The sequence below is a fragment of the Clytia hemisphaerica genome, unplaced genomic scaffold (assembly GCF_902728285.1).
Source record: "Clytia hemisphaerica strain Z4C2 unplaced genomic scaffold, Clytia hemisphaerica genome assembly, whole genome shotgun sequence".
In the NCBI taxonomy this organism is placed as follows: Eukaryota; Metazoa; Cnidaria; class Hydrozoa; order Leptothecata; family Clytiidae; genus Clytia; species Clytia hemisphaerica.
In genome coordinates, this window is record NW_027103564.1 from 727769 (window position 1) to 871947 (window position 144179).

General features: G+C 35.8%; 3 protein-coding genes across 3 annotated transcripts; 1 reads left to right on the top strand and 2 right to left on the bottom strand.

Annotated features, from left to right (window-relative positions):
- Window positions 1-10463: 10463 nt before the first annotated feature.
- LOC136800913 (protein unc-13 homolog B-like) lies at window positions 10464-90019 on the bottom strand. The gene is made up of 17 exons (XM_067057523.1): window positions 89833-90019; window positions 74291-74344; window positions 64687-64779; window positions 45047-45225; window positions 44423-44479; window positions 43642-43793; window positions 41897-42026; window positions 41534-41592; window positions 38750-38870; window positions 37067-37170; window positions 36072-36168; window positions 24642-24730; window positions 23551-23649; window positions 23058-23112; window positions 19927-19989; window positions 19456-19536; window positions 10464-12611 (listed from the first exon to the last, which is right to left on the bottom strand). Exons 9-17 carry the CDS (start codon window positions 38840-38842, stop codon window positions 12450-12452), a joined length of 843 nt encoding a protein of 280 aa, XP_066913624.1. The 5' UTR covers window positions 38843-38870; window positions 41534-41592; window positions 41897-42026; window positions 43642-43793; window positions 44423-44479; window positions 45047-45225; window positions 64687-64779; window positions 74291-74344; window positions 89833-90019; the 3' UTR covers window positions 10464-12449.
- On the top strand, window positions 50435-60279 carry LOC136800912 (uncharacterized). The gene is made up of 7 exons (XM_067057522.1): window positions 50435-50621; window positions 51741-51955; window positions 52481-52618; window positions 58148-58273; window positions 59355-59447; window positions 59768-59863; window positions 60135-60279. The coding sequence occupies exons 1-7, from the start codon at window positions 50604-50606 to the stop codon at window positions 60226-60228; spliced, it is 780 nt and encodes a 259-aa protein (XP_066913623.1). The 5' UTR covers window positions 50435-50603; the 3' UTR covers window positions 60229-60279.
- Window positions 90020-102962: 12943 nt separating the features above from the next.
- LOC136800871 (uncharacterized) lies at window positions 102963-104922 on the bottom strand. The gene is made up of 4 exons (XM_067057480.1): window positions 104672-104922; window positions 104136-104225; window positions 103819-103914; window positions 102963-103060 (listed from the first exon to the last, which is right to left on the bottom strand). The coding sequence occupies exons 1-4, from the start codon at window positions 104727-104729 to the stop codon at window positions 102963-102965; spliced, it is 342 nt and encodes a 113-aa protein (XP_066913581.1). The 5' UTR covers window positions 104730-104922.
- Window positions 104923-144179: the final 39257 nt, after the last annotated feature.

Genomic DNA, 144179 nt, shown 5'->3' on the forward strand with positions numbered 1-144179 from the left:
TTTTGTACATTTAAACAGTTCTTGACATTTTATTTTACCTAGACATTTGAAGTGTTAACCCTTGATAGTTTTGTTAATATTTTATTTAAAAAAAGATTTTTAGACATTTTGAACTTAGATATATAAAACTGAAAAACCCTGTACAGTACGAGTTTATATAAAGATTCATTTTACACATTTATAACAAACTCTTGACATTTTTTTAACTAGTTTACTTTAGTTATATATATTTTTAAAGCTTTTGACATCATTTTAACCTATATTTTTAAAACTTAAAAACCCTGTACAGTAAGAAGTTGCTTCATATATTTTAAATAAAAACTTTTAAAAATTTTTGAACCAAGATATTTAAAACTCAAAAGCCCTGTACAGATAATATGTCTACCAAGATTTTACTTTTTGCATTTATGAAAGCTGTTTTAGATTTTTAACCTAGCTACATTTATTTTATTTTTATGATACGATGGAAAACTTTTGATTTTGCTTTTACCATTTATAGTTAGAAAAAGTTATCAAAATTTAAATGCAACTTTTTGTCAGAGTATTTTTCTCACCAATAAAGCCCTAACTATTTTAAAGAAATCTCTAAAATCACAGACAGGTCTTGGGGATTTCACTCCATTTGTTTTTCCTTTGAAACTTCAAATCTTTCTTTGAGGCATTATAACAGGCTGTTATGGGAACCACGACACCATTCATTTTGCAAGTTATGGAAAAAGGTTAAAAATACTAATTTTTGAGTGGCAATAAAGCTCCTGGTGATTATTAGATCTGTTTCGACTTGCTTGTAACAAACTAGATTTTTAACCAACTGAACAAAAAATCTTTGAAATAGCGCGCCATTTTGAAACAACGACGTCATCGAAAAAGTTTTATACGGAAGCACCCGAGTTAACCCGGAACTAACTAGTGGCAAATTTTGCCACTAGTTCGGATTATTTTGTGTGCTACCGTATAAAAGATTACATCATGAATAGATGATGGAAATTTTAAGTCCTACCTTTTTTTCATTCAAGAGAAGCTTAACTTTTAATTTTCCTTTTAATAATTGTATAACCTTTTTGGAAAATACACCCAAAGTTGGCAAAAGTCACAAAGTTTCGATACCATATTAGTACGAGCTGGATAGCCATGTGAAAAAAGTTTGAAGGGAGGATGATTTGTACCCCCTCCCCATGCCAGTAGTGTTAAGACATTGTGTTTAAAGGGGTGTCCGTCTACTACGCACCGCGAAATCAGTTCCCTTAGTAGGGTATTTCCCGTCCAGGCAAAAAATCCCGCAATTCCGTACAAACATTTTTAAGGTTGAGAGATGAAAGATTCACTTTAGCCCTTTCGGGGCTTTAAATTCAAAGGGTAAAGAACCACAAATCCGACAAACGCTCCTGTATTCCAATATACATGTTTTCGACAATTTGTTGTCCGTTTACGGGTGTTCAAGGAATTACTAAAGATCGAAATTTTATGTTTGTGACACTTTAATTAGAGACAAATTTCATTTGGGCTAAAATAAAAATCTTTTTTATACATCAGTAACAATACCTACAAATATTACATGTAAAATACTACTGTTGACAATTACATCTCATATGTCTAATTGAATAAAAACAATCCCAGGAGCTCGAGTTGAATGCAATGCTGCTTTTTCTGGGGAATCCAAATTATAGACGTCCAATTGTTTGATCATTGATCCTGACAATGTAAATAAAAAAGTCAACAGCAGCAATAAAAAAACAAAGGATCTCTTAGGAAATTTCAATTTAATTTTGATTATTTTGCCTGGAAAAAATTTGGCAAACTGAACGTTTTTGAGGCAATCCCGTGTAGCACCGTTACCCCGGTATTCTCGTATATAGTACGTTCACTCTAACTTGGATAATAGCGAGGTTAAGTATCGGTAGATAACTCAGGACGACGGACGAATTTTTAAGCCTTCGTTCGCGCTACGGCACTTTTCTACAGGCTAACCCGGAAGCAAGGCAGACATACCCCGGGCAAATATATCGGGTTTGCTCTAGAACACGTTTCCGTTCAGTTTCTCGTTCTAGAGCAAATCCGATATTTTTACCCGGGGTATGTCTGCCTAGCTTCCGGGTTAGCCTGTAGAAAAGTGCCGTAACGCGAACGAAGGCTTCAAAAATTCGTCCGTCGTCCTGAGTTATCTACCGATACTTAACCTCGCTAATGTCTTTTTTACAAACACTCAATTTCCATTGTTTTCGGTGGTTGAAAGAAAAAACTTCCACCTGAAAGTCATTAAAAAAGTTAAAGTAGACGGATTATATTTTTGACCATTATTTGTAAAAGCTGGGCCTTCACGCCCTTGGGCGCCTTGTTTATGATTTGAAGAAAAGTAGCTCTAGCTTCTGTCCAATTTTTAGGAGGAAATGAAATATGTTCGGCTTCTACGACGTATTGAAAATATTCGTCCAATTCTTCGTCATGGTTTTCATTTACAGCTATTGCCGCTTCATGAAGAATATCCCTTTCGTTTGAGAGATTAGTTAGCAAAACATTAGTAATAATTTTCTTTCTGTCTTCGAATCCAACTGACTCCGGGGCATAGAATAAAACATTTGGAATACCAGAAACGGTATCATGGCGAGACTTTCGGATGTAGTGAGAATTCCATTCATGTTTTACTTCATCCAGCTGATTTTGTAGAAAATTTGAAAATACAAACCACACGCATTTCATATGTACGTGGTGACCTAGAATGAGCAATCCTTCGTTAACAAGCTCCTTAAAAAAGTTGATTATCCATCCGGTAAAAGATCTTTTTAAAAATGACCACCAGTTTTCTGTCCGTTGATTAGCCACTGAAGTTCCATAAAAATGCGCATTTTCGTTTTGGACGAAAAAACAATGAACATCAGCCATGATGCCATTTTCAGTTCCAAGATCTGTTCTCATTATAGTTGGGCAAGATTTGAACTCTTGTACAGTTTTTAAGTACTTGGCAGCAATAATAACAGGGTTGTTATTAGATTCAACTACATCGAGCCACATGATCTTCCGGGAAAATCCATCAATGCATCCATGAATTGCTAGAACGTAGGGCTTCAACTTATCATAGCCATCTACGTGTCAGCAATGGTTCGCTCCAGGAGATGAGTATGCACGCCTGTTTAAGCGTCTATTTCGTCTTATAAGAACACCTTGTGGGTCCAACTCTCTCATGAGTCTCATAACATGATCTGTTTTTACACGAATACCATACGAACGTTTTAAATGATCCCGCATACTACGATACCCCTTACTTTGACCTGGCCCGTCCATTTCACGTAAAATAATAGCAGATAGGGCAGGGGTTGAAATATTTGAAAATTGTCTTGACAAACCATAACTTTTCAAACGACGTTTCAGAGTTCTAACACTCATTTCAATGCCATGATAAATTCTTAACAATATGATAATTTGATCATATTTCAATAAATCTTGTTTGAAATAATACGTAATTATTTCACGCTCATCAATTGCATCTGGGAGCAGCCTGTTGAAACCGTCAAGGTAGGTTTTGGTCCCACATATTGAACAGAATATAGAATCATCATTTAATTCTATTCCACACTCAGTACAGTAAGCCATTTTTATCACAAATGTTATTTTTTATGGTAATTAACTAAATGACAAAAAAAAAAAAAAAAAAACGCGACAAAAAAAAAACAAGAGAAAAAAAAACAGAAACGCGACAAAAAAAAAGAAAACGCGACAAAAAAAAAAAGAAACCGCGACAAAAAAAAAGAAACCGCGACAAAAAAAAAAGAAAACGCGCTGTCCCCTCTCAGCCACCGTAATAAACAAACACTAAATTCAGTTTTTTTTATATTCCATAAAAACTTCACAGAAAGATCAATTTTCTCACAAAAGAAAGCATATTATTTTCATTCAAATATCTTGTGTAAACATATAAAGAATAAATAATAAGAAAAATTCAAAGGAATGAGAAAAGAAAAGGGAAAAGAAGACATATTTTGTAAACTGTTATGGGAATTTATAAGAGGCCCCCCCAGCGGTTGGCGTGATGGAGGGTTTTTCGTGGCGTGATGGCGTGAAATTTTGAAAAAAACGGCGTGATGGCGTGAAAATGAAGTGCCGGCGTGATCGTGAAATCGAGTTTTTTTAGGCGTGATGGCGTGAAATTTGCAGTTCAGCGTGATCGTGAAAATTATATCTATTAGTTGAATCGTATTTCTATGTCCATTTTAGCCAATTTAGAGGGTTTAAATTTCAAAATTTTCTTGGTCGGCCCCAACTATGGTGGGCCTCCTATAGGGTCTCCTATAGATCTCGTTTTAAAACATAAAAAAAAGGTGCAAACAGTTCTATTCATCTGCCATTTATTCTTGTAACTTCCGATTGTTTTTAGCAGTTGCTAGCTAGTCTTCAAAATAATAAAGTCGAATGCTATGAGAGGGTCGAAAACTGAAAATTTTCCCCGTCAGCGCAAACCATGGTTGCGCTTCCTCTGTAACTAACATTCTCCTCTCTTTCTTAGATGCTTATTGGGCTCTTCCAGAAAAAAATTGTACATTGGGGGTGGAGGATATAACAATTTTTAGTGATTTACCCCCCGAACAGGGTGACTTTTGGCCCCCCGGACAATAGGTTTTACTCCCCGGACAAGCATCTGCTGACCCCCCAGACACCCCAAATTACCCCCGGACAGAGCAAATTAACCCCCCGGACAAGGCAAATTTTGATGATTTTTTGCTACCCCCGGAAAAAATATCCTCCACCCCCATGTTAATTTTTTTTCTGGAAGAGCCCATTCTTATAGATGCATCAAAGATATCAGGTCTTTTATTTCAGGAAAACATACATTTGTAGCAAATCCTTAAACACAAAGAAGCAACAGGTTTATTATGAGGTGTAATTTTAAGCAGATTGATGAAAGGAATCCTGTGATGTTTTAACCATATTTTGGAAAAAGAGAGTAAATGAGGGCGATTTTAGCCATACTAAATTGAAAATTTCTCCCGTCGGCGCAAACCATGGTTGCGCCTCCTCGTTCCTCTTTTGAAAACTATTCACGCTAATTCACAATTAATGCCCATGGGACCCGTCAACGGGGGGACCAGGAGGCATGGCCCCTCATGTTGCTTGTACTTTTAAAAGATTTCCATTATTTTTACATGAATTATTTTTCAAATTGAATTGAAATGGGTCCTAAAATAGCACTTTGAACCGTTCAAAATTCAAAAAATTTCTCCGTTACCCAACCATGGTGGGCTTTGTCAATTTACTCAAATATACCTCAGCCCTCAAACCGGTGCCCTTCGATGTGACCAGTTGTCTAACAATTTTTGATATGCATAAGTCAAGATTACGTCATTTTTCCTATCGAAAACACCCGTAATGGCGTGAAATCGAAAAAATTTGGCGTGATCGTGAAAATCAAATCTTTCAGGCGTGATGGCGTGAAATCGAAGAAAAATTGGCGTGATGGCGTGAATTTTGGGTCCGCTGGGGGGGGGGCCTCTTATAAGATTTCCCGCTAGAAAAAAAGTTTGTTTTGATTTTTATCATTTCTGGCCTCGTTTTCATGCCGAGCGAAAACATCTCGAGAAGAGTATATTGGAGGCGGAAGGTGAAAATGGATGTTTGTTATTGCTTTAATTAAACTGAAGTTTTTTTGGTTTTTACACTTTATAAACCTCATAAAAGTATACAGTAATGGTTTGTATTCATTTTCTATAGCTTCAGTTTTCTTCTACTGATAATATAAAGATGTTTGTTTATGATTTTTCTCTCTTTCTAAGTGATATTTGTGTATGATGTTATTATACTTTGTTTTCTCTTGTGTGACCAGTTTAAAGCAAAAAAAGATTCTTTTTTGAGCATATTCACCCATAGAAAAACCTTGTTTGTGAAGTACAATAATGTTTTGCATGCTTCTTTTCCAAAAAAGTTCTGAATTTGCTTTGAGAGAACTTAACATATCTCCGGACCCAAAAATTGTCGGCCATGACACCCTTCCCTGTCGACATTGCACTCGGACCTGTTCCTCTTAAATAAAATTCTACGCGGTCCGCGAACAGGCGCGCGACCAAATTCTTCAGATTGTATATTTTCGCCCACGTCTTTAGAGCTTCAGCGTACTGGGCCAGAAAATACACAATCTGTTATCAGGTTAATTTTTGTTGACTAAAGAATTCATGTCAGCAGGCACGACGGAAGCTTTTTATATCTGGTACGGCGAATGAGGAAATTTTTTTAGCGATTTTACCGATGAAGAGGAAAATTTCGGGTTTTTTTCTGAAAATCTGGTACGGCGTTCGCCGTACCTGCCGTACCCGTTGCGTCGTGCCTGATGTCAGGCTAGGACTTGAATAGCGATAGTCGGACGGAAAAAATTTTTTCTCAAAAAATTGGACTCGGTCATGTTTTGAGCATTGCGAATACGCATCTTTCTGCAAAAAAATCTGAAAATACTAAGGATTAAAATTCGAGAAAATGTCAAAAAACTGTTTTTTCCGGCATATTTCTGGCATTTTCGGCCGGAAAAAAATGTTTTTCGAAAATCGGGCTCCGTCACAATATAGGTATTGTAATTTTGCATCAGTGTGCAAAATTTCATAAAAAAATATAAAGTACAGCTCGAGAAATTCAAGAAATACTGTCTTTCCGGCGAAAATAGGCTGCTCCGGCGATTTTTAAATAGTTCCGGCTTCAAAAATTAATTTTATTGAAAATTGAAACATGCTTAATGAATCAATTGAAACATGCTTGATGGTGGGCATTGCTATTAATGTTTTTGAATGAAAAAAAACAACCAATTAAAAGGAAAAAGTCCAATGCAAATCTAGAAAAACGGCGATTTTTCCGTTACATTTTGGGCATTGCCACTTTGCATCTTTGAGCCAAAAATCAGAAAAAAACTAATGAGCTAATCCTGAGAAAAGCTTTCCTTATAGGACCTCGGAGGTAGGTCCAACAAGGCAACAGAAAGAACAGATTAAAAAATGGACATTAATGTGCCCATGATAGTGTATAAAAATATTGTCTCAATACAATGTGATGGGAGGTGCAAAGTACAGATGGTTCACGGTGAAGAAACCTGAAGTACCGGGTTTGTTAAACAATCTAAACAAATTGAAAATTTTTTGAACCGGATCCATGGCTCTAATCAAGACAGCCAAGGCTCATGAGAAAGTTTGATTTCTGAATTTTACTGCCCTCCGGAGCTGAAGCCCAAAGTCTTGGTCTTTGACTCTACCACCTATGTCCCCCAAACCAGCAGCAGTTGCGACCAGCTTATAGAAGTAAAGAACATTCTGACTGTTCATGTACCGGGTGCAGCAGAAAAAACTTTGGACGTTTGGCGAGCCACTGAGGCCGAACAAAGTCTTGTTTAGACTCAAAACCATTTTTATTAGAAAGAGGACATGCTAACTTAAATTTTGCGGTATAACTTTTTAAGTTTGATCAAGTAGTTGTGAAGTTATAAGCTTTTGAAGTTAAAATTCACTTTTCGAAAAGTGTGAAAAACACGTAAAAAAAGGGTATTAAACTAAGCATCTTTAAGCGTTTTCGATAAGAATTTTTTTCAAATATTTCTAAAAACTGACTATTTACTAAAAACTGACTATGTTGTAAACGAAAACTGCTTTTAAAAGTATTTTAACAATTAATTATGTCGTAAAAGTCGTTAGATAAGTCAAATACTGAGCTATTTTTTCATTATTTGCATAAATTTAATACACCTTTTTTTACGTGTTTTTTACACTTTTCGAAAAGTGAATTTTGACTTCAAAAGCTTATAACTTGACAACTACTTGACCAAACTTAAAAAGTTATACCGCAAAATTTAAGTTAGCATGTCCTCTTTCTAATAAAAGTGGTTTTGAGTCTAAACAAGACTTTGTTCGGCCTCAGTGGCTCGCCAAACGTCCAAAGTTTTTTCTGCTGCACCCGGTATCGAAGGCCAAACGAGTCATAGTTACGCAACTGCTGCTGGTTTGGGGGACATAGGTGGTAGAGACTTGACTGAGGTACTGCAAAACATGGCACTAAACACAAGAAATATAGACTAACACGCATAAGGGAGAACAATTATTCATAAGCTATAGAAAATCACACAATTGTGTTACAAAATATACTGTGGCAAGCTAGTGCAAACATATGTTACAAAACTCTTGCATCGATACTTCTATCAGCTCACTCGACAAAATCCGTAACAACATTGAAAGCAAAGTTATGAAACGTCCCAATAATGTACATCATTAGTAATACTGGATGGGCAAACGCTCTAGTCTAGCAAGCTAGACGACTAATTCAGACTTATTAGAAATGAAGCAAAAAAGTAAATTTTAGTCGTCTAGAAACCTTTGTGCACTAACTCCAAACAAAAAAAAAGTGTCAATATTGCAATTAAATTTTTTTCCCGCTCAAAAAAAATTCTTGAAAATAAAATATGTGTGGATTTGTGTGTTAAAAATGTTTCATTTGAGTTCATTTTATTTTGAGAGTTTGTTGTTGCTTAATAAATTGTTTTCTCGCTACGCAAGTTTCTGCGTAGCTAGGCCCAGTATCTATAAGGCTGGAACACCGGATTCTTCCAGTCGTTTATACAAACTAAATCCCGTATCATTATTAGTATTGGTATTATTAGTATTACATGCATTATAAACGACTCCAGTCTACAAACGCTCGAACTTTTGCTAATCACAATGACAAAAGAAGACATTTATCTCTTAGGGATTTATGATGGGTGTGAGCCTGAGTTGATTGAGTATTTTGGGCAGTTTGGAATTCTGAGGTCCTTAACCCGGAATCGAATCCATTCAATAAATCACTCGTATGAGTTTGGAGGCCCAAACCTGGTGGCGAGATTCTCCCATCAGCTTTGGTAAATAAGGAACACATTTGTTTTCCATCTTGATGGCATCCCAATCTCTCTGCGAGTTTCCGACCCATCTGAGTATATCTTTTGCGATAATTCTCGAACGAACTCTGATGCTATTTCTACAAAACCTTTGACTCTGACTGTTTCTCGTCTGAGCAACAGCATCTTTATGGGGGCAGGGGACTCAAAAAGATATCTAAATAGGACCAATAAAGACAGAACCAATGGACATAGTGCCCAAAAATCACGTACAGGAAAAGGAAGAACAGAGGAGGCAAGAACAAAAACAGAAACAGAAAGCCGAGATTCATCTATGAATGTAGAGAAAATGGAATACAGACTTGAGGCAGTTGCTACAAGAGAAAAGATTAACTTTCAAAAACGCCGAAATGGACGGCTTAGTCCAAGGGCAAGTAAAGAACATTGAAAAAGAGAACAACAGAATTGTTAAATCAGTTAAAACAAGACAGGAAAGAACGTTTTGAGGCAAGTTCGCCAATCATAAGAAAAAGCGAAAAGAAATGCCCTTCTAAAAACCTGCAATAAAGAACACTAGTCAAATAGTGGATTGAAAGAGAAAGTTAGTTGGTGGCTTGACCCAACAACCTGACCAAGAATCGCCGAGTAACGGATTAGAAAAACCATTCACCACTGAAAGTCCGAACGACGGATGCGATAGTACGAAATCTCCGAATAACGGATGCGATAAAACAAAATCCGCTAATGACGGATGCGACGAAAGTAACGTCATTTTTGAGGTTGAAAAGGTGCAAATGGAAAACACTGACATGGACTAGCAAAAATTTGGGCAAGCAGTTAAGACAACAAATCAACGAAGAAGATGGTCCAAACCACAAACGTACACAAGGAATGACCCCTCCACTCGAGAACGATAGCCGAGTAGAGGTAAATACTGGGGAGAAGGGAGCCAGTCCTGACCTGTTTACCCTCGTTAGAGGGCCACCACCACACATTCAAGGTGCCGAACTCCAACACGAGTAAACAAGTCAACAACAGATCCGCGTCAACTTGAACGAAAACGAGGCCATTATCTCATAGTACCGGATTGGCAATATGTTCCCAAACGGATTTCATATGGAACCTTTTATCAAGGATTTCGAAACTGTAAACAATGTTTTTCGCGGTCATACTTTATTCGATTGTTTTTGACCATCTTTTTTTCAGCAGAGACAGTTATCAGGAATGTTTTGAAAACATTGAAGCAACCAAACAATTTTTAGAATTTTTTATTCTTTATGGCAAGTCTGCTCTTAAACCAACTCAAAAGATAGCCTTTCTGGGTTTTGAAATTGATACAGTTGACATGACTGTAACTTTGACAGATGACAAAAAGCAGAAAATCAAGGAATACTGCATTAAATTACTTAATACTGAGGTATAGGTAAACCTATAGAGCGTGACAAGTCAGCTCAGTCCTATGCAAGATTCTCGTGATAGTAATTATACTGTAAGGGCAGAAAGTTCCGCGGGCAGAAAGTTTCGCGAAGTCAAAAAGTGGCGAAATTTAGTTAATATAATATTAGCGAACATAAGTTTCACGAAATATAGTTTTAGTCGAAATTTCACAGACATAACTTTCGCGAATTCATATAAAATGTACCTTTTTTGGTAACAAAAAGTCATGAAACACGCAAAAATTTAGCAAACAGTGCAAAACTGAGTAGGAAAGTTTATTTTTCGCGAATAAAAACTTTGGTGTTTTTCAGGTTTAATTTCTTTCGCGAAAAAGGATCAAAATCGCGAAAAACGCGAAAGTTTCTGCCCGCGAAAGTTTCTGCCCTAAAAGAAGAATCAAGTCGTGGTACGATAGAACGCTAATGGACCAGCAACAAGTATTTCGTTCTGGGAGAGGAACTTCTGATGGTATCTATATAACCAAACGAATCAAACAAATAACTGACTCTATTAGAAAGCCGGTATACGTCTTCTTTGTCGACCTTAGCTCAGCCTTCGACCACGTTATCAGAGAATGGTTGTTTAAATCAATATCCCAACGCTTCAAACCCAATCGAGCAACCAAACTTTTTGATATTCTTCAAGCTGTTTACTCCTACACTACAAAAGCCTTGTCTGAAACTCCCGATGACTCATTTGAAAATTTAACTGGTGTACGTCAAGGTGGTCCTGAATCCCCGCTTTTGTATAATTTATACATGGACTACGTTATGAGAGTTTTTGAAAATGAATGTCAAACTCAACAAATAAATTTTCTAAAACTGAAATATCGTATACGTTCAACTGCGACCACCCGAGAAGAGAGAGCAAAAGGATACGAAGGAGATCATGACTGGTCGGGTTATGCGGACGATTTAGAACTCTTTTTCGAAAGTGTAATCGATCTTCAAAAGGGCCTTGTTCTTTTACATGAGATATTCTCAAAATACGGACTGAGTATTAACATCAAGAAAACAAAAAGTATCATCTTCAACTTTGAATACATCAAAGAACATTACCAGTCGACGTACCCTGAATCTATTGCTGAACTACAGAATCTGGCGATCGAAAACGTTAAAACATTTTGATACATCGGAGACGAGATAAAATATGACGAACCATCGACGGGCAGCGCAGAAATAAGCCTTCGCATATCACTAGCTGAAGCTAAATTTTACGACCTGATTACTAAATTAACGAACTATAAAATTCATTTGAAAACAAGAGTACTGATTTTCAATTTAATGGTTCGCACTAAACTGACTTATTCTTGCCAGACTTGGAATGTGAGTACTGCAGAAATGAATAGAATAAATTCTGTATATGTTGGTATGCTTAGGAAACTTGTACGAAATGGCTCCAAGACTGAAGGACATCGGTTTTTTATGACAAACCAAGACATTCTAAGAATTTGTCGAACCGAGGATATCGCAACTTTCGTATCAAAACAACCATCAAGTTATCTCGCACACTTGGCACGACAACCAAACCAATGTTTAACAAAAAGACTCTTGTTCAACGTAAACAAACGTACGAAAATTGGTCGACCAACTGAGACACTAGAAGACAAAGTGATGAAATTTTCTGGGTTGACAAAAGACAATTTCTACAAAGAAGCACTAAAACGAAAGGGACATGGTTCATCCCAAACGAACCGCCAACAGTTGTCAAACGGACGATTTAGCTAAACCAGCAAGTACAAGTAAGTATCCATCAGAGAAGTTACAAAACTATTGGGTAAATTTATCAGATCTATTTTCATTTTTGACGTCAATTTTTCATCATTTTCCTGCAATAGAAAAATTGTACTATTTCTTAAAATACTTGCAGTTCTCTCAATTTTGATCCTTTAAGCCCAGTTTTTTGCACGAAGTTTTAAATATGCCCAAATTTTAACTGTGCAAATTTTGGTAGACCTACATAAAAAACTCTTTGTGTAATTTAAAAAATAATTTTCGACATGTTTTTTTCTGAACCACCCGGTATATCTGCATCATTTGAGGGAGCAGAACATGGTAGATTGCACTTTACTTAGAAACCTGGAGAATGAAAAAATAACTTTGCTCAAAGCTGCCAAAGGCAACTTTCAGAAAGACACACACGCATAATGCAGAAACATGAGCAAAAAGGAGACAAACTTTAGTCTTCATCTAGTATAAATGGATATCGTGAACGTCAGGTGGGTTTTGAAACAAACTTTTGTATTATATAGGAACACATTTACCAAGCCAGGGTCATTTCTTGTCCATCTCATCCAATATTCGTCCACGTTTAACTTTAAATCATCAATGGGAAATGTATGCAGTACCTGGTGAGAGACAAATAAAAAGTTGAGATAAAAAATAGCTGAAACAAAACATTGTACTAAGAGTTTTCAATCAGGAAACTATTGGAAAATAATGGAATTTCAACGGCTCTCAAAGTAATGTCATGTAAAGACGTATTATCTTAACCCTCGAGTTCCTAGACTTGTACGAGATCTGCGTTTCTAGAGGAAGCTACAGATTAGACCAATAACTAGGTGTCCCGGCGTCGTCCGAGACGTTTAGAGACGACTCTTTGCCATGATAATTAAGTTCGTTTTATTATTGAGAAATTAAATATATTTTTTAGTTATGAGAAATATGTAAATTATTTCTTGTTTTCCAAGGAAAATGAACTACAATATTTTCTTTTATATTGAATGGCAAATTATGATTAAAACATTTTCCTGTATTTTTCAAGGAAAATTATGTAGAGAAAATGGCTTGTATTTTTCAAGGAAAATCGAATAATACAATTTCTTGTATTTTCCAAGGAAAAAACTACATAAAGAGATCATTTTAGTAGGAAAATTATCTAAAGGAATTTTTGCTTCTCTCACCTAAGCTTATTTTTCAAGAAAGGTAGAGTTATTTTAAAAGCAAATCGATAACAAATAAATAGATAGTACTTTCTGATTTAGGCGTATTATAATATAGATATAGAGATATAAGAAATTGGTAATCGAAAGTAAAAGTTTTGAAGAGCTTCGGATCTGATATAAAGGTTGATCACGCAAATGAATTCATTGCCAGCTTAGCTCAGTTGGTAAAGGCACTGGACTAACACGCATGAGATTCTCGTTTCGAATCCCAGGTATGACCTTTAAACATTTGAAGATTTGAAAATTAGATACTTTAGGCATACAAACTTTCGCGAGCAGAAACTTTCGCAATTTTTGCGAATTTTGGGCCTTTTCGCGAAAGTCAATGTGTTTAAAAATTCTAGGAAGGGCCATTCGCGAAAGTGCTACGACCTTGAAATTTTGACTAGTGATAACTCTGCGGCCGCAGTCGGGGGCGACCCGAAAGCTCCTCTTTCGATAGCTATCTACCCGAAGGTAGGGGCGGGCGCCACTCTCTCTCCCTGGATTTTTCCACTTACCCTTGATCCCTCTCTTAACTACTGAGCATCAAGCAGAGAGGCATCAAGTTCCATTTTGGAAATCTTTGGTATGACCCGGCTGGGGGTTGAACCCACAACCTTGCTAACCGTAGCCGGATGCTCTAAGTGATTGATATGGATAATTGAACATGATTTACAAAGTTTTGGTTCGGCCACCTGTCTAGTTGGTATTTTACAGACCAGAATGTAAACTTGACCAAAATCATGCATTGATTGATTAACTTGGATTTGACTGAAATTTGTTCCTGAAGGCTGATTTGTCAAATAACGGGCTTCGTTCACATGAGCATTTTCTACTTTACAGACCGGTCTGTAAAATACACGTTGACCACCTGCCGCAACTCAGAAACTACTAGAGCTTTTGACTTGAAATTTTCACCAGTGGTGGGTAGGTATTGACCGTCAAAGTTTTTTTCTTGGAGCAGAAAAAATCTTTCAAAAACATATTCACCAAAATATCAAATTTGGAAGGAAAAACCTTAATAAGAAATTCAGTGGCGAATTGGTCATGTGTACACTGATGGACTGCATCGACTACAAAAATAAAGATTGTTTGGTTTGTCTGGTATGTGCGCGCTTGGTCCATTTTCGCTGTACACAGTTACCACCTTACCAAATTCAACTTTCCCTAGACAAGCACAAAAGCACTCACTACAAGTATGTTCGTCTCAACTGCGTGATTGTAACACCCAAAGTTCTGAGCTTGTTCCTGCAAAACCACGGACCCTACCCTCATCTGTTAAAAGAGAAAACGAGACACTTCACCGAGAACTCGATGCTTGCAAAGGATTGTTAAAACAGAATAAAATTGATCGAAAGAGAATAGATGAACAACAACATGAAGTTGAAAGTTTAAAGCGTAAGGTCAGTACCGATCATGGCCTTCACACTTTCGAATTTGTCGAACAACTGTCGGAAACCAAGATAGAAAGCAAAATGGACTCCTTCAAGGAAATGCTCGAGAAGACGTTTATGAAAGAATGTAACTTTCTGTCGGAGACCTATACCAATGTTACCGGCGTAAAGGAGTCCCCGGATTCAAAAGCACTGAAAGAAGTGATCAGGGACGCAATACGTGAAAAAGACACCGAAGAATACAGAAATGCGCTTCGAATGTTATTGTACATGGTGTTGTTGAGCAAAGTATTAATGATGACAAAACCTGGGCTTCAAACTTGATTAAGGATACCCACTCACGCAGTCTCATCAAACGTGTAGCAAAATTGGGTAAAGGAGGAAGAAGAAACGAAACGTCCATTGTTAGTCTCTCATAACAATGAGTCTGATAAATGGAATTTACTTGGCAATCTTACAGCACTGAAGAATAACGCAACCGTACAAAGGCATTAGCGTTACTGAGGATCTCACCCCTGATGAAAGAAAACAATTCAAGGCACTCTCAACAAAGGCCAAAACAAGAAATGAACAAGAGAAATAAAAAACCTATATCTATCGTGTGAGAGGCTAACAAAAATGAAAAACTACAACTAGAAAAACTTATAACAAAGGAAAATCCACATTTTATTGCAATCTGTGAAGTCAAACCAAAGAACGGTGACGGATGGGAAATTCACGAATATGAAATTGATGGATACACAGTCGTAAACCATACACCAACGCTGAAAACAATACAGAACATGATATCGTCATCCTAGGGCATACCAGTGTAGACCACCTTACAGTTGACCTTACCGAGTTTATGTATTTGCACTTTTGAGGCCGGTAGAGTGACTGAAGCGATTTGGAAAAACCCGCAATTCCGCCCCGCAAAATCAAGGACGAGTAAAAGTGCTGTTTTACCGTCGTCCTCAGCTGGTCAGGATCTACTCAAATTAGAACCTTACCGTCTCCGTCGCTGAAAAACACACATACATAAACTCGCTATTGAATGTTCTGTAACACCGGACGAAGGCGTATATCATTGAAGTACATCTGGCTGGAAAAGATTCGAATCACTTGTTTCCCAAGCCGCAATTGTTCATCATGGTCCAATAATAATTACAGGTGACTTTAACATCGATTTACTTGTACCGTCACCAGCAAACGAAGCTTACCAGAACATACTGGGAACGCTCAATTTCAAACAACTTATAGCCCAACCAACACGAAATTCCAAAACTCTAATCGACCATGTTATCACAAACATTGACACCAAACTTATAGCGAGCGATGTTGTTTTATGTGACGAAATCTCAGACCACGATTCACCTTTTTGTATCCTCAAAATCAACAAACCTCGATATGAACCGCGGCACAAATACATTAGAGACGAACGAACTTTAGTACTCGCAGACTATATCAATGATTTTCAACAGCTACCATTAAACATTGTGTATGCTTTCGATAACACCTCAGACAAAGTCAATGCACTTAATAAACTTATCACGGAGTGCATCGATCGTCACGCACCTGTACGTAAGATCAAACTGACCCGTCCTTCGTCCCCATGGATGAAAGATCTTGATGTCCGAGATTTACAACGGCAGAAAAATGAACTACGGCTAAATTTGAAAAATAACCGCAACAACTTGACCAACTAAGAAACGTGAGGAACAACCTCAAATCGACCATCCGAGGAGCGAAAAAGAAATTTCTTAAGAACCTCCTAGCTAACAAATCCTCAGCCGAAACATGGAAAGTCATCAACAAATTACTACATCCCAGACAAAAACGCATGGACGTTGATCCAGACGAAATTAACAAGTTTTTCAACTCAACTGCCATGAGGACAACAGGAAGAAATGCAGGAGACCTCTCAAAATCGTTCATTGAAGAACTACCCGAACATCCAGACAGCTTCCATCTCCGTCCTGCTACGTACGATGAAGTTTCGAGAGCTATCCAGAAACTTAGATCAGATTGTTCCACCGGACCCGACAACATCCCTTCAAAATTCATCAAGCCAGTATCCCAATATCTCACATCACCTCTAACCGATATCATCAATAACTGTATCCAATCATCGACCTTCCCAGAAGAATGGAAAACTAGTCGAATTTGCCCAGTTCCCAAAGTCACCGACCCCCAATCCTTGACAGACTACAGACCAATCAGCATCTTGCCAATCTTGTCAAAAGTCTTTGAAAGAATTATCCTCCAACAATTAACCGAGCACATCGAAGAAAAATCGATTTACCTCGAGAGTCAATCTGGTTTCAGAAAATCGCATTCAACTATAACCGTCCTACTCAAGCTGAAAAACGATATTAAAGTTGCAATGAGCAGAAGCGAAGTAACGCTATCTGTATTTGCCGATTTCTCAAAGGCTTTTGACACCGTTGACTATCGAACTTTAATAACACAACTTAGTAACCTTGGCTTCTCTCGAAAAGTACTTTATTTGATTAGAGATTATCTATCAGAACGCAAACAATACGCCCAAATCGACGATAAATCATCGAGCAAATTAGACGTACAGTTTGGCGTTCCACAGGGGAGTATACTTGGCCCGATCTTGTTCAACTTGTATGTGACCACTATAAATACCAACGGTCCGAGCACATACCTGCTATATGCCGATGATACTACGCTACTCCGACACACAAAGATCCAAGAACTGCAGAGCGCCATCGAATCGGTCCAAAATGAAATAGACAACATCAACCTTTGGTCTGAGCAAAACAATCTTTGTCTAAACACAAAAAAGACAAAAATGACAATCTTTTCGACCAGACAACTTGCACAACGCCATTCCCTCGCGGAACTGGTCACGGTTATCAAAAGCGCTGGACAGGATATTGAACAGGTCAAAAATTTCAAAATTCTCGGTGTTAGATTTAATGAGCATCTAGACTGGACTGAACATGTCAACCATACCATGAGATCTTGTTTTGCCACGTTACGCTGCTTAAAACGATTCAAGAACACCGCATCATGGCAGCAGCGCAAGATACTTATGGAGTCACTGGTTCTCAGTAAACTGACATATGGCATCGCTTTACTATCCGATGCTACAAAAGCCCAGATTGAGCGTCTTCAGAAAGTCCAGAACGCCGCCGCTGGCTTCGTGCTCAAACGTTATGCCAGAACCAGCGACGTAATCGATCTCGAATGGTTACCAGTTTCTGAGATGGTTGATCTAACAATCGCCAAGATTGCCCATAGCGCTCTCCACAACCCCAGCTGGCCGTCATACCTCAAACTCAATAGACAACCGGATCCAGACAGAGAGCTCCGAAATGGTAATTTGGTCGCACATGACATTGAGGACACATCTCGTCTAACTGGCACCTTTGCACATGAGGCCGCAAAATGCTTCAACAACTTGCCTGTTGATATCAAACGAATTGACAAAAAGGAAAGCTTTGCTGATAAATGCTGGAATTTTTATTTTGATAGGGCGCTAGCCAAATCTCTAAGCTAATTCAATTCGACCTCGAATCACAAACTTAATCAACACAGTCGATCTAGTATCTGATACTTACGTGTAGTCTTTAGCATTTGCAGCCTAGTCTATTTTCTAAGGTCATTTATTTTCAATCACTTGCTATATATTTGGACTCACTCTTCTAGTGTTTTCTAGCCCACCAGCGATTCTAGCGTTCCCCTTTTGATATATTTATTTCATGTTAATATTTATTTTATTTTATCTAAAACATTGTTCTAGCATTTTATATTCCTAAATGAGACCGAACCTATATTCTTTTTTACCGCAGCCATTCCACAATTTTGCCATCACAATATCTACAAATTTAACCGAATGGTTTTAGTTTTGATGTTAATTCGATGTTGCGCTATTACGTCTAGTCTATTCAAATTCGAATTTTCTTCTCAGTTTGATCTCCTATGAATATATTAAAATATTATCATATAAGTAGTTTTTCTCCCTAATATTTAATATTTACTATTTCATTGCATAACTAGGACTTTGACAACCTACACAATTCGACCTATGTGTTTTTTTTTATCTATATCATCTTATCCGACGAACCTATTTTTCAGCGTCTTCTATATTAGGTTGCCCATTGATTTACTATTTCTATACTATGTAGCCGACCAGCCCACTAAGCTTCCATTAAATGATTTAGCTGTCCACTTCGTATTAGTTTGAATCTTAGAATTTTATATACATTTATAATTATATACATAACATATACATAAAATATTTCAACTTCTTGTAAGAAGAACCAATATACTTTTGGAGATCAAGAAATTAATGATGAAAAAAAAAAAAAAAAAAAAAAAAAAAAAATGGGCTTGCTTTTGCATGCGTTTACCTCAGTCCAACGAATCAATCCAACTCTGGAGAAAATAATGCCAATCTTAACCAGCTCTTACGAATCATATCAAAAGAGAACCATCGTTGCATCGACTTCAAATTTTTTTTCCCAACTATAAATTAGAAGAGCTGGACAAGCCCGCATGTAGAGTAAAGAAGAGGAGCAAATCCTGGAAGTATGGAAGCAAAGAGCGAATACGATCTAGCTATCAGTTAAAACTCAAAGAGAAACGTCTTTGTACAAAAAATTAGAAAAAACTAATGAACAGATTTTTCACAAAGTCCAAAAAACCCTATTTTTGGGCATTTTTTGGGCCCAAATATGCCTAAATTATGAAATTTTTAAATATGCCTTTTTTTTCGAAAATCGGGCTCAGTCACATTTTGGTAATCACCATTTTGCACCTTTGTATCAAAAGTGACAAAACTCCTACGATTCAATACCGAGAAAAGTTGGTAACAGACGAACGGACGAAAACAGGTTAAATACCAGCCAACACCATTTTACCTTGACTGTATCGAGAACGATTTCTAGTACACCACACTGTCTTGGATTCAAGTTGTGGGTATCGCTTGGACTGCCGAAATCCTGAAAGTTAAGTACAATTGGAAATTAAAAGTTGATTAATAATTTTGAAGGTCGGCGAAAATTCTTAAAGTATTAAATTTGCAGCTGGAACTTTTTTTTAGCAAGGAACTTATTTTGGCGAAGCAAAATTTTAATGGGTTTGGCGAGAACTAATTTTGGCGAATAGCAAGGTAAATTGGTCCTTTTATACCAAAATTTTGCCAAAATGAGAGTTTTAGACAAAAACTAGGGTATGTTCAAAAATTCACGAACAAGCTTAATTTTGGAGAATAACTCACTTTATGGAGAAGTAGAATATATCTAGAATATCCTAACGTGGCAACACATACATTGTACAGTACTTGAGAACTACTAGAATAAATAAGATAACAATTTTACAGAGACACTCACAACGGGCAGAGGGGGAAGGACAACAACTTTTTCCAAACTGTTCAAAACCATCTTCCATAGTTCCTATAAACAGAGAAAATTACATGAAGTTATCTAGTTTACTTTACTTTCGATAAGAACATCATACCTTATTGGGTCTTTTGGACGATCAATTTTGTAGTTAACCCTTTCCGTGCCGCTGTCGGCAAGTGCCCACAAGAGCATTTTCGATTTCTTTGCCGGTGTCGTCATTTGCCGACAAAAGAGATCTCGACCTATTTGCCAGAAGTTTTTTTTTAAAGTTTATTGAAAATTCGATTTTGAACTAGATTTCATTAAGTAGCATTGTTAACTGGTTACTTTTTCGAAGCGGGCTACACGACTTTTTGCGCAATGCAATTGGTTCTTTTCGCATGACGACGGGCCTACACTGGCCAGAGTTGCCCGTCGCTAGGAAAATTCATTGTCACGTCACTTTTTCAAAGGAAAATGAACAATGCGTTGACATCATTTCTCTCGTTTTTTTTATTTCTGACGTCAGAAATTATAACAATTTGTTTTTTTCGCTTTATTTTGCTATTTTTCCTGGATAAAGCGCTAAAAATCAATCGAGGCTGAAGGAAACGGTTAACAAATATCATGACCGGTTTTTTCGGCATGTACTGAAAATATTGCCCTCACTAACCGGTCATTATTGTATTACAGTTGAATAATTAAAATATATTAAGATGTTTTTCATAATTATACTCGAAGGAAACACATATGGGGGACTTCACTGTCTTGTCTCAAATTGTCAGCATTGTATTGTCGTAAAGTTTAAGATAAAAGAGATAAAACTAGCCTAGTTTCTAATCATGATATAGGAGTTTTAGGCTTAGTCTAGGCTTAGGGAGGGGGTGACTTTTTTGTCTTCAGCCTATAGAGCTATGAAACTTTCCAGTAAAATTACACTTGATACAATACTAGTTAAATTTATACAGAGGACGCTGTTTCTCACAACGATTTCATGGAATTCTGTTAATAATCGAATAAAATAGGATTAATAATAAAATACTTTAAAATGAGGAACATACATGTAGCATTTTAAAATCTGATTTGCGGCAGAGATTAGCCGTTTTTCAAAGTTCAATGCAGATATTAATTTTTGTGATGGTATGTTTTTGTCCGAACATGATATAACACTAAAATTAGTGACGTTTTTTCCATGCCTGGTATTGCTGAAAAACTAAATCAAAAAATATTCAATTTTTAGGCGACCCCGTAAATTATACAACTCTGCATTGAAAAAAAATTGTTCCATTCGGGCTTAAAAATACTTTTTACTCCAATTTAGAAAACAGTTGATTTCTGAAGCTGAAACGTTGATTTATTTACCTTCAGAGTCAGTTATATTATGCAGGCTGATAACGAAAGTCACAATCTAAAAAACGCCTTAATTAAAAAGAAAGCAGTTTCCTTTTATGGGACGAGATTGGCTTGGGTTTTTACAAGCTCTTATTTGATTTTGTTGGTCGATAACCAGTAATAAAACAATTTTGTTACTTTTTCTAAAAAACGCGTCAATTTTATTACTTCAAATGACCAATTATTAAAGTATCTCCAACTCCAACTCATCTGAATTTTATACGTACGAAATACGAACTTTGTTTAAAATTTATCTCTCCAATTTTTACCTTCCTAATGTTTAGCAAGTGAATAAGAAAGTTTTATTGAAAGAAAAAATTTATCGAGTGAACCTTTCGCTCTTTGCAGCATTTACTTTAATAATCCGAAAACGACCGCCTGACCTATAAGCTCCTTCTGAATAACTTAGAAGCACCCTTTTTTACCACCTCAGCCCTAGCAGAATCGGAATTATACTACGATTCAACTTCTCTAAAAATTCATGACTACACGCTTTTTTTTTATAAGAATTCTGTAAATCCATTTCATCATGGATATTCTTAACTTTTTTGGGAGATTTATCCTAAAACATTCTTACAGCATATTCTTAGGTTAGAATCCTAATTCACACTAGATTTAACATTTAGTACATACATCTCAAAATTCCATGATGGTGATATTCTTAGCATATTCTTAATTTTTTGGCCATTTTCATCATGGACATTCTTATAAAGTGTATTCTTATGAAAAAAAAGCGTGTAACGTGCAAAAGCATCTAAACAAGCCTCTCTCCTTTCCGGCCGACCTTCATTCTTTGATAATGTAAAGGCGACAGACATGGCTAAAAATGGATGAAACGACTTATGTGTTCAGTCTATCAAAAAACAATACTAAATTCCCATTTTCTAGCTTATCTCTCTCAAAATCTTTATTGAGAGAAGATTAGCTTCCAGAGCTGAAATTAACTTTAGCGACCCAGTTAACTGGTCGACTTTGGTTTGGACAATAATCCTCCCTCCACAGCTCTCGATCAGGCATTGCAGTGCCCAGTTCCTCAATCTCTAGTCCTGTTTCCTGTTTCAAAATATCAAGAAATGTGCGCTTTCTCGAGCACCTAGGGCCTGCAGGACACCAAAGTAAGATCTCAGACACCATTTCGTTTTTCGCACGGAAACAGTGACCTGAGAAAGAGAGCATCCTGCTGGTCAAAACAGAGGAAATTCTGAGAGTCCATGATATATCTCTTAAAGGTTTGGGTGGTTGCGCCAATCAAGATTCTGGACTCTTTTCAAAAGATTTGTACAGCAGCCATCAAGGCGAAAATTCGGATATCGAAATTATTCAGTCCCGCTTCGCTTCGTCGAATATCATCAAGCTCGACTGAATAATTTTCAATAACCGATTTTTTATGTCGAATATCTGCTTAATATCTTATAATCATTCGTGAATTAGATTACACTTCGGTAGACACAGGTGTAAGCTAAAACTTAGGAAAGAACATCACTTTCTGGAGCGATGGCGATGTGTTCAGAGCGTCAGCGCCCTTAAACCAGGGGTTCCCAGTTAGAATCCTCGCCCCTTCCAATGTTCCGTTCAGCTTATAGATAGTCTAGCAGGTTGGCCGTGGATCCCGTGAAAAGAAATGAAAGACTGTCTTAAAGTCCTAGATTACTGAGCTATCCACGTAAAATATCAACTCTATCGACTCAACTTAAAACACTAGTAATTTCTTAAAAGCACTGGAAAATGATCAAGCATCAAAGCATTACCTTCAACAGTCTTTTCAAGACTGGCTTCTCACAGTATTTCGCATACGTTGGAAAACTGAAAAGCAAAAACAATAATATACATGTTCAGATAGGATAAATTACAACCACTCCTTCAGACAACTCGTACCTCTCAAATGATGTATCTTCAGAAGCGTCAGCAAAGAGTCTCCGATTGCTCGAAAAAGCTACTAGTATGACCAAAGATCTCTCCAAATGCGACAAATTAGGCAAGATTCTTCAAACTGGCAGAATTTTGTTGACTTTGCAGAGGGAAAGTTTTCTTTTTTCTACATCGCCGAGACGGGAAATCCATCTGAGACAGAAGAACTTCAAGATATGCACCTCTACAACGGCTTCAGGAAACTATGTAACTTATCTGTGCTATTCTACCATATGCACTTGTAGTTTATCGTTTGTATAAAAGTGACGCAGCGTCCATTTTGCAGAGGATCATATCTTGAACAGTGATAAGTAAAAGGGACTGAGTACTAACTTGTCTTCCATGAACATGAAAAGAGAATCCATGACGTCACTAGCCTGTTTTTCCATCTGCTGTCGTTCTTGCTTGGACACTACGTTGGCTCCTTTCACTCTGCGGAAGAGGAAAAAACTCATAATTGGAGAAGGTACTGTATTCGAAAACACGAAGAAAAATTCATAACATTGATTGCACTTTGCTTGTCTCATTTGTAATTGTTTCGATTGTACAGTCGAGTCTCTATAACTGGAATCTTCACGGGGAACACAAATTTATTTGAGTTAAGAAATATTCAGAATTATGGAGTAAGGGTTTTAAGGCATTGTTACCTGAAGGGGTGAGAAAATTTGATCGAGTTAAGTAGACATTCGATTTGTAGAGGTTCGAGTTAAAGAGACTCTTATGTAGCATCAAATCAGATCAAATAGGTTAAGAAGTGAGATCAATGGATTAACGTTGTCTAAAAGCACCACGGGTTTTTTTGGAAACTTATCCTCGAATGTGCTGAAGCAAAGAAACTGAACAAAGGAGCGGAGAATGGCTCATTCTATTTTTACCTCCATACAGACAGGTGGGCGAATATTTCAAGGGGGTGGGGCGGTAATCCGAGAAGTATTTCTAGGGGGTTTCTAAAGGAGTATTTTTTATTTTTACAGGGTTAAAAGTTATTCTAAAATTTCCAAGATAAAATACTGATGTTAATTCGTCCACCCTCACGAAAGAAGTGAATTTTTTAACAAATTGCAATCGAGACCTACAGACACTTCGAAAACGACCTTTTCCACTAAATGAAAATAACCTCAATAGCATGACCGTCGCGAATCAAAAATAGACATTGATTTTTATGTTTGACTGAAATTCAATCCCATCACCCTTTGCGTTTATTACGCTTGCATGCAAATTACATTCAATTACAAAGAAAAAGTAATAACTTTCACGACTTTTGAATTAAGACGAAAAGGATTGTGGGATTGAACTTTGGTCAAATGAGAGAAGTAATAATCACGACGTTTGCACGACGAAGCGCAATTGTGGTAAAAAAATTACCACCGCAATTAAGGGAATTAATTAAACTTTATATAGTTTAATTATTAGGAATAACTCACCTTGTGGCGTGGAAAACACTTGGGTCGTCTAAGCATTGTGATAAATTCTGTTGAAGGTTTTTAAACGTCTCCAGTGTACTTTCATCCATCTGCAAAAAAAGACATAATAGCGCATGTGCTAATTTTCAAGATAGAACGTATCGCACACTCTTTATTTATTAGAACAATTTTATAAGAACAATTAGGCCCAAAAAAGCCAAACAATTTTAAGAACAACCCTCAGCCTGGAACGGCTGAATTTGCGCAAATTAAAGGTCAACACGGTAAAATAGGGTATCAAGTCAGAAGTAACCCAAATTTCCCCTTATAGAATTAAAGTCTATGTCAAAAAGATATACAGTAATATCTTTTTCAATACAGTATAAGGTAGGACACGAATCGTTCGAGACAAGAAACAAGTAATAATGAATGATTCAAGAAAATTTCTTTCTTTTGAATCTAAAGATACTAAAATCTTTGTATAAAGTGTAGTCACTATGAAGAAGTGGTATTTTAGAAAAAATAAACCAGCCGAGGCTGGAAGGTCAGCCAATAGAGCTTAGCTAGATAGCTTTAATAAGTGGGTTAACAGATGTAAGAGATGCACTGAAACAGAGTAGACTAAATATGTTGAATAATGTTCAAACTGTGAAACATTTGATAACTTGATTTAAAATTATGTAAAACAAGCCTGAGAGCTCCTCCAACCCCCCTCCCCCCCACGAGAAGCTCAAAGTATACTTCTCTTTAGCATTGTCCAAATAGTACGTACGCAAAGATTTTCCAAATATTTGACACCCCTCCCCCTTGTACGCAGAGAACAATAGAAATGACTTTGTTTAAACAATAGATGTACGCTTTTGCTGAACCCCCTCTCCCCCTTCACTGTGTACGTACTATATGGATGGCCAGTCTGGGTAAATAAATTTTGTAGTTTAGTAACCGTCAAGTTACACAACATGCACACAACCATCTTGAAGACTTTGCTGGTCGCAAATGATAATCGAAAGAAAAACTTAAAATTCACAACTAATGCGGGAAGCTCATTTTCCCCCGTTTTGCTTTAAACTCGCTTTTGATTGGTCTATGAATTTGGGCGATTGATTTACCGCCTTGGCGGAATAAACACACAACCATAATAAATAAATTCAACAGGGCAGCGGTGTAGCAATTAATTTCAACTGGGAGTCCTCTCTTCTGTGCCAAGCACTGGCAGTGTTTTTTAAACTTTAAAACAATGTTAAATGAAGACCAGATTGATCTGTTTGTTATGGCTGTGCAAGTTGTGACGAGAATGTGCACAACATGTTGTGTCGCTTTCTGCAAGTCTGATAAGAGATATCTAGATAAACTGTTATCGCCATTCATTCCATTTCATCATTCAGTCAAAATGTGCGCCAAGGTTAGAAAAGGTTAGAAAAACACAATCTGCGTCCGGAACTGCGTGAAAAATAGTTTGATCAATTTCAACAAGAACTGTATATATTAATATTAATATAAATGATCAAATTCCAAAGACCATTTGTCCAATAATAGGAGATGTGATGTCATCATTTGGTTCCCGTCATCTGATTTACGGTTACGAGCTGGAGAGTCGGAAAGCTTTTCCGCTGCTTTGCTGGATTTCCACTGTTGACCTCTGCACGCTCTGTGTTTAAAAGTTTTCAAATCGAAGTAGAGAGCCGCATGATAATGGAGAGTAAACCGAAAACACCAATTTATCCACGGTTTGTCAATTTTAAAATTCAGATCAGTCCACACGAATTCCCTTTCAACAAGATGTATAGCTGCTTCTTAACAGAAAAATATTTTCGACTGACCGGCCGAACGACTCCCACTTTTTAAAGTAGAAATGACGGGAACCAAACAGTTTTTTGCGATTCGCCTTTATCACAAACACGTCCAAGTCCAAAAAAGCACGATTGCATCCAGTCTTTATATCAAATTTATACAGTAGCTGTACTTTTGTAAACTTTATCAAATCCCAATAACATTATAACACCATCAATTCCCCTAGAGGCAAACAAGAAAAATATATGTTTTTATTGCAAAAACTACAGTATTAAAAAGCACACAAAGTATATCAGAAAATTCAACATAAACAAAAACTTGAGCAAACGGCTTTAAACCTTCAAAGGATATAGAAAAAGAATCCCCTTGATGAAAATCATGTGTTTGATTTGCCGAGTTAAAAAAATAAATGACAGAAATTGAAGCTTGCAACAGATTTACACTGGAAATACTTTGGTACAACACTGACTTATCACATCTGACTATCGTTTGAGCCGCCGCCATCTTGAAACTACATTATGATCTGTAAAAACAACGCACGCTAAAAGTACCCAAAAAGTTAACCCGATCGGAAGAAAGTTTAGAAATCAAAGTGAGATCGGAAAATCGGATTTTTTTTTTGCCGTCTTATGATGATGGTGATGGAAGAACCGAATTTTACGGATTTGAATGCTCAGCTTAGGCTGACCAATTAAGAAAAATAAAATTGCTAGTTTTAAGTACTAAAATTTAGTAAGATTTCTCAGGTCTTCCCTTTTATACAACCGTTTCGATATTTTGGTACCAAATGACACCAAAAACAACCCTGTCTCACAGCCCCGAGGGAGCCTCTTCCCAGAGTGGGAATGAAGATTTCAATCAAAATCTCAATGGGGATAGAAGTTCTATTGTTCTCAGGATCTCAAATCTAGTGGGAATGGTTTTGAGGTGGATTTTTCTTTTTGAATGTTAAATGGGGATGGAATGAAAGTCAATTTTCCAGTGGTGCTGGGGTTCCAGTGGGTCTTTGACAAAGGGTGTCCAAAAGGAATTTCATGTTTTTCTTGTGTACAAACACGTCACTAAAAAAAGTCATGACTCGGATGGCACAGAACGTCATGATAACATCCATCCAACGTCCCTAACGTTCAAATAACGTTCATATAACGTTAAAACAACGTTGTATGCCAACTGGGTACTGACCCTATCTGATTAAATTTTGTTCTTAAAAATGAAATTACAAAATGATAAAACAATCATAGCCTAATCTTTCTGATTAAAATGTTTTGTGGGACTGAGCTTTCTTCGGTATACAATCTTTGGTATATTTGATTCACTTCAAAATTCCAAAAACAATTGCGGATTGTTTATCACCGAAATAAAAATCCTTTGAAACATTAACAACACGCCAATATTCATAAGTAGTGGCCTGACTCTCTCGTTCAAACTTTAAATGCTTCCCAAAAACCTTTGTATGAAGAAGATAGAAAGTTGCAGTTGCCCGTACAATTTTCAAACCTTCAACCAGAAAATCCGTCAACTCTTCTTCGCAACTGTTGTCTTTTCTGTTCACGAAATCCAGAAATGCATGGCCCTTATTGAATTCCTTTCTCATGAAAAAATATTTATCCTTCTTGAACATTTTTTTATTCCCCATCATCGCGGAAATCGCTTTGTACCAGTTACCATAAGAAGGGTACAAAAGTGAAGATTTATTTCCTTCGTGAAAATATTCTGCTCCCCAAACCAAACGATCGATCGTCGTCATATTTTCCACAACTTCATTCGCAGCTTGGTTTTGCGTTTGAATGACGCTTTTCAAGTTTTCAATTTCTCTGTTCAAATGTTGGACAGTTGCTTCTTTCTCTGTCATTTTTTTCTCCATCTCGTTCAATTTTGTCTCTTTTTGTAAGATTTTAATTTTGTGTTCATTTTCCAAATCTTTCATTTTCATTTTCCATTCATTTTCTTGTTCTTTCTTGTACAGAACCATTTCGTGCTCTTTGGCTAATAATTGTTTCTCCTTTTCAACTAAGTTATTTTGCAGCTCGTCTTTCTGTTTTTGGAGTTGTTGATCGCCTTGAACTTGGCTTGATTGAGAGTCATGAGAATTCTTTAATTTGAACATCTCAAATTGATGAGATAAAGTTTGTTTTTCTTTTTCTAGCTGCATGATTTTCAACGTTTTCTCGTTTTCAGATTCCAGTTGTTGAATCTTAAATTCCATTTTGAGTTTCTCAATCTCTTTTTTGTGTTCTTCTTTGAGCTTTCCAATTTGCTGATTGTCAGCAACTTTGTGCACATTCCTCCCACTAGCACTGTGAGCCAAATTTCTCTCGTCGGAATAATCAGAATCCATTCTTTAATTTATAATCTAACTATTCAATTAATCTAAGAAGAAATCACAAAAATATGAAGAAGATCTTGGCTTTCCGCTGTGATTTTTCACTTTGAAATGTAGTAGCACAGTTATTTATATAAATCGAGGTGAATTTTTCCAGAGAGTCTGGCGTCTATGGAGTTCCAAACGAAAATTCGTTTCATTCGAGGGATTATCCAGGCGCTTAAAAACAACTAATCTTAAATTAGTTATGAAGATTCGCAGAGCAGAGAGTGGAAAGGCCAAAAATATAGTGACAAAGAGGTGCGATCATGGTTTGGGGCGACCGAAAAATTTTTGATTTTGACCCCCTATTATGACTTAAAATGCCCTTACGAACAATCCTCAGCCTGTAAAATATCAAGAAAAAGTTCCATGAGAATCGGCAAAAACGGCGATTTCCGGCATTTTCGGCCGAAAACTATTTTTTGTTCAAAAATCGGACTCGGTCATGTCTGAGCATTGCTATTACGCATCTTTGTGCATAAAGTCGGAAAAAACTAATGAGGAAATCTCGAGAAAATGCCAAAAAACCGGTTCCGCCAGCATATTCCGGCAGTTTCGGCTGGAAAATTAATTTTATTGAAAATCGGGCCATGACATATTTTAGGAATTGCCATTTTGCATCAGTGTGCAAAAATAAAAGACAGCTCAAGAAATTCAAGAAAAACCGTTTTTCCGGCGATAATCAGCTGTTCCGGTGATTTTTAGAAAGTTCCGACTTCAAAAATCAGTTTTATTGACAATTGAACCATGCTAGATGGTAAATATTGTTATTGATAATGTTTTTGTGTGAAAAAACGAAGAAATTTAAAGAAAAAGTCCAATGATAATCTGCAAAAACGGCGATTATCGGCATATTTCTTGCTTTCTCGGCCGGAAAAGAATTTTTCTCATGTTTTGGGCATTGCTATTACGCGTCTTTGTGCAAAGAAATCAGAAAAAACTAATGATGAAATCTCGTCAGAAACCGGTTGTTCCGTCACATTTCGGGCATTAGCGAGTTTATGTATTTGCACTTTTGAGGACGGTAAAGTGACTGAAAAGATTTGGAATAACACGCACTTCTGACCCGCAAAATCGAGGACGGTAAAAGTACTGATTTACCGTCGTCCTCAGCTGGTCAGGATCTAGCCAAATTAGAACCTTACCGTCTCTGTCGCTGAAAAACACACATACATAAACTCGGTATTATCATTTTGCATCTTTGCGCCAAAAATCAGGAAAAAACTAATAAGCTAATCTAGAGAAATGAACGGACGGACGGACGAAGAAAAAGAACGGAAAATGCAAAATCTGCTTAAGCTGAAACGATTCAACGAAATTGGTGGCTTTAGCATTACAGACGACTTCACCATCAACGAAAGAAAAATTATTAAAGATATGTGCCAAAAGGCGAAAAAAAAATGAATTTAAAAAATGATGATTTCGTTTGGCATGTAAGAGGAAGCCCTAGAACAAACCCTTCGCCTAGTTTGAAAACCAAGGACAAAGACCAAAACAACGTCTTCTATGTCCATATCCTCTGACAACTGGACGACAGATGAAGAAGTAGACAATATTTTATAAATCTAAAATTATTTCGTAGAGGTCGATAGACCTGTGAAATATTACTCTATGAATAAGAATGATACGAAAACATATCATGGAACACCTTTTCAGCGAAGAACTTCTATAAAACAAGCAATGCGGTTTCATCAACAAAAGGTCAACAGTCACACAGCTTATCTCCTTTATAGATATGTGTTGCGAATCAACTGCAAAAAGTGAAGTGGTCGACTGCATATACTTCGACTTTGCTAAAGCATTTGACACGGTACCCCATCGAAGACTTGTGATGAAACTAGAACGCTACGGGATTAACGAATCAATTCTGAACTGGATCAAATCTTTTCTATCGAACCGCAAGCAATTACTGAGTGTTAATGGGGCAAAATCATCTCTAGATCCAGTGATAAGTGGCATTCCTCAAGGAAGCGTGCTCGGTCCTCTGCTCTTTGTCATTCATATTAATGACCAACCAGAACATGTTCCACCAAGCATTTTCCTGTTTGCAGACGACACAAAGATTATAAGGATATAAATTCTATTATTGACTGCTTAATCGTACAACATGACATTGAAGCACTTGAAAGATGGTACCGTGAGTGGCTGTTGAAATTCCACCCCGACAAATGCCACGTTTTAACGATAGGTAAATTCGAGAACATAAAGCATGCACATCAATATCAACTAAATGGAGAGCAACTTGGTGTTTTGACTCAGAGCTTTCATTTGAAAAAAACATCGCTAAACAATCAAAGCTAATCCTATGTTGGGATTGATCAAAAGAGGATTTCAAGACCCTTGTCCTCACGTATTCCAGACACTGTATACCAACCATTTTGAGAAAACTTTGGTATCCTACTATTATTGACCATTCTGCTTTGCCTTGTTCATCGAAAAAATACCTAATTAGACCTTTTTCTATCCAATTATATCAAAATATTAACCCATTAACTAGAACAGTGTCTCACCTCAGATATCTGTAAAGCCCGAAGGGCTAGATAGGCAACTTTAAGCTTTCTCCAGCAAAAAAAAGTGAAGCAAAAATTTGATTTTTAAAATTTTGTGCCGATGGATATTATCTAGGATTTTAATTGTTTTCGGAGCGCGAGATCAAAAAAGGTAGGCGGCAAACGCTATTTCGCACCTCTCAAACAAGTGAAATTTTTAGTTGTCACGTGATTTCTTTGGTAGGAAATCCTACCAAAACTTGCTTTATTTTTCGATAAAGGCCGCGGATCTAGCCTTTCGGGCTTTACAGATCTGTGTGTCTCACTGGCAGGCCCCATTAAAAAAAATGATAAAAAAACAATTTCGGCCGTCATGCATCAAGCCCTGGCTCCTTCCATCCACTTAATAAAGCTGATATTTCTAGTCTTGTCAGCTGTGTCTGTTCCATTCCAAACGAATCGTGCATTATAAGGAAAATCGAACCTTTCTGTCTCAAAACTTATTCAAAACAGGGAACAGTATTTAAAGAATGAGATACATAACTAAACCACCACATTGACAGAGCGCTGCTTAATAGATAGTCAGAAACATGTTGAATGAAAATGTTCAAACGGAAAAGAAAATATAACATCATAGCATAGAGATACGTAAGCTTGAAAAACATGATGAAACTTGTTTTACACTGGAGCCATGCTGAGTTTTGGGCACAAATAAAAACAATCTTTTTTCTTGGCCCAAAAATTTTTTTTTTCGAAAATCGGGCTCCGTCACTTTATGGGTACTGCCATTTTACATCACAATGCAAACAAGCAATATGCTGAATTGACCTACCTGATGATGAAACTTAGATAGCAATAAGGGGAAAAACAATCATTAAGAAAATATAGCAGTTAGCGAAAATGCATAAAATTTCATCATTGATATTTAATGGGGGGGAGGGGTTTAGGGAAAAAAGAAATAGAACGTTCCGGTTGCAAATTTGCAAAAGTTTTGTTGACAATTGAATCATGCTTGATGGTGTCATTTTTATCAATAATTTTCTTACGTGAAAAACAAAGATATATATGGAAAAAGCCCAATTCAAATCTGCAAAAACGGCGATTTCTGACACACTTCCGGCATTTTCAGCCGGAAAAACATGATTCTCAAAAATCCGAATCGGCCACACTTAAGGCATTGCTGATACACATCTTCATGCAAAAATCGGGAAAAACGATTAATGAAATCTCGAGAAAATGGCAACAATAACCAGTTTTGACGGCATATTATCGGCATTTTTGGCCGAAATTTTTTTCTTCAAAAATCAGGCTCCGTCACATTTTAGGTATTGCCATTTTTCATCAGTCTGCAAAATTTCATGAAAAAATATAAAGTACAGCTCGAGAAATTCATGAAAAATCGTTTTTCCGGCGATATTCGGCTGTTCCGGCGATTTATAGAAGGTCCGGCATCAAAAATCAGTTTTATTGACAATTGAACCATGTTTGATGGTTGGCATTGTTATCAATAATAATTTTGCGTGAAAAAACAAAGAAACAGTAGGAAAAAGTCCAATGAAAATCTGCAAAAACGGCGATTTCCGGTATATTTCTGGCATTTTCGGCAAGAATAGAATTTTTCTCAAAAATCGAACTCAGCCATGTTTTGGGCATTGCTACTACGCATCTATGTGCAAAAAATCAGAAAAAAACTAATGATGAAATCTCGAGAAATTGCCAAAAAAACGGTTTTTCCGGCATATTTCCGGCATTTTTGGCTGGAAAAAATGTTTTTCGAAAATCTGGCTCCGTCACATTTTAGGTATTGTCATTTTGCATCAATGTGCAAAATTTCATAAAAAAATATAAAGTACAGCTCGAGAAATTCAAGAAATACTGTATTTCCGGCGAAAATAGGTTGTTCCGGCGATTTTTAAATAGCTCCTGCTTCAAAAATCAATTTTACTGAAAATGAAAACATGCTTGATGGTGGGCATTGCTATTAATAATGTTTTTGAATGAAAAAACAATCAATTATAAGGAAAAAGGCCAATGAAAATCTGCAAAAACGGCGATTTCCGGCATATTTCCGGCATTTTAAGCCAGAAAATTTTTTTTCTCAAAAATCGGACTCGGCCATGTTTTGGGCATTGTTAATACGCATCTTTGAGCAAAAAATTAGAAAAAACTAATGATAAAATCTCGAGAAAATGCCAAATAACCAGTTTTTCCGGCACATTTCCGGCATTTTCGGCCGGAGAAAATTTTTTTGCCAAAATAGGGCTCCGTCACATTTTGGGCATTGCCATTTTGCATCATTGTGCCAAAAATCAGAAAAAACTAATGAGCCAATCCTGAGAAAAGCTGGTAACAGACGGACGAACGGACGAACGAACGAACGGACAGACGGACATCGGTTAATTTATAGGACCTCTACCCCACCGGGGTAGGTCCAAAAATCAGAAATAAATAATGGGCCAATCCCGAGAAAAGCTGGTAACAGACGAACGGACAACGGACGAACAAAGGTAAAATAAAAGGATCTCCGAGCAGTGGTGTTGTGGGAAAATTTTTCTGGAGGGGCCAAAGTCAATTTTTTTTAACATGGCGCCCCCCTCCCCAATTTTCCAGTTTCTAAACTTTTACTAATTCATTTGCCTAGACATAACGAGGAAGAAAATATTTAGTGGAGAAGAGTAGATATATCTTTGATGAATGGAAAAGGGGAAAACAGGCCCCATCATGGTTTTTAAAATTGACTGCCAAGATACCCTAAATCACTAAATAAAAATAGACAAATTTGACACTTGTTAAAGTGTAGACTATGCTATAGTCTAAGTCAAATCATTATCTAAGAAAAAAAGCCCAAAGCCGAAGAAAATTCGCAAACGTGTTTTGTTGCCGAAAAGAGTTTACAGTCGGTACAGTTACCAATCTTCTTTGAAACTCTCCCGCTGATTTTTTTTCCGTGTACCACCATAACGCCATACCACCATATTTTACCGCCTTTACTATCACTGTAACGGACGATAACATCGTCTAGCTAGAGTGAAAATAAACTTAAAGAAACAATGTGTAATGCGAGCGAAGCGAACGAAAAAATTGATGTTTTATAAATTCAATATTGTTGTCAGCAAATTGGTCTTGGGGCGCATAGTTAGATTTTAATAATGCTATAATTTACACAAAAAAGTTGTAAATTAGCTAGATCGCAAAGAAGTTACCAATCAACTATATTGCGAGCGAAGCGGGCGAAAAAAAATTGCAAGTATTTTAAAACTATCTCAGTAAAATTGGTCCTTGGGTGCAGTTTAAAGGCGTATAAAGTATGATTTTTAAGATTGAGGCGTTAAAAAAATCTCTTTTGTCGCCCCTTGCTCTTCGGCGCCCCTTCAAAAAAGCTCCGCTGGGGGGGGGGCCATGGCCCCCCTGCCACAACGCCACTGTCTCCGAGGTAGGTCCAAAAACTTTCTTTGCTGTAAAAGTTTTGGAAGCCACCAAGATCTGGACAAATTTGAGATAAATCGTTACGTAAATGTTCAAAACATCATCCTCTGACGTAATCGTGAAAATATTTGACGTCAATTGTTTTCTTTCAATTCAGAAAGTTCTTTTCAAATATTTCTTCTGTCGAATCAAGTCGCAGAAAGTCTTGCAAAAATGTGTATTTTGAGTAAAATGAAAGTCTTTGGTGAAAATTCGAATGCTTCGAGTAAATCTTTGTTCAAGATTGCTTCTGAGACAAAGGTCGATATCACTCGTGCAAAAGCTTTCACCGCGAAACGCAAATCTGTTGTCGATTTGCATTCAAAAATTGAATCCCGAGATGAATTTCATCAGATCGGAAAATCCAAAAATCCTCGTGCAATGGCATTTGCATTGGAGGATTCAAACATAAAGAAGTTAAACACTGGACGTTCTCAAATCAATTTGAAACTGTATCACCGTGTTCTGAAAGCTTCATACAAGAAGGCCGTTTTCAAATCAAAACCTTTTACTGAGGCTCGTGTTGTTATCAAAGCAAAACGCCGAAACGTGAATGATCTCATTCAACAACGTTCATTTCCTCGTGTCGAAATGGGTGAATCAACAGTCTACAAATCTACAGATGACAAAGTCTTCAAAGATTTAGCAGACCAGCTCACCAAAATGACAATCTCATCAGATGTCCGCTCAGGAGAAACAAAAGTCAACATGCTTTTCACACCAACCGACTATGTTGCTAAAACACTTAACGATGCTAAATCAAACGTCGCAAAAGGACGAAAGAGAAATTCTGCGTCGAATGTCGAAAATGTCGAGTATGACGAAAGTGACGATAAAGACTTTGAGCAACTCTTCAAGCGTCTACGCATCTAAACATCCAACAAACTTCTATTTTTTTGCAAATATAACATCTTTAAACGCAAAATACGTTGTTTATCTTCTTTGTCTTGAATTGAATTTTCGCTACTTTTAGGGAACTAAAGATGCAGGCAATAGGGTCAACTGTAGGATGTGTTCAAAATGCTGGTGTTAAAATTAAATAAAAAATAAGGTAAATGTTATTTTTTTTTACAAATTACGTATAGTAGAACAGTAAAAACACAGTTGTGTCGTATACGACTTTTTGACGTTTGTCTTTTACTAAGTTCAATAAGAAAAAACAGATTCTGATGAAAAAAATTTAAGTAACTGATTCGCATCCGAGCTAAAGAGGGGTTGGTAAAGTGGCCTTGGTTATGATAAGTTGCTCCATCCCGATGAAAAGGGGCATTCAACATGAAACACTGTGAATTTTGAAAGACAATGAAATCAAAAGATTGAAAGCTCAAATAGACTAGGTACCGTGAGCCAGAGATCAATATGAATGGTTTTCAATCCATCGACAAGTGCTTTGTACATGTCATCATAATGTCCGAAATCGAACCATAACGTCAACAATCTATCGGACAAAAACAAAGAAGTAGTCGAAGTTACAATGAGATTGATTTAAAAATTAACTCCTTAATTCTAAAATGCAAATGATACTTCCCATAGTGTCCTCCCCCCCCTTTATAAAGGGGGGGGAAACCAATTTTCCAATTTTGAATGGGTGAGGGGGAAAAATGAAAATTTGAATAATAAAGGGGGGGAAAACATCGATAGTTGGCAAATTTGGTGGGGGGAAGTGTGAAATCACTTCAACTTTATCTCAGCAATCAAGGTCAGTCCACATGATATCATGTGATTAGATCATGATTGAAAAATTAACCAATTTTCGTTCTAGTTTGTCTAGTATTCCTTTTGCAGCAAAATTTTACGTTTGTGTCAGGTTGAAATTTGAGAAATTTATATCGGTATATGGGGGGAACTGATATTTTCAGAATTTTCTGGGGGGAAAGCAAAAAAGAGGGGGGAAACTAAAAAACCGAAAAGTCATAGGGGGAAAAAAAAGAGGGGGGAGATTAAAAAAAATAAAGAATTTGGTGGGGGGAACAAACCCTGGAGGACACTATGTTCCAAAAATTCGTGGTACAAAAACTTTGATTGAATCATGAAAGCAAAGTAGGAAACTATTAACATTCCGCTACATAAAGTTTACAATTTCTGTCAAGTTTTGAATTGCCAACGAGTAGTATTAAGTCCTAGAAGATTCTTGTTAAGTGACAAGAGTATTCATGATATGCACCATTGCAATGTCTTCTGACATTACATCACGGACCCAACAACTGATTTGCGGTAAGTAACGTAAAATCAGTCAATACGTCACTTTCAACCTATCAGCTGTTTGGTCCGTGGAAGACATTGCAATGGTGCATATCAAGAATTACGATGAAAATTATTCTAAACAGTAAACTAACCTTAGAGTATCTTGGATGAGCAAATTACCACGGGACGCCGAGATGAAATGAAAGAAACCTTTGACAGCAGGAACTGTATAATTATGCACTGTCGCATCCAACGGCTACAATATAGCAAAAAAAATAATTTTTCCGACGTATTAATTCTACCTCAATTTAATCTGCAGCGAGGAAAATAAACTTTTGATAGAATTCGAATTAGATAGTGGCCTTGTTTATTGATAACCTCCAGGGGGAATATTATCAAAAAGAAAAACAAAATATATATATCTTTTTTGTCTCCGCTGCAGATTATATGGAGACAAACTTTAATGAAACAATATTTTATCCATGAGCAAACGACCCCAGAAATGCCATGACCGATCTAAGCCAAAATCTTTCGTGTTTTCTTTGTCTTGATGATTTAAAAATACAGTTTACAAGAAAAAACAAAATTTAAATTATAGTAATTAAAATTTTGTTTTTTCTTGTACACTGTATGAAGCTCTGGTCCTGATCATCGAGCACTCTTTGATGGAATCATCTATCACTTATTGATATTGATTTAAAAATAGCCAAAATGTCGGATTGAAATCCATACGGAATTGAGAGTAATCAAGCGTTCAAAATGGAAGTTTCATGTTAGATGGAAAATAGATTTCAGTCAACTAAGAGAATCTCTCAGCTACTTCAATGTTTACTGTGTCACCAAAGATTTATTACACACTGGATAAACGACTCATAAAACGATGGAGAGCGATCATTGTATTTTCATTGTTTCAGAAAACAATTGATGTTCTAGCTTTGGCGTCTCGAAGATGTCTGATTTTTGAAAATTTTTATCAGTCTTATTTTTAAAAAGTTCTCTAGCTCTTTCTTTTTGTACATTTGCAGAAAAAAAGTTTGAAAGTAAGGCTAGCATTCCGAGCTGGATACATTTGTGAAATGTAATGTAAGAAAAACATCATTAGACAAGAAATTCAGACAAAATGCTTATAGTGACACGGAATTTCCAATTGAAAATATCTTTCAAAGACTGTCCCCAGAAGAGCTAAAATTAACATACATAAGACTTGAGTGTTTTGGCTCCACTGTGGTATGGAAATCCTTTGGAGGCACGTGGTGGCAAAGTGGTTTTTTTGAGGTTGAAGTTTGAAAATTTCCGGTGTCAACATTAAATTTCTTATACACAACACGTCTTTTGCATCTTTCTCACAGCTTGAAACGTCATAACGACTTATAATTAGCAATTAAGTGGAAGAATCTGGCTCTCACAGGAAAGTCTTAAGTCTCTTTTGGGAATTGGATGAGTGATTTTCGATAAGAAATGCAATAAAAATGCTTCGAAAACTCATTTAATGAGGGAAGGAGAGTGAACAATAATATCATTACTGCGGACATAGCTAGTACACGAGAAATCGGCAAAAATCTGTTACTTGTATATCCAGTGTATAATAAATCCTTGGTGTCACATTTTAACCTCGATGGGATGGAAGAAGTTTGAGCAGTGGTTACTACAATCAGTTCCAAAATAATTGGCACAAAAGGGAAATTCCCCACGAAATTTTATAACCACAAATTAGGTTGGAAAGATAGAATTTTAACTCTGAGTTTTAATGCTAGACTTAAGATCTGAGGATCCAAAAGTTCAAAAGTTCAAAAATTGTCTGGTAGGGCTTGAAATCATAGAAACTAATAAATTACCTTAGGTTTTCTTGGTGATTCAGGAGGACTGGAAACGACTGGCGTAGGAGGTGCAATGGGTGTGTCAGTTCTTGTAATACAAAACACTCTCATAATTCATCAAAGCCCACGAATGCCATGCCTTAAATAAATAATGGATATAATCAAATATATTTGAATCAGTATTGGAATTTCCGTTATTACATTTTACTTTTACGGATATGACTATAACGAGGTATTAAAGCCTAAGATTCATAACATAATCAAATTTATCCTGACTGAAGTCAGAGGGGTGTAAAGAGATAGAAAAACAGCTTGTTAAAAATAATGGCAATACGGCTCATACACCAGGGCCTTTGTCCTTAAGGGAGTTTGTTACGGCTAGTGGGTTTCTTTTGTTGCTGATCAAAAAAATCTGTATAATTAGCACGATGTGACGAGATTATTTTGTTTTGAGTTTAATTAATATGTAAACTTTAGGCGCTTATATTTTGGGAACACCTCGCTCAGACAAAAAGATACCTATATTTTCTTGCTAAGAATATTCTAGCGATTCTAATAATATAACGGCATCACGACGGCATAATTAGATAAAAAGTTAAAGTGCCGGAAAATAAGAAATTAAATCTGTTTTTAATGAATTTTCTTTCGTGATGAGAATTTTTCAGACTACAAGTCAGTGTAAAATTTGTTACTGGATACCGAAAGTTTAAGAGTAATGGATCAAAAACATTGTATACCAATCCACATGCAAAGAATTGAGGTCGTTTGCCGTACGAGTGGCCACGCTTCAAATCATTTCAACATTCTGCCGGCGACGACATGCGACTGAAAGTTATTTTTGTAGGAAATCTTTCACGCTCAAAACGATCGGTCAGGTTCGGTCTAGTGTTTTCGAGAAATTTCCTTGAACCACCTCATTTTTGCCATTTCACTGGATGCATTTTCTGAACCAGGTTCAAAATTAAAGATTTTCCTAGCACAGAAGCGGCTAGATAAGTAATCCCGCAAAAAAATCATAACAAAGATTTTTTACAGTGCGGGAAAGCTAGCTACACCGTACACTCATAACCCAAAGATTTTTTAGCGCAGAAAAAGCTAAGTTTGTGGCGCGCACCACGGAAATATCGCATACAACCCCTGGTAAAATAATATGGAGATGAACGAGAAGAAAAATCAGTTCCGATCAGAAAACTAGATTTCGCTTGATTCCCTTTCTTTGTATTTTTTATTTACCAAAAGGGTTCAGCTGAACTGAGCCCCCTCAAATCTGCCGCTAAATAGAGTGAACTTAAACTCCTCCGGTAATCGATTACCATAGCAACAGTTTGAAAAAAGTGCAAGTGATGCAATTTATGAAAAGGGCTAAATTAAAACCGAATTCTAAAACATTCTCAATAAAGTTTTCGATTACTCCTCATGAAGTTTCAATTGAAAAATAGACAGTAACTCCAACTTTTAACTTTTTTTCTCGATAGTGCCTCGCAAGACCTGTGAGATCTCCATTCTGAGCGTAGACCACGCAAATGGTCCAGTCACATTGGCCAATATTTCAACTTCAACCAAAAACACGTCAACAACTTGGGTGCAGGTACAATCCACGGACCTCTTTAATCGGCGAAATCGTAATTTGGGGCCAGTCGAACAGAAGAAGCGCAGTAGACTCCCATGGGCGGTTTAATCATTAAAATGTGGCGCCACAACCGGGTCAATGAAAAACTGGAGATGTGTTTGTGCCAGTCGACGGATCGTTTTGCGCTAGAGGTATAACATTCAAAAATTTTACAAGCTTTCGTCTCTTAAGCTGAAGTGGACCAAAAATTTTAAGGCATTTTTTATGAATGAGCCCTGTATTCCTCAAGGAAAATGAATGATCCCTGTATTCCTCAAGGAAAATGAATGAACCCTGTATTCCTTAAGGAAAATGAATGAACCCTGTATTCCTCAAGGAAAATGAGTGAGCCCTGTATTCCTCAAGGAAAATGAGTGAGCCCTGTATTCCTCAAGGAAAACGGACGAGCCCTGTATTCCTCAAGGAAAATGAGTGAGCCCTGTATTCCTCAAGGAAAATTAATGGACCCTGTATTCCTCAAGGAAAATGAACGAACCCTGTATTCCTCAAGGAAAATGAATGAACCCTGTATTCCTCAAGGAAAATGAATGATCCCTGTATTCCTCAAGGAAAATGAATGAACCCTGTATTGCTCAAGGAAAACGGACGAGCCCTGTATTCCTCAAGGAAAATGAGTGAGCCCTGTATTCCTCAAGGAAATTAATGGACCATGTATTCCTCAAGGAAAATGAACGAACCCTGTATTCCTCAAGGAAAATGAATGATCCCTGTATTCCTCAAGGAAAATGAACGAACCCTGTATTCCTCAAGGAAAATGAATGAACCCTGTAGTCCTCAAGGAAAACGGATTGACCCTGTATTCATCAAGGAAAACGGACGAGCCCTGTATTCCTCAAGAAAAATGAATGGACCCTGTGTTCCTCAAGGAAAATAAATGGACCCTGTTTTCCTCAAGGAAAATGAATGGACCCTGTATTCCTCAAGGTAAAATTAGGTTAGGGGAATTACAGCAGCCAGGGACTTGATTGAATTGATGGAAAGGTGTCCAGTTGTAAAACTTCATATCAATTGGCCAAAGGATAAACTAAAGTGAAACAGGGCCAAAATTGAAGGTTCTTGAATCACTCGTTGATCAAAAATGGCCAAAAACGGTCTAATCTCAAAAAGTGGATTTTTGTCAAAATTTAGCATTTTTTGACATTTTGGCTTAAAATTTCGCTGGAAAGACTCACTTTTGATGTCCTTTGCTTTGGATCTTTTTCCAAAAGGCGACCGAGGAGATAAAGACATTCTAAAGTGAAAATGAAATAAAATGTATTTTTGTATTGACTCTCAATTCTTGATATTCATAACGCAATCTTTTACACGGAAAAACTCGAAATTCCGAAAGGTTTTGTTTAGAATCCCAAAGGTGTTGATAAACGCTTTATTTTCTTGTTGACTAGATATCACCTAAGAACGCCGTGGTCCACGTTTAGAGGCGTTTCAATCGGCGTATACTTGTATACGTATAATTGTGGTTGACGTTTTTATTGTGTTGCCTTACAGAGTCAAGGTGAGCCTCGAAAGAAAGAAAAATAATTGTTTGCGTTTACCTTGGGACAACGAAATTTCTGATGGCAGTCTCTCGGCAAAACTTTTTTTCTCGATTAATTTGATCACTATTCTCCATTCAAATGCTGGATATGGTCGCTTACCAGTCAGCACCTCTTCAGGATGATGCCACTAAAAAAAAGTGAAAAATTTTAATAAGATAATAATGAATAAAATAATGAAATTGAACTGATTGATATACCAAATTATATTGATGTATTGTGCAACAAATTACCTGCAAGTTCATCAATTTTGACCCTCCAAAAAGAACGAAATTGTATCTACCCTCAAATCTTTAAAGAATGGTAAATCCTCAAACGATCTTCCTGTATAATTCTTCAAGTATGCAGCCAAACGCGCTATTATCAGAGCTCGAATTAATACTTCTTTAAAAATGGACGACGAAATCTATACCATCATCATGGGGTCATTCAAAGCTTATTGCCTTATGGAAAGGAGAAGCTAAAGGAAGTGCGAAAGACCCATCATCGTACAGAGGTTTATAAGTAGGATCAAGTCTTTGTAAAGTTATGATGATAATAACTTGAATAGACTTAAAGACTAGTATGACGAACAACTGCTCGACCAGCAGCAATGATTTAGACGTGGTAGAGGAACCGCAGACAGCATATATATGACAAAAAGACTTCAACAAATCTCGGACAAAACGTAAAAGCCATTATATCTCCTATTCGTCGATTTGAGCTCCGCGTTCGACCACGTTGTGCGAAATTGGCTTTTCGAATCTATCTACCAGAGATTTCCTGAGCAAGTCGAGTCTACCCTAATAAATCTACTCGAATCATTGTATCATAAAACAACAACATCATTAGCACAAACTCCAGATGATGTTTTCAAGCTTCTACTGCTAACTCTCAATGAAACATTTCTTCGTTTTCACCTCCAAATAAACGCCAAGAAAACCAAAACGATGTTAATAAATTTCAAGTCTCAAAACCAAGATGAGTATCCTCAATCTATCGTCACTCTTAATGATCAAGTCATCGAAAATGTTGAAGTGTTCAGATATCTTGGAGACGACATACACTTCAATCAACCTTCAACAGGAGATGCAGAGATTGACTCCTAAATACAATGGTGCACAGTCGGTTGACATATTCCTGTCAAACGTGGAATATTACTCAACAACAACAACAGCGAATCCGATCCACCTACATTAATATGCTTCGTAAGATGGTGAGAGGCGGCTTTGAAAGAAGAATCGATGAAAACAATGAACAAAATTTCCACTTTTTCATGTCAAGTGAAGATGTTTTACGCGTCTGTAAGACTGAAGACATCCTTCAATACGTCAAACGACAGCAGCAAAACTATCTTGGCCATATTGCAAGACAAAAGAACACCAGCATCGTCAAAAGACTGCTTTTGAACGACAACGCTGACAAGAAAAGTGGCCGACCAACCAAAACACTCGAAATTCACGTGCTCGATGGTCGTTCAGCAGACGAGTTCTGCAAAGAGGTCTTGAAGAAAAAGAAAAAGAAGGATATGGTTGGCCTTCGCCCTAACCACTAAATGTTGGCACCTGCGAGCACGAGCTAAAGAAGAAGTAAGAAGTAATAAAATTTCTATTTATAGAAACCAGTAAATTTTGGTTCAAACTCTTCTTATTCTCTGAGAAAGGCATTTTTTTAATTGTTCTTAGGTTTTTGTTAAAATCAAGCTTCATGTTCTAATAAAATGGCACAAAAAATACCTAGAACTGTCAAATTTGAAATAAACTTACAAGACTCCAATTGTCTGACTTAGTGCCATCATAACGGATACTGTCTCCAAGATGACCTCGAATCATTTCATGTGCCATGTAAGACGTTGTCCCACATCAGCTACTCAAAAGGCCATCAAGGCTATCTTCAAAGAATTCGGAGACTCCAAAGCCTAAAAGTAAAGGGAATAGATATTTTGCTCAATTAATGACTTTAAAATTGTTGGGCACGCATCAAATAAATTTCATTTGAGACTCAAAGAGTTATTATTAATTTCTAAAGACAGACCTGACATTATTAACGTACAGAAAATATGTACCTTTATATTTGTTTAAGTGATGTTTTTGTGGAAGAGGGCATAGTGAATTTCTAGTTTGTTATTTTAGATTTTCTTGATTTATTAGACTAATCTGTTATAACGCCCAAAAGGATATTGCATTCATCAAACAGTTACAGTTGAAAGAAATTTTCTCATACCGTGAGGTCGGGTAACTTGCATCAGTGGAGGCTAATATGCGTAGCCCTCAAATGAATGACCTGGCTGGTCATTAAAATACAAAAGTTAAATCAAAACAAAAATGGTAGAGTAGAGCTGCGAGCGGGGCTACTTAGTTCTTTTATTTTGAAATTTTACTGGTTTGATTGGTCAGTCATTTGGTGTCTATGCAAGTTTTCCTCCACTGATGCAAGTTACCCGACTTCACGGTAAACTGTTATAATTTGGGCAAGTTTGTGGGTTTAGCTTTCAAAAAGTTGTGTGATAAAGTGCGCGGATGTTTCATTTAGTATAAAAAATCTTACCAGCTATTTTCAATTCGCCATTTTTTGTCAACAAAGATGTTTTCCATCTTTAAGTCGCTGAAAAAAAATGAAAAAACGGAATATTAACATCAAAATCGACCGTAGCAGAATCTGATAGGCGGAATCCTAACGAGTGAGATAAATCGAATGGCTGTCTAAAGTCCTGAATTAAGAGTGATAAGGCCGGTCTCCACTTGCGCGCGCTGCCATCACACCTTTTGGCTTCAATCCTTTTTGCTTGGAAAAAAGATTACGTCATAAAAATGTAGCGCGCGCTCGAAAAAAAACTTGAACACATTTCAAATTTTTTCAACCGTCATGTCACAGATCGCGCCAATGGAGTTGCTTCATTATTCTTTCGACCAATGGGGTGTAAGGTTTGCTCGAAAAAGTGCGATCGAAGCGTGCGCAAGTGGAGACCGGCCTATACATGGCTCTCATACGCATTGATAAGTTAGATTAGAAAAAACTATCGATATTGATACTTCTTGCTAACTTGTATATTTATGAATGTCGGTGCAATCTTTTGTTGAACAGTGAAAAAGAAGGCGGCTATTATATTTTGATTTTTCCCCGGTATATCGGTGCAATCATTGAAACATTTTTAACTTTATTACAACCTACCGATGACAAATTCCGAGTTGGTGATATTCGTTGACACCTTTGACGATAATTCCTTTGCTTTTTGCTCCTTAACGAATGGAGCAGGTGATAAGTAATTGCTTAAGTCACCATTGTGACAATATTCCATACCATACTATGTGGGAATTCTTTTTTCCGTCAAATTTGGTGTAAACTTCAACCTGAAATCATGAATGAATAGTGTGATTTTCAAGATAGCCAATCTAACGGAACAAACTAACGGTTTCGGCGTATGTTCAGCGCCGTCAATAATGTCCCTCTAATATTTTTTTTGAATTACTAGTTATTGAATTACTAAATACTTTCTTTTTTTTTTTGGGGGGGGGGGGTGCCGAAATACAAAGGGCGAAAAAAGACGTTTCTTATTACTAATTTCATGCTCGCGTAATACTTACTTTTAATACCAGGCGCCAAAATCAAAATTTCCTGAAATTGCCTCCCCAGTTTGTCCAAAATTTAGCCGACCCACCACGCTACTGTTGATAGTCCCATGTTTCTTATGGCTGGGGATTTTAATTCCATTGTTTTTGAGCCATGAAATCCAGTGGGGATGGAAGAAATCACAAAATATTTTGCAATGAGGATTCGCTTATCTGATTATTTTCAGCGGGGACGAAAATTAGGATATAATTTTCCACTGTGGACGATATCTTGGCCAATTTTTCCAGTAGGAAGGGTTCTCAGCGGGTCTGTGAGAAAGGGGTGTAGTCTAGTTTTCAAAGGCAAGGTCAACCCCGGTGGCTTAAAGTCAAACTTGCTTGATGGTGAAAACACAACAAAACACATCCTAGCTGGCACACAACGTTGTTTCAACATTCATCTGACGTTATATGGACATTGTGAACGTAATATGGACGTTGTGAACGTTAGATGAACGTTGAAAGAGCGTTGTGTGTCAGCTGGGATACAGAAGAAGATCTAGAAAGATAAGTGATATCAACATTTATGAAACTTAGCTCAGAAATTTGATTTTTTTCAGACTCTCTTAACAGTGACATAAAACTCTCTTGACAGAAGTTAGAGCGTATAACTACATGTGCTATATACTCCTTCGATTGAGATAGAAGCTTTGACTCAAAAAATTTTTTCAGTAAATCTCATGTGCTTTGTAAGCTATATATTGCTTGACGGTGAAAATAAATAAAAAGTTCGGAAACAAATCTTTTGGGAGCTATAAGGCATTACGGAAAAGGTGAATTATTTTCATTTTTGTTCTGTTTTATGGCTTTGATCCTTTCATTCGCATACTTAATACTCTAAACCTTTGCACCCTGAGTGCATTATCATGTACATCAAAACTTGATTGTAGGCGATCAAAAGCATCTATGCAGAAAGATTTTGATGATTTGTTTTCATTGATACGACTGCTTGTTGCTTTTTTTCATCCCGAAGATTTAGTGTCTCAAAATCAACAATATAATTTGATTATACCGCAATAACTAGTTTAACAACTTACATGAATGACTTTTCAAAAGATGTTCAGTGAAATTTTTTATCAAGCAGTTACTTTTTCAAACAGGCTACACGGCTATTTGTGCAACGTGATTGGTTCATTTTGCACGACGACGGGCCTACACTGGCCAGAGTCGCATGTCGACCTCGGGCAATATTTCTCAGAACAGCCCTCACAGACCGGTCATTATCGTATCAATAATTGATATGGATCATTCAAAGTCCAGTTCAGGAAGACTAAAAAGATTCGTTCTAATTTACGAAATTAAAATTAGAAAAAAAAAGAGAATTGCTTTATGGGAAGGCTTTCAAGAGAGATGGCTGTTTTACGGACCGGCATTTCTTGGATTATTTTGCATTTTGAAATTTTCTTTCCAAGAAAAGTCATCTTGATAGAGCTCAGGGAATGACACCCCTGTCTCAGTGCCCCGGTGGAGCTTTTTCGCTCAGTGGGAATGAAAATTTCTATCGAAATTCCAATGGGGATAGATAATCCATTGTTTCCAGCTCAAAAATTTTAGTGGGGATGGTTTTGGAGTGCAATTCTTCTCGTCGAATTTCGAATGGGGATAAAATCATTGAGCGTGGGGTTGAAATTGTAGGGTATTTTTCCATTGGGGATGATTTTTATTTGTGGCCAATTTTTCTACTGGGGCGGGGGTCCACCGGGTCTGTGACACATGGGTGTACAGGAATGGTGGCTCGCACTATGACATCTTTTTATTCAAAAGCATCTACAGCAGTTCTACATTTTCAGAACGTTGACGGTACAGCTGTATTTGATCCTCAATGACAGGTGATGAATGGTATCCACAGAGTTTCATTTCAAAACTAATTATGATTATTCATCGTCATCCTATGATGTTTATATCACATTATTTCCAATTGAATTCTTCAAAAATAATTATATTTTCAAATTTAACTTGAAAACAAATAATATTTCAGGCCTGGCGGAAGCCTTCAGCCTACCCACTTTTGAGCAAATGAGATTTTTTTCTCAAATTCCTAGCGAATTTCATCTTATTTTGAGCCTCCAGCCTCCCCACTTTTACGGTTATTCCGCCGGGTCTGTAATATCTTTCAGATTCTTGATTCAGGTTAAAGATCCGTGTATTAATATTACTTTAAACTGACTTTAGATGCTCAAAATCATTAGTGCACAAATTCGATGATTTCATTCATAAGGGTTTGTCTACTTGTTTTTGACAATTAGGGTCTAATGTGAAGGGGTAGTATTATTAGTTGAATAACTTAAATAAGTGACTTTAGAAGTTCAAAAGCATTAATGTATTATGGGTTGGTCGAGGTCTTTACCAGCTCTACTTCTTGCTTTTGAGCCCCCAAAGAGGGGGAAAGTACTTGGGTAAAAAAGGGGCACGAGGGGTACTTTTTTTCACCTCCATGAGTCCCAGGTAGGGTCGCAAAAACACCAAAAAGAAAAATCAGTCACCCGTACCGTAGGGTACCTTTTTAGGGAAATTTTTAAAAATTATGGAAAATTTTGAGAAAACTTTGGAATTTCAGTCCCACTTAAAATTGAAAAAAACGAGTCCCACTTAGGGTTCATTTTTCGAACGACGGCCCGTCGGTCAGCAAGGGTAGTACCCCCCAGGTTGAGCCCTAAGATAATACTTTCAGATAATTTGCATTTATAGCACGCCGTCTCAGATGTAACCTAAATCGTTCAAATTCCTAGTTTGATACAAAAAGAAACAAGCAACATGCTGAATGGACCTACCTGATGATGAAAGTTAGATAGCAATGCGAAAAGAAATATGAAAAAAATCAGTCAGAAAATATAGCGTTTAGCGAAAATACACAACGCAATAAATTCGTCATTGATTGGAAGGGTTGTAGGGAAAAAATAAATAGGAAGTTCTGGTCGCAAAAATCAGTTTTATTGACAATTGAATCATGCTTGATGTCATGCATTGTTATCAATATTGTTTTTGTGTGAAAAACATAAAAATAGAAATCCAATGAAAATCTGCAAAAACGGCGATTTCCGGCATTTTCAACTGGAAAAAATTAAAAAAATTGAAAAAATTGAAAATTCGAGAAATGTCAAAAAACCGGTTTTTCCATCATATTTTTCGAAAATCGGGCTCCGTCACATTTTAGGTATTGTCATTATTGCATCAGTGTGCAAAATTTCATAAAAAATATAAAGTGCACTCGAGAAATTCAAGAAATACTGTCTTTCCGGCGAAAATAGGTTGTTCCGGCGACTTTTAAAATAGTTCCAGCTTCAAAAATCAAATTTTATTGAAAATTGAAACATGCTTGATGGTGGGGCATTGCTATTAATAATGTTTTTGAATGAAAAAACAACCAATTATAAGGAAAAAGTCTAGAAAAACGGCGATTTCCGTATTTCAGGCATTTTCCGCCGGAATTCTCATAAATCGGACTCGACCATGTTTTGGGCATTGTTACTACGCATCTTTGAGCAAACAATCAGCAAAAACTAATGATAAAATCTCGAGAAAATGCCGAAAACCAGTTTTTCCAGCATATTTCCGCCATTTTCGGTTGGAAAATTTTTTTTTTCGAAAATCGGGTTCCGTCACATTTTGGGCTTTGCCATTTTGCATCATTGTGCAAAAAAATTAGAAAAAACTAAGGAGCCGATCCCGAGAAAAGCTGGCAACAGACGAACAGACGAACGAACGGACGAACGGACAAGGGTTAATTTGAAGGACTACCTTAAGGTAGGTCCAAAAAGGGCTCAACACTTAGACTATGTATTGCTATTGAATGGGGGGGGACTTGAATGAAATTATGTTGAATCAAAAGCATATTATTAATTGCGTCAGGTAAATTTTTCATGAGCTGCTTTCAATTATGCTTTAAAACTTTAAGGTTTCATTCAGGCTGGGGGCTCATGGCATAATAACCATAGTTGCTTTAGAGTTTAAAGTCCGAAAGACTAGAGGAATGAAACCTCCAACATGTTTGAAGCAAGAAAAATGAAACCTAAAGAATCTGGCGCTTTTTTTTGTTTTTTCTCAACTCATTTTTCAAACTAAATAGATTTTACTTTCAATCCGACGTTTGTGTGAAAACCATGATGATCATGCGTTTTGGATTGGAAATAAGTGGCTTCTTAATTCCCATCAAAGAGTTTCCTTTCTAGCATCTTCGGGCTTTAAACTCCACATCTTGAATCCTCCACGTTAAACTCGCATAAAAATCTCCACACCAAAATGATTCATCATAGTAGGGGGCGGCAACCCTTAGGACTTAACCTAATTATTTCCCAACCGAACCCAACCGAACTGTACACCCGCTTATGAAAGCTCACGAAGAATACACAGATTGCAACATTAAAGTCTGAAGAAAAATCACGCTTTTACTCTAAAAATAAAACTAAAACTAAAAATTTTTATGTGCTTGTTATTCTCGATATGCGTAAGTAAAGATAAGGTCATATTTTTTAACGGAAGCACCCAAAAAAGCCGGTTTTTGACCTCCGTGTTTCTATTTTTAGTAACAGAGAGGGGTCAAATCCCGGCTTTTTTAGGGTTTTCCGCTAGAAAAATGACTTACGCATATCAAGAATATGACATTTATTTCTGATTGGTTCGAATTTATTGACACTAATAAATTTATCAGCTTTTTTTTGTAAAGCAAGTGACACGGGAATAAAATCACGTGGACTTTTTCGAGTAATCACATGTTTTGACTGCATTGATATAATTTTTGCAGCCCGTGTATTGGCTATTTTGAATTTCTATTGCCAATGGTAACGAATATAACATGCAAACGAGGTTATATAATTTTTTTTTCTTAAACTCACTTTTTGACGTCAAATTTCTTAAAAACATAATTTGACGTCATTGGCAATTTGTTAGCAGTACATATTTGACGTCATTAGTGAACTGGTGTAAGTTACAATACAACACCCTTAAACTAAAGTCCATTCACACTTTTGGTCTCCAACATTCCCACACAAACACACAACCAAACAAAGATTTACTACAAAGACAAAGACCTTACTCTACTACTAAGCATCAAACCAATACCACCTATATATCATCCAACGAGACCTAAACATTTATTTCACTTATTATCATTATCAAAAGCAATGAACTCCATTCAAGAGGTAAATATTAACCAGATATTCAATAGTTAAGTTGGTTATTAAGACTTCTTAACCCGAGGTGATGTAATATCCAACGAAGCGAAGCCTAGTTGCATATATACATCACCGAGGCTTTTCAATGGATGTTTTTGCCTGCAGGTATACAACAATACATCTTAAACACTAGTCTTACTTTAGTAACGAACCACTAAGAATGAACATTCCATCCAGCCAGATAGCGTGGAAGAGTTAATGAATGTCAATCCGGGGGGTTCTCATATGGTCTGACCCACGGCATGTGCCGCCTTTGATGGTAGGTTTTTTGAGACCCTCGAAATGCACCGTAACATTGGGTCCTATGTTAAAAATTGATTTTGCCTTTTAAAGTCTGGCAACCCTTTTAAAATATGTGTTGGGGGTCTAGGAAAGTAAATATAACTGAAAAATGAGGTAGGGATTATTTTTCAGGTCCCTACCCTAAGATTTAGGCCTTACCCAAATTGGGCCAGGACAGAAAATTGGCAATTTAAAAATTTCAATTAGTAATTTCAAACTTTGTCTATTTTGGACATTTTAGTATAAAATTCAATTTCTTGTAGATTACAGTATAGTCATGAAATTTCCAAATTCTTTTGAGGTATATGATTTTTAAGAGGACATTATTTAGATCCTTGAAAACACTTGCAGCATAATAAGGACTAATGAACTCATTAACCCCTGAAGTTTTAACAAGACATGCTTTGAAAATTAGCTTTGGTATGAGAAGAGTAAAGATACCGGGTGTCCCAGAAAAAAGTCCCCCTCTTTGAAGTGAACTCTTCTCGAGTTGTGTCAACTGAGAGTCGATCATTTCGCATTGAAAAGAGAAAGGGTTTACCAGGGGTAACGCATCTTGGGCACTTTCTTTGACATGTAAACTGTGGTCGCAAAGGCAACAGAGAGTTTATGTATTTGCACTTTTGAGGACGGTAGAGTGACTGAAGCGATTTGGAAAAACCCGCAATTCTGACCCGCAAAATCGAGGACGGTAAAAGTGCTGACGTACCGTCAGCAATAATAAACAGTGACGTTTTTATGAAAAATATCTACTAAAGAATCTGAGATGTATAGATTATATGATTAATTTCTACTCTCTTTCAGCTACACAAAACACGACGGGGTAGCCAGAAGCCCGCCCTCGATCTGGACCATACGCAAGCATTAAACAAAAATGTGGCGGCAAGTGTTGTCAACCTTACAAGTGCTGTCAATACCAGCATGCTAAACTTAAATGCTGGTGAAGTTTCTTCCCATTCATTGACCAATACCACAAACGTCACAGATAGAGAAAATATCAACCCAGTGAACACGGAAACGTAAAAAATTCTATATGTTTCATTTCTGTCTTACAGTTCTGTAGGGTGGTAATTGTCCATACTGCTTGCTTAGTGAAGACTCTTAACCATTATATTCTGTCCTCTAAGCTTAGCACTTCCTTGCAAGGAGAATGGTCAATCAATGAGATCATTGAGAAATTCAGCTTTCCATGTAACTTGGAAAAATCGCAAAAAGCGCTTGATTATTAAAGGTTTTATTTTTACATAAGTGTTCCCGTTTCATATCAGACAATATTTCATATAAGGACAGTGACTGCCTATTGCTGTATATTATGCTGATATAAGCAAAAAAATGTTTCTCTTTTCCTCTTCCTGATCAACCTTGTTCCACATCCGTGTCAATCCAATGTGAAAAAGCTTGTGAATTAATAAAATTGATGAGTAAGCAAACGATATCACTCTTATTTAAAAACAAAACTTTTAAACATTCAGACGGTATAAATTAATTTCTAAGAATAGATATTACCTAGAGTTTAAATTTGTTTTTTTTCTTTTCTTTTTCAGTGAAGCCATATCGATATCAGTGGCTCAGCCTAATTTCCAGACACATATTAAAGGTGCACTTCTAGCTATGCTAGTGTGTCTGGTTACTTTTGCGGTAGTGTACCTAATGGAGTATGACTCTATTAATAAAATTATGCGGTAAGAGATTTAATAGCTTACTCTAAGGTCCCGAATAAACGTCCCGACCGGTTTTTATCCGTTATTATTGTTCTTATCGTGTACCTCCTGTTTAATAAAGTTGTACAGTAAAACCTCTAATTAACGGGCACTCTAAAAGGCGGACACTTCTAATTAGCGGACACTAACCCACATTTCACTGTATTCCAAAAATCACCATGTTACATTTTTGGAATACAACTTTATTGAATTCGCTCTACGAATAGTATTGAGCACTCTTTTAATGGTTGTTCAACCCCCCTGTTTATTTACATTGTAAAATATATCAGCTCGCAAGCTGAATTTGCTCTAAATAACCTGCTTTTAAGCTTATAATTGCTCCGGCCTAGGAGCCTTTAATTCTCTCTTCCGACAAGAAGGGTCGTCAAGACATTTTTTGTCTGTTTATCTAATCCGATGATCTATTCCGATTTAACAAAAACGGATCACTGATTCCGATAATACTGTGATTTGATTGGCCGAAAATATTAGAAAAAGATGGCTATCGGAAGGTCGTGGACTGGTGAGCTGTGAATACTGACAAATCTCAGTGAAAAATTGATCATTTTCATCCTTATTCATGATGTTTTGAACATGATTTATGAGAAGTTTGATGTTGCGTTGTACGTTGTACTGCTATTGTATACTGAATTCAAATACGTGTGTTTCTCATGATTTTATGCTGTAAAAATGATCTATTGTGGACTTTTGGTCATCTAATTGGTGGTTGTCCCTTTTGGATTTTCAAACTTGACAATGAAACTTTCAAACACACAGCCATTGATACACAGTATTTTTTGTGGTGTTATGTATGGCTGAAAATGATCCTGTTTTGGACTTTGTTATTGTTGTATTCATCATCGGCTGGCGACCGTTCCTTTTGATTTTTCAAACCCGACACAGATTTTTTACAAACATATCACTATGAGAATTCAATAAAGGATAATGAAACACAGTTCCTGTGTAAATTTTAACAAGATTGGAGAAATTTTCACAGTCAGACAGTGTTATGGCTGAAAATTATCATTTTTGGACTTTGTTGTAATTTCATCGCGGCTGGCGACCGTTCCTTTTGATTTTCAAACCCGACACAGATTTTTTACAAACACATCACTATGAAAATTCAGTAAAGGATACTAAAACACAATTCCTGTGTAAATTTGAACAAGATCGGAGAAATTTTCACAGTATTATGGCTGAAAATGATCGTTTTGGACTTTGTTGTAATTTCGTCGCGGCTGGCGACCATTCCTTTTGATTTTTCAAACCCGACACAGATATTTTACAAACATATCACTATGAAAATTCGGTATAGGATACTAAAACACAATTCCTGTGTAAGTTTGAACAAGATTGGAGAAATTTTCACAGTATTATGGCTGAAAATGATCGTTTTTGGACTTTGTCGTAATTTCATCGAGGCTGGCGACCGTTCCTTTTGATTTTTCAAACCCGACAAAGATTTTTTACAAACATATCACTATGAGAATTCAGTAAAGGATACCGAGAAAAAGGGTAACTTGCATCAGTGGATGCTAACATGCATATCCCTCAAATGAAAGACCCGGCTGGTCATTAAAATACAAAAATAAATCAAACAAAATAGTAGAGTAGAGCTGCCAGCGGAGCTGCGTATGTGTATTTTAATGACCAGCCAGGTCATTCATTTGAGGGCTATGCATGTTAGCCTCCACTGATGCAAGTTACCCTTTCTCACGGTACTAAAACACAATTCCTGTGTAAGTTTGAACAAGATCGGAGAAATTTCACTGTATTATGGCGGCTGAAAATGATTGTTTTTTAACTCTGTATCGTACCGTCAACTGCTCCAACTTGGGATGAGTGTACGCAACATGGAACTTGTTGATATCTGGTCTGTATTTTCACTTACTGTAAAATTGAAAGAGAAATCAGGTATTTTTTAATACGCGGTTCATTAAACTCAAATCTAATGATTTTTGAGGTTTGGTGAAATGCTGGTGGAATGGCCGTCCCATGTTGCGTAAGATAGTCCCAAGTTGGAGCAGTTGAGGGTAATTTCATCGCGGCTGGCGACCGTTCCTTTGATTTTTCAAACCCAACACAGATATTTTACAAACATATCACTATGAGAATTCAATAAAGGATACTAAAACACAATTCCTGTAATTTCATCGCGGCTGGCGACCGTTCCTTTGATTTTTCAAACCCGACACAGATTTTTTACAAACATATCACTATGGGAATTCAGTAAAGGATAATAAAACACAATTCCTGTGTAATTTGATTTTCACAGTGTTATAACCGGAAATGATATTTTTTGGACTTTGTCGTAATTTCATTGGCTGGGGTGACGGTTCCTTTTGAAGATTTTTCAAACCCAAAACAGGTTTTTTTCCAAGTATACCACTATTTATTACATACACACTATTGTACCATTTTAATTGGTTTATCCTACTCTCCCCCAAGTATTATCCCAACAGAAAAAATAATGCTTAGCTAAAAGCCCGTGGCCTCTAATTTAGGCTATTTTTCTCCCCGAAATTTTATCTGGACAATCAAATCAAGAACTTGGAAATATTGACTTCTAAATGTTTATCTCCTTTAGCTCCAATTTTGAACTTTTTAGTCGAGGTTGAGTGGGCGGGGGGGTGGGGTGGTTCTTAGGCAAGAAAGTGCATATGTAATCACTAGAAGAGCTAAACTACCAGCTGGTTTATTTATTCGTTAAGATTATTTCTCATACTCGCTCTGCAATAGAATTATTACTTTGCTTTCTGATCTGTTCTGATTAGCAGTTTGTGGGCAACGTTCTAACACAACTAACTCAACAAGCTCATCTTTCACATCTTTTAATCTCTTAAGCCGGAGCTTCCAGCGCAGCTGGTTTATTAAATATTTCCTATCTATATAGGAAATATTTGTTAAAACGGTAAAATTTCTTCTCCTTCTTCTTCTTCTTCTCCAAGTCTAACGCTCGGTTTTGGTCAATTTCGTGTGTTTGTACATGAGTCTCTTTTTAAATCAAGCTCCGGCGGTAAAAACAGTAGGATGTTCTTTTTTCGAGGCGGAAGACGTCATTTCTTCGAGAAACGTCTGTGGTAAATATCCGTACGGCGCTCTATTCTCCTTGTCGACCGGGCAACGTCGGCCGTTTCAGAAGCGTATTGTTGATCGGACCATACTGCTTTATTTCTAACTGTCAAAACAAAGATGGCAGAAAATAGACAACAACTTTTGCTCTTTCGCTACTTTTCTTTGCTTTGGTTTATATGCTTTGATGAGTTGAATTGGATTATGATTTTTGTACGATTGTCACAAGGAATGATCGATAGTGATCTTTTCTTAATATTACTTTCTGGATTTGATGTTTCGTTTACATTCTGTTGGTTTGGAATGAGCTAGAATGAGAGATGATATACAATCTCTTCTTGGTCTTGGAAAAACAGGACATTTTATCAACTTTCACAACAAACTAACTTCAATTTTGTTTGTATATTTACATAAATCGTACGAAGGCAAGTGACTGAATAAATCTGACCATGTTATACCTGAAAAATTACATACTTGCAATATGAAAAAAGTTTGCACCCAACGAATGCAAGCCGACAATGCAACAATGGGAATGGTTGATGAACTGATTTTACAGTAGCTAAAAATGTAAACATGGAGCAAAATTGACTGGTTAATGATTAAAATTCCCTTGGTTTTTTTATCTACAACAATGAATTAACTGCTGGGGTTAGTGACAGATAGTGAAAACTCGTTGCGGTTATAAATTTAACTGATTTAGCTGATAACCGAATTCGGAACACCACGGCCCCAATATGAAGAATGTTATGTTATACTTCTTAAAAGGTTTATTGCATTGAATATGGATGTAAATAATTTGAAATCACCTCACATGTACAATTAAAATTTTTCTTGAACTTGGAGATTTTCTTCCCCGCGTGCATTTTAAAACGTGGAAAACTTTTGTCGTGAATTTGGTGATTTTCTTACCGTCAACTGCTCCAACTTGGGACTATCTGACAAAACATGGGACGGCAATTTGGCCACCATTTCACCGAACCTCCAAAGTCATTTGATTCGAGTTAATGAACGGCGTATTAAAAAAATGGGCGGCAAGTTACACACGCGCGTTATTTGTTAATCCCATCAGGCGATAGGTGGTTAGGCAGCGGCCGTTCTCTAATTCTCCAATCGTCGCTATCAGTGAAAGTTATCGTGACATGTTATGAAAGGAAGTATGATTGATAAACTTGGTGGAGTTATCAAAACAAATTTGTTGTTAAAGAGATTTAACAAGTTAGTGAAAATACAGACCGGATATCAAACAGTCCCATGTTTCGACCAATCGTCCCAAGTTAAAGCAGTTGACAGTATGTATATTTAAAACGTGGAAACTTTTGTGATAAATTTGGAGATTTTATTACACGTGCATTCAAAACGTGGAAAAGTTTTGTCGTGAACTGAAGAAAACTCAAGTGATTTCCTGGCATGACAATTTATTTTATTTTCTGACATTTTTTTGAAAATTTTGATTGTTTCCAAGTATGTGACATTTTTTGCTCTTGCAGCATGCTTTTGAAAATCATAAAATGGCTTCTGTTAGGGGAATTTTTTCCTATCGACATTCTTTCAGATTATGAAATGTTTCCCAGTGTGCACAGAGTTGTTAAAAGCAATCTAACTTTTTTAAATGATCAATTAGGTTTATAAGATCACAAAAACGAGTGGTGAGAAAATTGTTGACCATTTTGCTGGTCTCCATGTGACGTCATCACTTTCGCTGGGGCTTGAAAATGAAAGTGAAAATTAGAAGCTTATATATATTAGAGAGATTTATCCAAGGATTCCAAAAAATATCACAGCATATACCTGAAAATCAATATTTGAGAAGCTATAAAGGAAAATAGCTCAAAAAATGACGTCATCGATGACGTCATCGGCAATTAAAAAATCGTCGTAATCGAAAAATTTTAGTTTCATTTGAAAGAGGACCTTCTTGGGAACAAGAATATATATATAATATATATTCCGTGATCCGTAGCTTTGAACCTACAGTCATCTTATGAATAATCCTGTAAATACCGACAATAACATAAATGGAATTTTGAAATTCTTAGGGACTTGAGGACATTAATTATTATTCTAACATTTGTAAAGGAAATATTTATCCGCATCTTTGCGGCTCTTGTTACCTTATTTTGGGGTTTTTTTTCGTACCCCCGCCCCCCTTTTATTCACCCAACCGTTTATGAGATTTTGAAAACATTTCAGACCTCGCCCCTACTATTCTGGACCTTAGAAGTACTCATAAAGATAAATAAATTATCTTTCGTTGCATTCCTCCAAGAGGGTGATGAAATTTTCTTTCGGCTACCGGTAATTCTGATTGATAAAAAGTGGCACACTTAAAAGATAGATCTTGAAAAGAGCTTTCCAACGAACCCAAACATGACCCATTTTGCTTTAGCTCCAGCACACAGCACTGATGGAGTTAAGTTTCACAGTTTCTTTTTTTTATAGTTTTTATAGACGTATTGATCCTGACATTAATAGCTCTACTCAAGAGCCAGAAGCTTGGCAAACGTGGATGCAGCAGGTTTACAACTGGGTGATCAACCAAGTGCATGAACTCATTAAGGGATTTTGGTAATATTCTTTATCTGATTTTATCTACAAGCTTTTCTTTAAAATAAGCACTTTCATAAATTTTTACTGAAATTTTCTTATTTTTCAATTGCGCTTTGCTCTTTGAGTTGTTCTCGTGTTTCAGTTAAAAATTTTAACTGAAAATCATTTTGACTTTCTGGCGCACAACAACATTCTTGCTGGATTTTCCGCGGGAGGCCTATTTTCCTCAGATGGTTAATTTCCATGGGTATTCAGAGGTTTACCGTGCCCATAAGAAAATTGATGGCCAACTGTTATCATGTTATTTTAAAGTTAAAAAAAAAAGACTTTTCTGATCGGCAAATTCAAAAATTCAAACTTCGATAGTGAGTCTAGAAATGGGTCCTAAATAGAAACTTTGGCACCGTTGGCGTTGGAAAGAATCAAACGGAAATGAATATTTTGGCTGAAAACAAACATGGTAAACAAACATAGCTCTGATGAACTATTGCCTGTTAACAGAGACACCCCTGCCTCACAGCCCAGTTGAATTTTTTTCCTACAGCGAGATCCCAATGGGGATAGAAGAAGAAGTCCAGTGGGGGATTTTCAAATTGAATTTTAAAAGGGGATAAAAGAAATTAAATTTCCCAGTGGTGCTAAAATTGTAGGATATGTTTCCCACCGGGGACGAAATTCTGGCCAAATTCTCCAATGGGTAGGGAATTTCACCGTGTCAGTGACACAGGGGTGTACAAAGCGCCTGTCAATTGCCCTGTTCAGAATGAATGCACGTATTTACCCCTCCCCTAAGATTTAAAATTGGACTATTATTTGACATAACGAAGCAAAGCCCTTTTTCAGGAAAATGCATCCTTACAAAGTCTTCTGACACTACGTCACTCTTTCAAAAGCTTATTGGACGTGAGTGACGTATTGGGTAGAATAGCCCAGAAAAATCACGTAAATTTGTATTGGCATTAATTTGGCGGCTGCTGGAAAAACTAAATTTTTGACAGGAATTTCATTTAGCGGAATTTTGGTGAGTCTGCGAATTTTCTTTCCGTCAGAATTGTTTTCCTTTAATGTTTTTAAAGTTTTCTATTCGATTTCGTTATAGCTCCCAATCATCACACCAAGATGACCTTCGAGAGGGAGACAACTGGCTGGATTATTTCAGTCAGAAAACTTGCGACTTCGCGAAAGATGTTCGGTAAGAATCATTGATATAATAATAAAAAATCTCTATCCCTAAGATAATATTGAATTTTTTTATTAATAAAGACAACTTTTGAGAGCTACAAATGTTGAGTTTTAAATTCAAGTGAACCCTCGTCAATTCGAACTTTATATTATTCGTCAAGAAGAAAATCTCATAAAATAAAAACTTTAAAAAAATTTATATACATCGAATCCCTCTGTAGTTTGAAAAAAATATCAGATTTACCATAAAAGCTCGAATTAGTGAGAGTCGATTGTAATCTGAAAATAATCTAACATGTTCAGTACTTTTTTGTACTTTTTAATTTTTAGTTTTGATTGCTTTTGGGTCCCAGAACAGCCAGCTCCAGAACCTACTATGACTGAGAAAGCTTTTCGATACATGAATGACGCCTACCAAAGCTTATGGTAAACTGACAATTTCTGCATCATTTTAGTTATTTTCATTGTATTTGTGTTCCTTGTGCGTGGTCAAGTTATGGAGACAGACCATTATTTTAGAAAGGCAGGGCAACGGCTGTTGCTAGTCAAAAAGGGCACTTTTTCTACTGATTTTTCATAAGAAAGGCTGTTTTTACCAAAATTTCAAGAGGGGCAGCGTCAGATAACAGAACGCTAAAACGTCATGAAAAATGGTCTGGGAGACTCCAATGTATAAAGTTATTTGTTTGCTTTTCAGCTATGAGCACTTTGGCGTCCCAGAACCGCCAGCTTCGGAACCCTTATCTGATATTCCGATGGCGTATTGGCGGCCGCCCACGCTAAAGCTCTAAAGGAGCGGACCAATATACCATCGGAGACCTATAGTAGTCATCGTTTGATGTACCGCATCACAGTCGTGTCTAGCCGTCCTTACACTTTTTGCTTGACTATCGGTTGCACCCGACTGAATTTAGCATGAAAATCTCTGCTGCCTGAGAAGGCTTGAGAAATATTCAAACCTTCGATTGTTGGCTGTTTTTGGTTTATTTTGGTGGATTTATTGAAACTTGACAGTTTCATTACTTTTTCAGTATTATATTTAGTACCTAGTGTAATTTCTTAGTAAGTGCACCAAGTTAAAAATGCTTGACATTGCATGATTATTATCTTTTGTTATTTATTTGTTTTTGGTGGTTGACTGGTTATATTTTCAAAGGCCAAATCAAAGAAAGCATATCAGGTATGTTTTGTTTAGTTTTACCAATAATTTTTATGCTGGAATTTTAAACTGCTGCATTCCAATTTAGACCTTTAGAGCCTGTCGACCGCCCTCCATGCAGAGCAGCGGACTGCCCAACCCCAACCGACATCAACAAACTTGTTGATCATGACCTGTGTGTTGTTTATTTAGAAAAGCCAGAATCCTCCTTCACCAATAACAAAGTTGGAGGGAGGTTCCCATATATTGTATCAGTATCTTGGGGAAAAAGCTTTTATTTTTTGGTAATAGGACCATCTTTGCCTGTTTCGCCAAACTCTATTTTTAGAGGCTGACATGCATATTTCAGGTAGTGAAAGATCTAGTGCAGGTGTAATTTTCATTTGGTGTGTTGAGGCAAGCTTAGTGATTTTGGAAATAGCAAAAAGTTCACATATTGCTGTATAAATTGGACTAGATTGAGGGAAATTTGGCTCATGGCCACTCTCTTCTAATTGTTTGGTTCGTGACATTGCTTGTTTACTTTCTGTAGGCAGTAAAAGATCTTGAATAGGTGAAATTGTCATTCGATGTGAGGAGACAAACTTATTTATTCTAGTAGCAGCAAAGAATTCGCATTTTATTGCTATAAATTGAACTGTAATTGGGTTTGGGTTTAGAGCCGCTCTCAATAAATTTTTAGTTCCCGTCCTGCTTTGTTTACATTTTTCAGTTCGGAGCACTATTTAGAAATCGCACGGGAAATTTTTTTGCATGTGTACTCTTAGTTCGGGGCACTAGTAACTTTTTACCGTCCCCAGACTCTTTCTAAATTTTACGAACGCGGTCAGGAGAAATTCCGTAATCCAAAGGTTCCAGATGTTTATAATTTTCCCGACCTTCAGAGCTTTAGCGTGTCGGAAGAAAATTTCTACATCGAGTACCAGATAATCGGAACCCATAATGTCTGAGAAAGCGTTTCAATACATGAATGACATCTACCAAAGTTTATGGTAAATATCAGAATTGACACACTAGTATATCTGTTTATAATTTTGTTATATATCTATATTTTTTCAACCTTTGTAAGGCTATTTTTTTAAAGAGAAAAAAGGTTTTGGGATTGAAGTAAGTTTTTAAGGTGGGGTTTACGAATGTTGATCAGGCGATACTTGAGATAATTCTATGATTCTCTTTTTCATTATGACGAGACTAACAATAGATTTTACAATGCACATCTTTCGTTCACACTCGTTTTCAGTAAGATATAATTATAATAAACTTTCAAAATCAAGCCCAAATGCTGAGATTTTCAATTTGAATTCTGACGAACAACACTTAGAAGACAGTACAGAACCGCCCGTCAAAGATCGAAACACCGCCCTTTAACACCATCATCTCTGTACTAACGCCCTCGAAAAATCAGAATTCAAATTGGAACACCTCAGCATTTTGGTTTTCGAGTACTATAAATCTAACTGAAAAAAATTGTGAACGAAAAATTATTCTTGAAATTTCAATATTGCAAAGTTTTGAAATCTCATAATCTTATTTTTTGCTTTTTAATAAAGTCAACTTTTAATTTTTAGCGTTCTTTTACTTTTTATATCTTTTTTGAGCCTGAGCCTAAGAGACTATTTGGAGACCTCCACTGAGAAAATGAGCTTCAATCACAAACACAAAAAAAATAACCAAACACCTATCAAATTTATGGCCCCTAAACGTTCCAAATTTAAGAACAAAGTACATAAGCCGAGACCAATTTAATTTGTTGTTCTACGGGCAGACCGTTGACAAAATATGAGTCGGTCGGTCGGTAAAATAAAAATAAGATTTTCATTAATCAAGGAAGGAAATTAGGCTTTAATATTTTCAAATAATCTTGGTTAGAAATTCATCATTCATCTTTGATGGAATTTGTAATGAAATCTTTTGTGCACAGAATTCGTGATTCAAGATTCGTTTCAACTTTTTTCAATTGTAAATTTTTTAAATGACTAGATTAGAGATTTGTGGCATAGGAAATTCAATATTATTATTTTTTCGTTTGCAGCAAATGCTGGGTCGGTCGCGCCCGTAGAACAACAAATTAAATTGGTCTCGCCTAATATAAAGACATAATAAAGCTTTGAAGTTGATAAATTTAACACATTGAGTTTAAAGCCCGAAGGGCTAGAGTTGAACTCTAACCTTTCCCAGGCAAGAAAAAGTGAAGCCACTTATTTTACCATTTAAAACGCGCCTAGAACGCGCCATAATCATGACGACGGATTGTATCTAGAGGTTCCTTTGTTTTTGAGGACAGCATTTTTATAAACCTAGTGATAGATTTTAGCTTCAATCCATGCATATGTGTAAAAACCACGCGCAGAAGTTCTGGATGGGAAATAAGTGGTTTCATTTCCCATCTCGGTCTCGAGCCTAGCCCCTTTGGGCTTGAGTGTCAAAATTTAAACACTTCATGAAAATCTTTAGGCCTAGAACCCGAAAAGCTGTTGAACAATCTCATCCTCTTTCCCACCAGTCAACTAGACTCGCAAATTTCTATCAACCTTTTAAATCAAACGTTTGCTCGATTCAGCCTATCACTAAATGCGTTAAAAACTAAGTCTACGATTCCGTACCGAACAGGATTACCCAGAATGCATCATCAAATTAAGGAACATTGATATCAAAAACGTCTAATCCTTCAAATATCTCGGATCTTTTATAAACTTTGAGCAACCCAATAGTAGCCTTTACTATATTGGTTCTGCGTTTTTTCCTATGCACTCGCTGACCCAATACCGGCGACATCGAAATTAATTACCGGAATTAACAGGCAAACAAGAAATTCGCAGAAATGACCAATCTTCTTCAAAATTTCAATAGTTCTTTGAAAACTCGTATCATCTTCTTATGAGTCTAACAACAATTGCCGTTATGAAATAACCAACAAAAGACTCCATGGAGTATGTGGTACATCTGATTGGTCCAGTTTTATAGTGAAACAGCAACTGGTATATGCTAAACATGTATTTCGCATGACCCTCGAACTTTCGCCATTAAACTCTCAATGTTCAACGATGATAAGTACAAGAAACTTGCTAGACCATTTGAAACTCTACTACAATCATGGTTGAAATATATTGAGAATTCCGGTTATTTTAACGCTTTTCAAGATTTAAAGTTCCGGTGAGAAAGTCGACGGGGGACTAATCCAAATGGGGGATTTCAAGAAATTTTATGGGAAGTGGGGGTAGAAAGTGCAATGATTAGCTGTAATATTTCTAATGTCATGGTTGATTGAAATTCGATTGACGTTTTTGCTTACGTTAATTTGTAATTTCCCGCGAACTTGTAATTTCCCTCCTACTGTAGCTTTTGTAATTGCCCTCCTAGATTTTGTAATTTCCCGCAAAAGTGAGATTTTCATCGTTTGAATTAAATCGCGATTCTATGAATTTTTTGAGACCTCTTTTTAAATTTTCAGATTGAATTCCAGCGTTAAATTGACGTCTTTCAGAATTGTTAGAATTTCAATCCAAAGCATGAGATTAACCAGGAATCCCATGCTTGTTTTCGTGAAATTCTGGATAAATTACCCTCGGTCAAAAAACCAAATGGGGTTTTAGGCCCCAGATGGGGGGACCTGAAAACCTGGAGGACACCATTGACACCATTTTGAAAAAAAAAAAAAAATTAAAAATTCTAAACTGCAGAAAAAATATTATTGCGAATGGGAAACAAACATTAATAGCCGATTTGAAATCATTTAATTAAAAAAAAACACACATCTTCATCCTATTTTTACCTTCTAAAAACAGCAAAAATATATATAAAGAAGCAAAAGGATATTTACCATATACCACCGGGCCACTTAATTACGCCATCCAGTCTATAAAAAAGCTCTTAGTGGAAGCCGGGCTACTAAATCATGGGACTACGATTACTATGGAGTACCAAATGATCAATTCCCATCATGTTCATCAAAGTTGTTGAGGATTATTCAAACCTTTCGGTCAAGGTTAAGACTATATCTACATTGGAGTGACATTTTCGAATTTTCCTGGTTTTTCTAACAGAGAGAGCTTCCAAACTACGGTAATGCGTTAATGGATAAAATGAATACCTGAACATTCTTGCATCTTTATAAGAAGTTTTCTACATAACTTGTTGGTAATTGTTGACAAAATGTGTTGGCCTTTTCTTCATTTGAATCGGGCTAAAAGAATCAGAAAATGTTTCTTGATGGCATTCCGTTAGAAAGCCGTTCATTAATGCAAAATGTTCCAACAATATTTCATCCTTAGCTTTCTCTCTTCTTTAAATACTCAATAATCACCCTTAAAATTCGGTGCATAATCAGTTATAAAAACATCAAAATGAAATTTTTCACCTAAAAATGTTCACAAATTAATGAAAGAAATGCATAAACGAGGATATAAGTGGCAAAATCTAAACTTTAACTTCTAATTTGCATAATATATGGAGAAAGGTTTAGACGTATTGTGTAAGTTTTGGCATCAAATATCATGGTTAGCCTCTTTAGTATAAGTTTTTGGGTAAAATTGTCCCCACCTGTACAATCATATTTTCTATTTATAAGGGCTGCATGCAACCATAACTGTAGGGCGGAAAGGTGGTAAAAAAGATTCTCATCTAAACTTAAACTTCTAATTTGTATAATAGATTACAAATAGTGACGATCCATTAAAATCAGTCATTTGTTTATTATAAAAAAACATTTAGAAACCAAAATTTCATGCTCTTGAAATATTCTTTCATATTCAAGACTTTGTGAGCAAAATAAACATCTATCTCATCAAAAAATTGAGTAATTTGGCTAAGAACATTGATGTATGCTTATTAATAGTGATTCTTATAGATAAAGATGCGTTTTTTGAGCCGAAAATTTACAAAAATCTGCTTGAGCCATCTTTTACCTATGATGGTACCCTACTTTCATGCAAAAAATTAGAAAATAATTTATGATCCAATTTTTCACAAAGTCCAAAAAACCTGTTTTTTAACCGTTTTTTGGCCCAAATTTGCCCAAAGACATTTTTTCGAAAATCGGGCTCCGTCACATTCGAGGGTTTATAGTTACACATCTTTGTGCAAAACAGAAAAAACTAATGAGCCAATCTCGAGAAAAGTTGGTAACGAAAGGACGGATGAACGGACAGAGGTTAATTTATAGGAGCTCCACCGAGGTAGGTCCCACAGCTCGAGGAAAAAGACGTCGATCTCCAACTTTTGAAAAATGATCTTAAAGCTGATCCTGGCCTGCATACACTTGAGTTTGCGGAAAAGAAATTTTAAAGAAAGCTTGATGAGTTCAAGTACAGTATCCTGTCAACGATAAAAGATGAATGCCAGCAAGCTTTGAAGTCCTATTCAGAATAGTCACCAAATCTGGTCTCTCTCAGCAGACGAGTGATACAAACGGAATCGAGATTGCGATAAAACAAGCAAGAGACGAAGAGATAGCCCACGAGATGGAGAAGAGAAGAAGAAGTACAAACATCATTGTGCATGGAATAAAAGAACAAGAGCAGGTATGTGATAATAGTGACACATCCAATCATACTAGGGACTGTAAATGGGCTGAACAATTAGTAAATGATCTTCATGTCACCTCAAGAAAGTTTTTAGAATAGGGAAGAAGCCCTACCGTCCACTATTGATATGCCTCAATAGTGAAGAAGATAAAGATAAGCTAATGGGAAATCTCCCGTCACTAAAGGAAAATGAAAGGTATAAGGGCATAAACATCACGGAAGACCTCTGTAGATCCGACCGTGAATGCTATAAAAGAACTGTCCCAGCAGGCTAAAGACCTAAATCGTAATCTTACCTCGAATGAGTTCATTTGGAGAGTCCGAGGATCCTCAAAAAACGGATTCGTCCTAAAGAAGGTTTACAAAAAAACGACACTAAACAACAGATAAACCAACGTACAGACAACAACCCAACCAGCCAATAAGGCCAAACAAAAATGATAACGACGATAGCTCAAATGAAAACCCATCAAACCAAAACATGAACAAACCTACAGAAACAACCCCAACAATTAGAGAACTTACGATAATTTACACAAACGCTGACCAAATGACAAGTAAAAAGAAAAATGAACTATTAAAAAATGTAATCGCAGAACAACCACATATAATTGCCACATCACTGAGGTAAACACCAAACGAGTCTCCGAGAGAAAAGACCAAGACTACTCTTTCGAAAATTACTCCACACCATATAAAACAAATATTGGAATGGAAAAAAGAAGAGGAATTACAATACTAGTTCACAACTCCATTGAACACCTCATCCTACAAATAGAAAAAAAATTCGATTTGAAGAGGTCTGCCTGATAGAAATAGCAATGCAGAACAAAGACACCATGTTATTTGGCTGCTTTTATAGAAGCCCAACCAAAACGGAATCAAACGACTACGATGAAAATAACAAGAACATGAACAAGCTCATAAAAGATCTCTGCTTAAACCCAAAATACACTCACCTATGTCTTGTAGGAGACTTTAACTACGGAAAGATCGATTGGAAACATTGGTCTTCCCCATGCGAAGAAGATAGCAACGAGGAAAGATTTCTCGTTGCTCTAAGAGACTCCTTTTTGCTGACGACACCAAACTCGTCAATAAAGTGGAATAAGTTGAGGAAGAGCTAGTAATTCAAAACGATATCAACCAACTACAAAAGTGGTCCGAAACATGGTTATTAACTTTTTATCCTAATAAATGTCATGTGCTAACCCTAGGAAAGCCAAATCAAACATGTACACCAATACACACTAGGGGATAAAATCCTTGAACATGTATCATTCGAAAAAGATCTTGGTGTTATCGTCGATAAGAATCTCTCCTTCGACCGACACATCAAATCAGGTGAAAAAAGCTAATTCAATAGCTGGTCTTATTAGACGGACCTTCACATACCTCACTCCTGAATTGTTTCGAAAACTGTACGTAACATTTGTCAGACCACACTTAGAATACGCCCATGTTATCTGTTCACAAAAAAAAAAACACGCGAGATTGATAGAAGGTGTTCAGCGACGCGCATCTAAAACAGTTGGGACATGTGGACAGCTATAAGCTATGAAAATCGAATGCAAAAAATCGGAATAACTAGTCTAAAATACAGACGCGAGGTAAGTGACATGGTTGAAATCTTTAAACATCTAAACTACTATGACAAATCTTGTGTCCCTAAGAAATGTAACCAGCGAGGGAGACCTACGAGAACGCACGACTCTGAATTAGTAGTAATATCTATGAACGATGGTGTTCGCGGTCCGCAAAGTAACCTACCATCCAATAGCGAGGGTGTTCATCCTTAGACCCCTTCTCAGGATACGATTATGGCGGTTCTGGCTACCAACTCGCTACCAGCTCCGGCGCTTGGTAGGAAAGTATTTTGTCAACTCGGCAACATTCCTGGTAAAAAGCAACGGAAGTATCATTCAGTCATTTCAACTATATTGTGCCACTGGAAAATTGTCCAAAATATCGTCCCCGGTGGAAAATTGTCCGAAATATCGTCCCCGGTGGAAAATTATCCTCCAATTTTTGTCCCCGCTGAAAATAATCAAATAAATCAATCCTCACTGCAAAATATTATGCTTTATCTCGCATCCCCACTGGATTTTCTGACTTGAAAACAAAAAAATTGAAATACCTATTAATAAAAAATATAAGAATATCAATCCTCATCAAATTTCAGTCCCGTTATTTCCATCCCCACTGGCTGAAAAAATCCTACCGGGTCTGTGAGAAGAGAGTATCACTGGTCAATCATGATCTTCTGCTAAGGAATACTTCACCTTGACATTATGATGGTGCTGAATTTGAATCTAACTGATCAAGCTACCGCATCTGGCACAACCGATGCGCCCCTGATCGTGGTCGTGATGAACAAGAAGCGAAATCCGTTCAAAGCAAGCTTTCTAAAATTCGGACAGCGATTGTTCGATCTGACCTGAAAGTGCCACAACTATTATTTTTAAAGATTCAACAAAGCTTCTGTTGGAGAAATATTTTGGATTGGAGGTGAGAGAAAAGAAGCCGGTGCGGGGTTTGCAATTTGCAACGAGCTCATCAGCAAATTATTATATTAACCCTATCCCTGTAAATGATCGAATTTCGACAATACGAAGAATGTTGAAAGGAAACGATTTTTGTATCCTGTAACCGTGTATACGGACCAACAATGCAAAGAAGGAAAAGAAACAATTTTACGAAGAGTTACGAGCTTGTCTGGATGATGCTCCAATTGATAAGATCATTATTCTTGAATTACGTGACCGTAGCAGGCAAACCAATGGTTTCAAGAATGGGATATAAGGGCCGAACATTTTGCTAAGTCCAAGAACCAAAAATAATTCTATGCAACAGTCAATACAATATGGTTAACAGTCACAGGAGCAAGACGAACCATCCTATTCGATCGAGGAATGATACCCTTCTTATGTCTACTCCAGATATCAACGAAAGATGGGTTAAACATTTCAGTGAACTTCTCAATCAACAGGCCGATGTCGGCAAAAGTCTCATCCACAACATTGAACGAATCCCATTGAAGAATCGTTAAATCTTCCGATTATTAAAGAGGATTACCATAAACAACACTAAACTTGGTAGAGTCCCGGTCCATTCAAAAAAGTAGATTTGAGTTAATGTGAAATCTTGGTATTTCGATACTAAATTTTGTGGGAAATTTGCCAGCACAGGTTCAAACCAGGGTTGCCACTATTTTGTTTTGATCAAAATTTAGGAGAATTTAGTGGTGATTTTAGGTGATTTTCAACTATTTTTTTAGGAGAAACTGAAATTTACGGGGAAAAGATTTAGGAGTTTTGAGGAGATTCCACACTTTTTAAAAGAATTTTAGGATTTATTTTTTGAGGAGAAAATTCTACAAAATTTTCATAACTTCCAATGTTTTTAAAAACCTTTAAGCATACAGAGTGAAATGCTTTTGTCAACAATCATGTATGCCATGAATAGGATAATTTAGCAATGAAAATTTGATAATCAGAGTAAATTAAATTTTTGAAAACTTGGTAAAATATATTTTAGGAGATTTTAGAAGAAAATATTCAAAATTTCAATTTCCTAAGGAGATTTGAGGAGATATAAAAACCACTATCAGAAAAATGCAAAGCTTAATAAATAAGGTTTCCAGAAAACTCAAACCGTCGCACTCTACCGTGACATTTTCTTCTGTTAGAAACAATAATAATGAAAAAACAATTTGGCTAATAACATTGATAAATAAATAAACTCATAAATAGTGATTCTTATGGATAAAGATTCGTTTTTCAGCCAAAAAAATAATAAGTGTTCACAGAACTCAAATCATTACCCTCCACCGTGACATTTTCATCGTAAAAAAACTAATAAAAATAATAATAATAATATGGCTAAGAACATTGATGTAATCTTATTAAAAGTGGTTCTTATAGATAAAAATGCGATTTTTGAGCCAAAAAAATTTTTTTGCATAAATCTGCTTGAGCCATCCTTTAACTATGATTGTACCCTACTTTCATGCTAAAAATCAGAAAAAATTAATGATCCAATTTTTCACAAAGTCCAAAAAAACCCGTTTTTAAGCCGTTTTTTTGGCCCAAATTTGCCCAAAAATTTTTCTTTTCGAAAATCGGGCTCCGTCACATTCGAGGGTTTATGGTCATGCACCTTTGTGCCAAAAATCAGAAAAAACTAATGAGCCGATCTCGAGAAAAGCTGGTAACTAACACACTAACTAACTAACGAACGAACATGGGTTAATTTATAGGACCTCCACCCCACCGGGGTAGGTCCAAAAATGAAAGTCTTTATCGATTGTCTTTGAACCAAAACCGTGGTCTATGGGTGTCGAACGGGGTCTCAAAATTATGTGCATTTTGTAGAACATTCCAAAAGTAAATTTTTCACCCCTATGATTTTGAATGCCTAACTAGGTGCTTTTCACAATCATTCTTTATACAGCTTTCTCGACTCAAATAAGCGCCAATTTGTTCAAAAAAGCGAAATTTTGCCTGATTTTGCTTGTGATTTAAAGAAGAAAGCTCGGCTATTCATAATTTTCAATTACAGGCTTCGATTGGAAGCGTTGTATAGAATAGCAGCGCATCCGTCGAAGCGTTGCGAAAAAAACCCAACAGTGCGGAATTTCGCAGCAATGTCATTCTATGCAACTTCCTGAACAGCTAAGGCGTTTGACATTTTAAATAGAGAAATTTTGTTTAAAGTCTTGAGAAAGCTTGGCTGTCCCCCCAAATGTGTCTGACTCAAGATTTTGTTAGTATTGAGGAGGTATTTACTGCCAAGGATGTTGAATTTTTTCTCAACAAAAGTCACCATGCTGGCTCGAGCACGTTGCTAAGATGAATGATAATCGTCCCGTCTCTAATGTTACTCGTGCTGTTGGTCATCCAAAGTTAAGGTACAATGATATTATGAAATAATTAATTCGGGAAGAATTTTAGACAGGTGGCAAGACAAAGTTGGTGATTTGTCGGCTTTGCCGTAGTTTCTTGTGATAATGGTGTTGATGGTATGGCCTAGTGGCACATCTAAAAACAAAACAGACCAACAACGCCGAATGGTACCATTTCCTCCACCGGGGTAACCGGAGGTAGGTCCAAAAATTGAGTTTATAAAAAGTTATGACTAAACAAGCAACATGCTGAATGGACCTACCAAATGATTAACACGGGGATTAACATCAGATGAAAATAAGAAAAAAGTGACAATAATTGTACAAAAATTCAGAATGGAAAAATAAAGCTTGTGTGTTGAATAATGTAAAATGGTAAAAAGGAATTTCCCCAATTACGAAAATCACTTAAACCATTCAGACCCAAAAAACCTTTTAAGCTGTTTTTGGGCCAAATTTGCCCAAAAAAAATTTCCTTAAAAATCTGGCTCCGTCACATTTTGGGCATTGTCATTTTGCATCATTGTGCAAAAAATCAGAAAAAAATTATGAGTCAACATTGAGAAAAGCTATATTTTCTTATTTGGTTAAAGGGAATTACCCCAAAATACGAAAATCCGTCTTTTAAGGCGAATAAGAATTTTCCAGGAAAAAACACTTCAGCCATTCTTTAAAGAATCTTGCCCTCCATCTTTGTACAAAAAATCAGAAAAAAGTAATGACAGAATTTTGCACAAAGTCCAAAAAACCCTATTTTTAGGCAGTTTTTGCCCCAAATTTGCCCAAATATATTTTTTTTCGAAAATCGGGCGCCGTCACATTTTAGGCATTGCCATTTTGCATCATTGTGCAAAAAATCAGAAAAAAATAATGAGTCAACTTTGAGAAAAGCTATATTTTCTTATTTGGTCAAAGGGAATTTCCCCAAAATACGAAAATCCGTTTTTTAAGGCGAATAAGAATTTTCCGGGAAAAACCACTTCAGCCATTCTTTAGAAAATCTTGCCCTCCATCTTTGCACAAAAAATTAGAAAAAAGTAATGACAGAATTTTGCACAAAGTCCAAAAAACCCTATTTTTAGGCAGTTTTTGGCCCAAATTTGCCCAAATATATTTTTTCTCAAAAATCGGGCTCCGTCACGTTCTGGGCATTGCCATTTTGCATCATTGTGCAAAAAATCAGAAAAAACTAATGAGCCAATCCTGAGAAAAGCTGGTAACAGACGGACGGACGGACGGACGAACGAACGGACATGGGTTACACGTTTTTTTTTTTTTTAAGAAACTAGTTTTACCAAGCAGCCTCAATGTTTCTTAAGAAATCGGCCTTTTGAGCCTTAAATGTTTCTTACATGTTTCTAAACTTTTTGACATAATCAGCCTTATGAAAGGCTGGATTGGAAGATTCTTTAAAAAACCGGATTAAAAAATGTTATTTTCTCATTCTCAGCCTCAGCATGTTTCTTAGATGTTTCTTAGTTTTTAGGCATTCTGAGCCTCATGTTTCTTAAAAGTGTGTTTCTTAAAAAAAAAAAACGTGTAATTTATAGAACCTCCACCGGGGCACCCGGCGGTAGGTCCAAAAAGAATTTCAAAGCTCTGTAGAATTTTACTGGGAAAAACAATAAATTCAGCACACACGGGAGAAACTCAGGCAGTTCTCTGAGCTTTATACACAATCATTCGTTTCATGAAAAGCCGGTAAAAACCCCTGCCATATTTTGATAGAAGAATGTATACTATTTTTTGAAAAATCGAACACCCCGTCTTTATAAAAAAACGCTTCCCCGCTAAATATTTGCGACAATTTTTAGTCACGAAGTGCCTAAAACTATCCTGAAATGAAATTAAATGTTTCTGATATGAAAAAGGAACACTTATGTAAAAATAAAACCTTTAAAGGAATTCATTTAAATCGATACTATCGGTTGATAGGCCTTATCTAAAGATAATCTAAATAATTTGTCCCTTTCCGGACGAACGAAAGAAATGTCTTTTTTGAGAAAAAAAAAAGGATTCAAATTATTTCGCAAGTCTCAAGACGAACGTTGTAGTGGGTACGGCGCCTCGAAGAGACCCATCTTACTTAAAATGTTCTATTCTTTCAAACGGTAGCTGAAGGAGTTCTTTGGAAGGCTCTCGAGATATACTGGTATTGGCTACTCCATTGCTCGTGCGTCCGGAAAGGGTAAAGGGAGTACCGTACTTACCCTTAACAATCCAATCACTCCCTTAACCATCAAAAGCGCTAAAATCGTAAAAGAACTGCAAAAGAATGGCTATACCGCAGCAATATCAGAATTTTTGCAATTTTGGCGCTATTGATTGTTGAGGGAGCTTTTGGATTGTTTTAGGTAAATACAGTATTTTGGTTATTAAAGGTGTTCTCCGGGCCGCCTGTCTGGCTGACAGCAGATTGGGCGGAACAATGTAAGGGATGGAGATTCCAGCAGGGAACCCATGGTTTGTGGTGACAACGTCTCAGACCATCCGGCAATCGCTCATGCATTCATACATATTATCTACCCTAAGCTCATTTTCTACCAGTCTAGGTGGTAGGGGCCCTTTATTGTCACCCCTCACGTAACTAACAATGGTTGGATTCAGCGCAAGCGGCTCATCCATCATAAAGTGAGGAAATATCAAAAACTCCTCGAAGAAATTATTGCCTGCCTTTGCAGGGGCTATTTAAGTACTGCTTATAAAATGTACTGTCAGCGACAAAGGCCGTTTCAACGTTCAACGTTTAAGTAACGTTTTACGGCTGTTACCTCTAGTTTAGACGGCCGAGTTTCTGCCATGCCTTTTCTAATTGTTATAGAGCCTGAACCTTTCATGTCAAAAAAGTCCCGAAAACACTGAAACACTTTGTCCGAAACACTTTTTCTGAACCTTTCATGCTTTTTTGGGGTGTTTTTGGCAAAAATCATTTCCCAGAAACACCTTACCTCTCGAGGTGGTGTGTTTTCAGCATTTCCTGTGTTCCTGGAATTTTCATAAATCCATTCGTGTTCAAAACTGTTTTCTGCAAACCAGGTAAGCAATGTGTTTTTAAAGACATGAAAGGTTCAGGCTCATAGTAGACAAAAAGTGGGCAATCAAAATCTTTGCTGGTTAACGATAAGAAGACATTGCATTGACCTTAAAAGAGGGCAATGCAATGACTTTAGACAGCCTAATTTTTTGCCTATTTTGCGCAGGCGAAAAGTGGACCGTCTTAACCAGAGTTTATGGACATCAAATGGACGTTGTTTGGATGTTGTACGAACCTTCATCTCCTGTTGTTCCGTAGCCTGATGATCCTGAAGGTGTATGGCCTTCCCCTGTAATCAAAAGAAATTGAAATCGAATAAACCATTCAATATTGGAAACTGGAGACTGTTAATTTAATAAAAATTTTAATAAATTACGTCACAAACATCACTTGCCTCGGTTTGAAATTATTGTCACGGTGATTAACACCCAGTGGATTTTAATAAAACTACTTTCTATTCACAAAAAAATCATTTAATGTCTCAAGGGGACATAAACACCGTCGTAATTGTTTGAATACGAAGCAAGTGATGTTCTTGACATAATTTATGAAAAGGTATATTGGTAAATAAAGTAAGTCTACAACCACAGTCGGAGGTAACCCGAAAACTCCTCTTTCGATAGCTATCTACCCACTTACCATTGATCTTTCCCTTAATTGCCGAGCATCAAGCAGAGAGGCATCAAGTACCATTTTTGTACTAAGTACGAAGTCTTTGGTATGACGCGTCCGTAGGGTTAGACCCACAACCTTGCGCACCATCGCCTGATGCTCTACCCCTGCACTACGCTCCCTATGGGCTTTTCCAGAAAAAAAATTTACCCCCACTGTTGAGGATATTGATTTTTCGAAGTATCAAACCCCCTGGATATCCTACTTTATTAGTAAAGACCCCCCGGATATCCACTCTTAAAAATATGCTCAGCCCCCTGGATATCCTCTCTTATAAAGAGGTTACCCCTGGATATCGTATTTTTTACTTGAAAAGACACTTTACCACCTGGATATCCAGTCCCTTGTAGATATTTAACCCCCTGGATATCCACTTTTGAGCAAAAATCGCTCAACCCTCTGGATATCCGATATCCTCAACAAGGGGGGCATGAACTATTTCTGGTAAAGCCCAATAAATGATTTCTCGATTACTTTTCAGGCCTAAAACCGTACTCTATGTAAAGAAATAAGCCCTAACTATTTGTAGCATTTGAAAAATTTGAACTAATTCACATTACTTCATCACCTCAGTGTATTTCACAAGATCGCTCCTAGGCTAGCGAGTACCTTATTCTATTCCTTGATGAATTTCATTTAGACCTCAAAAGAGAGACGACTGCATTGAGATGACGTCTATCATCTTTTTAATGTACCGCAAAAACTTCAAAAGTTGAAAGTGACGTCTTCTTATGCCCGAAAACATCTTCCGTGTGTAAAGTTTTTCCGCACTGTTAAGATTTGATAGTTGTTATCGATCAATATTTTGAATTGAATTAGAGAGGGTAACCATTGACCAATACAAACCTTGGACTAAGCTATATCCACGTTTTTTAGAAGAGTTGTACCCTAATGGTAGCATTACTTGAATTGGAGTTTTTAGAAAGGTGGGACTTTAATGGTAGCACTACTCACGGTGGGTCAATTTGTAGTTCAAGGAAAATTTGCAAGAAGTGGTAACAATCAGGGGTTACCACTATTAAAAAACTCCGATCAAATATTCTGTTAGGCAAGGATCGAGAAAATACCACCCGGGATTATATAGAGCTCCACGGCGGATAGAACGCGTTACGTAGCAATGTGCAAGTTACAGAGAGGGAAAGGTATTCAGCACGGCGGTATTGTTCTTGTTAAATTAAATTTTATTTTCACTCTTATTATCATATTTACACAATTCTTTAGTCTGTGTGTACATTATATACAAAATAATTTAACCCCACGAGCATCTTGGAAAGTAGACTGGCACGCCAGTCGGGCTGGAACGGTATCACGCGGGAAAAGTGAGCGTAGGAGTTAGGTAAGCGTAGGAAGAAATTTTGTCGGCGGCGAGGGCTGAAAGCCCGACTGGAGCGAAACCCCAGGAAGGAAAAAACGGCTAAGCTGAAGCCCCAATCTTACAACGCCAGATTTCGGCGTTGTAGAAATGAATGAACTTTGAGAAATTCATGAAATGAGAAATGAAAACTTCCGTCAAAGTCGCAGATCGTGTTGTTTTGATTTTTGAGGAGGGAGTGATTGGAAAAAATAATGGCTTCAGGACTTCTAGTGGAAATTTTTATTTGAAAAGATTTTGTTTTGTTTCTTGTTTCTTTTGATGAGTCTCTTCTTTGAGTATATGTGGCTTTTCTTCATGGTTCTCTGCATGCAAAATTCTTTGGCTCATTTTTGATTGTTTTTTGTTTTGATTTGAGAGGCAAGAGAAGATGGAAAATCTTGTAACATCAGTTATCAGAACTTGTTGACTTGTTATCTTTTCCTATTCATAACTCATTCAATTTTAGGAATGGAGTATTCAGATTGCAAACACTATGGACTGTGAGTTTTTTTTTCATTTCAGCTTTCTTTTTCCTAGGTTTGCAGGTGGTAATCAAAGGGATAACCCAGGTACAGTAGCTAACAATTATTTACTGACATTCAAACACATAAGACGTTTTAATTTTCCAGGACTCACAAGTCAAAGGTTCTTTATCAAAAATATATGGTTGTTGGACTACCAGAGACTACTACACGACACTGACACAATGTCGTGTGTATTGGAAGTGCTACAAACTTTTGTGAATATCTACCTGGTTATCCCTTTGTTTTGAGTTTAATACGTACTGTATCTATCCCTATGATAGAATTACACAGTTTTGAGTAGAAATAAAGTTATGGTAAAGCGGCACTGACAAATTTCTCCAAAAATATTTTCTTTCAAATTATGAAATATTAAAAGTCTTCTTACATTTAAAAATGATTAAATTTTTTCGCCATGCTTATGTTTTACTCAATTCTAGTATTTTTTCCAAAACTTATACTTACGTAGAGGGAAATTTAGCAGAATTTATGGAGAAAATTAAGAATTCTCAGTTTGGCAACAAAAATTTCTCAAACGTACTGTTCACATAGTACCTACTATAACTTTAAACATTTACATATTTTTAAATTGCCAGATTAGTGTGGCAAGAAAACTCATTTTTTTCATTCAGCCATAAATCTTCAAGTGTGAAGTTAATTTTATAGTACACATACTTACAATTTACAGAAAAATGGGTGATAAGTATATGTCACATGTTCAACAACCCATTTTTTCCACAGCTTACTTGTTCAACAAATTCTTGTCAAATTGAATGTCGAACAAGTGGGTTGTGGAACAAATGGGTGCCAAAATGATCGACAACCCAGTTGATTGACAATCCACTTGTTCGACAATCTATATAGTTGTTCAACAGACCAGTTGTTTGAGAGAAGAGTGTCGAACAAGTGGTCGTCGAACAAGTGGTCGTCGAACAACCATGCAGTCGAGCAAATGGGTGTCGAACTAATAACTGTCAAACAACCGGTCTAACAAATGTACTGTCGGACAAGTATACTGTCGAACAAGTGGGATTTCCCCAAAATTATAGTTGTACGTAGATGAAAATTTGTCAGAATTTATATTACGGTGAAAATTCAGAATTCTCAGTTTCACAACAAAAATTTCTCAAATAGGTAACTTTAATTTAAATAATTATATTAAATTGTAAAATTAGTGTGGCAAGAAAACTCCCAAAAAATTTAGCCATAAATCTTAAAGTGAAGGTTAATTTTTCAGCATTTTTGGTGTGACAAGAAAATTCTTCAGCACATAGCCACAGTCTATAGAAAAAGGTCAGAATTTACAATAATTCTCTTCTCATGACAAAAATACTGCATTTTTCTAAAATCATGAATACGTGTACCCAAAAACTTTTCTGTCACCATATAAACTCTGGATTTTCTATCAGAGCTATCTTATCACAGCACTAAATTCTGCAAATTTCAATTTTTCACAAATTAAATTTGTACATGACAGATGTTACATTTTTCATTCGACAGACTGAAATACTTAATTATAATAATACACTTATAATAATAATTATGCACCAATGTGTCATTGTTTTGAGGTTGGAGTCTTAGTTATTCAACATATGACATCTTAACTATTAAAAGTAAGTACTTTTCTGTAAGTTTTCCATTTAATTTTCTATGTGTACGTGTAATTTTCCTGTGCTTGGCTGGTACGTTACATGCTGACAGTCAGGACAGGTTGTTTTTTGTAGCAGTGAGTCTGTTGAAGAGGGTCGGACTGTCAGACAGCAGCCTGGCAGTAATGACATTGAGAGTGATGAGAGGGATAATCTTTGGAGTTTCTTTAAACTAACCAGGAAACGCTGTTTATTCTCACGATAACCTAAAAATAGTTTTCAAACCGTACCAAAAAATTTTTGGTACGGCTTGAAAACCTGCGTTAGGTTATCGTGAGATATTAAAAGTGTCAGAATTATTGATTATTATGATATGTTATTATTCTTAAAATAGTGTCAAAATTTTTTCAAAGAGGTTATTTTGTTGGGTACTTTTGAGCAGAGTTCCTGCCTGGTTAGTGTTACTGTTGTATTCATAGAAAAGATTGGAGGGGTTCACTTAGCCACAATGAGACTAGAGTAATCAAGTTCCTTAACAAGTATTCTGTAAGTACTAAAATAAAAAGCAAAAAGTATTTAGGTGGAACCAAATTAGACTGTTAAAAAAAATATTTCTTACCTTGAATGAAAGAGGCTAGCAAAAAGCCCCAAAAGCACGTAACATATACCACCAACCTGCATAAGGAATACCTGAATAATCCTTGTACACTTTTGATGATTGTAGAAAACTGAAGCTAAATTGCAAATACTTACCTTTCTAAGAATGTATGTATAACAAAAACAGCTAAAGATGTAAAAGTTTCAAAACTTGAAAGGTGGCTCCTCCACCACCCAAAATTCAAAACAAAGTGGTCTGTCGGCTTTTCTCCCTCCAAAATTTAGGAAAGCACTCCTCCGTTCTCACAACCTCCAAAATGAAGCCGTGGCAGAATGTTCTAGTCTGTATATCAGCAGCCTCTCACCAACTTTTGCTCGCTCTCCTACGCAGCTCCTATTCTAGCAAACGCCCGCCGCCTTTATGTTCCCGCCCTCTGACATGATTAATTTACAGACTAGTTTGCTAGTCTACTTGGAAAGATTTCCAAACTGATACAAACTTACAGCAAAAATTTAAGAAAAATATGAGGTAAGACTGAAACCAGACGATCTCAATCGAACGGAATCGACGATCGAACCAGTCGAACCAAATCGAACGCAATCGAATCTCAATCGAACGTCAAAATTCTGGGTAATATTCGATTGGTTCGATTGTTGTTCGACTGGTTCGATCGTCGATTCCGTTCGATTGAGATCGTCTGGCTTTATTCTTGCAGCTTCCCAACATCCAAGCTCTCAAACATCACAAGCCGAATGAAATTACTTTCGATTTCCCGTAGAAACTATGCGATGAACAATCCGGGGGTCAATGGATCGACGATCGAACGCAATCGAACGCAATCGAACATCAATCGAACGCAATCGAATATCAATCGAATCTGAAAATTGCGGTAATATTTGATTGAGATTCGATTGCGTTCGACAATCGAATTTCAATCGGTCGATTGCGTTCGATTTGGTTCGACTGGTTCGATCGTCGATTCCGTTCGATTGAGATCGTCTGGCTGAAAGTGAGCATTTTCGGTAAAATACAGACCAGTGTGTAAATTCCCACTGCGCATGTGACCAAACTTAAATTTCGTAAACTCAATATCTATCACTGGTGAAAGTTTCAAGACGTTTTAAGATTGAAGAGTTTCTGATACAAAAATCAAGATCATAGCATTTTTCTACAAGAAGTTGATTTTCTTCTTCCTCATTTTTCATCTTCGTTTTTCCATTTATTTTTTTCCAATTATTCAAATTGTTTTCTTTGTTGATAATATTCCACCACCAATGATCTTTTTAACGAGCACAAAACCGCTACTTCCCAGCTAGCACACAACGTTGTTTCAACGTTCATATGGACGTTGTGAACGTTAAATAAACGTTGAAAGAACGTTGTGTGCCAGCTGGGTTAATTCAAATTCTATCTAAATCTATTGAGGTTCGAAAAAACGCTGCCAGCTAATTTGAAATAGACTTTATGAAGGGCACTAGTTCAAGTTTATTCGATCGATTTCAATTTCTTTTGATTACAGGGGAAGTTCATTCAACTTCAGCATCATCAGGCTACGGAACAACATGAGATGAAGGTTCGTACAACATCCAAACAACGTCCATTTGATGTCCATAAGTCATAAAGATTTATCTTATAAAACATCTTCGTCTAAAGTGAAACTTCTTGCGATTTTCTGAAAGTGACTTTTGCGATTTTACGGAGTTTTTTGTCTTTGAACATGTAAATACAGGGATTAGCACAACTATTCCCAAGAAAAATCATATTGGTTATTTGATATAAGTAACCGCTTTCAATCACACTGTAAGCATATAGAGTGTAAGAGAAAACGGTTAAGCCTGTACATGCGAAATAAACACCAATCAGCCAAAGTGAGCGCCGCACAAGCTTCTTAGAGATGCGTTCTGTTACTTGGGCATTCAATTCTTGTTGGATTGTCGAGTTTGTTGTTATGGCGACCTGTTTTCTTGATTTCTTGAAGACAAATAAGATCATGAGATATAGCACTGGTAAAGATATAATCGTGGTGATGGTAATGGCCAAAGAAATATGACTGTTGAGTAATTTTCCTAGAATCACATTGATAAACATCGGGAAGGCTGGTACAAACCAACACAGCACTATTAAGATCCGTAACCGCTTTTCTGTGATGAGATTATCAAAAGTGCTTGTTCTTGAAATCTTGAGATATTTGATAGCGGCTAACATGATGATTGTCAAAGATGAAGTTGAGGTCATGCTTAACAGGACCAAGCCAAAAATCCTCACTCCGATTGGGAACGATCCAAAATTAAATGTCCAAAAGTTTAGCCACGGATAAACAGGGTAAACAGTGATTGAAACCAAAGCATCGCAAACAGCAAGTGATAATAAAATCAGATCAATGTTATCTCGATCGTTCGAGTTTTGATTCTTTTTATAAATACTGATGATGGAGACTATATTCCCAATGCCACCAAATATTGTCATCAAACCATAACATATGGTCAGAAATATACGGAATTGAAAAGACAGACAGATACCGCACAGAAAGCTGAAATTCATGATGTTGTAGCCTCCAATCCTACTCATAAAATGAGTAGTATATCGGTTTTTCATTATTATAAGCTTTCATATGTTAAATAACTTTTTTTTTGTGTTAGGTTTAGATAGAGTTCTTGATTGGGCGATTACTTGAAAATAATGAAACAATGAAACACATAAGACATACTGGACAAAATAAAAAATATATTATGAAAGCATATCTATTGGGAGAAACTATCAACAGTATTGAAAAAGAATATTTTGAAAAAAAGTAAAACAAGCTAAAGTCTATTCACGATAAGTGTGCACTCTTTTTTCATTTACCTATAACTTTTGAAGGAATTCTTCAATCTTTATAAATTTGGTATCATTGGAAAGATATTAGTGAGTGGAACAATTTGAAATAAAAAAATTTTTAAAAAAATTCTAAAAATGAAGATGAAAATGAAGAAGAAAAAAATGAAGATCTTGTAGAAAAGTGCTATAACTATCATTTTCACTGAAGTGAATCCTTAATCATCGAACGTCATCACTGTGAAAAAAATTCTCTAAAATAATCATTCAGTCAAAAGATATCAAACAAAGTTATAAGCTGATTGAAGTCTAAAAACGCTGTTTTCTGCAGTTTTTTGCTGTTTTTTGGGGTCAATCACTTATGAACTTTGTATCATAACTTTATATTGAATAAATATTTTAATAAAATTTCTTCACAGTGATTATCTCCTAAAATCAAAGAATCTCTCCAGTGAAAATGAAAGTTATGGCACTCTTCTACAAGATCTTCATTTTTTTCTTCTTCATTTTCATCTTCATTTTTAGAATTTTTTTAAATATTTTTTTATTTCAAATTGTTCCACTCACTAATATCTTTCCAATGATACCAAATTTATAAAGATTGAAGAATTCCTTCAAAAGTTATAGGTAAATGAAAAAAGAGTGCACACTTATCGTGAATAGACTTTAGATGCTGAATGGACCTACCTAATGATGAAAATTAGATAGCAAAAAGGAGAAACATTAAAACAATCGATCAGAAAATATAGCGGTTAGAAAAATTGAATTCAATTTCATCATTGATTGTTGATTGGAGGAGAGGGAAGGGGAGTAGGGAAAAAAAGAAATAGAAAGTTCCGGTTGCAAAAATCAGTTTTATTGACAACTGAATCATGCTTAATGGTGGGCATTGTTATCAATAATGTTTTGTGTGAAAAAACAAAGAATTATAAGGAAAAACAAAAAGCTTATTTAAAATCTGCAAAAACGGCGATTTCTGGCATATTTCCGGCATTTTCGGCCGGTAAAAAAATTTTCTCAAAAAATCAGACTCGCTCATGTTTTGAGTTCTGCAAAAAATCAGGAAAAACAGTTTTTCCAGGTATATTTCCGGCATTTTTGGCCAAAAATTTTTTTTTTTCGAAAATCGGGCTCCGTCACATCTTGGCTATTGTCATTTTGCATCTTTGTGCCAAAAATCAGAAAAAACTAATGAGCCAACCTCGAGAAAAGCTGGTAACAGACAAACGGATGGACGGACGGACGGACGGACGAACAGACAAAGGTTATTTCATAGGACCTCCAGGTAGGTCCAAAAACTATTAAACGCGTTTCTTTATAAGAGCAATCCACCGTCAGAAAAATACCAAAATGAAGCCAGCGTCAGTTTCGCAGCGCCAGCGTCAGTTTCGCAGCGTCAGCGTCAACGCGAATCAGATTCAAATCGAAAGTGGTTATATAGCCAAGTGTTCTAGCCAACTTGGATCGAATGGTATGGCTCCCATTTATAGATATGATACAACCTACACCCATTAGTGTCCTTTTACAAAAGAAATGAAGTTCATAGCTCCTTCCAATTTTTCAGTTAGTCGAGGAACGTGTCCCTGACTGACTTTAACCAAAATGTGAAAAAGTGGAATTCGGGCTTTCTGGCCAACTTGGAACGAACGGTATGGCTCCCATTTATAGATATGATGCAACCTACACCCATTAGTGTCCTTTTACAAAAGAAATGAAGTTCATAGCTCCTTCCAATTTTTCAGTTAGTCGAGGAACGTGTCCCTGACTGACTTTAACAAAATGTGAAAAAGTGGAATTCGGGCTTTCTGGCCAACTTGGAACGAACAGTATGGCTCCCATTTATAGATATGATGCAACCTACACCCATTAGTGACCTTTTACAAAAGAAATGAAGTCCATAGCTCCTTCCAATTTTTCAGTTAGTCGAGGAACATGTCCCTGACTGACTTTAACCAAAACGTGAAAAAATGGAATTCGGGCTTTCTGGCCAACTTGGAACGAACGGTATGGTTCCCATTTATAGATATGATGCAGCCTACACCCATTAGTGACCTTTTACAAAAGAAATGAAGTCCATAGCTCCTTCCAATTTTTCAGTTAGTCGAGGAACGTGTCCCTGACTGACTTTAACCAAAATGTGAGAAAGTGGAATTTGGGCTTTCTGGCCAACTTGGATCGAAAGTTATGGCTCCCATTTATAGATATGATGCAACCTACACCCATTAATGACCTTTTACAAAAGAAATGAAGTTCATAGCTCCTTCCAATTTTTCAGTTAGTCGAGGAACGTGTCCCTGACTGACTTTAACCAAAATGTGAAAAAAGTGGAATTCGGGCTTTCTGGCCAACTTGGAACGAACGGTATGGCTCCCATTTATAAATATGATGCAACCTACACCCATTAGTGACCTTTTACAAAAGAAATGAAGTCCATAGCTCCTTCCAATTTTTCAGTTAGTCGAGGAACGTGTCCCTGACTGACTTTAACCAAAATGTGAAAAAAGTGGAATTCGGGCTTTCTGGCCAACTTGGAACGAACGGTATGGCTCCCATTTATAGATATGATGCAACCTACACCCATTAGTGACCTTTTACAAAAGAAATGAAGTCCATAGCTCCTTCCAATTTTTCAGTTAGTCGAGGAACGTGTCCCTGACTGACTTTAACCAAAATGTGAGAAAGTGGAATTTGGGCTTTCTGGCCAACTTGGATCGAAAGTTATGGCTCCCATTTATAGATATGATGCAACCTACACCCATTAATGACCTTTTACAAAAGAAATGAAGTTCATAGCTCCTTCCATTTTTTCAGTTAGTCGAGGAACGTGTCCCTGACTGACTTTAACCAAAATGTGAAAAAGTGGAATTCGGGCTTTCTGGCCAGCTTGGATCGAACGGTATGGCTCCCATTTATAGATATGATGCAACATATACCTATCAGTGACCCTTTACAAAAAAAATGAAGTTCATAGCTCCTTCCAATTTTTCAGTTAGTCGAGGAACGTGTCCCTGTTCCTTATATTCATTTCTATGTTTTTTACACAAAAACATTATTGATAACAATGCTCGCTATCAAGCATGATTCAATTGTCAATAAAACTGATTTTTGCGACCAGAACTTTCTATTTATTTTTTTCCCTACAAACTTTCCCTCTCCCCCCATCAACAATCAATGATGAATTTATTGCGTTATGCATTTTCACTAAACGCTATATTTTCTGACTGATTTTTTTTCATTTTTCTCCTCGCATTGCTATCTAACTTTCATCATCAGGTAGGTCCATTCAGCATCTAGCTTGTTTCTTGATTAGAGTAACAAAAAAAAATCTGAGCTTTTAAAACTAACAAAAGCTCAGTTTTATTACTTAACGGAAAAATCATCAGCAATAATCAAAATGAAAATAGAAGGACTATACCGGGCACCAAAAAATTTGTCAGTTAGTCAAATGTTAACGTGTGGACCCGGACTGCTACTTATACCAAAATGTGAGAAAGTGGAATTTGGGCTTTCTGGCCAACTTGGATCGAAAGTTATGGCTCCCATTTATAGATATGATGCAACCTACACCCATTAATGACCTTTTACAAAAGAAATGAAGTTCATAGCTCCTTCCATTTTTCAGTTAGTCGAGGAACGTGTCCCTGACTGACTTTAACCAAAATGTGAAAAAGTGGAATTCGGGCTTTCTGGCCAGCTTGGATCGAACGGTATGGCTCCCATTTATAGATATGATGCAACATATACCTATCAGTGACCCTTTACAAAAAAAATGAAGTTCATAGCTCCTTCCAATTTTTCAGTTAGTCGAGGAACGTGTCCCTGTTCCTTATATTCATTTCTATGTTTTTTACACAAAAACATTATTGATAACAATGCTCGCTATCAAGCATGATTCAATTGTCAATAAAACTGATTTTTGCGACCAGAACTTTCTATTTATTTTTTTCCCTACAAACTTTCCCTCTCCCCCCATCAACAATCAATGATGAATTTATTGCGTTATGCATTTTCACTAAACGCTATATTTTCTGACTGATTTTTTTTCATTTTTCTCCTCGCATTGCTATCTAACTTTCATCATCAGGTAGGTCCATTCAGCATCTAGCTTGTTTCTTGATTAGAGTAACAAAAAAAAATCTGAGCTTTTAAAACTAACAAAAGCTCAGTTTTATTACTTAACGGAAAAATCATCAGCAATAATCAAAATGAAAATAGAAGGACTATACCGGGTGCACCAAAAAAAGGTGTCAAAAAGGTGTAATGATTCAAAATGTTAAACTTTTTGTGGTGGACCCGGTATATCGCTATTTAGGCTACCTTATTTTACCACAATACAAAAATTGGTTTCCTGCTGGATACTTTTTTATTTAAAAAATTGATGCAGAGTATCAAAAGGTTTCAAAATTTTATACCCATTCAAGATTTTTATGAGCAAAAAAAGTGAAACTGTTCTTAAAATGTTCAGCTATTTTTAGTTATTTTGATTTGGTAAATATATGACAAATTTAATTTTTTTAGCATCCGAACAAGATATTTTTAGGCAACACAGATGCTATTGTCGTTCTAACGCATAGTAACACGACTCCAATAAACTTGGTGAGTAATTGTTTTATAGGATTCATAACTTGCCTATGTTTAAACTTTTTAGTTAGGAACCATTAAAAAAGTACGTACGCTCAAAATCGGTGAAAATTGACCACCCCCTCCCCCCTTGTACGCTTTGGCACTACCCCCCCCCTTTCGCGTACGGACGCTTTTGAAATGACCCTCCCCCCCCGCCCCCCTCAAAAAAATTTAGATCGTATTAAACAGTCTATACAAAGGTAAATTAGGGGATTTTGAGAAAAATTAAAATAAGTTCAACTTCTGTTTGTCTTTGTTGATGATATAATCAGAAGATCTAAACTTTGACTGAAATTTCGTTGTATTGAAAAATGTCAAAGCGTACGTACCTTTCTACCTGACCTCCTCCTCCCCCTTGTACGCTCCCGTACCCTTTTGGTAGTACCCTCTCCCTCCCCCTCAGAGCGTACGTACTTTTTGAATGGTTCATTAGTATATTATAGTGTAAAACTTGCGGTCCCAGAACGTCGTCACAGACGACTCATTACTGTTTCATTAGCATTTTATTAGCTTTTTTCAGAGGAAAGACAACATAGTTATAGAAGTGGCATATACCAGTCAGCTCACCCGCGCACTGGAAGACGACTACATTAAGTTTTAGCATAATCATTGTTTAATTTTGCAATGTAACAATTATGTAGTGAGGTTGATGAGCAAAAAATAAATCAACATAAAAGAGTTGGCCAGAAAGCCCGAATTCCACTTTTTCCTATTTTGGTTAAAGTCAGTCAGGGACACGTTCCTCGACTAACTGAAAAATTGGAAGGAGCTATGAACTTCATTTTTTTTGTAAAAGGTCACTGATAGGTCTAGGTTGTATCATATCTATAAATGGGAGCCATACCATTCGATCCAAGTTGGCCAGAAAGCCCGAATTCCACTTTTTCACATTTTGGTTAAAGTCAGACAGGGACACGTTCCTCGACTAACTGAAAAATTGGAAGGAGCTATGAACTTCCTTTTTTTTGTAAAAGGTCACTGATAGGTCTAGGTTGCATCATATCTATAAATGGGAGCCATACCATTCGATCCAAGTTGGCCAGAAAGCCCGAATTCCACTTTTTCACATTTTGGTTAAAGTCAGACAGGGACACGTTCCTCGACTAACTGAAAAATTTGAAGGAGCTATGAACTTCATTTTTTTTGTAAAAGGTCACTGATAGGTCTAGGTTGCATCATATCTATAAATGGGAGCCATACCATTCGATCCAAGTTGGCCAGAAAGCCCGAATACCACTTTTTCACATTTTGGTTAAAGTCAGTCAGGGACACGTTCCTCGACTAACTGAAAAATTGGAAGGAGCTATGAACTTCATTATTTTTATAAAAGGTCACTGATAGGTCTAGGTTGCATCATATCTATAAATGGGAGCCATACCATTCGATCCGAGTTGGCTAGAACACTTTTTATAACCACTTTCGATTTGAATCTGATTCGCGTTGACGCTGACGCTGACGCTGCGAAACTGACGCTGACGCTGCGAAACTGACGCTGGCTTCATTTTGGTCAGAAAAATGCACAGCTTAATAAAAAAGGTTTCTAGAAAACTCAAACCATCGCGCTCTATCGTGACATTTTCTTCTTTTAGAAAAAATAATAATAATTTGCCTAAGCACATTGATCTATGCCTATAAATAGTGATTCTTATAGATAAAGATTCGTTTTTCAGCCTAAAAATGTTTTTTTGTGAAAATCTGCTTCCGCCAACTTTTACCTATGATGTTAGCCTACTCTCATGCAAAAAATCAGAAAAAATTAATGATCCAATTTTTCACAAAGTCCTAAAAACCCGTTTTTAAAAAATTCAGAGACTTGGGAAGGTCAAAAACAGAATTTTAGCATCAGCACACACCTGACACCTAATTATGCCCACCCTCACCATTAATAGAATGCAATAAATAGAACAGGACTAGTACGGGCAAAGACCACTGCAAGTGAGAATCAAAACCTCAGTTGCCTGTGTAGAAACCAAGGTCAATGACAACTATACCAACAATACCACGAAGCCCCAATCCAACATGCCAGACTCTCCTATTCGATACAATCAATAACTTTTTTCCAATCCATGACCAATCGATAAATAGGTAATGAGGCCCTGAAGCGATGATGACGTCATAGGAACTTTTTTGCAGCGTGATATTATGACGTGATTTGGAAATTTTTCCTTCGTGATTGCGTGATTAGAGGTCAAATTGTGATTGTGATTTGAAAAGTTTTTGAGCCGTGCTATGTGATTTGGAATTTTTCAAAGGGATGCGTGATTGTCCATTTTTTTGCTGATTTGCGTGATATCGTGATCATAGTTACCGTTTGGTAATCGATAGATTGGATATCAATTGATTTTGATAATCGATAAATCAATATTTTAAGGGAAGCTCGTTTGGCTATAGATTGATCGATTTTCTATCTATTGACTTTAAACATGCTTGATTGATCACAATCGACAGCCAATGAAAAAAATCTACGATCGATCTATACTCAAGATTTTAGAATTGTCTTAATTGATTACCTATCGATTCTCAAAATCAATTGATATCCAATCAATTGGTTGCTTAGCGATTAGTCATCGATTAGAAAAAGTTATCGATTGCATTGCGTGGAAAAGTCTGGAACTGACACATCGCACCACTCTTACCACATAGAATTATATAGAATAGCTATAGAACTTCTATCACTTATATAGATCGACACCCCTTGACATAAATTCCTCTGTGAAATACTTAGTAAATGATAATCTGCTTGGTTACGTCTACCTAGCACTTGCAGACTGGAATTATTAAACAAAGCGCTAAATTTTATCTTAGCGAGTTAGTCTTTAGAATTTTACTAGAATATTCGAGAAGTTTTTAGCACCGTGGCCACCGTGGTCAAGCACTTTCGTTTTCAAAATTTTATTCTACACCGACGACCACCGCAAAAAGCTATCGTAATACTTTCGCTATGCGAAATTAACTAGGTCACAGTGTGGATGTAAACCACACTGAAACGACCGCCTTCCATCACGCATCACGTTCGCGAAAGAGCGCGCGCGCATTATTAACGCCTACATGTCATCTCCAGTACATTTTAGATTATTCATTGAAATCAGATTACAATATAGTCATTTTTCATGTCTCGATTATTCAATTCCGAATAAAAGACATTCAGGTAAAAAAAAGAGAAACACCTGGGTAATCTAGTTAAAAAAAACCGAAAGTAAATGGTAGACAAAGTAACGAGCAAAGGCAAAACGAGATTAGCGTACCACTATGAAAGAAACCGCCTCCGGCGGTCGATAATAAAAATAATAAAATGACTACAAGAACATTGATTTATGCTTATAAATAGTGATTCTTATAGATAAAGATTCGTTTTTGAGCCTAAAAATGTTTTTTTGTGAAAATCTACTTCCGCCAACTTTTACCTATGATGTTAGCCTACTCTCATGCAAAAAATCAGAAAAAATTAATGATCCAATTTTTCACAAAGTCCTAAAACCCCGTTTTTAGGCTGAAATTTGCCCAAAAATTTATTTTCTCCAAAAATCGGGCTCCATCACATTTTGGCCACCACCATTTTGTACCTTTGTACCAAAAGTCAAAAGATTCCTTTGGAGCATACTTTACCTTTGATTGAAGAATTTCGGTTTCGATTTTCATTTTCTTGTCTGTCGATTGGTAGATCCTGGTCCTGGGAAAAGAAGCCTTTGTTATTCATCTACTCGATCTTTGCTGCGTACACGATGGATAGACTCTTCTCAAAATGCACTTTAACCTATGAAATAAGAACAAATGATCATTCTTAAAGCATGATCTCTTAGATAAAAAAGCACACTTGACTTCTTCAAAATATGAACATTTAAGTCGAGAGGAGGTGTAAAAGTTGGTGAAAGTCAGCTATTAAACATACCAGACCCTCCCACAACCGACTAAAGACTAAAGTTTACAACAAAGGAATTCTCTTAGAAGGACGATTTCCGAAAGCATGATACTCCTTTCAAGAAGAACCCTTCGAACATCTTCCTATTTTTTTAATTGGGATAAATTTTGACCTGTGCAGATATGGATAATTTGAGATTATTTGCAAAATTTTGGTTAGGCCACCTGCGTGATTGGTGTTTACAGCCCAGAATGTAATTTTGGTATAATCACACGATGGGTTATTTTTTCTTATTTGGCGCACCCTCAAAGAGAGCAATTAATCGTTAATTGCATCCTGTAGAGAGCAATTAATCGTTAATCACACTCTTCGATGCCGCGCCAATGTTTACAAAATTGATTTTAATGTTTTTTCTTACATTTTCTTACATCGAAGGTATTAATTGCATTCGAAATATATTCTGTGAGAAAGAAAATCAATAAACAACGATAAAAGAAAGACACAGAGAGAAGAGAAAAATATAAAACTCTCAATGTAATTTATGTAATTTACTTTCCTAACTGGGAAAATGTAGTGACAGCCATTGTGCGATTAGCTCGTAATCACATAATAACTCGTACAATTCGAAAATTGCACTCGTGATTTTTTTGTTTCAAATTTCGAGTCCTTTCGGACTCGGAAAATTAATAACAAAAAAATTACTCGTGCAATTATATTCGAATTGCACTCGTTATCGTGTGATCAAAGATTTATTATACACTGGATAAACAACTCATAAAACGATGGAGAGCGATCATTGTATTTTCATTGTTTCAGAAAACAATTGATGTTCAAGCTTTGTCCGCAAACGACAACTGTCATGGCGGCTCGAAGATGTCTGATTTAAAAAAAATTTTATCAGTCTTATTTTTAAAAAGTTCTCTAGCTCTTTCTTTTTGTACATTTGCAGAAAAAAAAGTTTGAAAGTAAGGCTAGCATACCAAGCTGGATACATTTGTGAAATCTGGTGTGAGAAAATCATCATTAGACAAGAAATTTAGACAAAATGCTTATAGTGACATGAAGTTTTCAATTGGAAATATCTTTCCAACACTGTCCCCAGAAAAGCTGAAATTAGCATACATAAGACTTGAGTGTCTTGGCTCCACTGTGGTATGAAAATCCTTTGGAGGCACGTGGTGGCAAGGTGGTTTTTTTGAGGTTGAAGTTTGAAAATTTCCGGTGTCAACATTCAATTTCTTATACACAACACGTCTCTTGCATCTTTCTCACAGCTTGAAACGTCATAAAGACTTATAATTATCAATTAAGTGGAAGAATCTGACTCTCACAGGAAAGTTTTAAGTCTCTTTTGGGAATTGGATGAGTGGTTTTCGATAAGAAATGCAATAAAAATGCTTCGAAAAAAACATTTAGTGAGGGAAGGAGAGTGAACAATAATATCATTACTGCGGACATAGCTAGTACACGAGAAATCGGCAAAAATCTGTTACTTGTATATCCAGTGTATAATAAATCCTTGGTGTAATTACATATACAAATCACATATTAAAAAAAACTGAATTAGTCTCTAAATGCAGGCATACAAACAGATTTATTCTAAAGAACTATAAATCAGTCCCTCCGGACAAATAGTTTTTATTTGCACCTTTTCAACTTTTTAATCATGTACATTATGTAATCACTATCCTATTATGTTTTATATTTTAGCGCTTTATTTAGATATTCCCTTTGGGACTAGGTATTTCGATTTCTACAAGTAGAATTTGTCCGTAGAAAAATTTTTATCCACATCTGATGATCGCCTTGTGCGTGAAACACAGTGTAATGTTTGTTTTTAATATTTGAAGAGAAATATATGAAACAAATCACATATTGATAGATTGGCTCGTTCGATTTTTCTGAAGGATTGTTTGTCAAATAAAAGAGATTAGTAATGGAAATAAAATTGGTCCCATAAATATTTGGTACTTTGCAGACTGGTCTGTAAAATACACGTCCACCCCCTGCCGGAATTCAGGGACCTCTCAAATCAGCTAAATTTTTGTTTTGTTGTGATTCGAATTAACTTATTCCGTTTCGCGATTCGCGATGCATTTTTGGAAATGTACGACGCAAAAATTTTAAAACTCAGCAAAATCGCGATACAACATATAAAATATTTTACAGCTCACTAAGTCAGTTTTATTAAAAACTCAATCCAAATATTTTCTAGCAAAATTTAACTTTTTTTATGTTTACAAGGAATAATAACCAATTTATATACATATTCAACATTTTTCTGGAGCTTTGCCCTCTAAATTCCTCAAACCATCAGCTTCATGAATGCACAACTTATCTATTAGCAACTGGATCTAAATCTAAACAGCCCCCTCAAAGTGTTTAGAAAAATCCCTGAGCACCTGTTTTAACTTTTTAAGTCAGTTTCTTCCTTCCAAAAATAAACGAAAAATTTATTTATATTTAAATTCTGAGGCAAAGCAACATTATAATTTCAAAGTCTACCTTAGATCTCCCAAATTTTTTTTTCCGAAATTCAAAACAGACCAACATTTATTTGCACTTTAGTTTAGTTTTAATACAAGGAAGATATAAATAACCATGTCTCTTAGAAGAACTCTCAAACCTACATATGAATTCTTATAATATCTTGGAATTAATGAACTATCTCTACACTTCACCATCCATCATAGCCCCACGTTTTCCTACCTATAAAACACCATCAATAGAAATGCTTTTTAAATGACTGGCGTAAAGACATTGCTGCTAATTTCAACAAGACTCCATTCTTATAATCACTTGGAATTATTGAACTATCTCTACACTTCACCATCCATCATAGCCCCACGTTTTCCTACCTATAAAACACCATCAATAGAAATGCTTTTTAAATGACTGGCATAAAGACATTGCTACTAATTTTAACAAGACTCCATTCTTATAATCACTTGGATTTATTGAACTATCTCTACACTTCACCATCCATCATAGCCCCACGTTTTCCTACCTAGAAAACACCATCAATAGAAATGCTTTTTAAATGACTGGCGTAAAGACATTGCTGCTAATTTCAACAAGACTCCATTCTTATAATCACTTGGAATTATTGAACTATCTCTACACTTCACCATCCATCATAGCCCCACGTTTTCCTACCTATAAAACACCATCAATAGAAATGCTTTTTGAATGACTGGCGTAAAGACATTGCTGCTAATTTCAACAAGACTCCATTCTTATAATCACTTGGAATTATTGAACTATCTCTACACTTCACCATCCATCATAGCCCCACGTTTTTCTACCTAGAAAACACCATCAATAGAAATGCTTTTTGAATGACTGGCGTAAAGACATTGCTGCTAATTTCAACAAGACTCCATTCTTATAATCACTTGGAATTATTGAACTATCTCTACACTTCACCATCCATCATAGCCCCACGTTTTCCTACCTAGAAAACACCATCAATAGAAATGCTTTTTAAATGACTGGCGTAAAGACATTGCTGCTAATTTCAACAAGACTCCATTCTTATAATCACTTGGATTTATTGAACTATCTCTACACTTCACCATCCATCATAGCCCCACGTTTTCCTACCTAGAAAACACCATCAATAGAAATGCTTTTTAAATGACTGGCGTAAAGACATTGCTGCTAATTTCAACAAGACTCCATTCTTATAATCACTTGAATTATTGAACTATCTCTACACTTCACCATCCATCATAGCCCCACGTTTTCCTACCTATAAAACACCATCAATAGAAATGCTTTTTGAATGACTGGCGTAAAGACATTGCTGCTAATTTCAACAAGACTCCATTCTTATAATCACTTGGAATTATTGAACTATCTCTACACTTCACCATCCATCATAGCCCCACGTTTTCCTACCTATAAAACACCATCAATAGAAATGCTTTTTGAATGACTGGCGTAAAGACATTGCTGCTAATTTCAACAAGACTCCATTCTTATAATCACTTGGAATTATTGAACTATCTCTACACTTCACCATCCATCATAGCCCCACGTTTTTCTACCTAGAAAACACCATCAATAGAAATGCTTTTTGAATGACTGGCGTAAAGACATTGCTGCTAATTTCAACAAGACTCCATTCTTATAATCACTTGGAATTATTGAACTATCTCTACACTTCACCATCCATCATAGCCCCACGTTTTCCTACCTAGAAAACACCATCAAAACAAATGCTTTTTGAATGACTGGCGTAAAGACATTGCTGCTAAATTCAACAAGACTCCATTCTTATAATATCTTGGAATTAATGAACTATCTCTACACTTCACCATCCATCATAGCCCCACGTTTTCCTATCTAGAAAACACCATCAATAAAAATACTTTTTGAATGACTGGCGTTGAGACATTGCTGCTAATTTCAACAACACTCCACTGTGTGATCGCTCTACATTTCAAATTTTCACCTTGACAATGGCACTATTCCTGAACCCATTATATACCTTATGGCACCCATTACATACCTTCTTATAGCACCCATTTTGGCACAACAATAAAGTTAAAACAAGATATAACCAAATTAAACCAACGATTTTGAAAACAAAGCAAACCAGTACTAGTATATTATGGTATACTAGCCGTCGCAGCGCCATCCAAGCCGACTCTTTAACAAATACATAAGCTGGCTGTCATTATTGAGAAATCAAATGGATTTCTTACTTCTTACTTCTTATTCTTATGAGAATTATGTAAATGACTTCTTGTATTTTTCAAAGAAAATGAACAACAGCATTTTCTTTTATATTTCTCGGGTAACTTAATGCATGTCCCAGAATTGCATTAATTTTTCCGCCCCAGTTCCAGTCCCTAAGCCATAACAAACTACAGTATACATTTTTGGAAGCGTATTTGGATGTAGAATACCGTATTCGGTGTAACTTAAATTTTTTCTCAGTATAATTAGACATTATCTTAAGAAAACCTGATTATGACGTCATAATTTAAAAAAGTTGAATATCTCAAGAACTAATACTCGAAACTTTATGAAATTTGAATTTCATTCATCAAGGAATTTAAGTTAAGGCTGAAAATTGATGCGAGAGTGGGAGAGTTCGGATTTAAGCGTATTATAATATAGATATCAAAAGAGTACCTGAAACTCAAAAGCACACCACATCAAATTCAGGATTTGTAACTAATGCAAAGACGATTCCGTGGATAAAATATATATGGTGAAGATCAGAGATCTGACCTCAAGGAGAGAAAGTGTTGAAAATACGAAATAAAATAAAGATGAAACATAAAAAGGCACTAATATTTTTATAATTATACGTTTTTTTCCATTTTTTTGAATTTTTCTAAATATATAATCAAACCAACCAGCCAACATCCTGTCAAGAAATGAGAATTTTATGCGAAAAAGAACCAACAAACCAATAGACTAAAGTTTAAAAAGCCAAGCAGAAGAAAAACACAAACACCAAACCCCACTCAAAAACCCAACCAATGCCCTCTGAGGTCCCTGACTTGCGACAGGTGCCAGCGGCGTTAAAACATGTTTTATGACGTCCAACATCAGCCTCCAGATTGCATAACCCTTGAACCGACCCGCAGTCCAAACAAACTAACAAACATAGAAAAATAAACAAAAACTCCCACACAAATACAAAGAAACAAAAAAGGGTAAACAACAGACAAGAACAAGAACAAGACAAACGACAAAAAACACAATTTTTTTAAAAAGTAGGCCCAGAACCCGGTTCGACACCTAAAGTCCGTGCAGCCGTCTGTACGGGAAAGAACGAAAAAGAAATGACTGAGAAAACTAACATACAATACATAATAAAAAAAATTAAAAAAAAAAAAAGTTTCAATTTTTCAAAAATGCAGTTGCGCTAAAAAACCATTTAAAGATATATATACAACAAAGTTTCTAAATTTTTCACATGATGCTATACTAAATCTGTAAAAGTGCAATATTTGAATATTGTTTAAAAATGATACCGCCCAAATCGATACCATAAAAGACAAGTCTTGATTGAATTCTCATCCTCCTCTCACCTCTCACCATTGTAAAATATCACCAAGAAATATTCTTTTGTCAAAAGGCTCTACTCAATTCCTTTATCATCACCATATGCTTTCATTTTTCCACACTATAAGTCATTCTCTGATTATACTAATGCTCAAATTGAAATCTATGTCAAAACTTTTCAACATAATTAAGAACAACATCAATCAAATTCCCCACTTCTTTGACAACAAGGGTTCACACCATTGAGTTTCAAGCCCGAAGGCCTAGAGGCGAAACTTTAACCTTTCTCAGGCAAGAGAATTGAAGCCACTTATTTCCCACCCAAAACGCGCATAGAACGCGTCGTAATCATGACGACGGATTGTATCTAGCGGTTCCTTTGTTTTCGTGGAGGACTACATTTTTTGAAATCTAGCGATAGATTTTAGTTTCAATCTGGCGTTTGTGTAAAAACTACGCGCGGGCGTTCTGGATGGGAAAATAAGTGATTTCATTTCCCATCTTGGAGTCTCGCCTCTAGCCCTTAGGGCTTGAAACTCAATGGTTCAAACTCACAACCCAATGGAATAAAAATCCAAACTGTGACCACTAAGTAACCTACAAAAAAGGAGAATTTTCATAGACTGTTTTTTTTTCTCTACTTTCTGATGAGTCCTTCATTGTGTCCATCCACAAACCACATAGAGAGAGAAATAAGACTAAATAAGATAAGATAAGATGTGAACACCCACTCATACAGGGATCTATACCACACCATCAGAAAACTAACCAATAAATCAACGGTACAATGCCTTTTACAAACCTTCAGCTAGTAAAACCCAAATCACTCCTGCACCTTTTTCCAAAAGGTATTTCGAGGCTGAAATTTTCTGAAAAATAAAGATTATTCAGGCTTTGAGCCAAGTTAAGTTTATTGACCATCAAACGATCATTCAGAACACAAATAGTGACAATCTATTAAAAATGAGTCGTTTTCTTATAAAATGCTCTTGAAATTTATTCTTTCATATTCAAGACTTCGCGAGCAAAAAAAACATCTATCTCATCAAAAAATTGAGCAATTTGGCTAAGATCATTGATGTATGTTTATTAATAGTGATTCTTATAGATAAAGATCCGTTTTTTGAGCTGAAACTGGCTGAAAAACTTATTCTGCTTGAGCCATCTTTTACCTACTTTCAAGCAAAAAAGCCTGTTTGGCCGTTTTTGGCGGCTTAGTTTTTGAAATTTCCCCAAAATTTCTTCTCCAAAAATCGAGCTCCGTCACGTTCGAGGGTTTATAGTTATGCATCTTTGTGCAAAAAATCATAAAAAATGAAAGAGCCAATCTCAAGAAAAGCTACCCCTAAAGTAATTGTGCTTATAAAAAAATATCGGATTTGGGCAGTTTTTCTATAAAAACACGCCAATCAACCAAAAATTTCCTGTTTCTACAACACCACACATATTCTTCAAAAGTAAGACCTCACATCCGCACCAACTTGGGTGTTGCGATTTTGTCATCTCAGAGAAGAAGTCCCATTGCATTGTTTTTCGCGCGCGCGTTCTATTTTGCGCCAATCAAATTGCGTCACGCATTCGAAAGATTCGAAAATGTTGCAATCAAAATCAAAACAAAAAGTTCCATTTGTGACTTGTCAGTTTGGCTTTTGAAAAGAACACATTGAGCTTTTCAAAAAATAAAACCTTTAATTATTACTCTCATTCTAAAAATAAAACCTGAGAATGAAGGAAAGTTGTAAAATTAATTAAGTTGAGATTTGATTGGAAGAGTATGTATGTAGAGAAATGGAATGCTTGTTTGCTTCAGTTTTCGCTGTAGACTTTTCCTGCCTTCGAAATTCAGTTTTCGAAGGTAGCCTTTATTATTTATCCAAACTTTCTTCTTATCAAATGGTGATTCATTTTGGATATGAAAAACTCCCAAGGATGCCCAGTAAGTTTTTTTTTAATTTGGAGATGAAAAAAATGGCAAAAAAGGCTGAGCTAGAGAAAACTGTCGGCCATTGTACGAAAAAGGGATTCCTTTCGAAGTTTCTTCCAGTAAGACTATTTTATACAGTACAATATTTGAAAATTAAGCTGCTAGTTTGAAAATCACAACCCAGCTCGATGGATATTTACTTTGTTTTAGCTCAATTGTAAATATGTTTTGGATTTGTAACTGCTTTGAGTTCTTTATAAAATTAAAAACTAATACTCATGCCAAAATTTCCTATGTCCTTGTCAAAATCTAAAATCTAGATTTTAGAAACGTTACACAAAATTTTATCTTATACCCTCTCTTCTCGTTCAAAAAACCACCACATTCCTTCATAAGGAAACCCCCAAACATTATACATATTTGGAAAGCCCTTTGATTATACTTTTCGAATGTTTTGTCACTCTAATTATTCTATATGGCTAAAGCGGGTTTTCCCTTGACTTGTAAACAAACATTGAAGCTTTCGACCGTAAAACATGCAACATTTTCAAAACGAAAATTCTGTAGAATGTTGACTTAAAGTATTTGTATTATACCTTTTGAATAGCCCTAAAGCCTGAACTTTCAGAAACGATTGTCACTATTAAAGATAAAACTGCCATGATCACTGTAAAAACCTTGGAACACGATAGGAATTTCAGATTTTTGTTAAAAAAGTCAGTGAAGTTCAGAGGCTGTAGTAGTCCACAAATCTTTGGAGTTTAAGAGAGTCCCAAATAAAAACCATAATGGTCGAGCACACAAATTATGATTTTTTCAGAATATATACATTTCATAATTAAAGTGATTATAAACACCTAAAAAATTGATATTACAGTGGGCTGAATCGTTAAATATGACCCGCGCGCCATTTCTGACGTGATTTCGAACGTTTTACCCCCGTCTTTTTGACGTTTATGATTCGAACGTCAAAATTAGGAAACCCTATTCGGCGCGATGATGAGCAGAAAAAACATCTATCTCATAAAATAAATTGAGTAATTTGACTAAGAACATTGATATATGCTTATTAATAGTGATTCTTATAGATAAACATGCGTTTTTTAAGGCAACAATTTTTTTTTGCAAAAATCTGCTTGAGCCATCTGTTACCTATGATGGTACCCTACTTTCATGCAAAAAATCAGAAAAAATTAATGATCCAATTTTTCACAAAGTCCAAAAAGCCTGGTTTTTAGTCGTTTTTTGGCCTTTATAGTTACACATCTTTTTGCAAAAAAACTAATGAGCCAATCTCGAGAAAAGCTGGTAACTAACGAACGAACGAACAAACGGACAGAGGTTTAATTTATAGGACCTACACCGGGGTAGGTCCAAAAACGTGTAGATCATAATAAAAACCCATTTTCCTTCAAAAATACAGAAACTTAATTTTTTCTAAATACTAAAGAATATTTTCCTTTGAAAATACGGATGAATAGAAATATTTAGGGAAATTGTCTCTGAACAGGACAAAATTAATGACTACTTCAAGAAAACACCAGATAGATCATTGATCAATCTAGCTCTTTGAAAATCAAGTACCTCATTTTCTCGATCTCGAAATCTGTCCCGATGGAATAGCTATCTTTCGTAAAGACACACACACTGGTCAGTACCAACCAGCACACTCTTTCGTACCCTGGAAATGGAAAACTGCATGGATGCGATCTTTGATCACGAGGGCAAAGAAACTCTGCTCAAAGAACAAGCTTCATCCTGAACTCGAGATGATAAAGAAATTCGCTTCCTGGAACAAATATCCAAAATCCGTCATCAATGCAATGATTAAACGTGTCCTGTCAATCTAAAGACAAACCAATACCGATGATGACAAAGAAAAAAGGTATATACTTTAATGTTCATTATGCTGGTGACGTTGGTGATCAACTTGTAAAGCATGTTGGCGAAAACTTAGTCGTTTACCCAAAGAAAGGGTAAATTTTGTAACAAATATTCAGTGACTAAACTCTCTTCTTCACAAATATGAAAGATAAGATAAAAAGTCTTAGCAAGTCGTACGTTATTTATGAATTCGCCTGCCCCGGTTGTACCGCATCTACATCGGTTTGACAAACGTACCCTCTCCCAGAGAACAAAGGAACATGCGACACGTGACGAATCATCAATCAAGTCGCACGTTGATAATTGCCTGGAATGTGAACACTTATTTGGTATCAATAACCTCCTTTTAAATGATGTCGATGGTGATGAATTCAAATTAAATTTAATCAGAGACAACACCAAAGTAATGTAATATATGGTGATACATATACATTAGAATTTAGAGAAGCCTTTTGTATTAAACAAAAGAAGCCTACCTTGAATCATGGACTTAAGGCCTCCAAGGAGCTTCAATTATTTTAATTAATTATATTTTTATTACATTGACACATATCGCTTCTATTGCGTCTCTATTCCCCTTAGTCCTTCTTTTTTGTTTTAGCAATCGTTTTATTCCCTTGATGCATTTCATAATTTTTCTAATTTTACTGAACTTGTACATAAAGTAATGCTTTTAGAATTTCATTTTACTCTGTCTTGATAATGATTTAGCAAGTGAATCGAAATATCGACCATATTTTACATCATGTGTTATTCTTTTTGATAACTTAAATTTTGAGTTTCTCGAAGATGCACCTATTCGGAATTTGTTTTCTTCTTTATTCATTAGCTCAGTTAACAANTTTCAGTTGATTTATATTTAATATACACTTAATCTACGATAAGTCGACAATGTTTATCTTCATACCTTAAGTCGACACAATTACTTTGGAAAAATAACGGCACATAGCAACAGGATTTGATATAGTTAAGGCTTTTGAACTATCAAAATTTTCTGTCAAGCCTAGCTTTTTGAGGAATTAGCAATTGAAGAAAAAATGTCGACTTAACGATTTGTATTCAACAAGTGTCGACCTTGCGTAAAAAATAGATATTAGATCGGGTTAAAGTCGACATTTTAAAAATGATCGCCCTTTAGTCAAAATTAAACAAAAGTGCTCAAATTACTGAAATCGAACTATGTTTCCGCGTATCGTGGAAAAAAAGCTAACCTAGCTAAAAAGATTAAAGTATTTGGAATTACAACATTAGGTCGACACAGAAAATTTTCAAACTAATTGCATTAGGTCGACAAATATGGTTTTTCAAAGTGAACATTAGGTCAACATATTTTGCATCTAAGAAATTCTGAGTAAAATGTAGCTTTAGGTGAGAGCTTTTACAAAATGAACATTAGGTAGACAATGCTGTCTTTCCATAACCAACTTTATGTTGACACATAAATTTGTGAATCAACAATCTGGTCAATCTAAACTTGTAACATTAGAAATTGGAAATTTTGAGTCAATACGCAGGTTTCTAATTAGCTCTCGGCATTTAAAAAAAGGGAAACTTTGAAACGTGACTCATAACCTTTGACAATAACATTTCTAACTAAATGAACATTAGGTCTACAATTTTAGTTATGTATAATGCATACACAACTTTAGGTCGACAAATTTTTCAAGTGCAACTCAAAGCCGACAAAAAGATTATTTGGAACATTAGGTTGAATATTCAATGCAAAAACAACTTTAGGTCGTCACAATGATTTATAAATCAATATTGGGTCTACAATTCAATTGGCATTTACGAATCGGAATGATCGAAATGTTGCATTACACTCGACAAAAATATTTCGAAGTAAATGGACATTAGGTCGACATTACGAAGAATTATAACTAACCCTTAGGTCGACAATTAAAATTTCCAAACAAGGTCGTGGAAAGATTCAAGAACAATCCGAGTACAAGAAGGTTTAAATTTTTTCTGTTAACAGTCAAAAAGCGTGATAGAAATATTTTACAAGAAAGTTAGTTGAAATATCAAACACCAGGAATTAGTTTCAAAATTGAATGCACGGGGTCTTGCCGTTGGGGAAATGGAAGAATTCCAACCTATCACAAGGTCATTGTTAAATCCTCAAATTGAGCTAGATTTTGCAACCCCGCTAGCTCTGAAACGTACTGCTATGACCACTTACATGATGTCAATCTACATGGGCAAAAAGTAGAAAGTCGCAGACGGAAAAGCGCAAACAAAAAGGCTTTTCTAATACAAAAATGACCGGTTTTCAATCTATTTTGAATGTTATTGCTTCGATTTAAGTTGTAAAAGTTTTTAGCTTGCGAGGTTTTTGCGATGACCGAGGACATTTAACAGTAAAACCATAGCAAAACCATAAAAATTCCAAAGAAAAACTGACCTTTTTTAGGAACTTTTAAATAACAAAATACAAACATTAAGGTAACATCAGACATTAAAATCATCCTAGTGGAATCTGTATGAACCAGTTGTCCATAATCTCAAAAAGTTTAGTGGATACTCTTAGGTTCCAAATAAACGGGGGGGGGGGGGGTTGGTTTTTCTAGATTTTAATAAACTGGGGGGACCTAATGGCCAGGGGGTTGGAAATTGTACTTCTAAAACCCAAAAATAAGGTAAAAATAGGCTAAAATCAGGCTATTTAGAGCAAAACAAGGGGCCTTCTCTTTGACAGCTGGAAGTATTCTTAGAAATTAATAAACGGGGGGGTCCTAATAAGGTCGGGGGGGGGGTTGGAAAATTAAAATCGAAAAATTAACAAGCGGGCAAGCGGGGGGGGGGGCATTTATTTGGAACCCAAGATTAGTTTTCCAACATTTCTTTGATGACCAAGTCTCGAAATTTTAATGTTTTAAAGAAGAAACAAAAACAAATCTGTAACAACTGTCAATATGCAAAATTTCCATTTACAAACTTGCAAGCAATCAACTAGTAAGTCCCATCAAAATTACATTTCCATTTCTTTTGCTCGTTTAGCAACTCGTTTATCGATTTCTGTCTGTTCCTTATTAGCTTTTTTTTTTATTGCGTTTCTTTCGTTGTTAATCCGGATCTGACTTTTCCATACAACCGTTCATCTTCACCATTTTTCTTCATGAAATCCATCATTTCTTCTTTAGCTAAAGAAAGTTAAATCATTGTTTGCAACTTAAATCGAAGCAATTATATTCAAACCAGAGTAAGCCAACAGTAAAAGTTCTCCATCGTAATTCGATAGTGCTGCATTTTTAATGAAAAACAAATCTAACGTTCATTTTTCGAAAATTTTCCAACCCCTGGACCTTATTGAGATCCCCCCGTTTATTAATTTTTAAGAATATTTTCAGCTGTCAAAAGTTTGGTACTCACGCATTTGAAAAAGTGGCGTTTAACACTAGTCGCGTGAGTTTAACAATAGACGCACCGCGCGAACGCACGCGACTAAGAAAAAAATGTCCTAGTGAGTACACTCATTAGTCGCGGGCGTTTAGTGTTAAACACCTGCGTTTAATGTTAAACGTTCGTACTTAATGAAAAAAAAGTTAAACGCACATATAAAAAAATTTCGATACGTGCGACTAAGGTTCAAAGGCACCGCAATGTAAACAAGATCAATTTTTTTCAATTCTTTTGTAATTTTAGATTTTTTACTTTCGATTTCGTTTCAGTTTTCCCCTCTTTTTCTATCTCTCTTTGCAGAAAAGCTCCCAGCAGAGAAATCCCAGTGAGTACATAGATGATCTGAAAAATTAAACGCCCGCGACTAGTGTTAAACGCCACTTTTTCAAATACGTGAGTACCAAGCTTTATTTTGCTCTACTAAATAGTCTTATTTCAGCTTATTTTAACTTTATTTTTGTATTTTATATTTTGTATCAAGTAAAAAAAAAGAACTTACTTGGCATTTTTCGTTTTTCTGTTCTTCTTACAAACCCTCCAAAGGTTTTAATGAAGTCAAGTTTTAAAGGTTCACTCCATTTAAACGTTCTCATCGCTGTAAAAGTCAAATTACAAATTAAATTCATTTTTGAGATTGACAAAAGAACTCCAGGCCAGGAGAGGGCACGTGGAATCCGAACTCATATATATCTTGCGTTAGAGAAGACGACTTTTCATGCAGTGAAGGAATTGATCGAATTGCAGCGAATTGGTCAGAATTGATTGATTATTTTGCTAGGTAACATTTCAAATCAATCAAATGTCTATCAAACTTACTCTGGATTGGGTCATCTTCGCTATCAGACGAGCTATGGTCGCTTTCAACTGCTGCAGCCTTTCTCTTTCTCCTGGGATGTTTCCTTTCACCTAATAATGAAATTAATGCGATAATCTTTAATACATCTCAGTACCAATAACATTCTCATTCAGCTGCCAAAGAAACACTTTAGCCTCGGAGGTCATTCGATAATGAACATAGAATGCAGAAGGGTCCAGCCCCAGCTCTTTTCAGGGGGACTAATGAAAATGCCCCCACCCACCTTTATGAAAACCAAAAACATTATGTTTTAAAGTTCCTAAACAAAATAAACAACAAGGTCACCTAATTGACATATCACAACCAAAAGCGCTTAAAAGGTATATAAATTAGAAATTTGATAGAATTGATTTTTTGAAATTATTTGAATTCAGTTCAGCCCCAGTTTGATTACTCAATACTTAGCCCCCCTCCTGAGCTCATGGGGAGGGTCATTCTATGATGAATAAGGGGAAGATTAAAATTTAAAAAATCGAAAATTGTGGAGTACCCATACCATTATTAGTTGTTGTTTTCTTTTGATCGGTCGATTGAGATGATGTGGTAGCATTCATTTGCGAGTCTAATCCCTCAGAATTTGATGGCCATTAATTCTTATCGATGAGAGATAAATACTCTCCTGTTTTGGCTAACTGCTGTTCAGCCTGAGGGATTTGATACACGAATCTGTTCATTTCCTCAGAGTGACCAAAGTGATCATATGATAGGTTTCGGTCAGTTTCGGTAAGATTAAACGCGCCCATTATGGAAGAACTCTATGGCGATTTAATGTGCCATTGATTTTTGACTCTATACCGGCCTTTTTGCAGCATGTTGTCAGTGATTGCCAGCCCTCGCAGTGCAGCAAACTGTTACCAGTTGATGGAAAGGCGTACTTGTTGTTGCTTGATACCCCAGCATCGCTCCTGACTTTATCATCGCACAAAAATATCATTGCATCAACCGTGTCAGGTCGGATAAACACACATACCTTAAGTGAAAAAAAATACGAGAATTAATTAATGCCGAATAGATTACCATTGATTTCTGTAAAGAAAAAAGCTAAAAAAACTTGACTTTCTTATGTTGATGAACCATAAATCTGCCCCAAAATTACTCTTTCAGTTAATGATAACTAACACCCCTGTCTCACAGCCCCGTTGGAACTTTTTCCTCATTGGGGATAAAAGTTCCAATTGAAATCCCATTTGGGATAGAAATTCTATTTTGCTAAAGGTTAAAAAATTCAGTGGGGGTGATTTGTGTAACTTTGAAACATTGAATTTTGAATAAGGATGAAATAAAAGTTAATTTTCAAGTGGAGCTGAAATTCTAGGGTATTATCCTACCAGGGATGATTTTTTTTTAAATGTTCCAATAGGGCTGGGATTCCAGTTTTACACCCATTTCATGTTTACCTAATTGAGAAAACTACTTCCTTTGTTAGACTTAAATTTTAAACTTTTAGGCAGAAATCTAATTTAAACTCAAAATATTCAATTAAAAGTCCAAAACTATCAAATTGATAATTTCTCAAGTTATTAAGAAGTAGGAATACGTTAAGAATATTTTCACCCTCAATTTCGACAATTGCTTGAGAATACTTAACCCTCATCCAAAGTTCACTATTCTTATTTTAAAATAGCGTGTAGGGGTGTATTTTAAGAAAATTTCATGACTGAATTTCGTTAAGGTACCTGCTTCTCGCCTTTCCCTTCTTGGTACGTGATCCGGTTTTTTGGATGTTAGCCAGTGTAAGAATCACAGCTGACGTCATATTTAGTACTTCTGATAAGTACTAGTTATCGCATGACTTCGAGTGCAATACGAGAAATATTTTATGAGTTCCGAGATTTTTCCGTAATATTTTTCCGAGCCTTTAGGCGAGGAAAAATATCGGTAAAATCTCGGAACGAGTAAAATATCGAGTATTGCACGAGAAGTCATGTGATAACTAATTTATTGACGACTCAAAAAAATTGTCCTGATATAAATTTCTTTTTCTTTTTGTCTTAAAACTTACTTCCGCCTTGCTTCTTTCTTCTGTGTAGTTTCGAATGTTTTTATTCGAAAATCTAATTCGAACGTTACTAGATTCGAACAATAAAACATTCGATATGTTCCCGCCGACAATATTCACACAAAAACAAAACAGAGGCAGATGAGCATTTTCGATCTTTTTACGATCCAGAAGTTTTGTTTTGAAGAGTTGCAGATTTTTCAGAGATGTATTTGAAAGTTTCTAGATTGATAATTCAAAATACAGATGGTGTACAGTATTGTTTCGTTGGAGAAGGAACCCTTCATCGTTGGATTAACAAGATTGATAACATTCAGACTTTTTCTATGTTTTTGTTTCGATGCATGGAAAAGAATAGCAGAGGAAAGGAGTTCCATGATGGAAATGTATGCTTGTAATAATGGTTAAAGAACAACATTTTTTTCAAGAGCAAAACAATTTGGATACTTTCTTGATTATCGTCAAGCTTTAATTGTTTCGAATTTTAGAAGGAAGATGTATAAATGATTGTTGAGTTTACAATTCAAGGACGTACCTCGTCAAGAAGGAGAATTAGGAGAGAACTTTTTTAAAAATCACCACTTCCCTTGCTATGTTATGAGAAATCTTATTGGCAAACATTCAAGAATCTCAAGTTTTTTTGTATGCATTGATTTAAAACTGTTTGGTTACACACGGACGGATTTTATACCAAAAGCTGAAAATATTTGGGTCGTGTCAAGTAGTTTTATAATTTCTTAGTTTATCAGATTTGATTTTAGTGCCTTTTGTGGAAGAACTCCAAAGTAAAAGTTAATCTGAACATATTTTTGTTGCGTTTTTCCCTTTGATTCCCAAGCCAGTTTCTCCGAAAGTCAGTTCTTTTCGGCTGTTTTGTTTTGATTTTTCTCCCGCCGCTTACCCAGTCCCTCAAGAGTCAACGCGGTCATATTTCCAGACTAAAGAAATATGAAATATCGCAAATATCTCGATGCTCTCGACCAATCAAAACGCTGATATTTTTTTGGGTCGGCAATAAATGATATTAGTGAGGTTAAGTATACGGGATAATCACGACGACGAACGAAAAATGTAATAGGCTAGTGGAAATACGAAATTTGATTGGTTGAAACTCACTAGCCTGTTAAATTTTCGTTCGTCGTCGTGATTATACCGATTTACTTAACCTCACTATTATATTTTTTGATTTGTGATTTTGATATTATATTTTGTGATTTGATTTCTCTACTACATATTTTTATTCACTCTCTTTATTCCCCCAATATCAATAACTATTCTTCTTCTTGACCGCCCTTACGTAAGGCCTATTAAAGTAATTAATTATCAATATAACTATCTCCTCATTTTAACCCTAGCTACGAAACAATTTTCCTTTATGCCTTTGTATCTATATCTCTGGATCTATGGAACAATTGGTCGATATAACTATCCTCTATGTCTTTGAATCTATATCTCTGGATCTGTGGATCTACTATAATTATCCTCTATGTCTTTGTATCTGTATCTCTGGATCTGTGGATCTTTCAGTTAATACAACTAACCTTTATGTCTTTATATCCGAATCTCTGGATCTGTGGATCTATGGGTCGTTAGAACTATACTCTATGTCTTTGTATCCGTATCTCTGGATCTGTGGATCTATGGGTCGATACAACTATCCTCTATGTCTCTGTATCCGTATCTCTGGATCTGTGGATCTATGGGTCGATACAACTATCCTCTATATCTTTGTATCCGTATCTCTGGATATGTGGATCTATGGGTCGATATAACTATCCTCTATGTTTTTGTATCTGTATCTCTGGATCTATGGACCTATGGGTCGATACAACTGTACTATATATCTTTTTTTCTGGATCTGTGGATCTATGGGTCGTTAGAACTATGTCTCTGTATCGCTGGATCTGTGGATCTATGGGTCGATATAACTATCCTCTATGTTTTTGTATCTGTATCTCTGGATCTGTGGACCTATGGGTCGATTCAACTGTACTCTATATCTTTTTCTCTGGATCTGTGGATCTATGGGTCGTTAGAACTATACTCTATGACTTTGTATCCGTATCTCTGGACCTATGTATCGATACAACTGTACTCTATATCTTTTTCTCTGGATCTGTGGATCTATGGGTCGATATATGTCTTTGTGTCTCTGGATCTTTAGGTCGATTTATTCAACCATTTTTGTACTTATGTCTGTATGGGATCTCATCTATCTTTGGGTGTCTGGATCTTTTAGTCATTATACTTATTTTTTTCATAGCTAAATTTCATGATATTTAGACCTATTCATTTTGCTTTTGTATCTGAATTCTTTGTTGCTTGGATCGTTTAATCGATCCATGCATTTATCTTTTTTTAATTTTTATCTTAGATTTTCTGTATTTAATAAAAATATGATATTGCTATTGCGATTTACAGAAAGGTATTCTAATAGAAAGTACCATTTCAGTTTATAAAATTTGAGCAGGCAAACGATTTGGGTTGAGTCGGATGTAGTTTGGGATTCCATTTGTATATACTTTATTCATACAAAATTAACTATTTTGTGAGGTACATACGAAGAAATTTTGTCCGAAGATACGTAAAACCATGTTCCTTGGTAAAGCAGACCGAGCATTCGATGTTCGTTATCATCTGATAGCTTTGACTGACAGTTTTGAACGCTTTTTTATTAGAATAGTGATTTTTACGGAGGTGAAATTTTCTAAGCAGCCTTTACAATCTTGGGTGACATATTCTTAGCATATTCTTATTTTTGATGTTATGTTTTTATTAAGAAATTATTCTACCAATCTTTTTACGATTGGTCTATTTTATGTTATCTTTTTTGAACAGTGCAATTAAAAGTTGGAAAATGTTAAGTGTTGGTGCATTGGTATTATTGGTATCATTGATTATTTCGAAACAAAGTGAAATCACAGTATAATTGTTTTTTTATTGAAAAGATAAGAATGAACTTATATCACCTTTGTTATTTTTAAGTCATTAAAGAACTTTGCTAATTCCCAAAACACTAAACACAGTTTGGCTATGAGGTCAAAGAGATCGTAAAATGTGTTATGATCGAAAAACTGTTTTATCAACCATATCACTACCTCCGTTTTTAGTAATAAGTTAGAAATTTGATATTTCACAGAAAAGTGCTACCAAGGGTTATTTCGGGTCCCAATACTTCCGAAGGACTTTTCTGTTTACCTTGAAATTTAACAAACTTCCTAACCTAAGGTTGAACCACCACTGGTGTAAAAGTGAACGTTATAGCATTAGTTGAAAAAAAGCTCAATTTTTGCAATCGTAAATTTAACCGCTAAAAATCGCGAATTTTTCAACCAAAAATACATTCAAATATAGCGCTTTTCATTCTCTAAAACAAGCAAAAAAATTTCTTTTTTTCTGTGTCACGGTAAATGGTAGATGAGCTGCGATTTTGAATGGTATGTCGGTATGTTGGTTTTGATTTGAGCATGAAAGCAGGTTTCCGTACACTTTTTAAGATAAAAATCTTATTTTCTTTCAAAAAAAGTGTTCACCCTCCATCGGTAATAAGATAATATTTCGTTGCCAGTTTTGTTGTTTCTAACAACATAACACAGCTCCTAAATTCCCAAATGATTCCTCGAGTCTTCCTCAGAGAGCTACTAATTACATGCCGTTATGCCGTTTTAGGTTGTACAGGGTGTCCCTAATAAAAGTATCGAGTTTGAACATGCGATTGAGTAGAAAGTTTTAAATGTGTATTCACAAAATTGTATTTTAAGCTCTCCCTCTTTTTTCTTTGTCATTACGTAACAATAAAAACATACTCTTCCTGTTTACAAATGCAACGAAATTACGATCATGAGAAAAACGCAACAATTAAAACATGTTTGTAAAGAATCGTATGTAAAACTATGAAAATAATAAAAATGGAATGTATGGAACAATAAAAAAGTAAAACGAGGTAATTTGAATTTTTATTAATTTTGATTTTTAAAGACGTACATTTATGCAACAGGGGAATAGTAAAAGGGCTATTGATTAATTTATACGTTGTAACTACCTTTTGTAATGAGCCTATGTGATGGAGAACGTTCTTATATTTTAGCGATAACACACACAAACTTTTTTACTCAATCGCATGTTCAAACTCGATACTTTTATTAGGGACACCCTGTAGATGGATGCAAAAGTTACGCTATACTTTGAAAAAAGTAATGATTAGACCAGAAAATTTCAGAATTCCACCTCAAAAAAACTACTATGCTATCTCTTGCCTCCAAAAATTGTTTTTACTTATTGGAATCGAAGTACTCTTGATTTTTCATCGGTCAGCTGTCAGCATGAATATGCTGGAAGGATTCTTTCAAATAAATATTTATTATCAATTGTACCTTTTTTCTTTCTTAATTTTTCTTTTCAAAAGAGCCACGTGACTCACAAAATTTAATTGTATTCGTTGAGTTTTTCTAGTTAATTATCTGACCTGTGGAGATATGAAAATTGCCTAAACTAAACACAGCAACTGTATATTGAGTAGTAGTCGAAATGGTGATCCTGTTTTACCTATTTGGATCAAAAGATAAGCCCGAATCAAAGTCCCTTAGTCTGATGTCCGAAATAAATATCTTGTTTTGCCTAGCATTGATTTGAGAATAAATGGAGACAGGATAATTGAATGAAGTCGAAATTTATTCAAGTGAAATGACGTTAAACTTATGGATTGCTTTGGGGTAACATTGGGGATGTGCTGTGCTAATCAAAAGGAGAACCATAATATCCAGTGCACTGTACGGGCTAAAGCAGCCAGGACAATGACACTAGGAGAGTAAGAAGGCCCTAAGGTTACCGAAGGTAAGCCAACACACCCAAAGTCACCCCAAATGCAAAACAACAACATAGTAACAACAACATAGTAAAACAACGGATAAAAGGAAAATGAGAGAAAAATAAACACAATTATTGTTGATGGTAAAACATTACCATTTATCTGGGTCCCAAATAGTAGAGGTAAGTGTTAATGATGCTATGCGGGATTGAAAATGGTGTATATCATTGTCTGAAATTCTAAGATAGCGTAAATAACAGTCGCTGGTCCAGCGTCCTAGTGAGCGGATCATTGAGTCGGAAGCACCCGATGACAGCGCGGCAGAGGCTCCACCAATTCGAAAACTGTGAGTATTGATGTTGGGTACATTGGGAAGTGCCAAATTCAAAAGGGTAACTAGTTGACGACGTGTAAAAAATTGACCATTAGATCTGACAAAAAGAGGACCCGTTTGAGGTAAATTTTGCTGGAGATAAATTCTCATAGCCGCTACTGGGCAAAGTCGATGGGAAAGGCTGGATAATCTAATAGTAGTTCCCTGACGAAATGGGTCAGTTTTGCTGGCTTTGATTCTGACAAGCATCATTGTAAAATTTGCGTTGAAAGAAACATTTGATACTTGGAGGTGGGAAGTCGGATCAAATCTGCAAGGGGATGGGCATGTGTACTCTGATACTCTAAGTAATCCAAAGAATGCGAGAAGAGATGCACCTTGAAACATGGCTTTGTCGGTAGGTGAGAATCCGGAGTGGTTGAGATAATCCAGGATAATGTGAAGGTGTTGAATTGTGATAGGGGACCTGGGTGGTCGAGAAGACAAGTTACCTTGAGAACGCCGGATTCCGCGAAGAGTGTGAAATAAGATGTTGAAATCTGATAAGCGAGAAAATTGACCCAGCATATTGTTTTGATAAAGGACCCCAAATATATATACTTTGATAGTCTTGAACGATAGCTTGCGATTGGCTAAGGAAACAGCATAAAAACACAAAGAAGCTTCAGTGACTGGAAAAGGAGTAATTTGATTCGAAAGACAGAATGTTGTGTAAGAACGGATGCCTGATCGGTAGGTGTTTTGTGTTGATGGAGCTGTAGACTGTCTCAAGAAATGGACAAGATCTCTTCCCAAAGGTCCATGATAGAGGTGTGAATGACTGACGGACATTGATCTGAAGCTGGGCAGATGGATTTGAATTTCTCGACCTGTAGACGAGATAGGAGATCAGAAAAGATGTTGTCTTTGCCTGCGACATGTTGGAAAGTAAAGGAGGCATTGATTTCTACAGATAAAAAGAAAAGAGCTCGGACAATACACATGATTCTAGGATCTTTGGAGGTACCAGAGGCCCAGACAGAGACAATGGTCTCATTGTCTGTGAAGATCAAAACTTGTTGGGAAAAGAATGACTGTTTCCAGGAAGAGAGAGCAGCATAGATGGCAAACAACTCTAGGATAGCAATGTGAATAGGTTTTCCTTTGTGCTGAGCAGGAGGGGAAGGCCAGGGAACGGAGATCCAATGTCCCTGAAAAAAGGCACCGAAACCCAAGAAGGATGCATCAGTGGGCAAAGCTAGGGATTGGGAAGACACAACGGGGCTCAGCACAATGGATTTCCCATTCCAAGAGCGGAGGAAAGTAGACCACATAATAAGATCTTCTTGAACTGATTTAGGGAGAGAGATGTGATGATGGAGCTTAACTACAGAAGTAGAAAGGTTAATAAGACGACGTAGGAAAATCCTACCAGGTTTGATGACCTTGCATGCAAAGGAAAGAGAACCTATGAGAGAAAGAAGATCAAGCTTGGTGCATTTCTTCCGAACTAGCCAAGATTCAACAGTATTGGAAAGACTAAGTTTCTTGTCAGCAGGTAGACGGATGGTAAAGTTAACAGAATCTATCTCAATCCCCAAGAACACAATCCTCTGAGATGGGCCCTCAAACTTGTCCTTTGCTATAGAAACACCTAAGAAGTCGAAGACCTGAACCATAAGATCCATACGAGACTGACACTCTTCCTTTGTTCTGCCAACAACGAAAAAATCATCAAGGTAATGTACAAGAGCGGTAATGTTATACTTGACGACTAAAATCCATTGAAGTGCGTCAGAAAAGGTAGTGAAAATAAAAGGAGAAGATCTAAGTCCAAATGGCAATCTCAAATCAACATACCAACGAGATCTCCAGTAATATCCAAGTAGATACCAATCATCTGGATGTACTGGACAAAGTCTGAATGCGTGCTTTATGTCAATCTTTCCCATGAAGCAACCTCTACCCAAGAGATGAACTAAATCTACAGCATCATCAAAAGAAGAATATTTCACGTGGCACGATTCTATAGGGATACCATCATTCACTGAACAGCCGCAAGGTTGAGACAAATCAAGGATAATACGAGAAGAACCATCATTCTTAGGTGCAGATCCAAGAGGAGAACAGTGAAGATTGGGAAGGGGAGAAGTAGCAAAGGGGCCAGCGGTGTGACCTCGCTCTAGTTCTTTCATGATGGACGCTGAAACTTTGTCACTTACGATCATGGTAGAAGAATTGTTCCTCCCAGTGTGAGAAAGGGGACTATCTCCAAAGCCCAAACGAAACCCATGGGAAAAACCATGAATTAAAAAATCAACAATATCAGGGGAGTACCCTGACAAAAGAAACTCAAGATTTGATATGTTTACAGGCGAGGAAACAGAAGTGGGTAGAGAAGACTGTGAAGGAAAGGAATCTAGTAAAAGAGAATCACTGGCACTGGAATCCTGGGTGGTCACTGGCCCCACAGAAGATGCAGACATGGAGAAATCTGCAGTTATTGACAGGTCGAGTACACAGCCCTTGGTTCCATTTCCGGCACACTTGGCCACTAAAGCCGGCAGTCTGGGATCGCTGGGGGGCAGGAAAGGGCGGTGGCCTGGAACCATGTTGGGGAGGCACAGAGAAACGAGAGGGGGCCTGAAAATTGGATGAGGCACTGTGGGAATTTGATCCGAAAGAGCCTGGTTGGGTGGGTGGGAATCCAGGGGCCCGGGGTTTTTGAAAACTCTGACTACTGCCAAGCGAATGAAACTTATTCATGCTAGGAGCTGCTGGACTCTTGCCCTTTGCAGGGCAGGAGGGAGAGAGATGGCCGCTGGAGCCACAGGTAAAACACTTAGCTCTTAAAATTTGATCCCTTACATACAAATTAAAAATATATCCGTCAGTTGAGCCCCACGTCACTTTCTGTGGGTTGTTGGCGAGGGACTGACGAAATGCTTTGTCATAGTTATACCAGGCTGAGAAGGTGTATTGATTTGCCAAGTTTGTAATATAGAGTTGATATTGTAAAAGTTGCTCAGCCAAATGGGCTCTGAATTGTACCATGATTTGAAAGAAAAAAGTCCAAGCTAGGGACCAAGTAAGAAAATCCGTGACTTTTGCTTTGTACATCGAATTGTCTTTTGTCGAGGTGTCATTGTTGCTGGCCAAAGAAATACTGTCCCCGTCAAAACTCAGGGAAATATGGGTGTTGGTGGCTCGCCCTACATTCTGAGGAAGCAAAGAATCAAAATTTACGAACTCACCACGTCTGATCCTGTTGATAACATTGGCTGAGACGGGAGGTAGTTGCAAATTCGAAAGTTCTTGAGGGCGGCCATTTTGATCGTCTTGTTGTTGAGAGTTGAGGGAAAAGAAATTTGCCGGCGCCGAGGGATTGTTGTGATTTTGTCGCAGCAAAGATGGTAGATCGAGTTGTTGTTGTTGTTGAGATTGGTAGCGTTGATGGGGAACTGAATTTCCAGGCGTACCAGAAGTAAGGCTGTTGACGTTATTGGTTAGGAAACGAGACATTGTGGATGTGAGTCTGTCGTCAATCAGCATCATTAATTGATTTTGTGATAGGTTTGAGGAGTTATCTTCTCTCACGATTGAAATGGAATTGGTAGCTGGTGCTCCGCCAGATGGTTGTTGTATGGCTGGATCATCATGTTTTGGTACATAACAGAGTCCGTCGGTGTTGGTGATTGAGTTAGAGGTATGTTGTCATTATTAGGTCTAACCGGGGATATATTACCGACAGGAGTACTATTAGTCCTCGGAGGGTTGTAGATGTCGAACAGGACTGATCTAAGGGTAGCATCAGTAAGGGTGTTTGGGTTGAGGTTCTGGCTCTCAGCGATTAGTACAACTTCCTCTCTCAATAAGTTGCTCCAATCGTCGCGTGTCAACGTGTGAAGGTTGATAGCTCCCTTTGCTGAATTAGATGACAGTTGATCATCATTTGGTGGTGTTAATGATTTTTCATCTGTTTTTGGTTTCTTCGTTTTTGGACCACAATCAACATGGGTGATCAAAAACAGGAACAAACTGAATTTTAGACTTTTGTTAAATTTCATATTGAAATGGTATAAAATTATTTTCAAGTTATCTGGCAGAGATGGGGTATGCAAAAGGAGTCTGATTTATAGGATCTGTGTTAGCCGTACTAGTTTAGAGAAAATTGCCGTCAGCCGATGATTGAAAAGAAAGATGGCGGAGAAGTAACGACGGGAATTAATTACCCGCAAAAGCAGGATGCTATTCTGTGTGTAGTAGAAGTAGGTTCGATAATTAACCTAAGCTAATAAATTAGCTCCAATTTTACTTTGAAAATTTCTATCAATATAGATTTGAAATTGGATTAATCAACAAAAGGTATTGACCGTTCGTTCTCATTACCTGTTTTATCGGCTTCCTAACGTGTACGCTTACAACTTTTATGAACAACCTAACAGATTTCTTGGGTAAATACCCGGGGTTTCTTCTTTTTTTTCAGAATTTTTCTTTTTTATGGGCTTGGAATATAATCTACCATTCAATTTTGTCTTTTATTTTTACAGTTTTTTGAGTTTTCGTACTTAAACAAAATCTTTAGCCGCCCCTCCCATTTGTAAGGTAGAAGTTACTTTTAGGTAAAACTTATTAATTCGGTAAACAAAACAAAAAAGATTGACACTCCTTTCGCGGTTACCTTTTTTCCTCTAGCTTTTCTATAACGTTGCAGTATTTAGATTAAGAATACTTGCATTTTTTGATGTAACAAAGGGGACCAATTTTGGGCACAATGTTGAACTTTTTGACACCTTTTTAATAGATTCCACTTAATTGATTATTTTCGATTAATCTTTTGAAAATCCAAACAATTTAATCTGGTGTAAAATGAAAGGAAAACAGTAGTCCTTCATTACAATTAATCGCCAAGACCAGGGTGCACGTTAAAATATGACTAATATGTTATACAGGGTGGTTCACAAAAATAGTATACTTTAGAAGTAATTTAAAACAAGACAACTAGACAGTCGAAAATTTCGCCCGAAAAAAAATCTTTGAATTTGATAAAACCGATTTCCAAAAATTGTAGTTTTACCTACTGAGATTTAATTTTTACAATTTTACGAATCCAAGATGATACAATCATGCATCTTATTTTAAAAGAACGAGTCACCGAGAGCTAATTAAGCACCGCAAGCTGTTAAATTTTATTGGTTAATTAGCCTTCCGCAGGATAGGCTCTTAATTCGCAAACGGCTAAAAATGTCTGTCACACTTTTTTTGTCATTCTTCTTCACCCTCGATATTCTACCACCCGCATTGCCGCCTTTCTTAGCCTCGATTATTGAAACAATCAAACTGTCGGATTTTGCTAGTGAAAAACGGGAAAATTTGGCTTGAAAAAACCCTTTGATGTTTTTATCTTTTTCGACGAATGAAAATGAAATGAGCTGAGCCTAACATTCAATTCACTCCGAATTTGTATAGTGTGCATGATTGTCATTTTAAATTATTTTGCACATGTGCCATGCAAGTGCAATGCATCACTAACTTTGCCCTTTATATTATGTTGATGTGGAAGGCTTTAAGCCATATGTGGCTCTAGTTTCTTATAAATGAAAAGAAAAGAAAAGTAACTCATTTCTCGATATTTTGTTTTGAAAGAACAAATCACTAAGAGTTAATTTGTTAGAACTTTAATTTAGTTTGATTTGAGATATATGTATACCATGTCTTTTCTAATCGAACCTCACTCACATTAGAAATTTTGTTTGGAAAAGGGTTAGTTATAAAATGTAAACATTCTTTAAATTGTCATATAACAAAAAGCGACATGTAAAAAACTTATAAAGAAGTTTTTCCTAAGAGGAAGACCTTTTTAATTAATTTTATCAAGAGAACAATTTAAAAGTCTTAATCACTAAAAATTTCTACAATCGATTAAATTGAATCATGAATCCTAACTTTAAAAACTTCAGAATGGTATAGGATCGATTTTAAACTGTGATTGGGATGGAATTTTGACAGAAAAAGGCTAAATAATTAGACTTTAAGAAAATATAAGAGTCAAGTTGATTCAACCCGTAGTTTTTCTAACCTATAGCCTTACTTTTTTGTGAAACCCCCTGTAAATCGGAAAAAAGCGCGGTATTTCTCCAAAGATTTGATTTTAATCTTTTTTAGGTTTTAGGTTTTAATATTGCTTGTTTATTTTTCTTGTCAATATTTCTATTTAATAATTTTGTAAAAATCTTTAACGAGGTTTACATTTTCAAAATATAAATAGTCTCTTCTCTCCTGAATACTATTTATCAGCCTTTTACTTAGGCTGATAAGTTCTGATATTATTTCACTTTAATTTTCAACCTTTTCCGAAAAAATTTTATTTGAATGATAATATTCCACCTGTGATAATCTTTTGAACGAGCATAAAACCGCCAGTCCCGGAAAATCCGAGTTAAAAAAAACCAAGTTAACTTTTTGTGACGTCATAATTTAAGGTTAACTCGGAATTTTATGGTGCACCTTAATTTTCAAATTAAAGTTAACTCGGATTTATTAAGGTTACCTAAAGCTGTCGAGTTAATTAACTCGGATCTTGAAGATGCACCTAAAAATTTCGAGTTAACTAACTCGGATTTTTAAGGTGCATCTAAAATTTTCGAGTTAAGTTAACTCGGATTTCTAATTTAAGGTTAATCTAATTTTTTCGAGTTAACTTAACTCGGATTTTTAAGGTTAATCTAATTTTCTCGAGTTAACTTAACTCGGATTTTTTAAGATTCACCTGATCTTTTATTAATTTTCATTTGCCCCTGAGGGTCGGTTATTTTTTTTCGAAATGCAAGAAAATTTCCCTCTCTAAAAGTCACCGTTTTATCAAAATTTAGTTCTCTAAGCTACGTCTGGAATAACTCTGTTGCTTCTTTAAAGCCTTGGACAGTTTTGCTCAAAATTAGGAGGTCTGGCACGCACACCCGACTTTTGTTCTCTCTTGAACAGAAGTACGATTTGCTTTCACAGTGTGTGTACACTCACTGTGACTTTCACGGCACCTTTTCATAGTGTGATAAGCGCACCTAATGTCCCTTACCCTATTTCTGACAGGGGCGTAATCTACCACCTTGCTGAGTTTTGCCCCATATCTGCCAAAAGATTTTTTTAGGGGTTAAGAAATTTTGTGACAATTACCCATAACTAAAGTACTATTAAAGTACTAAAGTACTAATAACTATTTTTAGGTACAGCTTAAAGACCCGAGTTAATTAACTCGACAGCTTTAGGGTAACCTTAATAAATCCGAGTTAACTTTAACTCGAAAAATTAAGGTGCACCATGAAATTCCGATTTAAGGGCTCTGACCATAGTCAGAAAATTGATTTTAGTATCTGAACATAAAAGTTATGTTTTAGATTCTTTAACACTTTTAACAAAGAAATGCCTTTATAAATTGCTTTTTAATCAAACCCCTTAAGAGTAGTTAAGAACTTAATTGCAAAAATGACGTTATGAACTTTAAAAAGACGTTTATAATATGTTGCATCACCTTCTTTCATAAAAAGTGCTAAGTTTTAATGGGTAATTAACCTTTTTGTTTTGAACTTTTTCCAAACTGTCCGCAAAGAATTGAACTATTTTAAATTTTGCGGAAAATTTTTCTAAAAAGATGTGTCAAAAGTTATGACTGTTTTTTTAAGCAAAATCCAGATGCAAAATTGATGAAAAACCACTATTTTGAAGATTTTGAGACAAAGAAGCATTTACAAAAATTTTCCGCAAAAACTTTTATTGTTCGGTAAAAGATACACCATCTACTGCGAAAATTTTTTCAAAATGTTTTTTATTCGCCGAAACTAAGCTCTTCAAAGTTGAAATACTCTTCCTCGCAAAAGTCTTCATTTTCTTCCTCATCAAATTTTTTCAGTGTAATTTTTGAATTTTCAGATCCAGGAATAGTTTGTCTAACAGAAAATGTATAACATGCCATAGTTTTGTTGGTTACATCAGTCAGAAAACACATTTTAAACACGGCAATTATGAAAAATTCACTATGGTCAGAGCCCTTAACCTTAAATTATGACGTCACAAAAAGTTAACTCGGGTTTTTTAGCTCGGGTTTTTTTAACTCTGGTTTTCCGGGCCTCTAAAACCGCTACATAAAAATGTCAAAAGTCTGTCCTAAGTTATAAGCATTTGAAATTTTACTGCAAGCCAATCTTAAATATGAACTTTGTTATCGTCGAAAAAAATCAGTGCAACGAAATTTTCGGAAATGCCTAATTATCGTTACTCTCGAATGCCTAATAATTGGGTTAATTTGTTTTGTTGGTTGTTCCCTGGAACTTTTTAGGACCACCCGTTTATGATTTTTTAAAAAATGATTTTGGCTTTTTAGATCCAGAGACTTTCAACATTCAAGGATGAAAAATGCTTGAAGCATGCTGATTTTGTGGAAATTCTGAAAATCCGTAAAATTTTGGCCAAATATAGGAAAATTATGCTAAATTTCAGCTAATCGCTTTGTAGGCCTTATCAAAAAATATTACAGCCAAATTTCATGATGGGAACTTTCTTACATCTTTTGTTTATTCTTTTTGTCAAGATAGGATTAATTTCTAAAGCTAAAAGATGTTTGTTTTGCGTAGAATGTGACCTGCGAAATCTTTATCAGCCGCATTAGAACTTTCAATTTGCACCTATATAATAATATACACCCGGAGTAAAGTCGTCTTTACTAAAGCCTGAAAAAGGTATAATTTCAGGTCGAATTATATCTTCGTATGGATTATACTTTAAAGAGTTGGGGGACTTTTGAGAGTGAACATTTTTTGTTGAAATCGTTGCAGAATTTAGAAAAGTGATGCATTTAAAAATCTCGCACGAATCTTCCCTCCAAACTATGAGGACACGAAATGTGGAGATATCGTCTCCACGTCATTAATATTAATGCGTAAACTCGCTTTATAATTTGAATATATTATAACGTGCATAAGCATAATCTTTAAGTTCACGTAAACGTGAATCTATCTTTCCGCTGCGTAAACATCAAGTCTACCATGATATACCTTTTGCGTAAACACCTTATTTCGTGCAGTGATCCTATTTCTAACAACATATGATAAAGTACAATAAAGGACGTTGAAAATTTTGATCGAGTAGTTGACAACGAAATTGAATTAAAATGTAATAGAACATTTGAACCTAAACAGACCTGAACAAAAACTTTTCAAACGACTTTGACAGATTTCTTTATTCCATTATGCGTAAAATATATACTCGCAATATTAACTCCAATTAAAGTAAAAGACATCAATAGCGAAGTTAAAAGACATTTAAACTGAAATATTTCCAAAAAACGCTATCAGACCCTATCTGAAAAAAGGGGATGAATATGTACCCAAAGGATACAGATGTAAAGACATAAAGTATGGTTGTATCGACCCATAGATCCACAGATCCAGAAATACAGATATAAAAAACATAGGTCCACAGATCCAGAGACAGAAACAAAGACATAGAGAATAGTTATATCGCCCTATAGATCCACAGATCCACAGATTCAGAGATACAGATATAAAAACATAGGTCCACAGATCCAGATATTTTGAAATAAAGAACATATATAGAGGTAGTAATATCACCCTAAAGATCCACAGATCCAGAGATTTAGAGATAAGGACATACATAGAGGATAGTTATATCGCCCTATAGATCCACAGATCCAGAGATTTGGAAATAAAGGATATACATAGATGATAGTTACATCGCCCTATAGATCCAGAGATCCTGAGATTTAGAGATAAGTACATATAGAGGATGGTTATATCGCCCTATAGATCCACAGATCCAGAGATTCAGAGATAAAATATACATAGATGATAGTTTCATCGCCCTATAGATCTACAGGTCCAGAGATTTAGAATTAAGGACATACATAGAGGATGGTTATATCGCCCTATAGATCCACAGATCCAGAGATTCAGAGATAAAATATACATAGATGATAGTTACATCGCCCTATAGATCCACAGGTCCAGAGATTTAGAATTAAGGACATACATAGAGGATGGTTATATCGCCCTATAGATCCACAGATCCAGAGATTTAGAGATAAAGGACATACGTAATTGATAGTTATATCGCCCTATAGATCCACAGATCCAGAGATTCAGAGATAAAGGACATACATAGAGGATGGTTATATCGCCCTAAAGATCCACAGATCCAGAGATTCCGAGATAAAGGATATATATAGAGGATAGTAATATCGCCCTATAGATCCACAGATCCGGAGATTCAGAGATAAAGGACATACATAGAGGATAGTAATATCGACCTTTAGATCCACAGATCCAGAGATTTAGAGATAAAGGACATACATAATTGATAGCTATATCGCCCTATAGATCCACAGATCCAGAGATTCAGAGATAAAGGACATACATAGAGGATGGTTATATCGCCCTATAGATCCACAGATCCAGAGATTCAGAGATAAAGGACATATAGAGGATGGTTATATCGACCTTTAGATCCACAGATCCAGAGATTTAGAGATAAAGGACATACATAATTGATAGTTATTTCGCCCTATAGATCCACAGATCCAGAGATTCAGAGATAAAGGACATACATAGAGGATGGTTATATCGCCCTAAAGATCCACAGATCCAGAGTTTCAGAGATAAAGGACATACATAGAGGATAGTTATATCGCCCTATAGATCCACAGATCCGGAGATTCAGAGACAAAGGACATATATAGAGGATAGTAATATCGACCTGTAGATCCACAGATCCAGAGATTCAGAGATAAAGATATATAGGGATATAAGAGACATACAAGAAAATGAAACAAAGATAAGACATAGTTATAAAAACTGTCCACTTAATTATGGATATAAATCTCTCGATGTAGGTCTTGCACAATATAAAGTCAGGGTAGAATATATGGTTTTTTCAAATCTTATGCGGATAACTAACATATTTGAGTATGATTATATAATTTTTAGATTATCTTTTAACATTTTATCTGTGTACATAATTGTTCTTTTGTCTAAATGAATTTCTTTTTAGTTTTCTCGATTGATATTAAATTTTTAATAATAACCAAAGTTTTTGTATCAGTCTTTTGGTTGATGTTTTATTAATATTTTCTCTAGCTGAGAAAATATACAGACAACTCTTATTAGGATTGGGAATAAACAAAATAAAATAGTAAAAAATAATAAAATAAACAATAAAATAAGATAAAAAAATAACAACAATAAAGAAATGTTTTTTCACTCATTAAGAAGCAACCCTTTTTTTTCGAAATATAACCTCAATTTGTTATTGTAATAATGACGTCAGCTGTGATTCTTACACAGGCGATTTACCATTCATTTAGGTCACTCTGAGCTGGATGAAATGCAAGTGTCCATATTGGTTGCGTCTAACCGATATGGCCATTTAAGTTTAATGTTTCCAAGTCTTTGTTTGCTTATTTTTATTGAAAAGTAATACTTCTTAGAACAATGTTTCAGTTAACTTACATTCATTGAAGTCATTCTGAGCTGGATGACATGCCAATGTCCATATCGGTTGCGTCTAACCGATATGGCTATTTTAGTTTAATGTTTCCAAATCTTTGTTTGCTTGTTTTTATTAAAAAGAAATACTTCTTGGAAGAATGTTTCAGTTGATTTACATTCATTTAAGTCACTCTGAGCTGGATGACATGCAAGTGTCCATATCGGTTGCGCCTAACCGATATGGCCTTTTTAGTTTAATGTTTCCAAATCTTTGTTCCCTTGTTTTTATTGGAAAGTAATACTTCTTGGAAGAATGTTTCAGTTAACTTACATTCATTGAAGTCATTCTGAGCTGGATGACATGCCAAAGTCCATATCGGTTGCGTCTAACCGATATGGCCATTTTAGTTTAATGTTTCCAATTCGTTGTTTACTTATTTTTATTGAAAATTAATACTTCTTGGAAAAGTGTTTCAGTTAACTTACATTCATCGAAGTCACTCTGAGCTGGATGACATGTTAATGTCTATATCGGTTGCGTCTAACCGATATGGCCATTTTAGTTTAATGTTTCGAAATCTTTGTTTGCTTGTTTTTATTGAATAGAAATACATCTTGGAAGAATTTTTCAGATAATTTACATTCATTGAAGTCACTCTCAGCTGGATGGCATGCCAGTGTCCATATCGGTTGGGTCAAACCAATATATCCATTTTAGTTTAATGTTTCGAAATCTTTGCTTGCTTGTTTTTATTGAAAAGAAATACTTCTTGGAAGAATGTTTCAGTTGATTTACATTCATTTAGGTCACTCTGAGCTGGTGAAATGCAAGTGTCCATATGGTTGCGTCTAACCGATATGGCCATTTAAGTTTAATGTTTCCAAGTCTTTGTTTGCTTATTTTTATTGAAAAGTAATACTTCTTAGAAGAATGTTTCAGTTAACTTACATTCATTGAAGTCATTCTGAGCTGGATGACATGCCAATGTCCATATCGGTTGCGTCTAACCGATATGGCTATTTTAGTTTAATGTTTCAAAATCTTTGTTTGCTTGTTTTTATTGAAAAGAAATACTTCTTGGAAGAATGTTTCAGTTGATTTACATTCATTTAAGTCACTCTGAGCTGGATGACATGCAAGTGTCCATATCGGTTGCGCCTAACCGATATGGCCATTTTAGTTTAATGTTTCCAAATCTTTGTTCCCTTGTTTTTATTGGAAAGTAATACTTCTTGGAAGAATGTTTCAGTTAACTTACATTCATTGAAGTCATTCTGAGCTGGATGACATGCCAATGTCCATATCGGTTGCGTCTAACCGATATGGCCATTTTAGTTTAATGTTTCCAATTCGTTGTTTACTTATTTTTATTGAAAATTAATACTTCTTGGAAAAGTGTTTCAGTTAACTTACATTCATCGAAGTCACTCTGAGCTGGATGACATGTCAATGTCTATATCGGTTGCGTCTAACCGATATGGCCATTTTAGTTTAATGTTTCGAAATCTTTGTTTGCTTGTTTTTATTGAATAGAAATACATCTTGGAAGAATTTTTCAGATAATTTACATTCATTGAAGTCACTCTCAGCTGGATGGCATGCCAGTGTCCATATCGGTTTGGTCAAACCAATATATCCATTTTAGTTTAATGTTTCGAAATCTTTGCTTGCTTGTTTTTATTGAAAAGAAATACTTCTTGGAAGAATGTTTCAGTTGATTTACATTCATTTAGGTCACTCTGAGCTGGATGAAATGCAAGTGTCCATATTGGTTGCGTCTAACCGATATGGCCATTTAAGTTTAATGTTTCCAAGTCTTTGTTTGCTTATTTTTATTGAAAAGTAATACTTCTTAGAAGAATGTTTCAGTTAACTTACATTCATTGAAGTCATTCTGAGCTGGATGACATGCCAATATCCATATCGGTTGCGTCTAACCGATATGGCTATTTTAGTTTAATGTTTCCAAATCTTTGTTTGCTTGTTTTTATTGAAAAGAAATACTTCTTGGAAGAATGTTTCAGTTGATTTACATTCATTTAAGTCACTCTGAGCTGGATGAAATGCAAGTGTCCATATTGGTTGCGTCTAACCGATATGGCCATTTTAGTTTAATGTTTCCAATTCTTTGTTTCCTTGTTTTTATTGCAAAGTAATACTTCTAGGAAGAATGTTTCAGTTAACTTACATTCATGGAAGTCAATCTGAGCTGGATGACGTGCCAGTGTCCATATCGGTTGCGTCTAACCAATATGGCCATTTTAGTTTAATGTTTCGAAATCTTTGTTTGCTTGTTTTTATTGAAAAGAAATACTTCTTGGAAGAATGTTTCAGTTGATTTACATTCATTTAAGTCACTCTGAGCTGGATGACATGCAAGTGTCCATATCGGTTGCGCCTAACCGATATGGCCATTTTAGTTTAATGTTTCCAAATCTTTGTTCCCTTGTTTTTATTGGAAAGTAATACTTCTTGGAAGAATGTTTCAGTTAACTTACATTCATTGAAGTCATTCTGAGCTGAATGACATGCTAATGTCCATATCGGTTGCGTCTAACCGATATGGCCATTTTAGTTTAATGTTTCCAATTCTTTGTTTACTTATTTTTATTGAAAAGTAATACTTCTTGGAAGAATGTTTCAGTTAACTTACATTCATGGAAGTCAATCTGAGCTGGATGACGTGCCAGTCTCCATATCGGGTGCGTCTAACCGATATGGCCATTTTAGTTTAATGTTTCGAAATCTTTGTTTCCTTGTTTTTATTGAAAAGAAAAACTTCTTGGAAGAATGTTTCAGTTGATTTACATTCATTTAAGTCACTCTGAGCTGGATGACATGCAAGTGTCCATATCGGTTGCACCTAAGCGATATGGCCATTTTAGTTTAATATTTCCAAACCTTTCTTCCCTTGTTTTTATTGAAAAGAAATACTTCTTGGAAAAATGTTTCAGATGATTTATATTCATTTAAGTCACTCTGAGTTGGATTACATGCAAATGTCCATATCGGTTGCGTCTAACCGATATGGCCATTTTAGTTTAATGTTTCCAATTCTTTGTTTGCTTGTTCTTATTAAAAAGAAATACTTCTTGGAGGAATATTTAAGTTAACTTACATTCATTGAAGTCATTCTGAGCTGGATGACATGCCAATGTCCATATCGGTTGCGTCTAACCGATATGGCCATTTTAGTTTAATGTTTCCAATTCTTTGTTTACTTATTTTTATTGAAAAGTAATACTTCTTGGAAAAGTGTTTCAGTTAACTTACATTCATCGAAGTCACTTTGAACTGGATGACATGTCAATGTCCATATCGGTTGCGTCTAACCGATATGGCCATTTTAGTTTAATGTTTCCAAATCTTTGTTTGCTTGTTTTTATTGAAAAGAAATACTTCTTGGAAGAATGTTTCAGTTGATTTACATTCATTTAAGTCACTCTGAGCTGGATGAAATGCAAGTGTCCATATCGGTTGCGCCTAACCGATATGGCCATTTTAGTTTAATGTTTCCAAATCTTTGTTCCCTTGTTTTTATTGAAAAGTAATACTTCTTGGAAGAATGTTTCAGTTAACTTACATTCATGGAAGTCAATCTGAGCTGGATGACGTGCCAGTCTCCATATCGGGTTGCGTCTAACCGATATGGCCATTTCAGTTTAATGTTTCGAAATCTTTGTTTGCTTGTTTTGATTGAATAAAAATACGTCTTGGAAGAATTTTTCAGATAATTTACATTCATTGAAGTCACTCTCAGCTGGATGGCATGTCAGTGTCCATATCGGTTGGGTCAAACCAATATGTCCATTTTAGTTTAATGTTTCGAAATCTTTGCTTGCTTGTTTTTATTGAAAAGAAATAGTTCTTGGAAGAATGTTTCAGTTGATTTACATTCATTTAAGTCACTCTGAGCTGGATGACATGCAAGTGTCCATATCAGTTGCGCCTAAGCGAAATGGCCATTTTAGTTTAATCTTTCCAAACCTTTCTTCCCTTGTTTTTATTGAAAAGTAATACTTCTTGGCAGAATGTTTCAGTTGATTTACATTCATTTAAGTCACTCTGAGCTGGATGAAATGCAAGTGTCCATATCAGTTGCGCCTAACCGATATGGCCATTTTAGTTTAATGTTTCCAAATCTTTGTTCCCTTGTTTTTATTGAAAAGTAATACTTCTTGGAAGAATGTTTCAGTTAACTTACATTCATGGAAGTCAATCTGAGCTGGATGACGTGCCAGTCTCCATATCGGTTGCGTCTAACCGATATGGCCATTTTAGTTTAATGTTTCGAAATCTTTGTTTGCTTGTTTTTATTGAATAGAAATACGTCTTGGAAGAATTTTTCAGATAATTTACATTCGTTGAAGTCACTCTCAGCTGGATGGCATGCCAGTGTCTATATCGGTTGGGTCAAACCAATATATCCATTTTAGTTTAATGTTTCGAAATCTTTCCTTGCTTGTTTTTATTGAAAAGAAATACTTCTTGGAAGAATGTTTCAGTTGATTTACATTCATTTAAGTCACTCTGAGCTGGATGACATGCAAGTGTCCATATCGGTTGCGTCTAACCGATATGGCCATTTTAGTTTAATGTTTCGAAATCTTTGTTTGCTTGTTTTGATTGAATAAAAATACGTCTTGGAAGAATTTTTCAGATAATTTACATTCATTGAAGTCACTCTCAGCTGGATGGCATGTCAGCGTCCATATCGGTTGGGTCAAACCAATATGTCCATTTTAGTTTAATGTTTCGAAATCTTTGCTTGCTTGTTTTTATTGAAAAGAAATACTTCTTGGAAGAATGTTTCAGTTAACTTACATTCATTGAAGTCATTCTGAGCTGGATGACATGCCAGTGTCCATATCGGTTGCGTCAATCCAATATGGCAATTGGAGTTTAATGTTTCCAAATCTTTGTTTGCTTGTTTTTATTGAAAAGAAATACTTCTCGGAATAATGTTTCAGATGATTTATATTCATTTAAGTCACTCTGAGTTGGATTACATTCAAGTGTCCATATCGGTTGCGTCTAACCGATATGGCCATTTTAGTTTAATGCTTCTAAATCTTTGTTTGCTTGTTTTTATTGAAAAGTAATACTTCTTGGAAGAATGTTTCAGTTAACTTACATTCAGTGAAGTCACTCTGAGCTGGATGACATGCCAATGTCCATATCGGTTGCGTCTAACCGATATGGCCATTTTAGTTTAACCTTTCCAGCGCGCAACTTTTTAAATTTTCACGCTGTCAGCGCGCAACATTTTTTCAGAAAATAGACATGTTCAGTTATTTGATCATAACTCAAGAACTAGGAATCTTTAGAAAAAAAGTAAGGTATCCCTGAAAAGCTACTTAAATTCTACAACTTTTAGACCAAGTACCAATCCAAATAAAATATTCCAACAAAAATGGTAGCATCACGTAAACCACAGTTTTTTTTCACGTTTTGCGGTAATGTCACTTTTTTTGCATTTTTCACTTCTAGAGCAAAAAAAAGTGGGGGGAAGTTAATTAAAAAATCTGTCTTTGGCTATTTATCAATCTATACATCATTTTGAAGTAATATACCAAAAATCAGCATCCAGAAAAATCTGTATGTGTCACACCAGCCTCCCAAATATCGGTCACTTTTGCCAAAAATCACGATTTTCGGCTAAAAAAATCCAATATATACAATTTTGAAGTATTTTGATGATAATGTGTTTCCAGAAGCAGCTACAACATCAAAAATGGTGTAAAAGTATTCCCCAACTATCTAAACAACACTTTCAGTCAGTATTCTTAGCTCCTGAAGCTTTTGAAGGGTATCGGCTACCGTGAAACTAGATGGCATAGTCGGCGACAGTTGCAAAGTTTCCAAAAACCGTAAGCCTTTTGAGGCAAACTCATTGCTATCAAATCTGGTCTCTTTTGCCCATAAGGAATGCTAAATGTCATCATAATAATTCCATGTGGCTGTTATGTGGTTCCTGCCATCATTTTGATCCATATAAGCTGTAATCAGGACATCGTTATGAGCCAAGAATTTCGGGGATCGATCGACCGTTGCTGGTGGAGCGGAAGAAGTAGTGCAATTCAACATAAATCCAGGCTTTTCAAATTCTTTGGTGCTCCTTTGAAATAAATGAGGTGTAGAAAACACTTTTGCATTGAATTTGTCCACTTTCCATGCTCCAACCTGAATAAAAAGTAAAAAGTACTGTAAGTTTGGGTCGACTCCGATGGTTTGTCGAGAAAAGTGGTCAAAATGACAAATAAATGGAATTTTTATGCTAAAAACAAAACACAAAATATAAAATATACTTACTGGATGTTTTGCCATTATAAAAACAATGTTTCCATGAAGAAAAGTGGCCTAAACCAGTCAAAAAATCCAAGAACTTTAGCAGTAAGTTTGAAAAACCCATTTCTTGGTCGCCATCTTGATTCAGTGTTTTTCTCTACCTTTTCTCCGAAATCTGCTGCCTCACCACGTGATCAAAACATTACATCACCATATATCAAAAGAAAGCTTAGAACCTCTACTTTCCGTTTCTCTTTACTTCTACGGCTAGCAAAGAAGCCAATGGGAGAAATATAGCTTAGAAGATCACTATGTCAAAAAAACGTATATACTCGTCCGCCGGAACGTATGCTCGACGACTATACTCGTCCGCCGGGCTGAAAAGGTTAATGTTTCCAATTCTTTGTTTGCTTGTTTTTATTGAAAAGAAATACTTCTTGGAGGAATATTTCAGTTGATTTACATTAATTTAAGTCACTCTGAGCTGGATGAAATGCAAGTGTCCATATTGGTTGCGTCTAACCGATATGGCCATTTTAGTTTAATGTTTCCAAGTCTTTGTTTCCTTGTTTTTATTGAAAAGAAATACTTCTTGGAAGAATGTTTCAGTTAACTTACATGCATTGAAGTCATTCTGAGCTGGATGACATGCCAATGTCCATATCGGTTGCGTCTAACCGATATGGCCATTTTAGTTTAATGTTTCCAATTCTTTGTTTACTTATTTTTATTGAAAAGTAATACTTCTTGGAAAAGTGTTTCAGTTAACTTACATTCATCGAAGTCACTCTGAACTGGATGACATGTCAATGTCCATATCGGTTGCGTCTAACCAATATGGCCATTTTAGTTTAATGTTTCCAAATCTTTGTTCCCTTGTTTTTATTGAAAAGTAATACTTCTTGGAAGAATGTTTCAGTTAACTTACATTCATGGAAGTCAATCTGAGCTGGATGACGTGCCAGTCTCCATATCGGGTTGCATCTAACCGATATGGCCATTTTAGTTTAATGTTTCGAAATCTTTGTTTGCTTGTTTTGATTGAATAAAAATACGTCTTGGAAGAATTTTTCAGATAATTTACATTCATTGAAGTCACTCTCAGCTGGATGGCATGTCAGCGTCCATATCGGTTGGGTCAACCAATATGTCCATTTTAGTTTAATGTTTCGAAATCTTTGTTTGCTTGTTTTTATTGAAAAGAAAATACTTCTTGGAAGAATGTTTCAGTTAACTTACATTCATTGAAGTCATTCTGAGCTGGATGACATGCCAGTGTCCATATCGGTTGCGTCAATCCAATATGGCAATTGGAGTTTAATGTTTCCAAATCTTTGTTTGCTTGTTTTTATTGAAAAGAAATACTTCTCGGAATAATGTTTCAGATGATTTATATTCATTTAAGTCACTCTGAGTTGGATTACATTCAAGTGTCATATCGGTTGCGTCTAACCGATATGGCCATTTTAGTTTAATGCTTCTAAATCTTTGTTTGCTTGTTTTTATTGAAAAGTAATACTTCTTGGAAGAATGTTTCAGTTAACTTACATTCAGTGAAGTCACTCTGAGCTGGATGACATGCCAATGTCCATATCGGTTGCGTCTAACCGATATGGCCATTTTAGTTTAATGTTTCCAATTCTTTGTTTGCTTGTTTTTATTGAAAAGAAATACTTCTTGGAGGAATATTTCAGTTGATTTACATTAATTTAAGTCACTCTGAGCTGGATGAAATGCAAGTGTCCATATTGGTTGCGTCTAACCGATATGGCCATTTTAGTTTAATGTTTCCAAGTCTTTGTTTCCTTGTTTTTATTGAAAAGAAATACTTCTTGGAAGAATGTTTCAGTTAACTTACATGCATTGAAGTCATTCTGAGCTGGATGACATGCCAATGTCCATATCGGTTGCGTCTAACCGATATGGCCATTTTAGTTTAATGTTTCCAATTCTTTGTTTACTTATTTTTATTGAAAAGTAATACTTCTTGGAAAAGTGTTTCAGTTAACTTACATTCATCGAAGTCACTCTGAACTGGATGACATGTCAATGTCCATATCGGTTGCGTCTAACCAATATGGCCATTTTAGTTTAATGTTTCCAAATCTTTGTTCCCTTGTTTTTATTGAAAAGTAATACTTCTTGGAAGAATGTTTCAGTTAACTTACATTCATGGAAGTCAATCTGAGCTGGATGACGTGCCAGTCTCCATATCGGGTTGCGTCTAACCGATATGGCCATTTTAGTTTAATGTTTCGAAATCTTTGTTTGCTTGTTTTGATTGAATAAAAATACGTCTTGGAAGAATTTTTCAGATAATTTACATTCATTGAAGTCACTCTCAGCTGGATGGCATGTCAGCGTCCATATCGGTTGGGTCAAACCAATATGTCCATTTTAGTTTAATGTTTCGAAATCTTTGCTTGCTTGTTTTTATTGAAAAGAAATACTTCTTGGAAGAATGTTTCAGTTAACTTACATTCATTGAAGTCATTCTGAGCTGGATGACATGCCAGTGTCCATATCGGTTGCGTCAATCCAATATGGCAATTGGAGTTTAATGTTTCCAAATCTTTGTTTGCTTGTTTTTATTGAAAAGAAATACTTCTTGGAATAATGTTTCAGATGATTTATATTCATTTAAGTCACTCTGAGTTGGATTACATTCAAGTGTCCATATCGGTTGCGTCTAACCGATATGGCCATTTTAGTTTAATGCTTCTAAATCTTTGTTTGCTTGTTTTTATTGAAAAGTAATACTTCTTTGAAGAATGTTTCAGTTAACTTACATTCAGTGAAGTCACTCTGAGCTGGATGACATGCCAATGTCCATATCGGTTGCGTCTAACCGATATGGCCATTTTAGTTTAATGTTTCGAATTCTTTGTTTGCTTGTTTTTATTGAAAAGAAATACTTCTAGGAGGAATATTTCAGTTGATTTACATTAATTTAAGTCACTCTGAGCTGGATGAAATGCAAGTGTCCATATTGGTTGCGTCTAACCGATATGGCCATTTTAGTTTAATGTTTCCAAGTCTTTGTTTCCTTGTTTTTATTGAAAAGAAATACTTCTTGGAAGAATGTTTCAGTTAACTTACATTCATTGAAGTCATTCTGAGCTGGATTACATGCCAATGTCCATATCGGTTGCGTCTAACCGATATGGCCATTTTAGTTTAATGTTTCCAATTCTTTGTTTACTTATTTTTATTGAAAAGTAATACTTCTTGGAAAAGTGTTTCAGTTAACTTACATTCATCGAAGTCACTCTGAACTGGATGACATGTCAATGTCCATATCGGTTGCGTCTAACCGATATGGCCATTTTAGTTTAATGTTTCCAAATCTTTGTTTGCTTGTTTTTATTGAAAAGAAATACTTCTTGGAAGAATGTTTCAGTTGGTTTACATTCATTTAAGTCACTCTGAGCTGGATGAAATGCAAGTGTCCATATCGGTTGCACCTAACCGATATGGCCATTTTAGTTTAATGTTTCCAAATCTTTGTTCCCTTGTTTTTATTGAAAAGTAATACTTCTTGGAAGAATGTTTCAGTTAACTTACATTCATGGAAGTCAATCTGAGCTGGATGACGTGCCAGTCTCCATATCGGTTGCGTCTAACCGATATGGCCATTTTAGTTTAATGTTTCGAAATCTTTGTTTTCTTGTTTTGATTGAATAAAAATACGTCTTGGAAGAATTTTTCAGATAATTTACATTCATTGAAGTCACTCTCAGCTGGATGACATGCCAGTGTCCATATCGGTTGGGTCAAACCAATATGTCCATTTTAGTTTAATGTTTCGAAATCTTTGCTTGCTTGTTTTTATTGAAAAGAAATACTTCTTGGAAGAATGTTTCAGTTGATTTACATTCATTTAAGTCACTCTGATCTGGATGACATGCAAGTGTCCATATCGGTTGCGCCTAACCGATATGGCCATTTTAGTTTAATGTTTCCAAATCTTTGTTCCCTTGTTTTTATTGAAAAGTAATACTTCTTGGAAGAATGTTTCAGTTAACTTACATTCATTGAAGTCATTCTGAGCTGGATGACATGCCAGTGTCCATATCGGTTGCGTCAATCCAATATGGCAATTGGAGTTTAATGTTTCCAAATCTTTGTTTGCTTGTTTTTATTGAAAAGAAATACTTCTTGGAATAATGTTTCAGATGATTTATATTCATTTAAGTCACTCTGAGTTAGATTACATTCAAGTGTCCATATCGGTTGCGTCTAACCGATATGGCCATTTTAGTTTAATGCTTCTAAATCTTTGTTTGCTTGTTTTTATTGAAAAGTAATACTTCTTGGAAGAATGTTTCAGTTAACTTACATTCAGTAAAGTCACTCTGAGCTGGATGACATGCCAATGTCCATATCGGTTGCGTCTAACCGATATGGCCATTTTAGTTTAATGTTTCCAAATATTTTGTTTGCTTGTTTTTATTGAAAAGAAATACTTCTTGGAGAAATATTTCAGTTGATTTACATTCATTTAAGTCACTCTGAGCTGGATGAAATGCAAGTGTCCATATTGGTTGCGTCTAACCGATATGGCCATTTTAGTTTAATGTTTCCAAGTCTTTGTTTGCTTGTTTTTATTGAAAAGAAATACTTCTTGGAAGAATGTTTCAGTTGATTTACATTCATTTAAGTCACTCTGAGCTGGATGAAATGCAAGTGTCCATATTGGTTGGGTCTAACCGATATGGCCATTTTAGTTTAATGTTTCCAAGTCTTTGTTTCCTTGTTTTTATTGAAAAGTAATACTTCTTGGAAGAATGTTTCAGTTAACTTACATTCATTGAAGTCATTCTGAGCTGGAGGACATGCCAATGTCCATATCGGTTGCGTCTAACCGATATGGCCATTTTAGTTTAATGTTTCCAAATCTTTGTTTTCTTGTTTTGATTGAATAGAAATACGTCTTGGAAGAATTTTCAGTTATTTACATTCATTGAAGTCACTCTCAGCTGGATGACATGCCAGTGTCCATATCGGTTGCGTCTAACCAATATGGCCATTTTAGTTTAATGTTTTCAAATCTTTGTTTGCTTGTTTTTATTGAAAAGAAATACTTCTTGGAATAATGTTTCAGATGATTTATATTCATTTAAGTCACTCTGAGTTGGATTACATTCAAGTGTCCATATCGGTTGCGTCTAACCGATATGGCCATTTTAGTTTAATGCTTCTAAATCTTTGTTTGCTTGTTTTTATTGAAAAGTAATACTTCTTGGAAGAATGTTTCAGTTAACTTACATTCTAAATCACTCTGAGCTGGATGACATGCCAATGTCCATATCGGTTGCGTCTAACGATATGGCCATTTTAGTTTAATGTTTCGAAATCTTTGTTTGCTTGTTTTTATTGAATAGAAATACTTCTTGGAAGAATGTTTCAGTTAATTTACATTCATTGAAGTCACTCTGAGCTGGATGACATGTCAAGTCCATATCGGTGCGTCTAACCGATATGGCCATTTTAGTTTAATGTTTCCAAATCTTTGTTTGCTTGTTTTTATTGAAAAGAAATACTTCTTGGAAGAATGTTTCAGTTGATTTACATTCATTTAAGTCACTCTGAGCTGGATGACATGCAAGTGTCCATATCGGTTGCGTCTAACCGATATGGCCATTTTAGTTAATGTTTCCAAATCTTTGTTTGCTTGTTTTTATTGAAAAGAAATACTTCTTGGAAGAATGTTTCAGTTAACTTACATTCATTGAAGTCATTCTGAGCTGGATGACATGCCAGTGTCCATATCGGTTGCGTCTAACCGATATGGCCATTTTAGTTTAATGTTTCCAAATCTTTGTTTGCTTGTTTTTATTGAAAGTAATACTTCTTGGAAGAATGTTTCAGTTAACTTACATTCATTAAAGTCACTCTGAGCTGGATGACATGCCAATGTCCATATCGGTTGCGTCTAACCGATATGGCCATTTTAGTTTAATGTTTCCAAATCTTTGTTTGCTTGTTTTTATTGAAAAGGAATACTTCTTGGAGGAATATTTCAGTTAATTTACATTCATTTAAGTCACTCTGAGCTGGATGACATGCAAGTGTCCATATCGGTTGCGTCTAACCGATATGGCCATTTTAGTTTAATGTTTCCAAATCTTTGTTTCCTTGTTTTTATTGAAAAGAAATACTTCTTGGAAGAATGTTTCAGTTAAATTACATTCATTGAAGTCACTCTGAGCTGGATGACATGCCAATGTCCATATCGGTTGCGTCTAACCGATATGGCCATTTTAGTTTAATGTTTCCAATTCTTTGTTCTTGTTTTATTGAAAAGTAACTTCTTGGAAAATGTTTCAGTTAATTACATTCATCGAAGTCACTCTGAGCTGGATGACATGTCAATGTCCATATCGGTTGCGTCTAACCGATATGGCCATTTTAGTTTAATGTTTCCAAATCTTTGTTTGCTTGTTTTTATTGAAAAAAATACTTATTGGAAGAATGTTTCAGTTGATTTACATTCATTTAAGTCACTCTGAGCTGGATGAAATGCAAGTGTCCATATCGGTTGCACCTAACCGATATGGCCATTTTAGTTTAATGTTTCCAAATCTTTGTTTCCTTGTTTTTATTGAAAAGTAATACTTCTTGGAAGAATGTTTCAGTTAACTTACATTCATGAAGTCACTCTGAGCTGGATGACATGCCAGTGTCCATATCGGTTGCGTCTAACCGATATGGCCATTTTAGTTTAATGTTTCCAAATCTTTGTTTGCTTGTTTTTATTGAATAGAAATACGTCTTGGAAGAATTTTCAGATAATTTACATTCATTGAAGTCACTCTGAGCTGGATGACATGCCAGTGTCCATATCGGTTGCGTCTAACCAATATGGCCATTTTAGTTTAATGTTTCCAAATCTTTGTTTGCTTGTTTTTATTGAAAAGAAATACTTCTTGGAAGAATGTTTCAGTTGATTTACATTCATTTAAGTCACTCTGAGCTGGATGACATGTCAGTGTCCATATCGGTTGCGTCTAACCAATATGGAAATTGGAGTTTAATGTTTCCAAATCTTTGTTTGCTTGTTTTTATTGAAAAGAAATACTTCTTAGAATAATGTTTCAGTTGATTTATATTCATTTAAGTCACTCTGAGCTGGATGACATGCAAGTGTCCATATCGGTTGCGTCTAACCGATATGGCCATTTTAGTTTAATGTTTCCAAATCTTTGTTTGCTTGTTTTTATTGAAAAGAAATACTTCTTGGAAGAATGTTTCAGTTAATTTACATTCATTGAAGTCACTCTGAGCTGGATGACATGCAAGTGTCCATATCGGTTGCGTCAACCAATATGTCCATTTAGTTTAATGTTTCCAAATCTTTGTTTGCTTGTTTTTATTGAAAAGAAATACTTCTTGGAAGAATGTTTCAGTTGATTTACATTCATTTAAGTCACTCTGAGCTGGATGACATGCAAGTGTCCATATCGGTTGCGTCTAACCGATATGGCCATTTTAGTTTAATGTTTCCAAATCTTTGTTTCCTTGTTTTTATTGAAAAGTAATACTTCTTGGAAGAATGTTTCAGTTAACTTACATTCATTGAAGTCAATCTGAGCTGGATGACGTGCCAGTGTCCATATCGGTTGCGTCTAACCGATATGGCCATTTTAGTTTAATGTTTCCAAATCTTTGTTTGCTTGTTTTTATTGAAAAAAATACGTCTTGGAAGAATTTTTCAGATAATTTTACATTCATTGAAGTCACTCTGAGCTGGATGACATGCAAGTGTCCATATCGGTTGCGTCTAACCGATATGGCCATTTAGTTTAATGTTTCCAAATCTTTGTTCCCTGTTGTTTTTATTGAAAAGTAATACTTCTTGGAAGAATGTTTCAGTTAACTTACATTCATTGAAGTCATTCTGAGCTGGATGACATGCCAGTGTCCATATCGGTTGCGTCTAACCGATATGGCCATTTTAGTTTAATGTTTCCAAATCTTTGTTTGCTTGTTTTTATTGAAAAGAAATACTTCTTGGAAGAATGTTTCAGTTAACTTACATTCATTAAAGTCACTCTGAGCTGGATGACATGCCAATGTCCATATCGGTTGCGTCTAACCGATATGGCCATTTTAGTTTAATGTTTCCAAATCTTTGTTTGCTTGTTTTTATTGAAAAGAAATACTTCTTGAAAAAATATTTCAGTTGATTTACATTCAATTAAGTCACTCTGAGCTGGATGACATGCAAGTGTCCATATTGGTTGCGTCTAACCGATATGGCCATTTTTTTAATGTTTCCAAATCTTTGTTTGCTTGTTTTTATTGAAAAGAAATACTTCTTGGAAGAATGTTTCAGTTGATTTACATTCATTAAGTCACTCTGAGCTGGATGACATGCAAGTGTCCATATCGGTTGCGTCTAACCGATATGGCCATTTTAGTTTAATGTTTCCAAGTCTTTGTTTCCTTGTTTTTATTGAAAAGTAATACTTCTTGGAAGAATGTTTCAGTTAACTTACATTCATTGAAGTCATTCTGAGCTGGATGACATGCCAATTTCCATATCGGTTGCGTCTAACCGATATGGCCATTTTAGTTTAATGTTTCCAAATCTTTGTTTGCTTGTTTTTATTGAAAAGAAATACTTCTTGGAAGAATGTTTCAGTTGATTTTCATTCATTTAAGTCACTCTGAGCTGGATGAAATGCAAGTGTCCATATTGGTTGCGTCTAACCGATATGGCCATTTTAGTTTAATGTTTCCAAATCTTTGTTTCCTTGTTTTTATTGAAAAGAAATACTTCTTGGAAGAATGTTTCAGTTAACTTACATTCATTGAAGTCACTCTGAGCTGGATGACATGCCAGTGTCCATATCGGTTGCGTCTAACCGATATGGCCATTTTAGTTTAATGTTTCCAATCTTTGTTTGCTTGTTTTTATTGAAAAGAAATACTTCTTGGAAGAATGTTTCAGTTAATTTACATTCATTTAAGTCACTCTGAGCTGGATGACATGTCAATGTCCATATCGGTTGCGTCTAACCGTTATGGCCATTTTAGTTTAATGTTTCCAAATCTTTGTTTGCTTGTTTTTATTGAAAAGAAATACTTCTTGGAAGAATGTTTCAGTTGATTTACATTCATTTAAGTCACTCTGAGCTGGATGACATGCAAGTGTCCATATCGGTTGCGTCTAACCGATATGGCCATTTTAGTTTAATGTTTCCAAGTCTTTGTTTCCTTGTTTTTATTGAAAAGTAATACTTCTTGGAAGAATGTTTCAGTTAACTTACATTCATGGAAGTCAATCCGAGCTGGATGACGTGCCAGTCTCCATATCGGTTGCGTCTAACCGATATGGCCATTTTAGTTTAATGTTTCGAATCTTTGTTTGCTTGTTTTTATTGAAAAGAAATACTTCTTGGAAGAATGTTTCAGATAATTTACATTCATTGAAGTCACTCTAGCTTGGATGACATGTCAGTGTCCATATCGGTTGCGTCTAACCGATATGGCCATTTTAGTTTAATGTTTCCAAATCTTTGTTTGCTTGTTTTTATTGAAAAGAAATACTTCTTGGAAGAATGTTTCAGTTGATTTACATTCATTTAAGTCACTCTGAGCTGGATGACATGCAAGTGTCCATATCGGTTGCGTCTAACCGATATGGCCATTTTAGTTTAATGTTTCCAAATCTTTGTTTCCTTGTTTTTATTGAAAAGTAATACTTCTTGGAAGAATGTTTCAGTTAACTTACATTCATTGAAGTCAATCTGAGCTGGATGACGTGCCAGTGTCCATATCGGTTGCGTCTAACCGATATGGCCATTTTAGTTTAATGTTTCCAAATCTTTGTTTGCTTGTTTTTATTGAAAAGAAATACTTCTTGGAAGAATGTTTCAGTTAACTTACATTCATTGAAGTCACTCTGAGCTGGATGACATGCCAGTGTCCATATCGGTTGCGTCTAACCGATATGGCCATTTTAGTTTAATGTTTCCAAATCTTTGTTTGCTTGTTTTTATTGAAAAGAAATACTTCTTGGAATAATGTTTCAGTTGATTTACATTCATTTAAGTCACTCTGAGCTGGATGACATGCAAGTGTCCATATCGGTCGCGTCTAACCGATATGGCCATTTTAGTTTAATGTTTCCAAATCTTTGTTTGCTTGTTTTTATTGAAAAGAAATACTTCTTGGAAGAATGTTTCAGTTGATTTACATTCATTTAAGTCACTCTGAGCTGGATGACATGCAAGTGTCCATATCGGTTGCGTCTAACCGATATGGCCATTTTAGTTTAATGTTTCCAAATCTTTGTTTCCTTGTTTTTATTGAAAAGAAATACTTCTTGGAAGAATGTTTCAGTTGATTTACATTCATTTAAGTCACTCTGAGCTGGATGACATGCAAGTGTCCATATCGGTTGCGTCTAACCGATATGGCCATTTTAGTTTAATGTTTCCAATCTTTGTTTGCTTGTTTTTATTGAAAAGAAATACTTCTTGGAAAAATGTTTCAGTTGATTTACATTCATTTAAGTCACTCTGAGCTGGATGACATGCAAGTGTCCATATCGGTTGCGTCTAACCGATATGGCCATTTTAGTTTAATGTTTCCAAATCTTTGTTTCCTTGTTTTTATTGAAAAGAAATACTTCTTGGAAGAATGTTTCGGTTAATTTACATTCATTAAGTCACTCTGAGCTGGATGACATGCAAGTGTCCATATCGGTTGCGTCTAACCGATATGGCCATTTTAGTTTAATGTTTCCAAATCTTTGTTTCCTTGTTTTTATTGAAAAGTAATACTTCTTGGAAGAATGTTTCAGTTAACTTACATTCATTGAAGTCACTCTGAGCTGGATGACATGCCAATGTCCATATCGGTTGCGTCTAACCGATATGGCCATTTTAGTTTAATGTTTCCAAATCTTTGTTTGCTTGTTTTTATTGAAAAGAAATACTTCTTGGAAGAATGTTTCAGTTGATTTTCATTCATTTAAGTCACTCTGAGCTGGATGACATGCAAGTGTCCATATCGGTTGCGTCTAACCGATATGGCCATTTTAGTTTAATGTTTCCAATCTTTGTTTGCTTGTTTTTATTGAAAAGAAATACTTCTTGGAAGAATGTTTCAGTTAATTTACATTCATGGAAGTCACTCTGAGCTGGATGACATGCCAGTGTCCATATCGGTTGCATCTAACCGATATGGCCATTTTAGTTTAATGTTTCCAAATCTTTGTTTGCTTGTTTTTATTGAAAAGAAATACTTCTTGGAAGAATGTTTCAGTTAATTTACATTCATTGAAGTCACTCTGAGCTGGATGACATGTCAGTGTCCATATCGGTTGCGTCTAACCGATATGGCCATTTTAGTTTAATGTTTCCAAATCTTTGTTTGCTTGTTTTTATTGAAAAGAAATACTTCTTGGAAGAATGTTTCAGTTGATTTACATTCATTTAAGTCACTCTGAGCTGGATGACATGCAAGTGTCCATATCGGTTGCGTCTAACCGATATGGCCATTTTAGTTTAATGTTTCCAAATCTTTGTTTCCTTGTTTTTATTGAAAAGTAATACTTCTTGGAAGAATGTTTCAGTTAACTTACATTCATCGAAGTCAATCTGAGCTGGATGACGTGTCAGTGTCCATATCGGTTGCGTCTAACCGATATGGCCATTTTAGTTTAATGTTTCCAAATCTTTGTTTGCTTGTTTTTATTGAAAAGAAATACTTCTTGGAAGAATGTTTCAGTTAATTTACATTCATTGAAGTCACTCTGAGCTGGATGACATGCCAGTGTCCATATCGGTTGCGTCTAACCGATATGGCAATTTTAGTTTAATGTTTCAAATCTTTGTTTGCTTGTTTTTATTGAAAAGAAATACTTCTTGGAAGAATGTTTCAGTTGATTTACATTCATTTAAGTCACTCTGAGCTGGATGACATGCAAGTGTCCATATCGGTTGCGTCTAACCGATATGGCCATTTTAGTTTAATGTTTCCAAATCTTTGTTTCTTTTTTTATTGAAAAGAAATACTTCTTGGAAGAATGTTTCAGTTGATTTACATTCATTTAAGTCACTCTGAGCTGGATGACATGCAGTGTCCATATCGGTTGCGTCTAACCGATATGGCCATTTTAGTTTAATGTTTCCAAATCTTTGTTTGCTTGTTTTTATTGAAAAGAAATACTTCTTGGAAGAATGTTTCAGTTGATTTACATTCATTTAAGTCACTCTGAGCTGGATGACATGCAAGTGTCCATATCGGTTGCGTCTAACCGATATGGCCATTTTAGTTTAATGTTTCCAAATCTTTGTTTCCTTGTTTTTATTGAAAAGTAATACTTCTTGGAAGAATGTTTCAGTTAACTTACATTCATTGAAGTCACTCTGAGCTGGATGACATGCAAGTGTCCATATCGGTTGCGTCTAACCAATATGGCCATTTTAGTTTAATGTTTCAAATCTTTGTTTGCTTGTTTTTATTGAAAAGAAATACTTCTTGGAAGAATGTTTCAGTTGATTTACATTCATTTAAGTCACTCTGAGCTGGATGACATGCAAGTGTCCATATCGGTTGCGTCTAACCGATATGGCCATTTTAGTTTAATGTTTCCAAATCTTTGTTTGCTTGTTTTTATTGAAAGTAATACTTCTTGAAGAATGTTTCAGTTAACTTACATTCATTGAAGTCACTCTGAGCTGGATGACATGCCAGTGTCCATATCGGTTGCGTCTAACCGATATGGCCATTTTAGTTTAATGTTTCCAAATCTTTGTTTGCTTGTTTTTATTGAAAGAAATACTTCTTGGAAGAATATTTTCAGTTAATTTACATTCATTTAAGTCACTCTGAGCTGGATGACATGCAAGTGTCCATATCGGTTGCGTCTAACCGATATGGCCATTTTAGTTTAATGTTTCCAAATCTTTGTTTGCTTGTTTTTATTGAAAAGAAATACTTCTTGGAAGAATGTTTCAGTTGATTTACATTCATTTAAGTCACTCTGAGCTGGATGACATGCCAGTGTCCATATCGGTTGCGTCTAACCGATATGGCAATTTTAGTTTAATGTTTCCAAATCTTTGTTTGCTTGTTTTTATTGAAAAGAAATACGTCTTGGAAGAATGTTTCAGTTGATTTATATTCATTTAAGTCACTCTGAGCTGGATGACATGCAAGTGTCCATATCGGTTGCGTCTAACCGATATGGCCATTTTAGTTTAATGTTTCTAATCTTTGTTTGCTTGTTTTTATTGAAAAGAAATACTTCTTGGAAGAATGTTTCAGTTAAATTACATTCATTGAAGTCACTCTGAGCTGGATGACATGCCAGTGTCCATATCGGTTGCGTCTAACCGATATGGCCATTTTAGTTTAATGTTTCCAAATCTTTGTTTGCTTGTTTTTATTGAAAAGAAATACTTCTTGGAAGAATGTTTCAGTTGATTTACATTCATTTAAGTCACTCTGAGCTGGATGACATGCAAGTGTCCATATTGGTTGCGTCTAACCGATATGGCCATTTTAGTTTAATGTTTCCAAATCTTTGTTTGCTTGTTTTTATTGAAAAGAAATACTTCTTGGAAGAATGTTTCAGTTGATTTACATTCATTTAAGTCACTCTGAGCTGGATGACATGCAAGTGTCCATATCGGTTGCGTCTAACCGATATGGCCATTTTAGTTTAATGTTTCCAAATCTTTGTTTCCTTGTTTTTATTGAAAAGAAATACTTCTTGGAAGAATGTTTCAGTTGAACTACATTCATTTAAGTCACTCTGAGCTGGATGACATGCAAGTGTCCATATCGGTTGCGTCTAACCGATATGGCCATTTTAGTTTAATGTTTCCAAATCTTTGTTTGCTTGTTTTTATTGAAAGAAATACTTCTTGGAAGAATGTTTCAGTTGATTTACATTCATTTAAGTCACTCTGAGCTGGATGACATGCAAGTGTCCATATCGGTTGCGTCTAACCGATATGGCCATTTTAGTTTAATGTTTCCAAATCTTTGTTTGCTTGTTTTTATTGAAAAGAAATACTTCTTGGAAGAATGTTTCAGTTGATTTACATTCATTTAAGTCACTCTGAGCTGGATGACATGCAAGTGTCCATATCGGTTGCGTCTAACCGATATGGCCATTTTAGTTTAATGTTTCCAAATCTTTGTTTGCTTGTTTTTATTGAAAAGAAATACTTCTTGGAAGAATGTTTCAGTTGATTTACATTCATTTAAGTCACTCTGAGCTGGATGACATGTCAGTGTCCATATCGGTTGCGTCTAACCGATATGGCCATTTAGTTTAATGTTTCCAAATCTTTGTTTCCTTGTTTTTATTGAAAAGTAATACTTCTTGGAAGAATGTTTCAGTTAATTTACATTCATTGAAGTCACTCTGAGCTGGATGACATGCAAGTGTCCATATCGGTTGCGTCTAACCGATATGGCCATTTTAGTTTAATGTTTCCAATTCTTTGTTTGCTTGTTTTTATTGAAAAGAAATACTTCTTGGAAGAATGTTTCAGTTGAATTACATTCATTTAAGTCACTCTGAGCTGGATGACATGCAAGTGTCCATATCGGTTGCGTCTAACCGATATGGCCATTTTAGTTTAATGTTTTCAAATCTTTGTTTGCTTGTTTTTATTGAAAAGAAATACTTCTTGGAAGAATGTTTCAGTTGATTTACATTCATTTAAGTCACTCTGAGCTGGATGACATGCAAGTGTCCATATCGGTTGCGTCTAACCGATATGGCCATTTTAGTTTAATGTTTCCAAATCTTTGTTTCCTTGTTTTTATATGAAGTAATACTTCTTGGAAGAATGTTTCAGTTAACTTACATTCATTGAAGTCACTCTGAGCTGGATGACATGCCAATGTCCATATCGGTTGCGTCTAACCGATATGGCCATTTTAGTTTAATGTTTCCAATTCTTTGTTTGCTTGTTTTTATTGAAAAGAAATACTTCTTGGAAGAATATTTCAGTTGATTTACATTCATTTAAGTCACTCTGAGCTGGATGACATGCAAGTGTCCATATCGGTTGCGTCTAACCGATATGGCCATTTTAGTTTAATGTTTCCAAATCTTTGTTTGCTTG

What these genes read in the sequence shown, in the direction of transcription:
- LOC136800913 (XM_067057523.1), bottom strand. Translation starts at nt 38,842, where the DNA reads ATGAGAGTGTTTTGTATTACAAGAACTGACACACCCATTGCACCTCCT. An exon ending in ATATTGATCTCTGGCTCACG is followed by an intron (nt 24,731 to 36,071) that starts GTACCTAGTCTA and finishes CTTTTTTTGCAG; the next exon opens with ATGGATGAAAGTACACTGGA. An exon ending in AGTGTTTTCCACGCCACAAG is followed by an intron (nt 23,650 to 24,641) that starts GTGAGTTATTCC and finishes CCTCTTCCGCAG; the next exon opens with AGTGAAAGGAGCCAACGTAG.
- LOC136800912 (XM_067057522.1), top strand. An exon ending in TCTATTAATAAAATTATGCG is followed by an intron (nt 52,619 to 58,147) that starts GTAAGAGATTTA and finishes TTTTTTTTATAG; the next exon opens with TTTTTATAGACGTATTGATC. An exon ending in GAACTCATTAAGGGATTTTG is followed by an intron (nt 58,274 to 59,354) that starts GTAATATTCTTT and finishes ATTTCGTTATAG; the next exon opens with CTCCCAATCATCACACCAAG.
- LOC136800871 (XM_067057480.1), bottom strand. Translation starts at nt 104,729, where the DNA reads ATGAATGCTACCACATCATCTCAATCGACCGATCAAAAGAAAACAACA. An exon ending in CGAAGATGACCCAATCCAGA is followed by an intron (nt 103,915 to 104,135) that starts GTAAGTTTGATA and finishes TGACTTTTACAG; the next exon opens with CGATGAGAACGTTTAAATGG. An exon ending in AGAAAAACGAAAAATGCCAA is followed by an intron (nt 103,061 to 103,818) that starts GTAAGTTCTTTT and finishes AACTTTCTTTAG; the next exon opens with CTAAAGAAGAAATGATGGAT.